Raw genomic sequence first — 144,179 nt, 5'->3', positions numbered from 1 at the left:
AGGCAAGCAGCAGTGAACACTACGAAACATGCCAGTGGCACAGCTGAGCATATAAAGGGAAGGACGGCCAATGAAATGGGAGGTAGTGTGGAGGTATTAGCATTGGTGACCCTCATTGGCTGCTCTGTTGAGTGTGGGACGGGCCTAGGAGGATTGCAGCTGGCACATCTGTGCGTGCTTGTCGCGTGCTGCTTGTGTCCATTGCACCCCCCAGACAGAGTGGCGTGGGCAGATTCCAGAGATGGGCCGGAGAGGGAGGCATCAAGTCCCGAGAGGGATGCGGGCCTACCGCGGGCAGTCCCCGGATCAGAGGGAGGAGGACTGGTGGCGGCAGCAAGGGGAACGGAGCCCCCGGCAGTGGAAGGAGGTAAGCGAGGAGTGCGCCATGGGCGGCTTGACACTCCCATCCTTACAGTATCCCCACCTTTCAGGAGCGACCTCCGGTCGTCTCCAGGCAGGCTTGAGAGGGTATCTTTGGTGAAAAGCCTGAAGGAGTCTGGGGGCGTGAAGATGGCAATGCGGGCCCCAGGAGCGTTCCTCAGGTCCAAAACCTCTCCAGTGTACCAGATGCTGTATTGCTCCTCTAGAGATCCGGGAGTCCAGAATGGATCGAACTTCGTATCCCTGTTAACCCTGAAAAGGAGAGGAGCTGGAGACGAGACAGGATCGTGGAAATGAGGATTCTGAACAGCAGGTTTCAACAATGAAACGTGGAATACCAGGGGGATTCTCAAGGATGGGGGAGGTGTAGACGATAAGCCACTGGGTTGACCCTCTCCAGGACAGGATAGGGTCCAAGGAATCTGGGTGCCCATTTTAACGTGGGCACTTCGAGGTGAATAATTTTTGATGAAATCCAGACCATTTCTCCAGGGTTGTATTCATGGATCCTGTGCCGGTGGCAGTCAGCCTGCATCTTTTGCCTAGATGTTGCCCTCCTAAGATTCTCTTGAATCCTAATCCAAGAAGCCTGTAGAAGACGGATCCGGTTATCCACTGTTGGTACTGCAGAACAGGATGTGGTGATGGGAAGAAGAGATGAGTGAAACCTATAATTAATTAAAAAGGGTAACTCCATGGTTGACTCACTACGCAGGTTATTGTGTGCAAATTCAGCCCAGGGGAGGAGATCAGTCCAGTCGTCATGGGTGTCCGAGACAAAACAATGTATTTACTGCTCCAAAGACTGGTTGGTACGCTCTGTTTGACCGTTGGTTTGCAGGTGGTAGCCCGAGGAGAATTCTAGAGATATCCCCATTTGTAGAGCAAAAGAACGCCAACATTTTGAGATGAACTGAGGACCCCGATCAGAGACGATGGCTTGTGGTACTCCATGCAGACAAAAGATTTATTTGACAAAGACAACGGCCAATTTGGAAGAATTGGGAAGACCTCTCAGTGGGACAAAGTGTGCTTGCTTAGAGAAGTAATCTATGACCACTAGGATGGTGTTCATCCCCTTAGATACCGGCAACTATACTATAAAGTCCATGGACAAGTGGATCCATGGGCAGTCCGGAATGGGAAGGGGACGTAGAAGGCCAGGTGGTTTGCTTCAGGGAGTTTTGTTACGGGCACAAGTCGAGCATGCAGCAACGAATTCTCTGACATCCTTTTGAATGTTGGGCCACCAGAATGTCCTTCTCATACCTGGGTGTTCAGAAAGTTTCGAAGAATGACCCCATTCTAGAACCTTTCTTTGAAAGGATGGGGAGATGAAGAGGCGACCCTCCAGAACTTCAATATCATCAGGGATGTTAGACTGGTCCGTGAGAATGTCATTCAAAGCATCAAACGTGTTGGCTGAAAGTATGAGCTTAGGTGGAAGTATAAACTCCAGGCGGTCCTTGGATTTGTCGTTAAGCGAAAACTGACATGAAAGGGGCATCGGCCTGGACATTCTTGGAACCTGGTAAGAAGGAAATAATAAAATTGAAACGAGAAAAAAATAACAGTGAGCCTGCCGAGCACCTAGGCACAGGCACCTACGATATACAGCAAATTCTTGTGGTCAGTCAGTATAGTGATGGGGTTCTCAGCGCCTTCTAACAGATGCCTCCATTCTTCTAGAGCAAATTTAATTGCAAGAAGCTCCCGGTTGCCGACATCATAATTTCGCTCTGCAAAAGAAAATTTCTTAGAAAAAAAGCACATGGGTGAAGTCTTGTCTGAGGTGTCCTACTCTGAGATAAGATGACTCCGGCCCCGAAATCAGATGCATCCACCTCAAGGGTGAAGGGCAGTTTGGGATCCGGATGTATGAGGATGGGTGCGGAGACAAAGGTGTTTTTTAATTGGTCGAAAGCTTGAATGGCCACTGATGACCACCTTATCCACACCTTTCTTAGTTAATGCTGTAATGGGGGCTACATACATACATATTTCTAAATGTAAGTTTGTATAATCATAAAGACATCAATCAGAGGGCTACAATTTAACTATATATATATACAGTATATATATATATATATATATATATATATATATGTGTATATATATACACAGTGCTTGTTAAATCACCCAAAAATCTACTTAACCTTAACCTGTGTCTGGATGCCCACGCTTCACAATTATCTAAAGCAGCAATCCCACCTGGGATCTTACCTGATCCACAGTCCCTCAATATCCAGGTACCCTCATTCCTGCAATGTTCTATATTGTAGGGGAGGTGTTCCTTACCTGTCTTCTGGGTTAGGGGGAATTCCGATGTCTCCCGTGTGAAGCTTGAAAGTCAAATCTGGAAGGAAGCAGTATACGTTATTTCGGTGTAGGTAAAGGGCAGTTACGATATATAGGGCAACTATACTATAAAGTCCACGGACAAGTGGGTCCATGGGCGGTCTGGAATGGGAAGGGGACGTAGAAGGCCAGGGGGTTTGCTTCAGGGAGTTTTGTTACGGGCACAAGTCGAGCATGCAGCAACGAATTCTCTGACATCCTTTTGAATGTTGGGCCACCAGAATGTCCTTCTCATATCTGGGTGTTCAGAAAGTTTCGAAGAATGACCTCATTCTAGAACCTTTCTTTGAAAGGATGGGGAGATGAAGAGGCGACCCTCCAGAACTTCAATATCATCAGGGATGTTAGACTGGTCCGTGAGAATGTCATTCAAAGCATCAAACGTGTTGGCTGAAAGTATGAGCTTAGGTGGAAGTATAAACTCCAGGCGGTCCTTGGATTTGTCGTTAAGCGAAAACTGACATGAAAGGGGCATCGGCCTGGACATTCTTGGAACCTGGTAAGAAGGAAATAATAAAATTGAAACGAGAAAAAAAGAACAGTGAGCCTGCCGATCACCTAGGCACAGGCACCTACGATATACAGCAAATTCTTATATATACACAGTGCTTGTTAAATCACCCAAAAATCTACTCGCAAAAAAACAAAAAATCTACTCGCCAAACCAAAAAATCTACTCGCCGCCTAGCCCCGCCCCCCAGCCCCATCCTTTAAAAATAAATTCCTAGTAAGAACTAATAACATTCGTTTTTGACGTAAGTTTATTTATTGTATTACATGTATACTTTACTACAATTAGTCCTTGTTACATAGTTACGTGTGTGTGTAAATATTGGATGACCTCACTAATCTAGAAAAAAAAGCCAGATATGAAGGACTAGTTTCCTGAACCCCTTAACCTGTGTCTGGATGCCCACGCTTCACAATTATCTAAAGCAGCAATCCCACCTGGGATCTTACCTGATCCACAGTCCCTCAATATCCAGGTACCCTCATTCCTGCAATGTTCTATATTGTAGGGGAGGTGTTCCTTACCTGTCTTCTGGGTTAGGGGGAATTCCGATGTCTCCCGTGTGAAGCTTGAAAGTCAAATCTGGAAGGAAGCAGTATAGGTTATTTCGGTGTAGGTAAAGGGCAGTTACGATATATAGGGTAAATATGATATCCAGAGACAGAGAGTGTGTGAGACAGAGAGAGTGTGAGACAGAGAGAGTGTGAGACAGAGAGAGAGTGAGACAGAGATAGAGTTTGAGACAGAGATAGAAAGTGAGATGGAGACAGCGAGTGTGAGACAGTCAGAGAGAGAGTGTCGGTGACACAGAGAGAAAGAGATATAGAGTGTGGGTGACAGAGAGAGAGATAGATTGATAGATAGAGGGTGGGTGACTGACTTTTGGGTGACTGACTGACTGACTGGGTGACTGACTGGGTGGGTCCCGGGACCGGGTGGGTGACTGACCGACTAGGTGACTGACTGGGTGGGTGACTGGGGGACTGGGTGGGGGACTGGGTGGGGGACTGGGTGACTGACTGACTTACACTGGCGACACACTTTATTCGAGCTCGGCTAGTCCCACGAATTCGGGTATACCCGGGTGTATTGAGGTTTGTGACTGTTTTCTGCCCGAGTGCATTGAGTTATTTTCCGGCAGGGATTGAAGCATTTTATTCCCGCTGGCTGCAATACTGCACAGTACATATATATATACTGCATTACAATTCATGAATTTATGCCATCTGGTAGACACGCGAAGCATTGCAGCCTATTAAATCCTAATCATTATCATTTAACAGATCAGCCGCCCGTCAGCCAGGCATGAACCCAGGCTGGGAAGGCAAATGCAACGGGGCTTGTCAGAGGTGAGGAGCGGCGCATTCCAGGTATCTGCCAGGTACATACCGGGTATTTGCTCGAATAAAGTGTGTCGGTGCAGTAAATGGGTGGGTGGTTGACTGACTTGGTGGGTGACTGACTGGGTGGGTACTTCTGGTGTCACACACACACTTTCCCACACACTCACCCACTCACACTCTCCCACACAGAGTGGAGTATGAGAGGCAGCGATCCGAGCAGGCCACCTCCCCCTGCACCCACCGCCCGCCCCTGGCGGGCCAGCCCAGCAGCCCGAGGGTGGAGGAAGAAGTGTACCTATGCAGGTGCAAAAACACCAAGGCTCGGCCCTCCAGCCTCCTTACCCCGTGCGCGCAAGTTTCTTACCACCTTCCCCCTCACACTCCGCCCGCATCGAGTGGGCAAGCATGGGAACGGGAGCGCACACCACGCCATGCCAGCCAGCTGCGACCGTGCATCACAACCATGCCCCCCCCCCATATCTCCCACCCCACACCCATCTCCCGCAGGCTTGTTATATAGTGTGCGGCCGTGCTGCCAGTGCGAACGTGCGTGCACATGCCGCATCCTTTTGTGTGTATGCTGTGAGCTGAGAAGGGTGTGTGTGTGTGTGTGTGTGTGTGTGTGTGTGTGTGTGTGTGTGTGTGTGTGTGTGTGTGTGATATTTATTATTTATTTAAAAAAATACATTGGTAAAAATAAAATATTTATTAACATTGTGCAGACACACACATATACATACACATACACGCGCGCGCAGCTCTTGTGTAGAAGGGCTGACTAACCTCAGCCAATTATGTGTCGCACGCGCGCGCATGGCGTAGCACATGCGGCCACTATATAACAGCCCTTATACAGACAAGGGATCGCCAGAAGGCTAGGGAGCACATTGTCCCCTCCCAAGGAAAGGAACACCCCTCCCACCCCCACCGGCGGACACACGAACACACGGAGACAGACACACAGAGACACACACAATACAAGGGAAGAGGCATGACAGGGCATCAGTACTTACCTCTGTGCAGAGAAGGAAGGAAGGGCTTTACTGCTTAGCTCATATAGAGCCTGGCTGCACGCAAAAAAAAATCCTGGTAGCGCACCAAATAGCGTCTGCCCAATCAGGAAGGGGAATTTTTTTTTCTGCGCAAAGAAGGGATTTGAAACAAAACCACGTGCGCTGCTTGGCAGGTCGCCAGCGGGTCAAAATACAATGGCCTGTGGCTACCGGGCGACCAGATTTGTCGATCACTGTATATCCAGTGTGTGTGTGTATATATAATATATATATATATATATATATATATATATATATATATATATAAAACAAACCAAACAAAGACAAATCGAAGTAGCGCCTCTAATACAGCCTATACAAAACTGTGATTTATGTAAACCAACTATGAAAGCATCCAATGGGGTGGCATATGTGGGTGAATTAAATCCAAACCAGTATTAACCAAGGGTAATAGGTTCTTTAACGTATTTAAAATAATCAATAACAAAGACCTAATACTTTAATATTTAAAAATAATACCATATAACCTTAAAGTATAAAAAATATAATAAAAATATATGTAAAAAATGTAATAAAAAAATATAAAAGTGAATGAAAAACCTAAAAATCCTCAGAAAGAACAAAGTCCTGTTCCAGAATAATGCATCCAGATATATGGCAGCCCGTTTCAAAGGGGTCACTACTCCCTGTTGATACCTATGAAAAAAGAAAAGAAACAGGCGCACACCTAGTGCATTAAAGTATAACAAATAGTTTATAGAACAATAAAATCAGTCAAATGCCCACTCACAAAAGTACAGGGTTTAAAAGCAGGTATGAGATAGGCTCTCATAAGCCAGTACTGCCGTCCGATATCAGCAATGGAGTCCTCTCCTGTCTGCTCTCCGCATGGTCTGAGCAACCGGAAATGACATCCCTCCGGTCGGGTGCACCACACAGGAAATCCCTCCGGGAACTAGCACCTCCAGTTTCTTACTTCTGGTCAGTGAGACATCAGGGGAAAAGGATCCAGTGTTTTTTTCCTCTCAGCCTCACACAGCCTGCAACATCTAGCAACCCGCAAAGGTAGAGTTCGTGGGGAAGTGACAACCTCAGCCTTAGCCACGCCCTATGCGTTTCGTCATCTATGATGACTTCATCAGGGGATACCCATTGGATGCCCCTCCATAGTATTTATAACAAGGTAATTTGCATAATTTGATAAATCAATTAAAAAGTTTGGTACAAAAATTAACCAGTGAATGACCTTAAACATCATTAAATAACAGTCATAGTAGACTGATTATGAGGACCGCACTAAATCATTTAAAAAAATATATATATGATCAAATCGTTACTTAGATTAGCTATTGAAAAATACTATTTACAAGTGTTTAACCATTATGAAATAATATTGAAGACTAAGTGATTTACTAGTAACACTAAGTAGGTGATTGTTATTTAGAATTCTAATATGAACTAGAAATAGTACTAGTAGTGATTTTGAAATAGTAATTAGATTTAGAGTAAGAACCAAATGAGAGATCGAAAGCTATACAAAGTAATTAACAATTTGAAAATTAAAGAATAAAAGATATATAATAGAAATAATATATCAAGAATTGGAGATTTCTACCAAGTATATAATATAAATTATCAAACAAGTATATAGATTTTACTTCCTTTAAAAACATAGAATAACATCACAATAATAACAGATGTCCGGATAGTTAGTAGTAGAGTAGTAGACGGAATAATATCATATCCGTTAATTATTAATATATACACCTGATGTTACCCATTATTTGATTTTCAGGTATGTGGATTCCAGTTGGAGCCATTGGTGCAGCAAAGGATGATTTTTAAGCATGAACAGAAGAAACCTCAGCATGAATCATAAGATGTTGTTATATATATAGTAATATTACTTAGCCTGTATGAATTTAACAGAAATAACCTGTATATATCTAAATATGTATGACTAGATGTAATTGCCTATAATATCTATTCTTGTGTATATATGAAAGAGTGTGTATGTATATATGTTGTATATAATGTAAACCTAAAAAATGTGTGTAATGTAAGTGATAACATGGTAACTTGTTTTGTACAAATAAAATAAAAGTAATTAAGGATAACAATATGAATATAAATTTGAAATAGAAATAAAAATTGTGTGTTTTATAATTGTATTGAGTATATGTATTTGATCAAAATATGGTAGGGCTATTCGCGAACCCGAAACAGATACATCCGCATATATCAGTATATAACCAATTTGATCAACCTCCAATATAGCTATTTTGTTTTAATGGATATATAATCCCTCAATTGGAATTTTAGTAGATGTATGAAAAAAATTTTTTTGTATATATGAAAAATTGCATATCATTATGGGGAGATGTGAATGATGACCTGACACATGACCAAAGTTCGGAGAAAATGCAATAAAGCATTCAACCCAGACCTCCGAAGGATCACCCTCATGCGGGTGGTCACACTATGGTACTAGTGTCAATGTGGTCATTATGTCCTTTAGCAAACGTAGTGTCTAAAATGTACATCCAATAAGTCTTCCTCATACATAGTCTTTTAAAGCGATCTCCTCCCATATATGAGGGGGGAATGCATTCGATGCCCATAACCCGTAGGGATTTTGGATCTTTTAGATGTTTAGTACAATAGTGGCGGGAGAGGCTATGTGTCTGGCATCCATGAATAACATTTCTTCGGTGCTCTAGAAATCTTGTACTTAGAGCCCTTGATGTGCAACCTACGTATTGTAAGCCGCACTCACATGATATCAGATATATAACATACTCACTGAGACAGTTAATATAATCTGTTATTTCATGCGTAATGCCATTTGATTGTGATGTAAATTTATTTGTTTTAACCAGATGTTTACACGTAAGACGCCTGCCTCTCCCACATCCAAAATTCCCCCCTTCCCTGATGGAGCCGGAAATGTCCAATCTATTTGTATTTAACGCTTTTGGTGTTTTTAATTTACTTGGAGCTATCAATGTTTTGATACTCCTTGCTTTTCTGAAAATCACAGGGGCATGTTTTGGCAATAGGTGACCAATTTCAGGATCGCTACACAAAATGTTCCAGTGACAGTTCAGAATTTTTTTGATTTGTTTTGCAGACTGATTATATTGCGTGATAAATTTTGGTGTGGATCCTCTACTTTTATCCTCGCTTCTAGTATTACATAATGTTTTTAATTTTGATTTTTCCAACAATGCGTCATGATTTAGAAGACCAGCATCTTTAAATGCTTTATTAACAATAGTCATATCATAGCCTTTTTCCGGAAATTTTCCTGATAGATCTTTACCTTGAATAAGGAAATCAGCGTCCATCGAACAGTTGCGTCTTATCCTGTGAAACTGACTCTTAGGTACATTGGCCAACCATTTTTATAATGGTTGCTACCATATTGTAAATAGCTATTCGTTGCTACAGATTTAAAGTGTGTTCTTGTTTGAATTTTATGTTCATTACCCACAAATAGCTCCAGATCTAAAAATACTATAGTTTCTTGATGTATGTTATAGGTGAATTTTAGACCCATCTGGTTATCATTGAAGGACCTCAGAATCCCCTCCAGGAGTTCCCCCTCACCATCCCAAATGATAAGAATATCATCTATGAAACGGCCATAGAAAACCAGACCCGCCCCCAGCCCAGCATCCCCCCACACATGGATACTCTCCCACAGTCTCCTGTAGAGGTTAGCATAACTGGGAGCAAATCTGGTCCCCATAGCCGTTCCACAGATTTGTAAGTAGAATGTGTTTTCAAATAAAAAATAATTGTGATTTAAAATAAATTTAATGCATGCTAAAAGAAACAGATAGCTATAGGTAGGAACCTCGCTCAAACCCCTTGGTGGTAGAAGCATGCTGCCTAGGGAGTAAATCAAGGAATGATAACGAATGTATCTAGAGAGGTACACAGAAAGAATCCCTTTGTAGGCGCACCGCAGACCTTTATAAAATAAATGTGGTCAGGGGAAATGAATAAATGTGTTTAACAAATTTTATTAATCAAATTAGTGATGGTGTAATAAAAATAGTAAATAACTTGATTTACTATATTAAAAAGGACACTAAATATGTCCAAAAAGTAGGTCCAGAGAAACTACTCTTGGCCTTCAGCAGACGTAAATGTACAGTATTCTTAGCTTTGGTTGATTCACTGTAGTGTCTTTGAAGTTGTACATGTATCTAAAGTCATAGTTGAATAGTATATGCCCCGAGATGGGTGTTAGTCACTTTAGATTGATACCTAGTAGTAATGGAATAGATCCACACCCTATTCCTAGATCTCAATAGCTCAGTTTTCAGGATATACTGATCGCTACTGTGGTCCTAGTTCTGCAATGAGATCAGGCAGTCATATTTGAGAGTGCACGGTTGGAATCCACTGCGCATGCGCCAAACAATGTATGCATAGGTTGCTGGCTAACCACTGCGACTGGCAAGGTAAGTGTAATAGTGATTAGAGTGATGTTGTTCATGAGGCATGTGGTTGGAACCACAGATTATATATAGATCTATATATATATATATATATATATATTATATATTATATATATATTATATATATATATAGACAGAGTGGAAGTTCGCCAACAAGCAGGTGCCCCTAAGGTATACTCTGTTTGGGTGGAGGATTTTGAGGGACAGCCTGTTAAGAAGCCGGATCCTAGGCATTATAAATAGTTTCTACACTCTGTACGATAAGTAATTCTCCATACTCTTTATGTTGAAAGAGCAGTATTGGTTATCATCGCTGTGGTCAGTGGATGATTTGGGTCTCTGGGGATTGTGACTGTATTATGGTTATGTGTACCATCATGATGTGTCACCTGTATTGTTATCTTTCAGGTTCCAGAATGACAGATGGTGTACCTAATGTGGCCCCAAGCGAGGTCGTTGAGAATTTCACCCAGGGGAGAGTGTAACAGCGTATGTCTATTCTGCCTTTCTTTCTCCCCCCCCCCCTGTTATGTAAGTCCTGTTATCTGCAGGCAGTAATAGGTTAATTCTATGGGTTTGTGCCCCACCCTTGTTCCTCTAAGATTTACAAGACTGGTTTACAAGGTGGTGACTCATGGCCTCTGTAAGCCTATCAGGAATAGGTATAGACCATGAGCCCGCTCCTTCTGTCTTATTTAGGGGAATGCCAAATGTAGTATTCAGTCTTGTTCCTGCTCCAGTGAAGAGAGGAATAAAAGATCTATCAGTCTCTCCTATGGCAGGATGAGCGTGCTCACCCCCAGCCTCTGAGCTGGGGGAACATCAGAGGCCTGAAAGATCAGGGCCTTCACCATCCAGGGGAATGGAACCTCTGAGACCATGCACCGCTGTTTTATTTATTTATTTATAAAATGTTTTACCAGGAAGTAATACATTGAGAGTTACCTCTCGTTTTCAAGTATGTCCTGGACATAGTTAATACGACAAATAGTACATGATTACAAATACAGTTACATAAATGAACAGGGTATACATTATATACAATACATTGCATGCACAGTTAGAGAAGATGTATATTATAGGCGTATGTAACAGTTACAGACCAGATTAAAATGTGAGACAGCCTTAGTTTTGAAAGAACTTAAACTGGTGGTGGATGTGAGAGTCTCCGGTAGGTTGTTCCTTTTTTGGGGTGCACGGTAAGAGAAGGAGGAGCGGCCGGATACTTTGTTGAGCCTTGGGACCATGAACAGTCTTTTGGAGTCAGATCTCAGATGATAAGTGCTGCATGTGGTAGGGGTGAGGAGCTTGTTCAGATAGGTGGGTAACTTGCCCAGAAAGTATTTGAAGGCAAGACAGGAAAGATGAACTTTACGCCTAGACTCGAGTGATGACCAATCTAGCATGGCACAGGAAAGGATCATCGGATGCTGGCACCGTCCCCTGCAGGTATGGGAAGGGGTTATCGTGCCGCTGAACCCCTGCTGTTGTCACCGATCAAAGGCAAGTGGAAGCCCCTTTCCACTGGACAGATCATGGACTTGCTAAAGCCCCATCCACAGGCCCTAGCAGTTAATGTCCCATCTTATGCTACCCCTGTGCAGGACATTGTGGACTTTGCCCAGGCCCATTCTGCCCTTGTCACTGCTCCATCCTCGACCAGTAGTGCCATATGAAATAGGTACCGGCAGTCCCACGGTTATAACTTCTCCTGTGTCCCAGAGCCTATAATGCAGGAGATAGAGGATCACAGTTATGAGTGGCTAAAACTAGCGATCACTGATTAGCTTCAAGCCAGGACAAGTGGAATTCGTAACTGAATCCAATATTTGCTCCATCATGAGGGAATGGCTCATAGGGACGTATATATATATATATATATATATATATATATATATATATATATATATATATATATATCTTCACTGGTTTAGGTTCTTTCTCTGGTTCTTTCTCTTTGGTGTTCAGCGCCTCCAGCCGTAGTGGGTTCCAGGGTATCCAGAAATCAGTCCCCACTACTGCACTCTTTCCCCCTCAGCCCAAGGACTGATACTCAGACTGAGGTATATTAGCACAGGATCTTTATTGGGTGGCACTCACTGCAGTTCTTCCTCACAGCGGTGCATGGTCTCAGAGGTTCCATTCCTCTGGATGATGAAGGCCATGCTCATCCTGCCATAGGAGAGACTGATAGCTCTTTTATTCCTCTCTTCACTGGAGCAGGATCAAGACTGAATACTAAATTTGGCATTCCCCTAAATAAGACAGGAGGGGCGGACTCATGGTCTATACCTATTCCTGATAGGCTTACACAGCCCATGAGTCACCACCTTACTCTTGTCCATCATAGAGGAACAAGGGTGGGGCACAAACCCATAGAATTAACCTGTTACTGCCTGCAGATAACAGGACTTACATAACAGGGAGGGGAAGGAAAGGCAGAATAGACATACCCTGTTACATAATATTATATATTTTTTGATATATGCACTCGTGTTGCACTTACTACTAGAGTAGCGCTATGATTTAAATCCCTTTCCCCCAGAATTTTTACGTCACAGCCACCTCATTTGCTTCTCTGCTCCGGTAGAGGCCTGTAACTTGCTGGTGTCCCTACGCGTTTTAGGAATAATTCCCTTCCTCTGGGGATGAAACACATCTGGACACCAGCAAGATACAGACTTCTACCGGAGCAGACAACCAGATCAGGTCTCTGTGATGTCAGATGTCGACCGAACAACAACAAGATGTGGAGGCGGACTCACACAGAGGATGCCGGCACTTGTGTTGCTGCAGTTTGGTTTAAGGTTATCTAACACCAACGTTTGCGAGTAGGCGGTATAAGCTGGTTATTGTCTGATAAGTTATTTTAAACGTACTGTACTAAACCATGAAGGTTTCCTACGCGCTGTTCTTTTTGCATCCAGTTAGTATATCAATAGTTACTAAAACAATAAAAATGCTGGTGTCTCATCTACATGCTTGGAATCCCCATGTAAGCTGCTCTAGATGTAAGGATAAAAGTCTCCAAAGTCTTTGGTGAATACTTAATGCAAAACTGCTACATAATCAGAAAATATCAAAATGAAATACACTTTACAGAGCATTAAGTAGAATGACACTCCTATAGTACTGTAACCTTCAAAGGTACTTTTAGCTGTAAGGCTGTCATGGGTAAAACCACACTGTACTAAAGTCTATATCAACTACCATGGGTAATCCTTTCACTGCTGCTAAACCCCACACAATCTGGGCAGATCCAGCACTGCAAGAGTTATTAGGAAATAAAATCCCAGTTGGATAACTTCTTAAATAAAAAGATAGCAGGTCCTACCTTTTATCTAAGTGGTCTGCATCAGGGCCGCCAACAGCGGGGGACAAAGGGCACTGGCGTCCCGGGCCCCGTGGCTCAGGGGGCCCGGCCGAGCGCCAGGTAATTAATTATTTTTTTAAATGGCCGCCCGGCAAGGTTTCCGCGCGCTTGTAGTACTTTGACCCCTAAGAGCAGTGCGCACCTCCTTCCCACGTGCCCTGCGCGGGACTCTACCGGCAGCAGTGTGTGGGTGGTGGAGCCACAAGGCAGCTCCGTCGCCATAGTTACAGTCAGAGTACAGAGATCGACGGGAAGAGGTTGTCTGTATTGGAACAGGAGGTGAGGTGAGGTGAGGGGGAGAGGGGCCCTACAAGAGTTGAGGAGGGGGAGATGTGTGTGTGTGTGTGTGTGTGTGTGTGTGTGTGTGTGTGTGTGTGTGTGTGTGTGTGTGTGTGTGTGTGTGTGTGTGTGTGTGTGTGTGTGTGTGTGTGTGTGTATATATATATATATACCACAATTATTTAAGTTATGGTGCGTAAAAAAAGTGACAAAAACTCTCCACAGTAAAGCATAAAGCAACTGTAAATATTACTGTATGAACATACAGTAATATTTACAGTTTATATATATATATATATATATATATATATATTGTGACAAACGGCTTACTCCGGGGCTCCGTCGTTTGTCCGGGACTGTTTAGAACACGGTCTTTTAGGGTAGGTTAAATGATGAGGCGTCACGTACTGTTCCTTTAAACAGGCTATGCCTGGTTTATTCAGTCCCAGGCACTGAGACTGCCACAGTGCATACAACAGAAAACAGATCAAAACAAAAACCTTCTCACCTGAGCGATAACTTAACTTAGATATCCCTGACTCAGGGTTGGAAGTGGCTTTTCCACTTCCAACATCAAAACACGGTACTTTTGCAGTCTTACACAAATGAACAGAAAGATTGAACCTGTTTGGGGAAGAGGCTTCTCCCCTCTGTAGTTCAGCAGCCTTCCAGCCTCCTGGCTCTTGTGGGGAGACCAGAGCAAACAGGAAATCAGTCTTTCATACCTGATTCCTAATTAGCATGACAGGTGACAGAAATCAGGCAGCAGACAAACTCTGGTCTGGATCTCTCATCCCTCAGTTCCAGCGCTTGCCAAACTGTGGGATGGAGTGTATGTATTATAAGGCTGCACTCCCAGGCCAAACAGGATAGAAACTGTCTAGTATCCTGGGAGCCCTATATACGGAATTTATTACCATCCCCTGGTTTCTGTCACATATCCTCCCCCCCCAGCTCAGACCTCGAGGGATGAGCGACCATGGATATTAGGGAGTGCATCCTTGACAACCCGTCAGCATTGCCATGTTTGTGCCCTGACCTGTGTTCCACAGAAAATTTAAAGGGTTGTAGGCTTAGGAACCACCTGGTCACTCTAGCATTCTTTTCCCTGTTTTGACACATCCAGGTAAGGGGTGCATGATCTGTGACCAACCGGAATTTTCTCCCCAACAGGTAGTATTTGAGCGTCTCTACAGCCCACTTTATTGCGAGACACTCTTTCTCTACTATGGAGTAATTTTTCTCCTGGGGATTTAGTTTCCTACTTAAATAAAGGATGGGGTGCTCCTCACCTTGAGACTCCTGGGAGAGTACCGCCCCCAGCCCTACCTCAGATGCGTCGGTTTGGACTACGAACTCTTTGGAGAAGTCAGGTGTGACCAACACTGGTTGGGCACAGAGAGCTTCTTTCAGGCTTCTAAAGGCCTGTTCGGTTTCGGGGGACCACTTTACCATTAGCGGTCCTCTTGCTTTTGTGAGGTCAGTTAGTGGGGTTGCCTTAGTTGCAAAATTGGGAATAAACCTTCTATAGTACCCAATTAACCCCAAAAAGGTCCTTACTTGTTTTTTTGTAACTGGCCTTGGCCAATTTTGTATCGCCTCCACTTTGAGTGTTTGGGGTTTGAGTAAACCTCTGCCAATAGAATATCCCAGATACTTGGCCTCCTCCAGACCAATAGTGCATTTAGCGGGGTTAGCAGTTAGTCCAGCAGACCGGACTGCGTCAAGCACAGCTTGGACCTTTGGAAGGTGGGATTGCCAATCTTCACTATGGATTACCACATCATCCAGGTAGGCGGCAGCATACCGAGCATGTGGTTTTAAAATTTTATCCATCATTCTTTGGAATGTGGCGGGAGCTCCATGTAAGCCAAAAGGCAACACCTTATACTGAAAGAGGCCGTCTGGGGTTGAGAAGGCTGTCTTTTCTTTTGCCCTTTCTGTGAGGGGAACCTGCCAATAACCTTTTGTTAGGTCTAGGGTTGTGAGATATCGGGCTTTGCCCAGTCTCTCTACAAGTTCATCTACCCTGGGCATAGGATAAGTATCAAATTTTGACACCGCGTTTAGTTTCCGGTAGTCATTACAAAACCTTGTTGTACCATCTGGCTTTGGGACTAAGACTATAGGGCTGTTCCACCCACTTTGGGATTCCTCAATTACACCTAGTTTTAGCATTTTTTTAACCTCTAAACTTATAGCCTTTCTTTTGGCCTCTGGGATTCGGTACGGTTTAAGGTTAACTCGGACCCCCGGTTCAGAGACTAGGTCATGTTCAATTACGCTAGTTCTACCTGGCCGTATAGAGAAGATTTCTTTGTTTCTTCTCACTAAATTCTGAACCTCTCGTTTCTGATGAACAGACAGGGTTTCAGCTATGCTAACCTCTGGGTCAGTTTCTTGATTCTCTGATGGACCTGGGGGTACTAGGGTTAACAAGACTTCTCTATCTTTCCAGGGCTTGAGTAGGTTTATATGGTAAATTTGCTCAGGTTTCCTCCTACCTGGCTGTCTTACCTTATAATTTACTTCTCCCACTCTTTCCAAGACCTCATATGGCCCATGCCATTTAGCAAGGAATTTACTCTCCACGGTGGGAACCAGAACTAGTACCCTATCACCTGGAAAAAAAATTCTGACCCTAGCACCCTTATTATACGTATTCCTCTGTGCTTCTTGAGCTTTCTCCATGTGTTCCCTCACTATGGGTAGGACTGCAGCAATGCGGTCCTGCATCTGGGCAACATGCTCTATTACACTTCTGTAAGGGGTAACCTCGTGTTCCCAAGTCTCTTTGGCTATATCCAGTAAGCCCCTTGGGTGTCGGCCATACAATAGTTCAAACGGGGAGAAGCCTGTGGATGATTGGGGAACTTCCCTAATGGCAAATAACAGGTACGGTAACAAACAATCCCAGTTTTTCCCATCTTTATCAACCGCCCGGCGTAACATGCTCTTTAAGGTTTTATTGAACCTTTCCACTAAACCATCTGTTTGTGGATGATAGACTGAGGTTCTGAGATGCTTGATTTTTAGGAGTTTACATAGCTCTTTTGTTACTTGGGACATAAATGGTGTTCCCTGGTCAGATAGAATCTCTTTAGGAATCCCGACCCGGGAAAACAGAACTACTAACTCTTTTGCTATGTTTTTAGCTGAGGTGCTACGTAGGGGAACTGCCTCCGGATATCGGGTGGCATAATCTAATATTACCAATATATGCTGATGTCCCCTAGCAGACTTTATTAGGGGTCCTACTAGATCCATAGCAATCCGGTCAAATGGTACCTCTATTATGGGAAGGGGTACCAATGGGCTGCGGTACGCCTTGAACGGGGCGGTGATCTGACATTCTGGGCATGAGGAACAATAATTCGTAATTTCTGCCAGAACCCCAGGCCAATAGAAGCTTCGGAGAACCTTTTCTTTTGTCTTTTCCACCCCCAGGTGTCCCCCCAATGGATGACTATGTGCGAGGTGTAATACTACGTTACGGAATGTCCGTGGTACCAACAACTGTTTAGTTGTAACTGATTTCCTTTTGTCAACCCGATAAACTAGGTCGTTCTCTACCTCGAAGTAGGGGTAAGCAAGTGACCTATCTGGTTGGCCAGGAGTACTATTCTGGTCCCGTATATTTCCCCTTGCTACCGCTAATGTGGGGTCCTCCCACTGGGCCTTCTTAAAACTCCCAGGACTGACCTCTAGGTCAGCGAGGGTCTTATCCGGTTCTTGGGTGGTAAGTGTCTGCTCAACATCTTGATTTGGGGTATTCCCTACCAAAGTAGTGATGGGGAAGGGAATTTTACAGCACTCCTCCTTTTCCCCCTTCTTATTTGGGCCCTCGTCAACCTCCATTTCTGAAAAAGGGAAAGGATTTGTTTCTTCTAATACTTCGTTATGGTCCGCTATTGAACTCTGGGCGCTATTCTGAGCGGGGGACCACATTTTTAGAAAATGGGGAAAGTCGGTCCCTATTAACACATCATGTGCCAGTTTGGGTACAATACCCACCTTGAAATCTAAAGAACCAAACTCTGTTTCAAAAAAAACATCAACAGTGGAATATTCATGATTATCCCCATGTATACAACAAATTGCCACTCTTTGAATTGCCACTCTTTGTGAACTGTTTCCCTGTTTCTTCTTAATGGGCAAGAGGTATTCGGACACTAGTGTGACCATGCTCCCAGAGTCAAGAAGTGCCCGAACCCTCTTACCATTAACCTTTACAAATGCCCACAGATGGTTATTCAAGGGGTCCTCTGGGCTAGGGCCCATACATTGGGACAACAGCGAATAAGGTTCCACGCTGTTGCATTGCATGGGCTCATCATTTAGTGGGCAGATTTTTGCTGTGTGGCCCCTCTCATGACAATTTACACATTTAGGTACATAGTCTGTGTCCCACTTAGAGCCTTTTCCCGGCTCCCCATGTTGGCTATTGCCCTTAGTGTGCGAACCACTGTTGCTGGTGCTGCGTGAAGGTGGTCGCCGCTCTTCAGCGCCCCTTAACCCCGGTACCCTTTTACCGTCTCTGGAAGAGTCCTGGAACCTCGGGTAGTGGGGTTGCTCCACGACTGTGGGTTGCGGGTGCTCTTCTGCTGCATTGTACCTTTCTACGAGGGCCACAAGCTCATCCGCATTGTGGGGGTCACTCCGACTGACCCAACGGCGTAAGGCAGAGGGAAGTTTCCTCAAGAACTGGTCCATGACCAACCGTTCCACGATGTGGCTGGCTGAGTTGATCTCGGGTTGTAGCCACTTCCGGGCGAGGTGGATGAGGTCATACATCTGGCTTCGGGTGGCTTTATCCATCGTGAAGGACCATGCGTGAAACCTTTGGGCGCGAACAGCCGTGGTTACGCCGAGGCGGGCGAGGATCTCGAACTTCAATTTTGCATAGACGTTAGCTTCGGCTGGCTCTAGATCAAAGTAAGCCTTCTGGGGTTCGCCGCTTAGGAAGGGTGCGATTAGACCAGCCCACTCAGCTTCTGGCCATCCCTCTCTCTGTGCCGTGCGTTCAAACGTGAGAAGATAGGCTTCCACATCATCCGAGGGTCCCATCTTCTGAAGGTAGTGGCTTGCCCTGGTCATTTTCGGAACTGGGGCTGCCGCTGCCAGTGGAAGGTTACTGATAGTCCCCCTCAGGATCTCGAGTTCCTGCTGTAAGCCCTGAGCGAACCGCTGTTGCTCCTCTCTCAGCAAGCGGTTTGTCTCTTGCTGGTTTGCATTCGCGTTTTGCAGGGCTTCATTCGTCTGTTGCTGGTTTGCATTCGCCTGTTGCTGGTTGGCATTCGCCTGTTGCTGGTTGGCATTAATCTCTTGCTGGGCTATTAGCAGCTGTTGCTGGGCTGCATTCGTCTGCTGCTGGTTTGCATTAGTTTCTTGCTGGGCTATTAACAGCTGTTGCTGGGTTTCATTCGCGTCTTTCTGGGCAGCGACATTGCGTACCAGCGTACCCACCACGTCTTCCATCTTGTTTGCAGAGGATGAAAAAAACTTTTTTTTTTTTTTTTTTTCTTTCAAAGTTCTTCAACCCGCAGACCCCCTAGTGCTCTGCCCGCATTCTCCACCATATGTGACAAACGGCTTACTCCGGGGCTCCGTCGTTTGTCCGGGACTGTTTAGAACACGGTCTTTTAGGGTAGGTTAAATGATGAGGCGTCACGTACTGTTCCTTTAAACAGGCTATGCCTGGTTTATTCAGTCCCAGGCACTGAGACTGCCACAGTGCATACAACAGAAAACAGATCAAAACAAAAACGTGCTCACCTGAGCGATAACTTAACTTAGATATCCCTGACTCAGGGTTGGAAGTGGCTTTTCCACTTCCAACATCAAAACACGGTACTTTTGCAGTCTTACACAAATGAACAGAAAGATTGAACCTGTTTGGGGAAGAGGCTTCTCCCCTCTGTAGTTCAGCAGCCTTCCAGCCTCCTGGCTCTTGTGGGGAGACCAGAGCAAACAGGAAATCAGTCTTTCATACCTGATTCCTAATTAGCATGACAGGTGACAGAAATCAGGCAGCAGACAAACTCTGGTCTGGATCTCTCATCCCTCAGTTCCAGCGCTTGCCAAACTGTGGGATGGAGTGTATGTATTATAAGGCTGCACTCCCAGGCCAAACAGGATAGAAACTGTCTAGTATCCTGGGAGCCCTATATACGGAATTTATTACCATCCCCTGGTTTCTGTCACAATATATATATATGTGTGTGTGTGTGTGTGTGTGTGTGTGTGTGTGTGTGTGTGTGTGTGTGTGTGTGTGTGTGTGTGTGTGTGTGTGTGTGTGTGTGTGTGTGTGTGTGTGTATGTATATATATATATATATATATATATATATATATAGTGCTCGACAAACCCGGTCGCCAACTCGCCAGCTGCGATCGGATATTGGCTCGTGGCCAGTAGCTTTTCTCCTGCTCTGCAAAAAAAAAATCCCCTGCTCGAAAAAAAAAAAAATCCCTCTGGCTGTGACGCGGCTTGGAGTTGCCAGGACTTCAAACCGCCCTTCCTTCTCTGCACGGGTAAGTAATGGGGAGGGGGGGGGGTTGGGGGTGCGTGCGCGCGTCTGCTGCTCCTCCTCTTCCTATATATCCTCCTGTATAATTGTGTCACCTCCTACTTACAAGACCTGCACTGATCCGGTCATGGAGAGGATTGTGGACACATGCTTGAGGTGTGGGGAATTTAATGCCTTTGATAAATATTTATACTGATACATCCGGTCCCCTCCCTTCGGCGCTCCCGCTGCCCACGCGGCTCATGTCTTTCTCTTCCCCCCTCCCTCCCTCTGCCCGCGCGGCTCGGGTGTTTCACCCCCCTCCCTCCCTCTGCCTGCGCGGCTCGGGTGTTTCACCCCCCTCCCTCCTTCTGCCCGCGCGGCTCGGGTGTTTCACCCCCCTCCCTCCCTCTGCCCGCGCGGCTCGGGTGTTTCACCCCCCTCCTTCTGCCCGCGCGGCTCGGGTGCTTCACCCCCCTCCCTCTGCCCGCGCGGCTCGGGTGTTTCACCCCCCTCCCGCTGCCCGCGAGGCTCGGGTGTTTCACCCCCCTCCCGCTGCCCGCGCGGCACGGGTGTTTCACCCCCCTCCTGCTGCCCGCGCGGCTCGGGTGCTTCACCCCCCTCCTGCTGCCCGCGCGGCTCGGGTGTTTCTCTTACACCCCCTCCTCCCCTCGCTCCCGCTGCCCGCGCGGGGCGGCAGGTAGTAGCAGGGTGTTTCCCCGTCCCATCCCATGTGTGTGTGTGTGTGTATGTGTGTGTGTATGGGTAGGAGAGTGTGTGTGTGTGTGTGTGTGTGTGTGTGTGTGTGTGTGTGTGTGTGTGTGTGTGTGTGTGTGTGTGTGTGTGTGTGTGTGTGTGTGTGTGTGTGTGTGTGTGTATGGGTAGGAGAGTGTGTGTGTATGTGTGTGTGTATGGGTAGGAGAGTGTGTGTGTGTATGTGTGTGTATGGGTAGGAGAGTGTGTGTGTGTGTATGTGTGTGTGTATGGGTAGGAGAGTGTGTGTGTGTGTGTGTGTGTATGTGTGTGTGTGTATGGGTAGGAGAGTGTGTGTGTGTGTGTGTGTGTGTGTGTGTGTGTGTGTGTGTGTGTGTGTGTGTGTGTGTGTGTGTGTGTGTGTGTGTGTGTGTGTGTGTGTGTGTGTGTGTGTGTGTGTAGGAGAGTGTGTGTGTGTGTGTATGTGTGTGTGTATGGGTAGGAGAGTGTGTGTGTGTGTGTGTGTGTGTGTGTGTGTGTGTGTGTGTGTGTGTGTGTGTGTGTGTGTGTGTGTGTGTGTGTGTGTGTGTGTGTATGGGTAGGAGAGTGTGTGTGTGTGTGTGTATGTGTGTGTGTATGGGTAGGAGAGTGTGTGTGTGTATGTGTGTGTGTATGGGTAGGAGAGTGTGTGTGTGTGTATGTGTGTGTGTATGGGTAGGAGAGTGTGTGTGTGTGTGTATGTGTGTGTGTGTATGGGTAGGAGAGTGTGTGTGTGTGTGTGTGTGTGTGTGTGTGTGTGTGTGTGTGTGTGTGTGTGTGTGTGTGTGTGTGTGTGTGTGTGTGTTTGTGTGTATGGGTAGGAGAGTGTGTGTGTGTGTGTGTGTGTGTGTGTGTGTGTGTGTGTGTGTGTGTGTGTGTGTGTGTGTGTGTGTGTGTGTGTGTGTGTGTGTGTGTGTGTGTGTGTGTATGGGTAGGAGAGTGTGTGTGTGTGTGTGTGTGTGTATGGGTAGGAGAGTTTGTTTGTGTGTATGTGTGTGTGTGTGTGTGTGTGTGTGTGTGTGTGTGTGTGTGTGTGTGTGTGTGTGTGTGTGTGTGTGTGTGTGTGTGTGTGTGTGTGTGTGTGTGTATGAGAGATTGTGTTTACTGTATGGGTATGAGAGTGTGTGTGTGTGTGTGTGTGTGAGAGAGAGAGAACATGTAGGACACCAGAAGTACCCCCCCACCCTACCCAATCAGTCATCCCCCCACCCAGTCAGTCATCCCCCCACCCAGTCAGTCATGCCCCCACCCAGTCAGTCATCCCCCCACCCAGTCAGTCACCCTCCACACCCAGTGATTCATCCCCCCACCCAGTCAGTCATCCCCCCCCACCCAGTCAGTCATAGTCAGTCATCCCACCCCCCTGCCCTGTGCCCAGTCGCCCAGTCACCCCACCCAGTCAGTCAGTAATCCCCACCCAGTCAGACACCCCGTCACCCCAACCCCCCAATAACCCCACCCCGTCACCCCACCCAAACACCCAGTCAGTCACCCCAGCCCCCCAATCACCCTACCCCCCAATCACCCCACACCCCAATCACCCCACCCAGTCACCCCAACCCCCACAGTCACCCTCTCTCTGTCTCTCACCTGTCCGTCTCTCTCACCCTCTCTCTCACCCTCTCTCCGTGTCTCTCTCACCCTCTCTCCGTCTCTCTCACCCTCTCTCCGTCTCTCTCAACCCCTCTATCACCCCCTCTCTCAGCCCCTCTCTCACCCCGTCCCCCTCTCTCTCACCCTCTCTCCGTCTCTCTCACACCCTCTCTACGTCTCTCTCTCACCCTCTCTCCGTCTCTTTCTCACCCTCTCTCCGTCTCTCTCACCCTCTCTCCGTCTCTCTCACCCTCTCTCCGTCTCTCTCACCCTCTCTCCGTCTCTCTCACCCTCTCTCCGTCTCTCTCACCTTCTCTCTCCGTCTCTCACCTTCTCTCTCTCCGTCTCTCTCACCTTCTTTCTCTCACCCTCTCTCTCACCCTCTCTCCGTCTCACCATCTCTCTCACCCTCTCTCTGTCTCACAATCTGGATATTTTATTTACCCTGTATATCTTAACTGCCCTATACCTACACCGAAATAACCTATACTGCTTTCTTCCAGATCTGACTCAAGCTTCACACGGAAGACATCGGAACCCCCCCTAACCCAGAAGACAGGTAGGGAACACATTCCCTCCAATGTATAACATTTCAGGAATGAGGGTACCTGGACATTGAGGGACTGCGGATCAGGTAAGATCCCAGGTGGGATTGCTGCTTTAAATATTGTGAAGCGGGGACGTCCAGGCACTAGTTAAGGGGTGCAGGAAACTAGTCATTCACACCTGGCTTTTTTTTCTAGATTCGACATTGACACACACACGTAACAAGGACTAATTGTAGTATAATGTAATACAATAAATAAACTTATGTCAAAAACGAATGTTCTTACTAGAAATTTATTCAATTTATTTCATTTAGGGTTTTTTTTAAATGCGGGACTAGGGGCGGGACTAGGGGCGGGGTAGGGGCGGGACTAGGGGCGGGGTAGGGGCGGGACTAGGGGCGGGGTAGGGGCGGGACTAGGGGCGGGGTTGGGGTGATACTAGGTGGCGAGTAGATTTTTTTGTTCGGCGAGTAGATTTTTGGGTGATTTGTCAAGCACTGTATATATATATAAATATATATATATATATATATATATATATATATAGTTATACGTTACCGTTCCAAGGATTGGTAAACAAGAGACAGCACTCAATGTTGAAGATCAAAGTGTATTAGTGAAAGCAAAAATACATCCAGAAACCCAACGTTTCGGTCCTACAGAATGGGACCTTCCTGTAGGACCGAAACGTTGGGTTTCTGGATGTATTTTTGCTTTCACTAATACACTTTGATCTTCAACATTGAGTGCTGTCTCTTGTTTACCAATCCTTGGAACGGTAACGTATAACTACATTCTCTATATGGGACGTGCACCTGTGGCTTAACAGCACCTATTGGAGTGCCAGCTGCCTTATCTGACTATATATATATATATATATATATATCTTATACTATATTAGTGAAAGCACTGTATGCCTGTCTGGATGTCCGGTGTCCCTAGGGGAAATCTCATTGGTCCCTTGGGCCGCCCGCCCCCGCACACCTCTCATTGGCCTGAGGTGGAGTGATGGGCCAAACACACACACACACACACACACACACACACACACACACACACACACACACACACACACACACACACACACACACACACACACACGGGGTGGGGTGTTACATACATTTTTCAGCGGTGCGCAAACTGTGGGGCGCGCCCCCATGGGGGGGCGCACGATTATGTAGGGTGGGCGCGAGCAGTTTGCAGGGAAACCTGGGGGCGGCCGGAGCTGTGCACGGGCACTCCGTGCTGCTGCTTCTATGTGTCTGTGTCTTGCAGAGGGGGCGGGGCCAGAAGCTCCGTGCTGCTGCTTCTGTCTGTGTCTTGCAGATTGGGCGGGGCCAGAAGATCCGTGCTGCTGCTTCTATGTGTCTGTGTCTTGCAGAGGGGGCGGGGCCAGAAGATCCGTGCTGCTGCTTCTGTCTGTGTCTTGCAGATTGGGCGGGGCCAGAAGATCCGTGCTGCTGCTTCTATGTCTGTGTCTTGCAGATTGGGCGGGGCCAGAAGATCCGTGCTGCTGCTTCTATGTCTGTGTCTTGCAGATTGGGCGGGGCCAGAAGATCCGTGCTGCTGCTTCTATGTCTGTGTCTTGCAGAGGGGGCGGGGCCAGAAGATCCGTGCTGCTGCTTCTATGTCTGTGTCTTGCAGAGGGGGCGGGGCCAGAAGATCCGTGCTGCTGCTTCTGTCTGTGTCTTGCAGATTGGGCGGGGCCAGAAGATCCGTGCTGCTGCTTCTATGTCTGTGTCTTGCAGATTGGGCGGGGCCAGAAGATCCGTGCTGCTGCTTCTATGTCTGTGTCTTGCAGATTGGGCGGGGCCAGAAGATCCGTGCTGCTGCTTCTATGTCTGTGTCTTGCAGAGGGGGCGGGGCCAGAAGATCCGTGCTGCTGCTTCTATGTCTGTGTCTTGCAGAGGGGGCGGGGCCAGAAGATCCGTGCTGCTGCTTCTATGTCTGTGTCTTGCAGATTGGGCGGGGCCAGAAGATCCGTGCTGCTGCTTCTATGTCTGTGTCTTGCAGAGGGGGCGGGGCCAGAAGATCCGTGCTGCTGCTTCTATGTCTGTGTCTTGCAGAGGGGGCGGGGCCAGAAGATCCGTGCTGCTGCTTCTATGTCTGTGTCTTGCAGAGGGGGCGGGGCTTGCAGAGGGGGCGGGGCTTCTCTCTGCACACAGACACGCCCTCCTTCTCTTTCTGTCTGCTTCCTGTTTTCAGCAGCATGGGGGGTTGGCGGATCGGAGCATGTCGCCCCCCAGGTGAAATTGTGGACTGATTAAGGGTGTGTATGTGTTAGTGGTGGTGGTGGGGGGGGGGGGGGAGTGATTGAGTGTGTGTGTGGGGGGATTGAGTGTGTGTGTGTGGGGTGGGGGGGATTGAGTGTGTGTGTGGGGGGTGGGGGAGATTGAGTGTGTGTGTGTGGGGGGGATTGTGTGTGTGTGTGCGGGGGGGGGATTGTGTGTGTGTGTGCGGGGGGGGGGATTGTGTGTGTGTGTGTGGGGGGGGGATTGAGCCCCCCCCCTCCCTGCCCTTTGCCCCCCCTGCCCTTTGCCCCCCCCTCCCTGCCCTTTGCCCCCCCCTTCCACTCCATGCCCCCTGCCCTTCCACGCCCGGGCAACGCCGGGTATATCAGCTAGTATGTGTGTGTGTGTGTGTGTGTGTGTGTGTATATGTGTGTATATATGTATATGTGTGTGTGTGTATGTGTGTATATATGTATGTATGTGTGTGCATATATATATATATGTATGTATGTGTGTGTATGTATGGGGCATTATATGTATTGTTTTTTTCTATATGTATTTGGTAGGTGGGTTTTTTGTATGCATTTGGGGGGTGGGGGAGGTTGTATAAATTTGGGGGTGTGGGGATTTGTATGTATTTGGGGGTGGGAAGTTTTTTGGTATATATCTTGTGGGGGAATTGTGTGAGGGGGGAGGGAATGAGTGAGCGTGGGGTAGTTGACTTGACGGAGGGAGAGAGGGGGTAAGTGAGGAAAAGAGGTGAGGGAGGGAGACACAGGAGAGAGAAATACATGCTAGGCGGAAGAGTGACTGGGTGAGACGGAAGGGAGAGAAATACATAGGAAGATGGGGGAGAGAGAGGGCTCGTGAGGTGTGAAATGGGGGGTGGGGAGGGGCGGCGGGGAATACCGCCGACACAGGGAGGAGGGGGGGGGGGGGCCTGCTCAAAATGTTTGTCCTGGGCCCCACGATTTCTGTTGGCGGCACTGGTCTGCATAAACAGGGCTCTACTGTACTGCAGGAACTCAGTACGAGGATTGCGCTATAGCTGTAACCATGCACTGCTGTGATCTTGCAGCAAACGGTCTTATCTTCTTTCATGTAAAAGGAAGAAGTCACCAGCTGAGAGAATTCTGTGATGTGGGGTTTGTAGCACTGGGAACAGTCATGGTACAGTACATCTGTACTTTAAATACGCAATTCTCACCATATTAAAGAGAAGCCAGAGTGCTCAAGAGTTTTTCATTGGTGTCAAAGTTGATACCATCATTACAGTTATTATGAACTTGTACAGAAGCCCTGAACAAAATATGTACAATGGAAACAATAATTACCCAAATTAATAAATAAGGTAGTTCACGACACTGGCATTCAAGGTATTGGGACTAATATTAAGGTATCTCAAAAGGTTTACTCATACACAAACTGGATAATAATGCCTGTAATAAAACATAACTCTTAGATATAAATCCCTGAGCTATAAATATTTAATAGATAACTAATGCACTATGGAATTAAGTACAGTGTTTAAAAAGTGCAGTACATTTTAACAAATATATATATATATATATATATACACACACACATGTAGAGGTATCAGTACCGTGTTAGCCGAGCTTCAATAATCAAAAAATAAATAGATGATACCGTTCTGTGGCTAACGAAATGCTTTTATTTGTGCGAGCTTTCGAGATACACTGATCTCTTCTTCCGGCGATGTTACAATGAATGAAGCAAGGATTACTTAAAAACAGTGTCTCTTGGAATGTTATCTGTGCTGGTCCTTCCCCCCGGTGTGGATGAGATTTATGGCTGGAGGTGTCAAAGGGTAACTGAAAGCAAGTGAAGAAAGAGTGTGTATGTGTATCAGTGTGAATAAAAATGAATGGAGAGCCCACAGTATAAACAGTGCTCTACACAAGGTGTGTGTGGAGTGAGAGGGGATATAAATGGTGTGGGTGGGTGTGGAAATGTGAGAGTTTGTAGCACAACTAAAAGTGTGTGTGGATACTATGTGGTCCCTATTGGTTTATAGGGATGGAGAAATAAGGAGTATTAGTATGTGTGAGAGACAGCTGTGTGTGCATACATATAGCACAGTATGTACATACATGGCCTTTAGCGCTCATGGGAAGAGAGTTCGCTAGTGTCAGTAATGACTCATAAAATTTCAATCTCTGTTTAGGCCACTGCTAAGTGCCCCGAACAGTTGCATAAATTTGTATTCATGCAACCGTCTCTCTTTCGGGGTTTTAAGATTACCTTTGAGTATGGCAACCCTCGGATCGTTCATCTTATGGCCAGAGTCATAGAAATGTTCACTATATATATTATATATATATAATTTCATTGTTATTACAATATTCTACGTCTTAAACTTTTATGAACATTCAGGTCAGGTCTAAATATAATAATATAGCACTTGGGCATAAATATACAGCCAAGTACTCCTGCACTGGAAGCCAGGATAGCAAATATCTCCACAGCCACCATGTATTTTCCTTTGGTGCTCAGATAAGCTGGGATGAAGGAAACCCACACACTGCAGAACACCAGCATGCTGAATGTAATATAATGAGCTTCGTTAAAGCGATCAGGTAACTTCCTTACTAGATAAGCAACAACAAAGCTGAAAAAAGCCAGGAAACCAATATAGCCAAGTGCAACGTAATATGCAAGAGCAGACCCTACATTACATTGTAATATGAGCTTCCCAACTTCAGTCTTTGTGTCTCTCTCTGGGAATGGAGGAGAGTGGATGAGCCACACTGTGCAGATCCCAACTTCCCCCAATGAGCAAAGTAGAACAATATAATTAGATGATCTTCCAGCCCATCTTCTGAACTTGCTCCCAGGCTTTGTAGATGTAAAGGCCACAAAAACTGTGATCGTTTTTGCCACAACAGATGAAACAGCCACTGTAAAAATGATACTGAAGGCAGCTTGTTGAACCAAACAAGTCAACTTGACAGGCTGGCCAATGAATAATAAGGAGCAGAGGAAGGACAGCATAAGGGAGGTGAGGAGGGTGTAGCTGAGATCCCGGTTATTGGCTCTGACTATTGCCGTATCCCTGTGTATAATAAAGATCCCCAGCACTGCAGCAGTAATAGCACAAAAAATGAGCGTTAAAGACACCAAAGTCTCTCCCAGTGAATCCTCAATGGACAGGAAATGGACAGTTCTCTGGACACAAGTGACTCTCAACTCATCTGGCCACTCATCTTCCGGGCACCGCAGGCAGTTTTCCATGTCTGAGGGAATATTAAATGTGAATTATTGTGAATTTCAGTTGTCAAACAGACATCAAAGAGAGAATATATACAAAGCGGATAACACAACATTTATCGTAATCACGTATTGAAGTGTAAAATAAAGAAAAGCAAACATCACTTTGTTAAAGTTGCAATCCTGCAAATTGGAGCTAAAAATCTATTTTTTCCTGCAAGAAATGTAAAAGCCGTCTCACTTAAAAAGAATTTTACATTGAATGTTTGCCACTGTATCAGATTTAGTCTATGGTTCATGTTTTCTCCCCTGCTTATCTCATATGGAGAAGGAGTGGCTTAGTGAGACACTGACTGACACTGAGCAGGGGAACCGGGGTTGGCTCCTTGTGACCTTGGTCAAGTCACTTTATCTCCCTGTGCCTCAAGCACAAAAACATAGATTGTATGCTCCATGGGGTAGGGACCAGTGCCTGCAAAATGTCTCTGTAAAGCCCTATGTAAAACTAGCAGCGCTATACAAGAGCTTGCTATTATTATTATTATTATTATTATTATTATACCCACAGTTTATTGGCTGCCCCAAAGAAAAAAAGTGACATCATCACAATGAAATCAAAGCTTCATCTCATTCTGTCTGCCATGTTGTTCGATGTTGAACCCCAACCCCAGCCTGGGTAGCCCCCCATCTCTCGCCCCCCACCCATCTCTCGCCCCCCCTTCTATACACACACTTACTCTCCCCCTCTCACTTACAGACACACACACTCACTTTAAGGGAGCTGCCGGCGCTGAGAGCGCATGCTCTTACCTGATCCTTGCCCTCCCTCCTGTCAGCCGGAAGTTGACGCGACTTTCGGTGCCAACAGGAGCAGGGAGAGGAAGGATAGCAGTGACCGGGTGGCTGCTGCTGAGCTCAGGAGCCACCAGGTCACTGCTATGTGGACTGCCGCACCGCCGGGCCTGGAACAGTTTGCCAGCTCTCCCCCTCTGGTTGCCGCGGAACCCCTGAGAGGTGCTTGAGGATTCCCGGTTGAAATCACTGTCCCATTGACTTGAATGGGGTTTTTTTTTGCAGTAGCACAAATTCAGTGCTATTTTACTTTACTGAATAATGCCCAACATATTACCTTTGTCTTTGCTATTAGTTCAATTTGGTCCCATGTGACATTCCACCTTTGAAACTCACTTTTTAAAGGCTGATCTACAGTTGTACTTATTGTCTCTAAGGTGTCTACGCGTCTCACAAGTTGTTTTTTGAATAGCAACACGTAGTAATTATGGGCCTGTATGCCTTTAATGAACATACAGTGTAATAATGTACATGTTTTTTCACATACCAGTCATGTTAGAGATCTCCCCTTCTGAGCAGGGGACGCAGTCATAACAACAGGCAGGTTTCCCCCTCTGAGGTGCTTTTCTGTACCCAGGGTAACAATTCGCAATACACACAGACTGAGGAGTCTAATAAAGATAATTAAAAGTGGCACTTACTGTAGAATACAAATGCAGGAAAAATCTAATTGGCTCAAATTCTGCTATACATTTTACTTAATGTCTTCCATCTAAAAAAATTAATTGTGGCTTGAAAATACGGTGACGTTGTAAAAAGCTGACTGGTCCTGAAGAAATGACGTTTTGTTGCAAGTTTTTAAACTTTTTTTTAATGGATAAAGAACAAAAAAAAAAAAAGAGAACAAAATTCCAGTTTTTAGCCCTTGATCCCTTGGTAGTGATCCTTTATGAAGGTCCACTTTATAAAGGACCACTATCAAGGGATCGAGCGCTAAAAACTAGGATCTTTTTCTCCTCCTTTTGCTACAGTATATTCAATTATCCCAGGCAGCACCCCCCTTAAACTCTGAAACTGTGAAAGTAATAGGCAGAGCGAGGGGACCCCACCCCAGTTTGACTTATATTCAGTATCTTATATGAAAATCAGCTCATTTTAATGTAAGAGGATATTGACTAAGTGGTGGCAACTAGACTGCCACCCCCAAAATGTGCCCTTCAGACCTCCTGCTTGCAGACGCTTTGGAAGAGCTACACTGCCTTCCCTACTGAAGATGCCAGGTATTATATGGATTGGTCATACACAATTGGCAATGTATCTCATTAACACCTTGGCTGTCATGGCATGACTACTTCTGTTGCTAGGGGTTAATTCATTGAACACTTTCAATCAAATATGCCAGCTATATATTAGAATTTAATATATAACTGGCATCTTCAGTAGTTCTTCCAAAGCATCGATTTTAAGCAGGTTGTGAAGAAGATGCCTTATTCAAATACATTTCCAGAAGATGTGATATGTATTATGTAAGAAGGCTTAGTAAATATATGCTGGTATGGCTTCCTGCAGAGCGCCTTGGAGTGCCTTACCAATGCAGTCTGGATCCCTGGTTAGTAAATGTCACCCTAGGTATGCATAGGATATTGTGCACAAGAACAATGTACATTTATTGGTGATGTTCTTTATAAGAATCTCCATGGTACTATTCAGGCTACACTTTTCAGTACTTACAGTAGCATTGCTTCTTACCTCTCTGATGTTTGGTCCCCAACTGATATTACTTTCATTGATGATCAATTGTTGTCCCTTTGGAGCAGAGGAGAGATACTGTCCCACGTGGACAATTTTTAATATTCCACCAGGATAGGTAAAAATATTTAACAAATCTAGGTGCCCTGGTGTGCCTCCCTTCTCATCAAAGAAAATCTCATCTCCAGAAGATGTTTTAAAATGCACATTTTTTAAATAATCTGTCAGCTGAATGGATGAAGAGATGCAACACATTATAAATACAAATCAGGGAAGGACAAGAAACAATATAAACAGAAAAGATAATACAAATATAGGGAGACAGTTCAGAGATTAACTGAGCAAAATGGATTACTTACATAGAAAAAAAAGGACAATTATGCCTCGTAATAATGTCATGTAAATCTTAATATCACTTGTTGGGGCCACTGGAGTGGTCAGTCCTAAGAGTCTCCAGGACATACACATAAAAAGAATTGTATTCAGACATTCATTTTTTATGTAGCACCGGCGATGTATACAGTATCTTGCCGTGGAGGGGCCATACTATTGGTATGTGTGCTGACAGGAAGGTGCATTTATTGGTATTTTCATGCTATTGAAATTAGGGATGGGTGGTTCGGCATCCCCTGATTCTGAACCCTTTGAAATGTAGGACTCAGGAGGAGGAGGTGGTGGATATAGCGGGGGGAAAGTGTTATTTTTTATTTATTTATCTTTCCCCACACTGTATAAATAGGATAGGATGACAGCCCAGAGGTTACACACAGCTGCAGGGTATCAAATTAACAAAATGATAGGGAGACTTCATCTCAGTCATGCATTAAACATGGAGAAGACAGAGCCAATGCAGAGAGCCACCGTCTTCCCACCAGGTTCCCATCCTGGATCCAATGGGTCCTGCACTGCCTGTGCAAGAGAGCCTTTTCATCAGGCCCCCATCAACTAGACAGTGCACACCCACCAGGCCTATATTTCTGATCACCTCAAGGAGTGCCCGCCCCCATAATCATTGCACTAAGTATTCTACACTGTGTGTGTAAGGAAGTCATTTGTTGTATTATCACTAGGGTGACCAGATTTTCAAAAGTAGAAACTGGAACACATCCAAAAATTATATAACGAATTAGATCCATTAAAATAAATATTATAGGGGCGCATGATTCCTAAGTGGAAGCCTAGCACACAGGCTCCTCTGCATTAAGGGACTTAAAGTAAAATAAATTAACTGTAAACTCAAAAATTCCGTCTGGAAAAAAGAAGATCAACATATAAACCAGTGGAGATGGCCCCCAAAATTACAACAACCGAAAAAAACAAACGATCTTGGAGAATACGTCAGGAGGCGTGAAAGCTCCCACACATCGCAGATAAACAGATTCAGACACGAGGGAAGGTTCAAGCTCTGAATCGGCGGGAGACCCAACAGACCGAGGTCTAAACTCTACAAAAAGAGATATATATGGCTTATTTGGAGTGCAGAAGTTCCTTTATAGTTCCAAACTACAAAAAGCTCTCCTAGAGATGAAAAGAGATGTTGCATCTCTGGGAGGGAGACTGGGCATCTTGGAAAGAAAATTAGACGATACCATAAAAGCATAAAACAAGACAGATCAACACATCTCAAACATGCAAACACAGATAAATGAACTAAAGGAGAGGCAAGAGGATGCTGAAAACAAAGCAGCCAAATACATTTTAAATAGATCAAAACAAGCCAGCCAAACATTTGCAAAATATCCATTTATTATCCCTGTATGTATCTCCATATAGACATACATACATACATACAGGGGCAATAAATGAGCATAAAAAACAATTAAATTACATTCCAAATGTAACGGGTGTTCCACCCCACCCAATCGCATATGTATATATATGAATGTAAGGGGGGACCTATATGTTACCAGGTGTGGTGCGTTATACCTGTCAGGCTCACAGGAGGTCTGAGCCTCCGCCAGTGAGAGCCTGGGGTGAATCCTCTGGGTCGTTCTTGATTTCAGCGCCTCCACCTGTGTAGGGTTCTAGGGATATATATAGAAGTTTGTCTACACAGGACCCACATATACAGTAACCACGTACTCAGGAATATATATATATAACCGATTTACTGTAACGTAGAACATATATATGCAGGCAATAACACACTATTATAGCGTACACTAATAACACTCCCCCTCTAGGGGTTATCTCCCCCAGGTAACTCAGTCCTCTCAGTGTCTCTTACTCCACTAGCAGTATACCCGCCCACCACCGTGTATCCCCACACCGTGTCCACAGCCTACCCCCTTTTGTCCCGTGGTCAGCGCTGCCACTATGTGAATAGGTAATGTGAGAATGGTATAGGTTGGTGCACTTATGAAGGCTCCTGCACTCGGGCCAGCAGACAACTTCGCAAAGGATCAGTCGCTTGATGATTCTTTCTGATCCCAGATCTCCTCGCACGGGGTCCGCCAGGGGCGATCCCACCCTGGAGATAGTCTCTGTCTCTGGGTGTAGGCCTGAGCCCAAGCCTCCGTTCAGGGAGCGCAGCGTCCGCTGTGTCCCTATCTATCACTAACACTAATAGTCCCTAACTTAGGGCCAGTCCCCAAGCACCACAAGCTGGGGGAGTTCAGGACCTATCTGGGGCCTAGGGGTGTTCTGGCCTATTGCAGTGGGTCACTGACCCCTGCACTCACCTCCTTCCCCTAGCTCTCCCAGTCCTGCACTTCTCGCGTGGCTTAGCGCGCGAAAAGTATCAATTCCCTGCAAGCAGGGAGCTCCTGCAGTCCTATTGGCTCCCTGGCGTCACATGGGGTCTCCTAAGGCTCATGGGATCTGTAGTCCCTGACTAATACCTTCCCTGGTAGGCTAGGGCTTCGCGCGCTTATCCTGCGCATGCGCGAACTCTGCCGGGCCGCCGGGACTTACTGCGCATGCGCAATCTATCACAAGATGGCGGCGCCCTCGCCGCCCTTCTTCGGGAGCACCGGGAACCCTAACGACGCGATCGCGACCCTGGCATGCAGGGGGACCTGGCTAAATCCTCCCCCTGGAAAAAAAAACAACGTCCTCGCTTGGGACACAACTCAATATAACTATGTACAGAAGTTATATAATGAAAATGGCATCACATCGTTATATAATAAAGATGCAACAATCAAACGTGATCTTACACTTATCAGCTCTAAATCAGATTGCACATTTCACTGAACATCACAATGACGGACTGCACTCTGCTGCGAGCCCACTGCTGAGCCTCATACTGGGGTACCCCAATTTGATCATAGGTTACCCAATTTGGAGGGTACCTGACTCTTTGGCTCCTGCGGAGCTGTTCTTCATCAACTCCCTCTGGGGAGTAACAAGCACCGTCCTGAGGCTCAGCCTCTTCCCTTGAGGGGAGAAATGTCTCTGAACAGTCTCTGTTAGGCACAAAACACGGGCTCTGTGGATCCAAAGGCTGGCCTGTGGGTGCCACCTTTGTAGGCGTTGGCCTACGAGGCCCTTTACCCGTGGCTCCTCCGGGAGGTGCCCCTTCGGTGGAGTACTCCCTTTGAGAGGGTCCTTCCATAGGTTCTTCAAGAGTTTCAGAGTGGGTCTCGTTATCTACAGTCTCTTGACCCCTCTCTGATAAGTCTGACTCACCGTTGAGCGGTGTGGCCAGCATTTAGGCGTCCTCATCTTCCACTTGGGGAATGGGGAGAAGGTGGTTACGGTGCCATATCTTTACCCGGCCATCGGTGTCTTTGATGCTATATACCGGGAGGCCAGGCATCTGGGATTCTATCTCATATACACCGTCTCTCCATCGGTCGGCCAATTTGTGTTTTCCTGGGACTCCCAAGTTCCGAAGCAACACAGCATCTCCAGGACGAAGTTCCCGATACTTGACCTTATGGTCGTATCGTCTTTTATTTCCAGCGTTCAACTTAGCTGTAGCCTTCTCAGCTTGTTGATAGGCCTGCTGTAAACTGTCTTTAAGTCTCTGCACGTATTTGAAATGGGTAGCATTGTGTATCCCATCCGTCGAGACTCTAAGACGTACGTCCACTGGCAGTCTCGCCTCTCGCCCAAACATGAGGAAGTATGGGGAGAATCCCGTTGACTCGTGCCTGGTGCAATTGTACGCATGCACCAGGGCCTCCACGTGTCGACTCCATTCAGTTTTCTGGGCACTCTGTAGTGTTCCGAGCATGTCCAGTAAGGTTCGATTAAAGAGCTCGGGCAGTGCATCTCCTTTTGGGTGATACGGGGTCGTTCGTGACTTGGTGATGTTCAGCATTTTGAGTAGTTCTCTGATCAAAGTGCTCTCAAAGTCTCGCCCTTGGTCGGAGTGAAGGCGGTTGGGGAGACCATAGTGCACGAAGTACTTCTCCCATAATATTTTTGCAACTGTGATGGCTTTCTGATTTTTCGTGGGGAAGGCCTGGGCATACCGGGTGTAATGGTCCGTGATGACCAACATGTTGCATATTCCCCGGCTATCAGGCTCAATGCACAGAAAGTCCATACACACAAGGTCCATGGGGCCAGAACTTTTTAGATGGCCCATGGGGGCTGCTCGGGTAGGCAGGGTCTTGCGCTGTATACACCTGGTACAGCGGCGACAGTGACGTTCAACGGCCTCTCACATCTTGGGCCAGAAAAAGCGATCTCTGACCAACCCAAAGGTATTTTCTATCCCCAGATGTCCATGATCATCATGTAGGGACCTCAAAACTAGGTATTGTAAGTTCTTAGGGAGGACTAGTTGTCGCCTATCCGGGTGGTTGTGGTACTGCACCACCCGATAGAGTAAGCAATTGTCTATTTCGAATTTGTCCCATTCCCGCATGAGCAAAGCCACTAATTAATTCGGAGCACACTTCAGAAGGGCTGGATTCTTCCTTGCAACGGCTTGTCGGATGATACTGACAACAGGATCTCGTATTTGATAGTCTACCAGATCTTTCCACCGTAACACCTTGTCATGCGTGATGTGCATCCCTTTTGGGTCACAGTAGGCGGCTGGGACAGCCTGCGACCGGCATCCCAATGAATCGGCCACTCTTAATTCTGAAAAGGCCACTTGGTCGTCGACGATGGCGGCCATGCTACACATAGCTCGCACTCCGGGTCCTGGGAGTTCCTCCCATTCCTCATCATCTGGAATAGCACTTAGCCCGGGTCATCTGGATAGAGCGTCAGCCCCTATATTCAAAGGTCCCGGCTTATACTTCATGGAGAAACTGTAGTTGCTTAGGGCAGCTAGCCAGCGGTGTCCGGCAGCGTCCAATTTGGCCGAGGTGTTGACGTATGTGAGGGGATTGTTATCCGTCCTTACCTCGAAGGTAACACCGTACAGGTAATCGTGGAGCTTCTCTGTGATAGCCCACTTGAGAGCCAGAAACTCCAACTTGTGGACGGGGTACCTCTGTTCACTGGGGGTCAGACTGCGACTGATGTAGGCGACAGGCCGAAGGCCCTCGGGGTGCTTCTGGTGCAGGACGGCGCCCAGTCCATTGAGACTGGCATCCACATGCAGAACATATGGCTGTTCGGGATCAGCATACGCAAGCACCGGCGCTTCGGTCAGACATTTCTTCAATTTCGAGAAGGCCTGTTCACACTCAGACGTCCATTTATCACCAAACAGTTGGCGAGCAGATACAACCTTCCTTCCGGTTTCCTCGGGGTATATCTTCAACAGATTGTTCAGAGGTTTCGCCCTACTAGAGTACCCTTCCACAAAACGACGGTAGTACCCACAGAATCCCAGGAAGGATCGCAGCTCCGTGACATTCTCGGGACGAGGCCAGTTCACGACTGCTTCTACCTTGGCGGGGTCAGTGGCGATCCCTTGGGCGGACACGATGTGTCCCACGTAGGTCACTGAGGTATGGCAAAACCGGCACTTGTCAAGGGACAATTTCAACCCTTCGTTCCCCAGACGGTCTATCACTTTAAGCAACCGTTCTTCGTGCTCCTCTAGAGTTCTTCCGAAGACAATGATGTCATCCAGGTATACAAGACACTCCCGCGGGCTCATGTCTCCGATAGTCTTCTCCATCAGCCGTTGGAAGGTAGCAGGCGCCCCACATATACCTTGGGGCATACGTGTAAATTGGTAGAATCCCAAGGGGCAGACGAAAGCTGTTTTCTCCTGATCTTCCGCATTCATAGGCACCTGATAGTACCCGGATCGGAGGTCGAGCACGCTAAACCAGTGACTTCCATTCAGCACATTCAGGATCTCTTCAATGTGCGGAAGGTTGTATTGATCCGGTATCGTACGATTGTTCAGAAGAGCTGGTACTTCCTCCTCCGTCCCACGTTGGGAGCGGGGGGGGGGGAGCTCCTGCTTGCCCTGCGCATGCGCGCGGGACCGCGGGGGAATCGCCGCCATTTTTTTAACTTGAGGAGGAGGGAGGGGTGGGGGACACCGCGCGGCCAGCCTCGCTGCGACACGGCAATTTTGGTTCCATGGCCCGGTGCCGGGTCGCGACCCACCATTTGGGAAACGCTGGGTTAGGAGATATTAGAATATTTTTGCTATGTATTTTCTGACAACGGAGGACAGAGGGACCTTGCAGTTTCAAGAGAAGGATGACCATCATATTTGCTATGGTAAGTAGAACTGTATTTATTAACTTTATTTATGCATGCTAATGTTGGGTTTAATAATGGGTAAATAATCTATTATCCATATCAGGATAAGAGTTATTTTGCCCATTACTGTATTGTATGTGTTTGGTGGGGAATGGGGTATTGATTTATTTAAATGTATATGACATGTTTATTTTTTTTACATACAGGGTTGGTTCCTTAGGTCTGCGGGGACCTCTGGAGACCGCCAGGTGACCCACGGACGTTCACGGGTACCACCTGCGGACCCACACAAAGTGGACACTTGCGGGAAAGAACCAGGGGCCCCACAGCTGTGGGGGCCCCGCAGACCCGCAGGGACCACCCGAGGGCCCCAGACGCCTGTGGGGCTGACGCGGGGACCCCCAAACACCCACGGGCCTACCCGTGGGGACCACCTGGAGGCCCACGGCGCCTGGCGGGAACCACCTGGAGACCCCCAGACCCTGGGGAACTGGCACAGTAGGGCCCTCGGACACCTGTCAGGACCACCGGGGACTACCTTAGGTCTGGTGTATTAACCCTGTATGTAAAAGAATAAATCATGTTTTTATGGGGGGCATGGGGGGTGGGTGTGTTATCTATTGTTTATTAAATATAGTAATGTTTATTGTGGGACTGTTCTCTGTATTGTTTTTATTGTGGGTAGTGAGGATGGGGGAAGGGGGTATTGTCCCCAAGGTGGGGTGGGTAGGCCTCCAGGGTGGGTAGTGGGTGAGGATGGTTGGGCCTCCCGAGTGAGTGGTGGGGGAGGGTGGATTAACCCCTTAATTACTATAGCGGTTACAAACCACTAAGGTAATTAAGGGGTTAGGGGACATTATTTTGGCTCTTTTTTATTCTTGGTATGTTTCGCAGCATCAGAGGGGGACATGGAGGGTGATGAAGACGGCCTTCATCGTGTGGCGGCCGGGCAAGGGTGAGTGCAAGATGTATTTATTGTGATAAATGTATTTGAAATGGGCAAATGCATTATTATCCATATGTGGATAATAGTAATTTGCCCATTACTGTAGTGTATGTGTTAGGGTGCGGGGGGGTTGTATTTATTTATAAGTATTGATGTATTTTTTTTATTTTTTTGGGGCACAGAATTGGTACTGCAGGTAAGCGGGGACCTCCGGGCACCCGCGGGGACCACCCGATAGCCACCGCCGACCTATAGTATCATTCCTGTGCATCCAAAAAATAAATATATGTACTGTATGTTAAGGGGTATAGGGGTTGTTGGGGGCACAGGGTGTGTGTGTTGTGTACTGCAATGTTTATTGGGGGCAATTGTCCCCAATAAACATGCTATTGTGACTTAACCCCTTCATTGCCTTAGCGGATAGCCGCTATGGTAATGAAGCTACTTTAATTTATTTTTATTAATATTGTATGGGAGCTGAACCGCATTGATTTCTGGCTCAGGGACCCCTTGCTTCCCGAGTTACAGGCCCTGGTATGGGGCATAGGTGCCGGAATCCCATTGTTTACATGACACACGTCGCGTGATGTGGACGCAATAAAAATGTCGGCGACACTGGCACCCGATGCCTGTAACTTGGGAAGCAGGGGTTCCTGAGCCTGAAATCAATGCGGTTCAGCTCAGCAGACCGCCTGCTCCCGCACACTACTATTAAAAATTACATTAATGCAGATTAATTACCATCTCGGCTATCCGCTATGGTAATGAATTATTGTTTATTGATGTGTGTGTTTTGACTCTAATGTAGATGTGCATGGGGTCTCCGGAGCTGAACCGCATTGGTTTGAGGTCTCGGGACCCCCTGCTTCCCAAGATACAGGCCCCGTTATGGGGTGCCGTAACCCTCTGCTTTGTTTACATCCCGTGGTCATGTGATCGGGACATTTAAAAGCAGAGGGATACCAGCACCCCATAACGGGGCTTGTATCTCGGGAAGCAGGGGGTCCCCGGACCTAAAACCACAGCGGTTCAGCTCCGGAGACCCCCTGCACATGTACACTATAAATAAAAAATGTATTAAAAATATTTATTTTTTTTGCCGATATTTGCGCAGAGAGAGTGGCGGATCTCTCTCTGCTGCAGGCTGATCTCGGCAGGGGAGCCCTTCTCGCCAGACAGACTGTCTCGCGACCGGCACTCACCATGTTTGGAAATGTTGTTCTCGCAGGGACTCGACAGGAATTCGGGCATTCCTGCATACTGCGAGGGCAACACGCAAAAAACATGGCGAGTTCAAACCCCTGCCGAAAGCACTTTTTTGCTGCTTAGTGCATGACCCCCTTAATCTCACTCTAAGAACTCATGAGCATTCAAGTTGCAAATAATGAAGTCATCCATGATTAATGTGCCTTCTCTAAGGCAGGGGTGCGCAAACTGGGGGGCGGGAGATTTTTCTGGGGGGGCGCGGGCAGTTGCAGAGGCCCAGCGCTCTTCCCTCAGGCATTTAATTAAATGATGGGGGGACCGCGTGAGGCCCCTGCAACACCCCACTTACCGGGATTCAGCCGGTTGTGTGACTCTTCACCATGGCAACGCTCTCGCGCCCCCCTACCTTGTATCCACGACAAATGACACCGTGGGGCCATGTGACGTCACACGCGTCAAATGACACTGTTGGTAATGTCACATGACCCCGCAGCGTCATTTGACGCGGATACAAGGTGAGGGAGGGGGGCGCAAGAGCCGGGGAATGGAAGACAGAGGCAGCTTGAAAAGTTTGTGTCCCTCTGCTCTAAGGCCAGGTCTTGAGAGCAGGACTCGCGACGGAGTGCTAGGCCACGCCCCCCGGCGGTTCAGCCAATGAGGGCGAACATGCCGGGTGACGTCATGGCCGCGCCCCCTTCACTCTCCCGCCACGCCCCTCCTCTACTGTCATTCCCCCTACAGCTCACTGCAGACTGGGGAATCGGCTCTCTACGCGCCGCCAGCCTTGCGGGTGCACGTGCAGCGGAGGCACTGGGGCCGTAGCCTAAGGAATCTCAGTGTGCAGGCATTTAGTGTGGACTAGCAATGATTGCAGGCAACAGCCAAACATGCACATGGGATCAACTCAACCCCAATTTAAAGCTCAACCCGTTCTCAATAAAATATTACCTGGATTGCTAGAATACACCTCAAAACTGAAAGAGAAATAATTGTTTACAAAATATATTTCAACCATTTAAAAAAAAAAAAAAAAAAAGTCCATTGATAACACTGGGGTCAAGCACCCTTAACAGTAAAAGGTTAATATGAGAAACCACAGTCACGTGCAAAGGTCCCTACTCAATAAGTTTCACACCTTCTTCATGCTTGAGATGATTTTAGTCATATCTAGAATACATGATGTGCCAATTGGAGTACCTGCTGCTTCTGTTGACATTCTTCATAAGTACATGTATATAGCCAGTGAGATATTATTGTTCATTGTTTTAAAGTTAATAGTTACTTACCTTCCATGGATAAAAGGTGTTAAGGTTAAATGTTTCAAGCTTCTGCTTTTTCATGGCGGCTGAATACATGTTATGTAAGGCATGTGCCAGAGAATACACTGCAGTATAAAGACTGTATGTCAATCTGAAGTTATTTACATCATAATCAAAAGGAGAAAGTGATTCCATAGAAAAATTCTTCTTACAGATACGTTTAGACTCTGTGTAACCTGCATGGTAACATTTGAAAAGCACTAACCATAATTCGTTTAACAACCGATTATTTGGGTAGATAGCAGGACTGGCTTTGTAGAGAAATTCCTTCAAGCCAGGAATGTGCCCATTTCCTAGTGTGAAAAATAAACTTCCATTCAGTGCCCAGAGTGTGTCTTCCTTACCATTAGATTGTTTTTGGGGAAGGAAGTCTGAAGATAAAATGAAAACCTTCCTGGACATGATGTTACTTTTTCCTAGAAATGATACGAAATGTAATAAGTGCTCCAAAGTGAAGACTAGTATTATCACACCTGCCGAGTGCCTGTCTAAGTTTTCAAAGGTATGTTCAGTAATCTTCTGTGGCGATACGAATACAAACTCAATACAGCTGCCACTTCTAACAATTTCTTGTCTCAGCTCCTCGCTAGTACTTAGCTTCTCATCTGAAGTTATGATCCCAACCCACGTCCAGCCAAAGTGTTTCAACAATTGAACAATGGCTGTATTTAGGACACGTGTACTGGCGACAGTCCGGAAAAGGGATGGAAATTGAATCCGGTCATCGAACACGGTATCCATGGCTCCATAGCTGACCTGATCAGTACAGAAAGAAACATTATATATGTAGATGACATAATTACTAAGGTCCTGTTTTACTAGATGGTTTTAAGTGTTAGCACAGTGGTGCGCAAACTGGGGGGCGCGAGATTAACTGCAGGGGGCGCGAGATTAACTGCAGGGGGCGCGGGGGTTACAGAGGCCCCGCGCGCATCCCGAAGGCACTTAAATTAAGTGCCAGGGAAGCGGCGAAGGCCTCTGTAAACCATACTTACTGTGGTTCAGCTGGCATCTGGAGACGCATCGCCATGGCAACGTGACTGCATGACACCCAGACGCCGGGAACCACGGTAAGGAGGGAGGGGGCGTGCGGAGAGCAGGACAGCCGGCAGGGGGCGCAGGGGAAAAAGATTGCGCCCCCCCTGTGTTAGTGCACCATAAAACAGCAATGTGCTCTAATCACAATAAAAATAAAATAAACTTTTATGTAATCCCCTTGTTGCAGTTCATAGTAATGTTACTCTTATTACATTTTGTAGTTATTGCCTAGTAAGTACGAGATGGCTAAAATTAGCCTCTGGCTTAATTAACTGCTAGATAGGTATATAGCAATCAGAGGTGATGGGCTAAAACCAAAAATAATAAAGTTTTAATACATTATGATAATAGTACACTTAAATATTTAAAATCGCAATATAGAATCCTCGTAGTGGAGTCCAAAGAACCCTAGGTAAGTATGTATAGTATTGTTGTTCCTTAATAGGTATAGGGTCCTTTAAAGCTGCAGACATGCACAGGGTAATAACACCTTGAAAAAGACCTGTATAGTAGCAACAACACAAATCACTCTATGAGCGCTGTTGTAATGAAACGTATGGTGGTGAATAGTTAATGCCAGGGATAGCATGAATGAAGGGGTTAAATACATAAGCATCATACATTCACAGCTCTGTGTAACATAATTGCAACGCAAAGTGAATATGTCAACCAAATGATGGTGCTCTGAACCCTGATACAAAAGTATTCACTCTAAATGCTATATTGTCTCCCTAATTTTAGCCATCTCGTACTTACTAGGCAATGAGTGCATAATCTAGGGGTGCCTTATGACTCTATCTCTTTGGTTTTTTGTTTTGTTGTTAAGTCTTACCCTTTGCACCTGCCTTTCCAAGACCCTTTACATAGGTGAGCAGTCTGATTCATCAGTTTACATTTTGTAGTTGCATAAATTATATTATCCAAAAATCAGCTGGTCGACACCCAGTTGTATTTTTTTTTTATTATTATTTATTCTTTATGACTTTAAAGTAGCAAAAACATGTCAAATCCTATGTTCTTTTTTTTTTAATAAATCAATTCTGTAGTATTAGATAATAGTGACTGTTCTTTTTTTTAAATTATTATTTCATTTTTTTAAATTCATCTCAACTCTTAATGCCATCTTTAATGTGTTTTAAAGCATCCGTTGATTTCTATAGCAGGTTTTAGCGCCCCTCCCAAGCAGTGTAAGATCTTTGCTACACTTTCCTGTATGTGATCATTTCTTGTCAATGTTCCCAGCAGTTTCAGCTGTAAACTATAACAATAGGTAATGTTACCTTAGTAATATTAGGATACATTGTAGCTGCTGAGTTACACTGACAGAAGGATTGAGTGAAACGGAAAGGCGGCCATTATGAAAGGCACACAATCAGGATTTTTACAGATTTATAAAAGGAGCACAAACGATTGCCAGTTTAGGTAAGAATTTAGAATTATACATTGTCACGTGATGCTTTACACATTACAATAAGAAAAAAAGGGGAATGCAAAATGCTTTAATATGCATTTTTATTTTAAGTTTCAAAGAAATAATAAACAATTTAAAAAAGGAACAAAAATAGGTAATATCCCCCATTTAATATAACCCATAGAAGAGGGTTTGTGTGTCTCTTCTGTGTTGGCCACTGGTCATCTCTCTATGAGCCAACCAGTAACCATGACCTCATAAGACATTTAATTGGCTTTTCTGTTGGAGGCCATTTTTAATGCCTAAAAATCACTAGTTGTGAAGCCACATTAATGGTGAAATGTGTTTATAAAATTGTCTCAGTCTACTTTTTGATACGAGGAAATAAAAAGCCATTATTTACATTTCTCCCATAAGAAGAGTTCAGCCTCACAAATAGGACTAATATATTTTCCTGTATATGGAGGACAGCTTCACTGCATATTGAAGAGATTAACGTTAATTCCATATGGTTAAAGCAAAAGTTGCTGACCGTGGGGTTCAAAATAGATTCACCAACACCTATGTCTTTACTGTTAAGGCTAAGGCCCCGCTCCCTCAGTCAGCGCGCCCGCGCTGCAGACAGGCGGCGCGCTGACAGGCACAGACCGCGATATGCGGTCTGTAGGGAGCCGGAGCGGGAGGGGGCGGGAGTGGGAGGGGGGTGGGAGTGGGAGGGGGGGCGTGGTTTGAGCGGAGGGCCCCGCTACTCTCCCCCACCCCCTCCACGGGCTCGGTTTCCCGGGCTGCAGGAGGGAGCTGCTGCGGGCTGCTGGAAGGTAAGCAGCTCCAGCTCCCTCCCCCTTCCCCCACAAATGCCCTCCTCACACACGCTGATACACACACACACACCACCCCCTACCTTGTGTAGGAAGCTGTCTGACAGCTCCCACTCCCGCCCCCGCCGCTGATAGGCTCATCAGCGCACCACGTGACGCGTCACCGCTCGGGATCACAATTTTCTTGCATCCCCTGGCGGCTGACGCATCACAGCGCGTACTGAGCCGTGCAGCGAGGGGGGATTGGACTGGCTCAGAAGGATTCCCCTGCTGGTGGGGAACGCTCACGCGACCACCCGCGCAGCGGGTCCCAGCCTTTAGACATTCACATTTTATTAGCATTACAAAGCTTGCATCTCTCTGTTTCACTCTAAGACATTCCAAACTGCCCTCTCCCAAATTCTCTCTAGGACATTCCAAACTGCCCTCTCCCAAATTCTCTCTAGGATATTCCAAACTGCCCACTCCCAAATTCTCTCTAGGATATTCCAAACTGCCCTCTCCCAAATTCTCTCTAGGATATTCCAAACTGCTGTCTCCCAAATTCTCTCTAGGACATTACAAACTGCTCTCTGTGACGGTGAGGGAGTAACTAGGCTCATTAATAAAGGTCAAGGCCGTCTGGTTACCCCTGAGCCATGTTTGGGGTCCTGGAGTGTCAGCTCTTGGGGCCAATTGTTGCATATGTGTTATCATGTTCAAAGGTAAATTGTGCAACAATAGATATTTTTTGTGTTTTTACCTTTCCAGGGCTGCCAGCAAGCAGGAATTGCTAGGATATGAGTTTCAGGGTGGGTTTGATGGAGAAAGTCTTTACAGATTGTGGCTATGTAGCGGGGTTCCCAAGTTACAGGATACCCCAAAGATGTATCCGTAAATCAGGTAAGATTCTCGGATACATGGAAGCACAATGCTCCGGACAAACTCCTACCCTGAAAACGTTCTTGTGACTCACCACTAGGATTCCTGCTGCTGCACAGTCCAGAAAGGTAAATGGGGCATAAGGGGTTAATGTATCCCTGCAACATACCAGGAGTCCCTAGTATAAAGGTGGGGTGCCAGTTATATGCCCAGGTCACCCTCTATCCAGTACAGGGGTTCAGGGGATACGCCAGCTAAGTTACAAAGCTGAGAGGTTTTGGTAAAATAACAGGTCAGGTTTTTACAGAGTGTTAGGGACAAGGCTAGTGAGTATAAAGAAAAGGTGGTCATTCTATCCCTCGCACCAGAAAAGGCTTAGTTATTTTAGCCAAGTAAGGTGTAAAAGCATATTTTATTAAAGTGTACATTTAATAAAGGTATATATGTTTTATGCACTGTATATGAGCTGAGGGATTTCCAAGTCACTGACCCCAGAGATCAGATGGCTACAAAGCTGGTGCCACCCTGTCTACTGAGGTCCATACATGAAAGGCCCAGAGGATGTCCCAGGTGTGAAAGCTGTTTAGACAGGAGGGTGTGCTTCCAGTCCACCTTCTCAGATCACACGGATGCAATATGCATGTCCATCTGGTCTCCCAGCCTGGTCGGAGCCCCTCACGGTGGGGGGGCAATGGGGGGGTGGGCAGAGGAGCCGTGTGTCATCTGCCCCTGTGGTCAGTCAGATGGTCAAAAAATCCCTCTTATGATACAGGTGGGGTCTCAGATTGGTTGCTAGGGAAATCTCTCATGCTCCTGATAGAAAGATAGGTGTTCTGGGAATGAAACCTGAGAGGTTTTAAAAACCCTTACTCAGCTCAGATTTTCAGTTCTAAGTCCTCTGACAGTTCGCTAAGTACTCTGAGAAATCTCTAAGTGTCTGTAAAAGTTTTTAAGGTTCTCTCAAGATTCTAAAGTGTTTCCAGCAAGAAAGAGGCAAGGCTCTGCTTCAGCAAAATCTGCCTGGAATCTTTGCAGTTTCAAGACAATTGAGGGTAAACTTCTGGATGTTGAAGTTTTGCGCCTAGGAAAGTATAGTTCTGTTCCCCTAGTCCCAAGTAAGTGTGCTTTTATCTGTATTTTGTGTAATATTGTGTGTTTGCCTATTTTAAGGGAATAAATCACAATTTAATTCATTAACTTGTTTTGCTCAATGAAATGATCCTGGTTATAAAGTTGTAATTGCCTGGTCTCCCATGACACCGTCTCCCAAATTCTCTCTAGGACATTCCAAACTGCTGTCTCCCAAATTCTCTCTAGGACATTCCAAACTGCTGTCTCCCAAATTCTCTCTAGGACATTCCAAACTGCCCTCTCTAGGATATTCCAAATCGTCTTCTACATTCCATTCCTTCAAGGCAAAAACGTGAATACAGTCCTGCTTCTCAAGCCACATACACATATAATGTACAGCATTGTCTTGTCATTGTACCACTGGTTGTCAGCCTATGGACACTTGAATATGTAGCACCATTGGGGTATGCTAGAATTTATCCTAGTGAGTCCTGGTAGCTAATATGAAGTAACTTATTTCATGTTGCAAGTCACTTAGACTGGTGATTGGCCAGTTCCTGTTCTCCCAGAATGTATGTCCTGGAAAGGTCAACCATTTAGGGCAGAGGAGCGCAAACTTTTGCTGCTGCGGCCCCCAGTCTTGCCTGCCCCAGTGCTCGTCCCCGTCCCCCCTACCTTGGAGCTGCGTCAAATTACTCTGTGGCCTCCACCTCCCCCTCACTGACAGATTATCACAGGACTGGTCTCTTTCTTACTCTTACCTGTGGATAATCATAGACTTTGAGAAGATTTGCGATTGATATAGTTGGTGGAGATAGCAGGTGTCCAATAAATGCCATAACAGTGCCCTTCTTGTGACAGTCATAATTCAGATGGTATTTTGGTCCCCCGGATAGAATTCTTAGAGCTACGTTCACTGCTGTAGAAGTAGAGGAGCAGGAGTCATATATCTCATACCCCAGGGTAATGTTGGGTAAAATCTTCTGATTTTTATTTATCTCTTCAATGGCAAAGTCAAAGGCCAGAAAGTGGCGGAGAAAATGAGTTTCAGGTCTGTAAATTAGATTTTATATATATATATGTTGTTATTTTTCCAAGCTACCTCTTGTTTTCAAATAAATCGTGGAAGGGCAGAGGGAGATAACGGAGATCTGTCCAAGATCACACAGGTTGTAAATAGGCAATTCAGAAATTGAACACACAATGCGCTCTAGTTACTACGCAGGACTAAGCCACAAGGCATCTCATGGCCACTTAAATGGACCAAGACGTGCCATAGCACTTTACACTATTTAGTCATTTATGTCCCAATATGTGTATTCAAAATGAACACTGGCAAAGGCATTGTTATACTACATCCCCAGGTTGGCCGGAATCAGTGGTTCGTTAACCTTTTCTATTGGCCCTGAACCACACCAGATTTGGGGGATAATCAACTGATATTCTATTCACACGATGATGGGGGTTCCAAGCAGATGTCTGAAAGTCATAGTCTTAGATTATTCCGATTATCATCATTGTCCTATTACTTCATGAAAAATGTGTCTTATTAGGAAAGTAAAAAAGGTAATATGACATGAAGACAAGTGAAAGGCATACATTGTGGGTAATGATCATTTTGTACATTTTGCCCAACACCTTGAGTTGTATTGAGCTGTTTTGTAGTGTGAATAGAAAATTGTATTGTGTGTCTTTTTTTATATATAGCGCCAAAAGTGTTCTCAGCGCTTCACAAAGAATACAGGGAATTATAATAATACAATAAGTGCAGCAAAATCAGACAATAGGAAAGGAAATCCCTGCTTCGAATAGCTTACAATCTAAGAGGTTTAATGGGAAACTTACAGAGACAGTAGGTGAGGGAGTAAGTGCTGTAGATGGCAGTGCTTGCTCACAATGGGTGGTAGGAGTGACTGAGTGGGACAATAGCCATGAGTGCAGGCTATTGGGATACTTGATTTGTGGGTGAGATTTAAGGTTGGTCAGTGTTAAATGAAAAGGTTAACACCATTTACAGGGAAAGAGGTGTCAGGGAGGCATGAGTGAGATCAGGTGTATATGTCTGACTTCAGGCTATGGGGAGATCCCCAGCAGTGGGAAGGAGTTGATAGAGGGTGTTAATAGAGGATTTGTGTGGGTGTTTTTTATTGAGGGATATAGAAGTTGTTGGGAGAGGGGTATATAAATAATGGTGCAGTGGGGAGTGTGGAAGTTTGAGAGAACAGAGACATTCACAAAGGAGTGAGGAAACAGTAAACAGAAAAAGCAGTAGGGAAGGCATAGTAAGATGCAGGAGGAGAGACTTTACAGGTAATGGAGTATAAAAATGAACAAATAATCACAGATATTAAAAGAGAATGTCTCACAGTGGCAAAGTTGTAATGCAGAGTCCAGATCTTCATCCAATCTTCACCTCCAAAATTAACTCTTGCAGACACTTTAGATATGACACTTATGATGTGACTCTTTTGATGTTACACAGCCATATGGCTCACAGCCAAGTTACACTGAATTAGGTACCCTACTCACATGCATTTGACTAACACTTAAGGGAGGGGTTTGCCTAATCAACTCAGACACATACCAAATTGTTAGATTATCAATTATCAAAAATGTTATTAGATTCATAACGGTGCAGTACCATAACATAAGACCAAATAGAACAATTGGCAACGGTACAGTTTGTTTAATTGTTCTCAAAGTACAGCTCAACCCCTTTATAACTCCTTAAAAAGGAGTAACACATAAGCTGCTAAAAGTGCAGTGGTAACATAAGAAAAAAGGCTCAGATTCAGAAAATTAAGGTAATCCAGAAAATGTAAAAAAAAATCTCAAACAATAGAAGTGATTAAAGAAAAAGATACAAGGGGACAACGTTTCGGGGGGAACCCCCATCTTCAGACATGTTCCCACTGGTTATAAATAACTGTAGAACCTCCCTTTTGAAAAGAAACAAAATCAATCAAAAAAACTATCCTCCTTATGCTACCAGCCCAGCACAGGCAGACAAATGGTGTGCAGAAAAGATGTGACCAGCAGATAAAAGTAAAGAGCGACACACTGTGCTCATTTGCATGTCATTACCCAGGCTGCAGTGCAAGCACTGTTTGCTAAGCGATAATGGGGAAAGACCAGGTTGCAGACCTGTCGGAGGCATGCAAATGCACCACAAGTCGTATTTGTATACTATCTTATATATAGAAGATGGCAGGGATATACACATGTAGCTCGCGCACTGGTCCCGGAGCCACTCTATTGTACATAGCAAAACCATTTTATCCTTGTTGCCACATGGTCTACTAGTCTATTAGCCATGGGGCGCCCCCCAGTTTGCGCACCGCTGTATTAGCCTATATACAAAGTGTTTTTTCTGGGTTGATAATTATTTTAAATGAGTAACGCATTTTTTAAAGTTTATGCTACAATGGGTTTATTACCATAACTACCCCTTAACAGTTTGAGGGGTTATTCATTACACTGTCATAATGCCGATCGGGGCACTATCACACCGAAGCGCCCATTCAAATTAATGAGCATTTTACATGCAATAGTGACCTGGTCAGCACTATCACAGCTTAATTCATAACCCCATTGTTTTTAAAAATTGCAGCTGAGGCATGCTGCTAAGTATATCTTAGTATATCTGTGAGGGTGTGGGGGTGCACGGGAATTGTGTATGTATTTGGGGGTGTGTGTAGCCAGGTATTCTTTTTTGCTACTAATCTGCCCTGTCTAACACATAAGCCGTGGTATCAGTGCAGGCAGTATTAGGCCCAATCCGGGTTTTCCTCTGCAGTAAGCAGCTCCCTTGAGTGACAGGTGGGCGGGACTAGGGCCTGTGTTCTGCCCAATCCTGGGCTCAGACCTCAGTACCCCCGGGGTACTTAAGGGGCTCCAATTCCATATTTAGTCTGTGTTCTCTCCCCTGAGAGTGTTCCAAGAAGCGTGTGTGCAGGACTCTAGCCACCTTCCATCCCCTCCCCTTGGGGAGTTGGACAATACCCCTCATCCTACCAGGGGATGAGGAAGAGCTAGGATAGACTCTTGGGCCCTTGCCTATGGGTTGATTCCAGGGACCATCCGGAGGAGGGACAAGACAGTTGAATCAGTTAAAGACTGTGTTCTGTGTGCTGTTGGGCAATAAAGCTGTTTCTGTTTTATAATATACTCTTGCCTGAGACTACAATCAATCAGGGGGAGTATCAGAGGGTTCTCCTGCAGGGATTGCCTCCAGCACTCCTGGAGCCTGCAAAAGATGGAGGCGCCGCCCCAGTGAGAAAGAACCAAATATCACCCCAAAAGCCTGTCCTGTCTTCCCCATTAACAACGGCAGAGACTCAGCACTTCTGTGAACCAGCACATGACACCCTGTAATATTCCAGAGAGAGGTGTGTGTGTGTGTGTGTGTATGTGTGTGTGTGTGTGTGTGTGTGTGTGTGTGTGTGTGTGTGTGTGTGTGTGTGTGTGTGTGTATATGTGTGTGTGTCACCAACAATACAGATGGTCCAGCACAGCACGTGGACTTTGTTCTTTAGACACCCAAACTTGTTCCTATTGCAATTTTCAGGCAATTAATACGCTCCCCTATTTATGCAATATAAACCAAAGGGAATTTATTTTGAGCACTTCCATTACTCTTCCCTCCTATTACATTTAGAGACGTAATAAAGACATTCTTACCTGTTACATACTACGTCGTTAGGAGGTACTCTTATGTCCTGCAATTGATTATATTGATAAAACTGGAGCACTCCACCCAAAATGATGTCTCCGTCTCTGAAGTAGCCTGGATTGTGTCCATCAAGTTTCAGTGAACAAGCATTGGGTCTGGCCGAACTTGTGCCTATGGTACAGTAAAGTAGCAGCAGAATCACAATTATCTGCAGACATTTGATCCTGTGGGTTGGAACAAATAAGATTAATGTTTTCAGACAACTCCCTCATTTTCCCGGCATTTCACTCAAACCCGAGCCCTGGGTCACCAAGGCTCAGACATTAGCATTTCAACCCGGCTCACATGAAAGGCATAGATGCATTAGCACTTAATTACTTACATTATGTTCGGGGGGAAATTCTATTGAAATGATCAAGTTCAGCTTAGAAAATAAACAACAGAAAACACTTCTTCACAGCACACATTCAGCATGCGATCCTAATTAAAGATGCAAAGAAACAAGGTTATGGTATATTTATACATTTTAAAATAACTTTACCAGTAACTTTGATGTTTACTATGAACAGAGATAAGCAAGTGCAGGGGTGTGAGGGACGTAGATTTTCAGAACCAGACAAACCTCCGCTGAAAACCATTAACTATTTCATGTCTATGAATGCCTGTTGCTCCTTGGTGGGACTGCACGGTTAATCTCTGCTGTCTCTATTTGCTAGAAGTATAATAATAATAATAATAGTCTCATGTAAATTAAAAAGTTTACAGCTAAATTCTCATTTTATGCATGAAAATGTAATTTGCACAGTTATATAACTACACAAAAGGATGTGTGGATTTCTGGCATACACAACAAAATGGATACACAAATTGTTGTTTAGCCCATTTCGCTGACAGGGGATTGCCACACCATACCTTTGGCATTCAAAGGGTGAAACATAACAAGTTCATAAGTAGCTGTTGGGTAAAAATGGACAGAAATATAACCGCCCTGATTTGAGCCCTGTACAATTCCTAATTCTGGGAGCAGGGTATCTTGTCATGCAAAATGGTTGTTCCCTGCTCTCCATGCAAGACTCCAGTCTTGGCAAAATTGCAAACAGGATAATGGGTTTGCTGGACCATTCAGTCACACTCGGTATTGGCGTCTCTGGTTGGGATATGTACTTATTTGCACTAGGGATAACTATCCACAGTCCCTTCTTCGCAGAATAACAATAACTTAAAGGTTCCGTTTCCCCTACATATTTATTTTTGTTTAAATCTTTCTTCTACATATAATGCAATAAGAAATGTTATATTTTTCCTTTTTTTTAAATTAAATATGGAGTATAGTTTTCTAAAAAAAATTGAGCTCATCATTAAATTAAATTGGCTGATAAGCCCCTTTTCAATAATGACAATTTTTGACACTTCAAATAATCTTATCTGAGAAGCTCAGGATAAGTAATCTTCACTGATAAGACTCTTTTACGTGTGCAAGAAAAACAGCTCAGCGCTTCCCGGCAGGGGGAAACGGGTTACAATAAAAAATTAGAGTTGCCTTTTTAAGTAAACGAAAAAAGAGAAAAAATATCTTAGAATAAAAGTAACATTAAGATCGGTAAACTGGTTTACAGGATATCACATTCAGCGTATTTGGGAGGAAAACTGCACCTTCATTACAATTCCTATTCTATATTCCGAGAAGGAGGGTAACAAGTGTTAAATTTCATTCCATTGAACTAAAGTCAATGCACAATGAATTCTGTATTCCCCCCACTCCTCACTATATTGTATTGAGGCATAGGTCGCCCATGATGTTGAGAGGTACTCACCCCTACTGTAATTTAATTCACACTGGGGAGACCTTCCTAGCATCGGGTTACTTGCTTGGAATTTGAAGGAACAGGGAAAATCTACAAAGTTAGGCCTCTCTGCACTTACTAATTGTGGAGCAGCAATGGAAGAGCATGGAAGGTGCTGGCACAGTGGGAAATAAATGCCGGCATCCCTCACCTGCTGTCTTAATCATCTATTCATGGTGCATCCAGACAGGAGGCCGAGTTCAGCTTCTCACCAATCCTAGTTTATCGCGGCAAAACGGGATAACAAATGCACAACCCCAGAAACTAGTAATGATGACTAGCTGATCTCAGCCTCCTGCGTGTGCGGCGGATCCTCCATGAACAAAATTATTTGAAGGTAATTACCATCATCTGGAGATCAGCATTAATTACTATCTATCTGACTGTGTTGGAAGTAGTAATGTAGGAAAAGATGCAGAATGTAACCATCAATATTATATAACAGGGGCGCTCAACTTCAGTCCTCAAGCCCCTCCAACAGGTCAGGTTATCAGGATATCCCAGCTTCAGCACAGGTGGCGCAAGCCACCTATGCTGAAGCAGTGACTGAGCCACCTGTGCTGAAGCCATTATATCTTGAAAACCTGACCTGTTGTGGGGGCTTGAGAACCCCTGGTATATATTAAAAAATGCTTGATTTAGGAGCAAGCATGAAATACAGCTGCAATAAAGCCCAATTAAGAGACAAGAAAGTGTTCCAGTACTTACATATTAAGACGGCAGTTAGCAGTTAGGAACAGTTGATTTCCAGAGTTTTGCTGAGAAAGAGACAGACAATCCCATTTAAAACAGCTTCTGAGATTTGAGCACAATAGATTATATCTACATTCATGAGTTAAGTATGTATTATGCATATGTTAAAAACAAAAAGAAGAAAGAAACTCACAGCCTCCTGTGCCTGATGGAAATATATGTCAGGGTTCTGAATGTGGTGTATAAATGTTCCTTTAGCTCAGGAGGAGTTTCTTATTACTCCCAGATAGCACCATTGTTGTATCAATCTTCCTGTGTTGCACATGCGTGTGAACAGACGTGTGCACAGTTTCAGTACAGTGCAATGTACACAGTGATGCTGCCTGGAAGGGTTTTTAAAGGAGCGGAAGGTGTTTTGCTTTCTAAAAAAAACCTCTGAGAATTATGCACCTTGAGGGTGTTATGAGAAAGTTCCTTGGAAGATAAACACTTTAATGACATACCTAATGATTACAGCTCAGATGATACAATATAACAAAACACAAAAAAAAATATGTTTTGGTTCTGTATATTGAACTTTGAGCTTATTTTTGCATAACTCCTCTGAAGAATTCTGGTCTCGCTGGAAGAGAACTAGAAAGACGCCTAAAGTATGAAAATTCTTTACCAACTTTAGGGGTTATATACACATTCCCCAAAAAGCACATGCTCGTACACACTATAAATAAATATTGTAATGAATTACTCTTCTTTCATGTATACTCTGTTATGTATTGTGCTTATCACTAAAATGTTGAGTTGGTGCACTGTTGAGTTGGGTACCTGCCAGGTGCGCCGCTGATACAGATGGGATCCATGGATCTGTTGATGAACCGTGATGCCTCCGCCTCCACGGTGGGTGGGTCCCTCGTGGATGGTACCACCGTATGCAATGTCTCTTGGTTGCAGGTGTCTGGTCCCAGATCACCTGAGGCCAGGATGCAGCCGCGTCCTGACTGTGTCCCTCACTCTGGTACTATAGGGGCAGTGTCCATATCTATGGGCCTGTCCCTGCATCAACCACAATCTGAGGGAGTCGGAGCCTAAAAGGGGGTATCTGGCCTAGTACAGGTTTCATAGACACCTGCACATGCAACCTACCCCTTCCTTGTCCAAGCTCCTGACTGTGTGGTCCCAGATGCGCCAAATGTATCAATGCTGAGCAGAGGAATAGTTGCAACCCTATTCGCTGTGCTGGCTCAGCTGACTAACAGTCCCTGGGGCTGCTGGGACCTGCAGTTACCCTGCTTTGCCTGTCCTTTTAATCGCCGCCGCTTGCGCTGTACTGGGCATGTGCGAGATTGTTAGTGGCCGCTGCAACTCCCAGCACTTCACTGTGCATGTACAATGCATCCTGCGCATGCATGAATATTAACAAAATGGCGGCGCCCTGCGAAGGGAGCCACCGGCGACGCGATAGCCATTGCCATTGTGGCAGCCGCGCAACTTCCCTGACACTGTCGGGACCTGCCCCCTGCCTCTGCTGCATAGCGCACCCGCACCGGGAGGTAAGAGGCTTACGGGGGACCAGTGGGACCCAGGATACACTCTCCACCTGGTGAAACCCCAACGTCCCGCTTGGGAACATGCAACACATAATATAACCATCAACAGAAGTTATTTAATAAAAATGCAGTCTTCAACAGTACAACTTAATACTTATAATGACTCTACATAAGGTTATGCATTTCAGTGAACATCGTAATCACGGATTTCACTTTGCTACGATCTCACTGCTGAGCCTCATAATGGGGTGACCCAGTTTGGTCATAGGTCATCTGATTGGGAAGATGCCTAGCTCTCTGGCTCCTCCTGAATGGCTCTTCTGCGACTCCCTTTGGGGAGTAGTACACACAGTCCTGAGGCTCAGCCTCTCCCATTGAGGGTGTAAATGTCTCTACAAAGTCTCTCTGAGGTACAAAGCACAGGCATCGGGGATCCAATGGTTGACTCGCTGGAGCCACCCTTGTAGGCGTTGTGCGTCGGGGCCCTTTACCCGTAGCTCATTTGGGAGATGCTCCGTGACTTTGGGGTCCCCTTTGAGATGGTCCCTCTATAGGATACCCTACAGCAAGCATGTCAAACTCGCATGCGGCCCACAACGAACATATTTGCGGCCCAGCCCACTGGTCCCCAATCTGTGCGACGCGGCGCCCTTGTGCGCCGTGATTTGCCTAGAGGGGCGCGGCGATTATCACTCCCCACCATCCCTCCGATTTTCCCTCCTTCATGCTGGCCGGGCCGCAGGGGATTGGCTGCAGGCAGAGAGGAAGCAGGGGGCGGGGCTTCCGCTTTGTGCAGAGCACACGGTGAGTGTGTGTGTCTGCCTTCCCGCGCCTCTGCCTGCTGGTGGCTACGCGGTGTCCCGTCCCCTTCTGCCCCGGGTGATAGGAGAAGGTAGGGGGGTTCGGGGGGAGGGAGTTAGTTGTAAATTTGCCTGTCCTGCACGGATTGCATGCCTTTCCTCCCTCCCCCCTCCCCCCAGACACTCACATCCGTCGCTGCCTCTGCTCTCCACTGCTGCTCTCGTGTCTGTGTGTGTCTGTGTGTGTGTCTGTCTGTGTTGTCTGTGTCTGTCTGTGTGTGTGTGTGTCTGTGTCTGTGTGTCTATGTCTGTGTGTGTGTCTGTGTGTGTGTGTGTGTGTGTGTCTGTGTGTCTGTGTGTGTGTCTGTCTGTGTGTGTCTGTGTGTGTGTCTGTGTGTGTGTGTCTGTGTGTGTGTGTGTGTGTGTGTGTGTGTGTGTGTGTGTGTGTGTGTGTGTGTGTGCGTGTGTGCGTGTGTGCGTGTCTGTGTGTATCTGTGTGTGTGTGTGTATCTGTGTGTGTGTGTATCTTTGTGTGTGTGTGTGTCAGAGATAGAGTGTCTGTCTGAGAGAGAGAGTGTCTGTCTGAGAGAGAGAGTGTCTGTCTGAGAGAGAGAGAGGGTGTCTGAGAGAGGGTGTCTGAGAGAGTGTCAGAGAGAGAGAGAGTGTCTGTCTGAGAGAGAGTGTCTGAGAGAGAGAGTGTCTGAGAGAGAGAGTGTCTGAGAGAGAGAGTGTCTGAGAGAGAGAGTGTCTGAGAGATAGAGAGTGTCTGAGAGATAGAGAGTGTCTGAGAGATAGAGAGTGTCTGAGAGAGAGAGGATGTCTGAGAGCGAGTGTCTGAGAGAGAGTGTCTGAGAGAGAGAGAGTGTCTGTCTGAGAGAGAGTGTGTCTGTCTGAGAGAGAGAGAGTGTCTGTCTGAGAGAGAGAGAGTGTCTGTCTGAGAGCGAGAGAGTGTCTGTCTGAGAGAGAGAGTGTCTGTCTGAGAGAGAGAGTCTGTCTGAGAGAGAGAGTGTGTCTGAGAGAGAGAGTGTCTGAGAGAGAGAGTGTCTGTCTGAGAGAGAGTGTGTGTCTGAGAGAGAGTGTGTGTCTGAGAGAGAGAGAGTGTGTGTCAGAGAGAGTGTGTCTGAGAGAGAGAGTGTGTCTGAGAGAGAGAGAGTGTCTGAGAGAGAGAGAGTGTCTGAGAGAGAGAGAGAGAGAGAGAGAGTGTCTGTCTGAGAGAGAGAGAGTGTCAGAGAGAGAGAGTCTGAGAGAGAGAGTGTCTGTCTGAGAGAGAGTGTCTGTCTGAGAGAGAGTGTCTGTCTGAGAGAGAGTGTGTGTGTCTGAGAGAGAGTGTGTGTGTCTGAGAGAGAGTGTGTATCTGAGAGAGAGAGTGTGTGTGTCTGAGAGAGAGAGAGAGAGAGTGTGTGTCTGAGAGAGAGTGTGTCTGAGAGTGTCTGTCTGAGAGAGAGTGTCTGTCTGAGAGAGAGTGTCTGTCTGAGAGAGTGTGTGTCTGAGAGAGAGTGTGTGTGTGTGTGAGAGAGAGAGAGAGAGAGAGAGAGTGTGTGTGTGTCTGAGAGAGAGAGTGTGTCTGAGAGAGAGAGTGTGTCTGTGAGAGAGAGAGTGTATCTGAGAGAGAGTGTGTCTGAGAGAGAGAGTGTGTCTGAGAGAGAGTGTGTCTGAGAGAGAGAGTGTGTCTGAGAGAGAGTGTGTCTGAGAGAGAGTGTGTCTGAGAGAGAGAGAGAGAGAGAGAGTGTGTCTGAGAGAGAGAGAGTGTCTGAGAGAGAGAGTGTCAGAGAGAGAGAGTGTGTCAGAGAGAGTGTGTCTGAGAGAGAGAGTGTGTCTGAGAGAGAGAGAGTGTCTGTCTGAGAGAGAGAGAGTGTCAGAGAGAGAGAGAGTCTGAGAGAGAGAGAGTGTCTGTCTGAGAGAGAGTGTCTGTCTGAGAGAGAGTGTGTGTGTCTGAGAGAGTGTGTGTGTCTGAGAGAGAGTGTGTATCTGAGAGAGAGAGTGTGTGTGTCTGAGAGAGAGAGAGAGAGAGAGAGAGAGAGTGAGAGTGTGTGTGTCTGAGAGAGAGTGTGTCTGAGAGTGTCTGTCTGAGAGATAGTGTCTGTCTGAGAGAGAGTGTCTGTCTGAGAGAGTGTGTGTGTCTGAGAGAGAGTGTGTGTGTGTGTGTGTGTGAGAGAGAGAGAGAGAGTGTGTGTGTGTCTGAGAGAGAGAGTGTGTCTGAGAGAGAGAGTGTGTCTGTGAGAGAGAGAGTGTATCTGAGAGAGAGAGTGTGTCTGAGAGAGAGAGAGTGTGTCTGAGAGAGAGAGTGTGTCTGAGAGAGAGTGTGTCTGAGAGAGAGTGTGTCTGAGAGAGAGAGAGAGAGTGTGTCTGAGAGAGAGAGAGTGTCTGAGAGAGAGAGTGTCAGGAAGAGAGAGTGTGTCAGAGAGAGTGTGTCTGAGAGAGAGAGTGTGTCTGAGAGAGAGAGAGTGTCAGAGAGAGAGAGAGTCTGAGAGAGAGAGAGTGTCTGTCTGAGAGAGAGTGTCTGTCTGAGAGAGAGTGTGTGTGTCTGAGAGAGTTTGTGTGTCTGAGAGAGAGTGTGTATCTGAGAGAGAGTGTGTGTGTCTGAGAGAGTGAGAGAGAGTGTCTGAGAGAGAGAGAGTGTGTCTGAGAGTGTCTGTCTGAGAGAGTCTGTCTGAGAGAGAGTGTCTGTCTGAGAGAGAGTGTGTGTGTCTGAGAGAGAGTGTGTGTGTCTGAGAGAGAGAGAGAGAGAGAGAGAGTGTGTGCCTGAGAGAGAGTGTGTGTCTGAGAGAGAGTGTGTGTCTGTGAGAGAGAGAGTGTATCTGAGAGAGAGAGTGTGTCTGTGAGAGAGAGTGTATCTGAGAGAGAGAGTGTGTCTGAGAGAGAGAGAGTGTGTCTGAGAGAGAGAGTGTGTCTGAGAGAGAGTGTGTCTGAGAGAGAGAGAGAGAGAGTGTGTGTGTCTGAGAGAGAGAGAGTGTGTCTGAGAGAGAGAGTGTCAGAGAGAGAGTGTCAGAGAGAGAGAGTGTCAGAGAGAGAGAGTGTGTCAGAGAGAGAGAGAGTGTGTGTCTGAGAGAGAGAGAGTGTGTGTCTGAGAGAGAGAGAGTGTGTGTCTGAGAGAGAGAGAGTGTGTGTCTGAGAGAGAGAGAGTGTGTGTGTCTGAGAGAGAGAGAGTGTGTGTCTGAGAGAGAGAGAGTGTGTGTCTGAGAGAGAGAGAGAGAGAGTCAGAGAGAGAGAGTCTGTGAGACAGAGAGAGAGAGTCTGAGAGAGTCAGAGAGAGAGAGAGAGAGAAAGAGAGAGCGTCAGAGAGAGAGTCTGAGAGAGAGAGAGTCAGAGAGAGAGTGAGAGAGAGTCTGAGAGAGAGATAGAGACTGAGAGAGAGAGAGAGAGAGAGTCTGAGAGAGAGAGAGTCTGTCTGAGAGAGAGTGTGTGTCTGAGAGATAGTGTCTGTCTGAGAGAGAGTGTCTGTCTGAGAGAGTGTGTGTGTCTGAGAGAGAGTGTGTGTGTGTGTGTGTGTGTGTGTGAGAGAGAGAGAGAGAGAGAGAGAGTGTGTGTGTGTCTGAGAGAGAGTGTGTGTCTGAGAGAGAGAGTGTGTCTGTGAGAGAGAGAGTGTGTCTGAGAGAGAGAGTGTGTCTGTGAGAGAGAGAGTGTATCTGAGAGAGAGAGTGTGTCTGAGAGAGAGAGAGTGTGTCTGAGAGAGAGAGTGTGTCTGAGAGAGAGTGTGTCTGAGAGAGAGAGAGAGAGAGTGTGTGTGTCTGAGAGAGAGAGAGTGTGTCTGAGAGAGAGAGTGTCAGAGAGAGAGTGTCAGAGAGAGAGAGTGTCAGAGAGAGAGAGTGTGTCAGAGAGAGAGAGAGTGTGTGTCTGAGAGAGAGAGAGTGTGTGTCTGAGAGAGAGAGAGTGTGTGTCTGAGAGAGAGAGAGTGTGTGTCTGAGAGAGAGAGAGTGTGTGTGTCTGAGAGAGAGAGAGTGTGTGTCTGAGAGAGAGAGAGTGTGTGTGTCTGAGAGAGAGAGTGTGTGTGTCTGAGAGAGAGAGAGTGTGTGTCTGAGAGAGAGAGAGTGTGTGTCTGAGAGAGAGAGAGAGAGAGAGTCTGAGAGAGAGAGTCTGTCTGAGAGAGAGAGTGTGTCTGAGAGAGAGAGTGTCTGAGAGAGAGAGTGTCTGTCTGAGAGAGAGTGTGTGTCTGAGAGATAGTGTCTGTCTGAGAGAGAGTGTCTGTCTGAGAGAGTGTGTGTGTCTGAGAGAGAGTGTGTGTGTGTGTGTGAGAGAGAGAGAGAGAGAGAGTGTGTGTGTGTCTGAGAGAGAGAGTGTGTCTGAGAGAGAGAGTGTATCTGAGAGAGAGAGTGTGTCTGAGAGAGAGAGAGTGTGTCTGAGAGAGAGAGTGTGTCTGAGAGAGAGTGTGTCTGAGAGAGAGAGAGAGAGTGTGTGTGTCTGAGAGAGAGAGAGTGTGTCTGAGAGAGAGAGTGTCAGAGAGAGAGTGTCAGAGAGAGAGAGTGGCAGAGAGAGAGAGTGTGTCAGAGAGAGAGAGAGTGTGTGTCTGAGAGAGAGAGAGTGTGTGTCTGAGAGAGAGAGAGTGTGTGTCTGAGAGAGAGAGAGTGTGTGTCTGAGAGAGAGAGAGTGTGTGTGTCTGAGAGAGAGAGAGTGTGTGTCTGAGAGAGAGAGAGTGTGTGTCTGAGAGAGAGAGAGAGAGAGAGAGAGAGAGAGTCAGAGAGAGAGAGTCTGTGAGACAGAGAGAGAGAGAGAGTCTGAGAGAGTCAGAGAGAGAGAGAGAGAGAGAAAGAGAGAGCGTCAGAGAGAGAGTCTGAGAGAGAGAGAGTCAGAGAGAGAGAGTGAGAGAGAGTCTGAGAGAGAGATAGAGACTGAGAGAGAGAGAGAGAGTCTGAGAGAGAGAGAGAGTCTGAGAGAGAGAGTCAGAGATGCCAAGTGTCAGGAAGAAAATATTAATTTTATCGTTGTTCTTGTTCTTTTTTTTTTATAGTGTACTTTTCGAAATAAACTTACGTTTCTATGAAAAGTTTTTGTTTGTTTGCGGCCCACCTAAACTTAAACCTTGTTTATTTGGCCCGTGTTAGCCTTTGAGTTTGACATGCTTGCCCTACAGTCTCGTTGACGGTTCCTTCACCATCAGCAGGATCATTGGTGGTCTCAGAGAGAGTTTCATTTACAGTGTCTTGTCTAGCTTTGGATTGTTCCGGCTCACCGTACAGTGGTGTAGCCGGTATCTCTGGTTCATCTTCTCTCACTTGTGGGATAGGAAGAAGGTGGTTATGGTGCCACACGCTTACCCGGTCATCCGCATCTTTTATGCAGTAGACCAGGAGGCCCTGCATCTGTGACTCGACCTCAAAGACACCGTCATGCCAACGGTCAGCGAGTTTATGCTTCCCAGGAATCCCTAGGTTGCGGAGAAGCACGTCATCTCGAGGACGGATTTCCCGGTGTCTGACCTTGTGGTCATAGTGCCTCTTGTTGTTGGCATTGAGTGGGGCAGCGGACTTCTCAGCTTGCTGGTAAGCCTGTTGCATGTTTTCCTGAAGCCTTTGCACGTATTTGAAATGCGTTGCATTGTGTATCCCGTCTGTTGACACTCACAGACGTACATCCACCGGCAGCCTGGCTTCTCGCCCAAACATAAGGAAGTATGGGGAGAATCCCGTGGACTTGTGTCGGGTACAATTGTACGCATGTACTAGAATTGCCACATGTCGGCTCCACTCTATCTTCTGAGCACCTTTCAACGTGCCGAGCATGTCCAGCAACATCCTGTTTAATCGCTCCGGCAGAGCGTCACCCTCCGGATGGTACGGAGTTGTCCGGGACTTGGTGATGTTCAGGATTTTGAGTAGCTCTCGGATCAGTTTGCTTTCAAAATCCCGGGCTTGGTCGGAATGAAGGCGGTTGGGCAGGCTATAATGCACAAAGTACCTCTCCCACAGTATCTTCACCACCGTGATGGCCTTCTGATCTTTGGTCGGGGAAGCTTATGCATATGCGTGTAATGTTCCGTGATGACCAGCACGTTACAGATACCTCAGGCATCAGGCTCGATGCACAGGAAATCCATGCACACCAAGTCCATGGGACCCGAGCTGTTCAGTTGAGCCATTGGTGTGGCTCGGGTAGGAAGCATCTTGCATTGAATACACCTGGACACCACTGACAGTTTCGTTCCACCGCCTCATGCATCTTTGGCCAGAAGAAACAGTCTCTGATTAGTCCAAAGGTCTTCTCAACACCGAGATGCCAATTCTCATTATGCAAGGCTTTCAGGACCATATGTTGTAGGTTCCTGGGGAGAACCAGTTGTCTTCAATCCGGGTGGTTGTGGTATTGCACCACAGATAGATTAGCCCATTGTCGATCTCGAACTTATCTGCTTCTCGCACGAGAATGGCGACCATGTCACTGGGAGCACGTTTCAGATTTGCAGGATTGTTTTTGTGGACGGCCTGATGGATGATGCCAGCTATAGGGTCCCGGATCTGTTATTGGACCATATCCCTCCACGCTATGATCTTATCGTGGGTGATGTTCATCCCTTCTAGGTCACACTAAGCGACAGGGATGGCTTTGGATGGCCTTCCTAAGGAGTCTGCGAACCTTAACTCTGAGAAGGCCGCTCTATCTTTTATGACAGCGGCTGTGTTGCACATGGCTCTCATCCCTGGTCCCGGGATCTCCTCCCACCAGTCATCGTCGGGAGTGGGGCTCAGTCCCGGTCTTCGGGATAGGGCATCTGCTCCGATATTCAGAGGCCCCGGTTTATATTTCAGCATGAATTGATAGTTTGATAACGCTGCCAGACATCAGTGGCCTGTAGCATCCAGTTTGGCAGATGCTAGTATGTAGGTGAGTGGATTATTATTCGTCCTCACTTCGAAAGATACGGCATACAAGTAGTCATGGAGTTTGTCCACGATGGCCCACTTGAGGGCGAGGAACTCCAACTTGTGTACCGGATAATTCTGTTCGCTGGGAGTCAAACTGCGGCTGATGTAGGCTACTGGTTGGAGCCACTCTGGGTGCTTCTGGTGTAAGACTGCACCTAAGCCATTAAGACTTGCGTCTACATGGAGGACGTAGGGCTGTTCGGAGTCAGCATAAGCGAGAACAGGTGCCTTGGTTAAGCTCTCCTTCAGGCCCAGGAAGGCCCGTTCGCAGTCGGCCATCCACTTATCATAGAATGGTTGTCTAGCAGAGGTGGCCTTCCGCCCTGTGTCCTCGGGGTATATTTTTAGGAGGTTGTTGAGAGGCTTGGCCTTACTTGAATACCCCTCCACGAATCGGCGATAGTAACCGAAGAAGCCAAGGAAAGAGCGTAGTTCCATGACGTTCTCAGGTCGTGGTCAATTCACCATGGCCTCCACTTTGGCTGGATCAGTGGCGATCTCATGTCTATCTCCCTCATGGAGAATACAGCTTGGCGCTCTTCCAATTTGGCCATTAGTCGGTCTTTCCATTCGACCGGTATGGTTGAGTCTCCGAAGTTGAAAGTCAGCTTAGCTGGCTGTTCGGACACCATAGCGGCATTCACCTGCAGCATTGTCTCCACCGGGGTGACGGGGTATATGCAGTCCAATCTCCATCCTTGATCGAAGGCCATTGGGTACAGATAGATATTTTGGACAAACACTTTAATTCGACTAGGAATCTTGGAAGTCCATTCCCATACTTCTGGTATCAGCTTGTAGCCTCGCTGGGCATCTTCTTCCAAGAGGTGATCGGCCCTGTCTCGGTCAGGGTAGCAACACCATGCAGTCATGCGCTTCACTCCCCCTGGTGGAATCTCTGTTAGTCCTGCTCGCCGGTTGAAGAGATCTCCATGACGGTCTAGGGCAGATATCTTGCAACACTCCTCCAAGAGGATTGGGATAGAGGTTTAGTCTATCCAGAGGCAGTTCACCGGCTTCTTGCAGGTAGGTCCTGATTATTGCCTGCACTATATCAGTGTTAGTTCCCAGGATAATCGGGTAACTGGGCTGCTCTCGGGGTTCAGGGCATACTATTGCCTCCACATCCATAGAGTGTGATTTGCCTGTGTTCAACTGAAGTATCTCCAGCCGAACCTTCACTATCCCATCAATGGGGTAATTACCTAGCCCCCTCACTTTAATATGCTCCACCCACTGCAAGGGGCGGTGTTTAAGGTGTTATAGGTTTAAGGTTATAGAGACCTCTGTACACGATGATCACTTGGGACCCAGTGTCCAACAACGCTGACGAATATACACCGTCCATGACGACACGTATAATAGCAGCTGGTCCTACCCGACTGTAAGCGTCCAATGGTGGGATTCCATTGTTGGGGCTTTGCTCAGGAGGGTTGTCAGAGGGCGGGGAAGTGGTTTTGTCCGATAGAGCAGGGGCTTCGGAGGTCTGATCCTGCAGATCATTACGTTAGGTTGGAAATTTTTAGTTGGAGTTTGTTTTCTTTTCGTGGGGTATTCGCTGGAGAAGTGACCCTTGTTGCCGCAGCTTAACAGACGACACCTCTGGGGTCCATACGGGTCTTGTAGGTAGGGTATACTCTTCTTGATGCCCTGGACCGGTCGTAGACTGCGTAGGAAGACGGCCATCCCTGGTTCCTTCAGCCTCCTTGGCCCTTTCCGTGTGGGAGTCTTCTCTCTGAGACTCCTTCAAGGGAGTCGCAGATTTTCCTTCTTTGGATGAGCCGTGAACCTTCTGAGGAAGACAAGTCATCAAAAGGATCTCTTGTGCTTGCACCCTATCCATTAGATCTTCGAATGGGATAGGCTGTCCTGAAGCAAGGCTACAACTGATTTGGAAAGCTACTGGGTACATGGACAGGGCTCCCTGTAAAGATTGGTTGGTCCTGACTTCGTCAGCCTCGGACGTTCATACCACCTTATTTATCACCAAGGTCCATAGCCTCAACTGAATACGTCAGAGGAATGTTGATACCTCCTCTCCTCCTGCTTGGGAAAGTGCGCGGACTTCTTGCTTGGAGGGCACGGATATGCCGTGGATTAATTTTAACAATTTGACCCCTGGCAGATGTGTGGCGACGGTGTGTGGATGTGGTGCAAAACCTGATGGTGCCCAGGAGATCTGAGCCTCCGCTGCTGGGAACCTGGGGTGCACCTGAGTGATGCTCGGTAGCGCCTCCACCTGTACGGGATTGTACTGTGTAGAATGACCCAGTTACAGGACACATATAATCAATACACAATAGTATAGTTAGAACAAGTTTACTATAGATAGAAGAATGATTGTACACCACATACAATAGTACCAAAACTTTAACTATTTATCCACAAATTATTCAACATTCAATATCCAAGTATGTGAACCTTTAGATTCAGTACCTGGTGGTACCCCCTTGAGCAGCAATGACTTCAACTAAGCATTTCCTGTAACTGCTGGTCAGTCTCTCACACATTGATTTTGAGGAATTTTGGCTCATTCCTCCTTACAGAACAGCTTCAACTCAGTGACATTTGGGGGCTTCCTTGCATGAATAGCTCACATCAGGTCCTGCCACAACTTTACGATGGGGTTTAGGTCCAGACTTTGAATAGGCCATTCTAAAACGCGGAATTTCTTCTTCTGCAGCCATTCTTTTGTAGATCTGCTTGTATGTTTAGGATTATGGTCTTGCTGCATGACCCACTTTCGGTTCAGTTTCAGCTCACGGACGGATGGCCTGACATTCTCCTCTAGCATCTTCTGATACAATGCATAATTCATGGTTGTGTCAATGATGGCAAGCCGTCCAGGTTCTGAGGCAGTAAAGCAGCCCCAAACCATCACACTTCCACCAGCATGCTTGACGGTTGCGATGAGGTGTGATGAGTGTTTTCCGTTGTTTCTTAAAAAACAGAACATTTCTCACTGAGGCCAAAAAGTTCTACCTTCGACTCGTCTGTCCAGAGAACATTGTTCCACAAGTCTCGTTGATCATCTATGTGCTCTTTGGTGAACTTCAGACTGGCACCAATGTTCTTTTTAGAGAGCAGTGGTTTCCTCCTGGCTATCCTTCCATAAACACCATTCTTGTTCAGTCTTTTTCTGATAGATGAGCAATGGACACTCACATTAGCCAAGGTGAGAGTGGCCTACAGATCCTTGGATGTTACTCGGGTTCTTTGTGACTTCCTGGATGATTTGCTGGTTTGTTCTTGAAGAGATTTTGGCAGGGCGGCCTCTCCTTGGTAGAGTGACTGTGGTATTGAACTTTCTCCATTTGTAGACTGTTGGAGAATGGATTGGTGGAGCCACAAATCCTTAGAAATGTTTTTCTAATCTTTTCTAGACTGCTGAATATCAATAGCTGCTTTTCTGAGGTCCTCAGAGATTTCCTTTGATCATGGAATGACCACAAACCTGTATAGTGAAGACAAAACTCACAACATTTCTGATCTTTATAAATGGGCCTTCCAAACTCACCCCTGAAGTAATTATTCAAACACCTGATTCCAATTATCCCCTTTCACTTACAGTACTTTTGCACATACCCTGAAATTACTCATTGTTTGTCTATTTCATATATAATTTTATTTCAAAAGACATGGAATTGGTTAATATAAACCCTATTGGATATTTAATAAATATTTAAATATTTACATGTAGATATAGACAGTGGTGCATTTTTAGTCTAGGAACAATCTTTCTTTCTGTAAATATTGCACAAAATGTGCATTTGCACTTCTAATATATGAATATGATATTTTATTTGCACTTTAAGATATGCATGCAATATGCAAATATATTTAGCTGATTTGCCATTTGAGGTAGTATCTAATGTGTGTTTTCCTTTCGTCTTTTAGAGTTGCGTCAAGCCATTTCATTTTATCATACAAGCGTCATTATTTTTAGATTAGTTTTTCTGAATAAATTATATACTGTGAATTGTTTGTGATTTTAGAAAAAGTTTATGTACCGATTAAGTATTTTGAGAGAGAGAGAGAGAGAGATTAGTCACTATTATACTTTTATCATTTATTCAATATATTCATTCACTGCTGCTTCCCCGTTCTTCTTTGATCTGCCGTTATGTGTTGAACGGCAGAATATAAAACCTGCATTAGTCACTATGAACATTTTTATTCAGTGACGAATTAAGAAATAATTGATTAATGAATTAAAGTAAGGCATTTACTATAAATAGCAAGTTATGGTGATAGGATTCATGATTCCTGACGAAGCCCAGGTGAAACACATTGAATGTGTTCGTGTGGAGGACCGGAGATCAGAGTTCTGGCAGCCGAGTGACCAGAGAAGCTACATCCGCCCTGACTAGAACCATCTGTAATGGAGTGCTCACCACAAACAGGGCGTGACCGCGGGGCTGAGGTGGGGATTGACAAAACACCAAACACCTCATGGCCGTGAGGGCATGTCGGGAGTATAGATTGGTCATGGTAGCCAAGTCGGGGTTGGAAAGGTCAGAATGGTAGCAGATACCTGCCATATTCAGAGTTGGAGAGTTGCGGATCGTCGAGGGTACTCGCCGAGGTTGGGGTTGGAGAGGTGCGGATCGTCGTTGGTTAGCCGGGGTCAGGATGTAAGAAATCGTGGAACACGTCCTTTGCGACGTGTTCCCTCCTTACCTGTCATCACACAGACTTCCACTCTGGCACCAGCGCGTGTGCACAGCCCCGCTCTGGTTACAGAGCGTGCGCACGTACAGCTCTTCTAGAGTGCCATGGAGCTTAGCTCCGCCCCCTCGGATGCGTGCACCACTCCCCAGCTGCGTGGCGAGTACTCATCTAGCCCACTTGTCTCCTGCAGCCAATCCAGGCCGCACGTCCACTTTGCCTCCCTTGCTACTGGTTCCTGTGTGCTACAAATACCCTGCAGTTCCATTCCTGCTTTGCTGATCATAACTTGTTGTAGCTGTAACAGGGGACTTATCCCTGTTCAGAAAACTTGCCTCTAATCCAGCAGTGTGCTGGTTAATCGACCAGCACCCTGGCTGATTGGAGGTTTGTTAGAGAAAAGGCTCCTCCTGAGACAGGAAGGGGAGACTCCTGAGCCACACGTGGGCTGAACCAGGAAGGGACAGAGAGGTCTTGAGCATCTGTATACTGACAGCCAGACAACAAGACAACAAGGGGGAGAACACTTCTAAAACCTGAAAGTGCCTTAGGACAAAAAGGCTGTGCCAGGACAGCAGAGAAGGATTTCCCCTACAGCTACCAGAGAGACAGATAAGACTTGACTTTCTAAGACCGTTGTATATCTGCACATATCAAAATATATGTATGGGGCTGGGAGACATGCTAATCTAAAGGGAGTTGTGGACTGCATAAGTTTAACTAGAAATACTTCCAAGTGGAACAGAAGCTTTGTTTGACCCCTTATTTGCATACGTTTGATGATTTTCTTGTGTTAAAGAAGCAGGAGCAATAAAAGCCTTATTTAATTTCACCCTAAAACCAGTCTCTATTGCGTAACTCTGAACACGTCTCTTACATATGGTGTCAGAAGTTGGGATGAGGGTGGCCCTTGAAGTTCAAGGGGGCCCTGGAGACTGCCTGTGAATTTTTTTGTGCTTTTGCCTGCATAGTTCCTGCAAACAGCCTGAGCAACAAAGCAAAGAATCAAATGCAGCAGAGACCAGAATTAAAGGGATACACATCCAGGCAGGAAATCTACACTGCACTGAAGAAAGCCACAAAACCACAGATGGACTCTTTTCCCCAATCCCAAGAGGAGAGAGACTGCTGAAGCAGGTAAACCTTACTTGCCTATCGCAATAATGTGTAATATGGTTGTTGAAAAAGGGGCTTTGCCTTCCAGCCATAGTCAGGGTTCAAGAAGTGAGTTAGTGCTCCAGAGGCGCTAGGCTTTGTTGTTTTCTTTTTAAAAAAAAAATTGCGCTGAAGCAGTGAATACAGACGGTGACCCACAAGCGGTACTGATTCTGGAAGTAAAGGCTGCCACACTGCCTAGGACTACCAGCTGTGAATGGAGTATATGCAGAAATGTGTGAAAATTGATGCAAGACTGTGCTGAAGCAGGGAAACTTTTACAGACGGTGACCGACACAAGGTACTGATTCTGGGAATTTAAAATGGCCACCCAGCTGAAGTCAAATACAGACTCTGCAAAAATGGGGAAGAAAATGTGTTCCTGGTGTAAAGAACCCCACCACACGGAGCAGTGTCCCTTCAGGCCTTATTCGGACGAGGAGAGTGAATGCATGCACAGTACCGCTAATATTGTAAAACATACCCAAGGGAAGAAAAAGTCTACAGAGATGTCTGTGAGAGCTGCGACCTCTACAAGCAAAATAGGCCCTCCTGTAGGACTACCACAATTTGGGGTTCTAGCAAATGCAGTGATAACAGTTGCAATAGCGCCTCCTGAGGTCAGGAAGAAAAATACACCTGGTCGCCCAAAAATGGAGGACAAGATGCGGCGTTCCTGTAATTAAACCTAAGAGTGGCCCTTCCGGTCCGATAGGGAGGAAGACATCTCTTACGGGGAACCCGAACGGAATCACACCCACAGAACTCCCCAAAAATGGTGGGGGTGCCTGAACTCGGTACCAACCGAAAAGACCGCTCTCTATGATGATGAGTGTGATCGGCAGGAGGAAGAGCGGGAACAGCAGATCGCTGAATATTTACGCCACCTAACACAACTGCAAGGAAAACATGGCGGATACAGTAAAGCTGCTGAAATTCCAAATAAAGACGGAGACCCCAGGGTCCCTGATGGGACGGAGTCATCAAAAACAAAAAGGCGGAAAAAGAAAAAAGGGTCTTCACTTACCGTGGAAGGAACAGACACATCCGCAGATCCCGCGGAGGAAAACGGGGTCCGAGATGCCCTGCAGCCTAGAGAAAATTGAGAATTCGGCCCGCGGATGACCGAATATCCAGAGGGCCCAAAGCAGAAGTCGTGTACCCCAAAGAAGTGTCTGTCTGGTGCTAATAGTGAGAAACCCTCAACCAACCATACCAGGGAAGCAGAGCCAGAACCAATGAGTGACGATCCCTTGACCAGCCCTGAAGATGCCCTGAAAATTGCCAGGCGTGATTGTGATCTGCTCCGGGAACAATTGAAACTGGAGAGGGAAGCTAATGCTGAGCTACAGAAGACTGTTCTCGCAATGTATTCTGAATCTGGAACAGAATTGGACGATCTTAAGTCCAAGCTAAATGCTGCAAACACATTATAAATGCCACCATGGTGGAAAAGCAGAGCCAATCCGATAAAATAATGGCTAAGCGGAAGAGGAATTATGAGGAGGCACTGAAGAAGATTACAGTCTTTCAGCAAGAGGTTCACACTCTTCACGTAGAGCTGAATGCCTCACAACAGGAGGTCAACAGTGTCTGGACAAAACTGGAAGTCTCCAGAAAGGAACTTCACAGTCTCGCTGAAGAGCTGGACATTTCAAAGAAAACTATCCTCCATCTTAAATTAGATCTCAAAGTCTCTCAGAAGGAGCTTCAGACCCTCAACCTGGAGATGGAAGTCTCACGCCAGGAGACAGCCCTCCTCCAAGCAGATGTGCGAAAATGGCAGGTGGACTGCAAGGAGGCCCTGAATAGTGCAGAGACTGAAAAAAGAGAAAATGTAAGATTAAAAAAAGAAAATTCTGAGTTGACAGACCACGTCAATGGAAAGAATGAAAAGCTGCACGAGCTTGAGAAAATAAAGAAACTGTTGGAAGATGAGAAGTTTGAAGCAGAGCACCGACTGCAGAACCAACTGCAAGGTCTGCATAAACACCTCCAGAATACCGAGGAGAAGCAGCGAACTCTGCAGGAAGAAAATCTGCAGGCTGCTAAGGAAATAAAAGTGCTGCAGGAACATCTGATTACCCAGTGTGTCCTTGCAAAGCAGCATGATAAACTGAAGGCTACCCTGACCATCACCAAAGCATCGCTAGAGGCTAAGCTTAGGGGCCAGGTGACTCGGTACAAGAGGGAGCGCATAAAGATCCAGAAACTGAGACGAGTATCTGCGGCCCAAGCGAAGAAGTTCACAGTGCTCCACAAAATAAAGAATGATAGGTGGAAGCTAGCTCGGAGAAAGCACAGGGAAGAAATAAGGACCCTGAAAGGAGAATGGCAGGAAACACTCAAGAAACAGAGTGAGACTCTGCAGACCAGTAATTTACAGATTCCTCCAATACGGGAAAAGTTATTGGCTCTGCCCAAGCATCGGTATCCCACAGTAACTAATGCCCGTGAGGACAAGGGTACAGTGAGAGCTGGCGACACCACTCACCTTCAAAACAAGATTACGAAGTTTGAGCCACCTAAGAAAGCACTAGCCAAACCTGCAGCCACCCAACAGGCAACAAACAGAGGTAGGAGTGCAGAATCAAAGCCAGAAGAATCCTTAGCTGAGGAAGCTGAAAAGATAGGACGTCCTCTGCAAATGGACCTGGAATCGCAACATAATCCCAAAGAAGCGGAACTGTCAACTACATTGAATGGGGAAAGTGCAGGAAGACTGCTTCAAGAGCTGAGGGCTCAGGTGGCTGTTCTCGGGCACTATTGTGATACCATGAAGTGGACATTTGGTGCTAAAGTGGAATACATGGGAAAGATGGCGAGAGAAAGCGATTTGCATAAACGCTCTGCAACTGTCGCCATACAGTCTGCCTACAAAAAGAGGAGCGCCCGACACAGGGGAAAGCTCATGACCACGTGGTCAGTAGAAAGACTGTACTTGTAAAAAGTTCTCCTTGAGCGACCAAGGACAGCTGATCTCAAGCACCTTCTGGAGGAGACACTACTAAACTGGAGGAAGGGCTCCAATCCCAGCAGGACTGAGGGTTCTCCTCCATCCACTCTCATTCAAGTCACGGAGATATCTAAAATGAGTGTGGAAAGATGGGCTTTGGCCGTGGCAAGCCCGAGCTTCCCACAAACAGGGGAGGTATATAACAGGGGACTTATCCCTGTTCAGAAAACTTGCCTCTACTCCAGCAGTGTGCTGGTTAATCGACCAGCACCTGGCTGATTGGAGGTTTGTTAGAGAAAAGGCTCCTCCTGAGACAGGAAGGGGAGACTCCTGAGCCACACATGGGCTGAACCAGGAAGGGACAGAGAGGTCTTGAGCAGATGTATACTGACAGCCAGACAACAAGACAACAAGGGGGAGAACACTTCTAAAACCTGAAAGCTGAAAGTGCCTTAGGACAAAAAGGCTGCGCCAGGACAGCAGAGAAGGATTCCCTCTACAGCTACCAGAGAGACAGATAAGACTTTACTTTCTAAGACTGTTGTATATCTGCACATATCAAAATATATGTTTGGGGCTACAAAACTTGCTAATCTAAAGGGAGTTGTGGACTGCATACTGTAAGTTTAACTAGAAATACTCCCAAGTGGAACAGAAGCTTTGTTTGACCCCTTATTTGCATACGTTTGATGATTTTCTTGTGTTAAAGAAGAATGCGTAATAAAAGCCTTATTTAATTTCACCCTAAAACAAGTCTCTATTGCGTACCTCTGAACACGTCTCTTACAGTAGCCTTGAGCTCCTGCGTCTGTTATGCCTTGCTCCTTGTCCTGTGTTTCTTCCTTCAGTTTGATTCTACGTGTACCGACCAGGCTTGACTTCTGAACTTGACCCTCTGATATTGACCCGGCTTACCCTTGACTCTGCGGAGCTCTCCAACCCAGACCTCGGCTATACGGACTTACACGATTCTGAACTCTCCAACCCCAGACCACATCTTAACGGACTATGACTATTCTGACTATTCTGACCTCTCCATTCCAATACCTTGGCAAGTATCAGGACTAACCCACTCTCTCCAACCCAGACCCGGCTACGTTGACAATCCGCCTGCCAGGCATGCTTCCGCTGCTTTGGGTGCGTGGTTATATACTTCCACCTCAGTACCGAGGTCCTGTCTTGCTCGTTGGCAGTGCAAGCATTACACAGGAGTAGAGAAGAGTGGTGTCCAGAGAAAGCCAAGGTCAGACAAGACAGGACATGGATAAAAGACACGGGTTCAATATGCCAGGAGGCAGGAATTGCAGTCAGCATTTCGCACAGATGAAGTGTTATGCTCAGCTAATTTGCCTAAGGGCTGGCTGAGCATATAAAGGGAGATGGTCCAATGAGCTGCAGGCTGGGATGAGACTCACAAGTATTCCTCGCGGAGATTGGCTGGCAGGATGTCAGCAGCAGGTGTGGGGAATAGCCCTGAAGCCAGGAGATGATTCGGCGCGTGCGCACGCCGATCGTGCATAGCTTGTGCGTGCTGCACACTGGTGATGATACCGCGCGGGGGTAGCCTGGAGGCGGGGCCAGCAGGGCCGGTATTACCTGCAGCGCGGGATCCACGCGCGCCCCTAGGCTGACGGCTGGTACCAGCAGATGTGTGAGATGTGTCGCAGGCGGAGGGGGAAGTGGGGCACCTGATCGCGGGTTGGGGTAGGTGGAGACCACGCCGAGGATCACGGATCCTGACACCATCACAGGAAGTGACGTATGCGGAAGAGAAGGTGTACATATGGTTAAAATGTGAGTGAAAACTTTGAAATCTGTTTCTGTGCACTATCTTTTTATAGATTTACTATACCATTGTGAGTTCTCTTTGCTTTTAGAGAAACATTATATCTAAATACACATATCCCAGAGGAGGATCCACTACAGTGCTCCCATCAGAGAGAGGTGGATCTCTGATATGCCATTTAAACCACAAGAAATCTGTGAGTGGGACAAACACATCTTTTTTAGATAGAAGTTCACTTTCACGACTGGCTATACCATTATTTGTATTTTTTATTCCACATACCCACGATGTGGTCCACCAGCGCTCCTTACCTGGAAGACGACGTGCTACTTTGGGACGAGAGGAAAGTCCATATAAAGGGTTTAGAGTTTATCTTTACCTTATTTTTTCACTAGTTTTTGGTGAAGGTTGTATACACCATTTAATTTTAAGGTATTTGCATTTTCACGATATCAGATGTACCTTGGTACACTATATACATATATATATATATATATATATATATATATATATATATATAGAATATCACTTGTGAGCACATTCCCATGTCTAAGACAGGTCTGCAACCCTGCCTTTCAACCATTATCACCTAGCATATAGTGCTTCCACTGCAGCAAGGGATTCTGGGAAATGACATGCAAATGAGCACACGTGTCGCCTTTTGCCTGAATACCATATACATGGAACCCATATAAGCAAATGCTCTGCTGTTCACACAGCTTTTAGGCACAGCATGGGATTCGTTGCAAAGCCAGTCAAACCACTCACAGACATGTTTCAACCTTATATATATTTGGGATATTAGCACTTGCTTTGTATTTGTTCCACTTTGCAGTTTAAACCCATCAGATCTAGGAGTGCCCAGTTACACCACCCCGTCCTCCTTTTTTTCTATATTTAAGAAATGACAGGTTTTGATTCAGGAAGGTTATCATGAAAAAACTATAGAATTTCCGTAATTGTCATTGGGGTTCACAAAATTTCTCCCCAACTGTATATCTTTTTTTTATATATATATGTAGCCATGCATAATAATGGACTGCATACATCTTCCCTGCTGGCAGTAAATCCTGGTAGGTAACAGGAATGCCAGCAGTAGTTATGGAGGTTTTCCCTCACACCCTGGTGCGGTGCCCTATGTATGGATGGGAGTGGCCACATGCTCTGGTTCCCTGGTTGATGACATCGGAGATGCGCCTGCCCCCTGAGGTATATAAGGCACAACACTGTACAAGTAGTTTGTTGTTATTGCTGGGGTTTGGATCCTGCTAAAGGAAGTGCGGAATAGCTTTGTGCCCACTAGTGCAGTAACTAGTGGCACGGACTTTCTAATCAGCCTGTCAAGGCCACACTGTGTCCAGGGACCTGGCACAGGGGTGATCTCCCTACGGGGAGAGGGAATCCCACTCCAATTGGGAGGGCGTACCTGACAAAGGGACCACACAAAGAAATGTGCGGCTGAAGCTGACAGCTGCCAGGGGCAGTCTATCATGTCGATAACATCAATAAAGATGCCCTGCTTAAAGATACCCCCACTGTGTGAGTGTGAGATTACTCAGCAGTGGCAGTCACCACCGAGAAGGAGTTCCTCAACAGGACCATCTCCCTGCGGAAGCATAGACCCTGCTGAGGTGGAGGCGCTGCACATGAAGTAAGTTGGACTCGCACCCACTACCTCAGCTGCCTGTCTGGTTGATATCCCCACACACCATCCTGCGGGAGACTCAGGAGACCTGTTGCCTACAGGTGCACCACCAGACACGACCATGTAATGGGGGCTGGTTAGACCACACGGGCCAATGTGAGATTGGGTGGGTCAGACTAGAGGGAATACCCGTTACATTTAGAGGCGCTGCTGAGATACCTGTCAACAGGACAGGCTTTTGCTAGGCACACTAGGAAACAGGGAAAGTGTCTGCTGCCACTTTGTGCTGCGTGGGACGGAGCCAGGGGTAGTCGGGGAGCTGCTGGAGCTGCAGACCGCACAGTCGACCTGAGATCCTACAAGGGGTTAGTGGGTCTGTAGAGGGGGGCTATTGCTGTTCTAGGTAGCGGTAGCTGTTGAGGTAGCACTGGTGGGGGACGCCTGAAGGTATAAACTGGTAACTTAGGGCAGGAATTCTGGAAGGATCCGCACTAGGCTAGCCAACAGTAGGTAGACGCCCAAAGTACTGCTGGAAAGCGCCCGAGTACTCTAGTCTTCATTCCAGACCACTAACCGAAGGGAGCACAGACTGGGAGGAAGGAGACACAGTAGACACAGAAAGAGTGAGCCTAGCCTGAGGTAGTGCAAACACGAGTCAGATCTACATCAGGTACACAAGGTGGTGCACAAGGCATTTTTATTGTATCAATGTGGTAGCTGCCCCGCAGAGAGGAGCTCCATGTACAAGAACCCGGTATTCAGTGGCCGAGAGGAGACTGCCAGAATGGAGGATCTACAAAGTGTGGAAGGTCCAAGATGGCGGACGGAGGCCGAAGAAGAGAATGCACAGGGCATGTGTACGAGTAACGAACAAGCTACAGAAGAGACTTTTGTGAGCCTGTTGTGGAGTGGCGTGAAAGCCGTGGCTGCGCCGTGTTTGTCCTGCTTCGAATCTTGGGGCAGTATCCCCGAGGACAGTGAGGACGACAGTATTGTTAGATGGGAGGAATGTAATGGACTTGCTTATCATTCGATATACAAACAACCAAACGCTACCTCAACCGTGAATCAAAGAGACAGTACAAACCAAGATGGCGGTTCCCGGGGTACCGCGTGGGCCAGTTGCAGAAAGTCTTGCAAATTTGCAGCTTGCCGAGAGTTGGCCAGGAGTGGCGCCAACAGGAAAACCCCACCCTAATGGGGAGTGTGGCGCGAAGGCTGGAGCCGCGCCCTCATGATGTGACTAACTCCGCCCCGGTGTTAGATCAGCTTACAAGCATACGAGACTTCCCCCAAGTTTCAACCAGGGGGAGTGGTTTCCAGTTGTTGCGGATGCGGATGGAGAAAGTTGGAGGAAGGGTTGGCAAACCAGCCCTTGCACTTCAGTTGCGAGGAGCCAGCGAGCAGTACCGGCCAATTGTGAGAGTGTCTCCACTGGTGACCATGGCCTGCAAATCTGAACAAGCTGAACAGAACCCTCTGATAACTACTCACCCTTACTCGGCTCCAGGAGGCTTTCTGATCCTCCGAGTGGAGGGTGTAGAGACGGTGGCGTGTCTCTGCTTGCAGTGTCAGCTGCCGGGTGGAGCCGTGGGCACGGCTGCCCAATGTCCTCATTGCGGCTTACAGTATCTATGGCCAATGCTGACCTTTGTGCCTGTTCAAGCGGTAGAGACGAAGGAAGATGTCCCCATGCTGGCGTCGGAGCTCCCCGGTGCGTTGTGGAATGAGATCCCGGGTCCCGAAGAACAGGGATCCGTATCGGTCCCAAAGAAGGAGAGGCACAGTCATTGCTGGGGTGACAAAAGAGGGGCTCACCGCCGATCACCCAGCGGGATGCCCCGGCCTAATGCGAAGTTAGAGTCTTCGGACGAGGAGTGTGCTCGACTGTCCGATGTGATAGATTTACTACCGGAGTACCATACCAGCGGTACGCTCCGGCGAGCGCCAATCACTTGTGTTGTTGAGACACGGAGCCACGTGTCGCCCGTGCAACGGCAGTCTGAGCAGCGGTGTCCCACGGTCGCGGTGATCAGTGGCTCGGATGGAGGCCGATCAACCCCGACACTACGAAGTAGTAAGTCGAAGCCAAGCGTATTCCAGGCTCCGGGGGTGGTGATCAAGGAGGAACGGACCCAGGCCCAGGCGGTGCCACGACGGAGCAGAGGGTTGCCGGATGTCCTTGTGGAAGAAGAGGTCTCTATTGGGGACCCAACCCAAGATGGCGGCGAGGCATGTGCGTGCACGGAGATCGGTTCCGGTGACCAGGTCGGGGTCGAGTGGGAGATGACCGCGCCTCTACGATCGAGTAGTGGAAGCCGGTCGTCTACATCGAAGAAAAATGGGCGGTCGACGCGGAGAGTGAAGAGTCCCAGTGCCGGGGAAGCGGAGAGACTCTGTGGCGGAACTGAGCCAGGTAGTGGTGAGGAGCGAGTCGTAGCCCTGCACATACACTGGCGACACACTTTATTCGAGCTCGGCTAGTCCCACGAATTCGGGTATACCCGGGTGTATTGAGGTTTGTGACTGTTTTCTGCCCGAGTGCATTGGGTTATTTTCCAGGCAGGGATTGAAGCATTTTATTCCCGCTGGCTGCAATACTGCACAGTATATATATATATACTGCATTACAATTCATGAATTTATGCCATCTGGTAGACATGCGAAGCATTGCAGCCTATTAAATCCTAATCATTATCATTTAACAGATCAGCCGCCCGTCAGCCAGGCATGAACCCAGGCTGGGAAGGCAAATGCAACGGGGCTTGTCAGAGGTGAGGAGCGGCGCATTCCAGGTATCTGCCAGGTACATACTGGGTATTTGCTCGAATAAAGTGTGTCGGTGCAGTACCGACTGTCCGGCCCTATCCCCAAACCCCAGCCAAACCCCTAGTTAGTCCCAAAGCCTTAGCTATAGCCCCTGCCCCAGTCGTTTTCACGTTTGGGTCATCTTCTAGCTTAGGGATGTCAGGGGATTCCCGGGTCACTTCTGAAGAACGGACTGGGAGCCTGGACTGGGGAACATCCGATGATGGATCGGTCGGAGGAGGGAGGATTTCAAGACAAGTGTCTGTGTCTAGTGATTGCCCCAGCGCCATCAGCGTCACCATTGGGAACAAGAAGCGGAACATGGGCACTACGGTGCCGTCTGAGGGTACCTCGGGGGTATCTTCCGGGGGCTTCCCAGAAGAAGCGGAGTCAGTAGAGTCAGTCCAGGATGAGCTTAGGGAAACCAGATGGTGGGCCCCTTTGTATGAAGGTTATGTGGCCTGGATTGACCAAACCCGATTTATTCTAGAGCGGGATGGGGTGGTGGATCATTGGTGGGCCAAGGGTGAGTTTACCGATGAGGCGTACCTACAAGAATTGCAAGTTAGGTGGGGTAAGATTAAGCAAGGCCTAATAACACCAAAGGGTCCCGACGGATTAGAGGATCCAGTGGATCCGGATGAGCCCCTGTCATGGGTGTTACCGGGGAGGGCTGGTCATGCTAAATTGACCCGGACCTGCCATGCAGAACGAGCGATAGCAGCCAAATACAAACGGTCTCATGGGCTTGAGTACCCATATGTCCCTGAACCTCTTATGAAAGAGATCGAGGATCACAGGGATAGGTGGCTCAGGGAGGACATCGAGTATTATCTAGTGAACAAGGGAAGTTATATTAAGGGTGTCCACGCAGAACAGAGGATATCTCAATTAATCCGAGTGTGGAATATTGGGCGCATCGTTTATATGCACAAGGTAGTGTATAGGAATGAGCGTAGCCTGCCCCGAGAGTACAGTGTCACGGTGACAAATGCAGCAGGAAAGGAGGTGAAGAAACCAGACCCTCGACACTACTATTAGTTTGCCAATTAGAGAGGGTTGTGTTTAGCTTAACGCCCCTGCTGGCCAGTGAGCGTTGTCATGTTGCATTATTATGTACCAAATGATGTTACGTATTTCTAATTTTTATGTTCCCTTTGCAGTGTTTCCTGGAGTAAGGTACACAAAAATTAGGTCCCAGCCGGGACGGTGGGGATTCACCAGGGGGAGTATGTAGCCATGCATAATAATGGACTGCATACATCTTCCATGCTGGCAGTAAATCCTGGTAGGTAACAGGAATGCCAGCAATAGTTATGGAGGTTTTCCCTCACACCCTGGTGCGGTGCCCTATGTATGGATGGGAGTGGCCGCATGCTCTGAGTCCCTGGTTGATGACATCGGAGATGCGCCTGCCCCCTGAGGTATATAAGGCACAACACTGTACAAGTAGTTGGTTGTTATTGCTGGGTTTTGGATCCTGCTAAAGGAAGTGCGGAATAGCTTTGTGCCCACTAGTGCAGTAACTAGTGGCACGGACTTTCTAATCAGCCTGTCAAGGCCACATTGTGTCCAGGGACCTGGCACAGGGGTGATCTCCCTACGGGGAGAGGGAATCCCACTCCAATTGGGAGGGCGTACATGACAAAGGGACCACACAAAGAAATGTGCGGCTGAAGCTGACAGCTGCCAGGGGCAGTCTATCATGTCAATAACATCAATAAAGATGCCCTGTTTAAAGATACCCCCACTGTGTGAGTGTGAGATTACTCAGCAGTGGCAGTCACCACCGAGAAGGAGTTCCTCACGAGGACCATCTCCCTGCGGAAGCATAGACCCTGCTGAGGTGGAGGCGCTGCACATGAAGTAAGTTGGACTCGCACCCACTACCTCAGCTGCCTGTCTGGTTGATATCCCCACACACCATCCTGCGGGAGACTCAGGAGACCTGTTGTCTACAGGTGCACCACCAGACACGACCATGTAATGGGGGCTGGTTAGACCACGCGGGCCAATGTGAGATTGGGTGGGTCAGACTAGAGGGAATACCCATTACATATATATATATATATAGCGCCCACAGTATACTCAGCGCTTTACAAAAGAGACAATACATTACAGGGAATTGTAATACAATAAGGGCAACAAACAAATTCAGACAGCAGGACCGGAAATCCCTGCTCTGGAGATCTTACAATCTAAGTAGTATGTTGGCAAACTTACAGAGACATCAGATGAAGGAGTAAGTGCAGTAGACAGCAGTTATTGGCCAGAATGGTTGGTAGGAGCGGTGGTGGGTGTGGCTATTGGGATGCTTCATTTATGAGGTGAGTTTAAGATTAAAATTAAAGGTGGGAAGAGAAGGTGCGTGGCATATACTAAGTTTGAGGGAATTTCACAGGTATGGGACAGTGAGGGGGGAAAGGTTTAAGACAAGAGAGAGTTATTGTGGTGCAAAGGGTGGAAAGGAGACAGTCATGGACAGTAGATGAGCAGGGGTATAACAAGAGATCAAAGATGATATGAAGGGAGGAGTAGATGAGAGCCTTGAAGGTAAGGAGGAGAACTTTGTAGGTGATCCAAAATTTGACGAGAGGCCAGGAGAGGGATTTAAGGAGGAGATGAACGGATATTGTTTTGGGAGAAAGTGAAATTATGCTGGTATGGGCCTGGTTTGGGGGATAGGGGGAGGTGCGGGCCTGGTGTGGGGGGAAGGTATAGGCCTGTTTTTTTTTTGGGGGGGGGGGGAAGGTATGGGCCTGGTGTGGAGGGGAGGTATGGGCCTGGTGTGGGAGGGGAAAGGTATGGGCCTGGTGTGGAGGGGGGGAAAGGTATGGGCCTGATGTGGAGGGGGGGAAAGATATGGGCCTTGGGGGGGAAGGTATGGGCCTGGTGGTTGGGGGGAGAAAGGTATGGGCCTGGTGGTGGTGGGGGGGAGATCGGTATGGGCCTGGTGGTGGGGGGGAGTAAGGTATGGGCCTGGTGGTGGTGGGGGGGAGAAAGGTATGGGCCTGGTGGTGGTGGGGGGGAGAAAGGTATGGGCCTGGTGGTGGTGGGGGGAGAAAGGTATGGACCTGGTGGTGGTGGGGGGGAGAAAGGTATGGACCTGGTGGTGGTGGGGGGGAGAAAGGTATGGGCCTGGTGGTGATGGGGGGGAGAAAGGTATGGGCCTGGTGGGTGGGGGGGAGAAAGGTCTGGGCATGGGGGAGGGAAGGTATGGGCCTGGGGGTGAGGGAAATGTATGGGCCTGGGGGGAGGAAAAGTATTGGACTGGGGGGGGGGGTAAGGCATAGCCTGGGGGAGGGGTAACATATGGGCCCGGGGTGAAGGTATGTGTTGAGGAGTATAAGGGGTATAGGACTAGTAGCCAGGGGGAGATTACCTTGAGAGCTGGAGCCTTCAGAGGAACCTTCAGATGGCCCGCAGGGGGCATTGGAGGGGCTTATGATGGCCCACAGGGAGGCTCTGCTGGGGACCTTGGTGCTACGAGCAGCCCACAGAGGATGCAGATAGGTCTTGGGAGGGACAGAGGGTGCTAGAAGTTGAATGGGGGTTGTGGGAAACACACACACACAGATGCTGTATAAGTAACAGAACAGCTAGGAAGGTTTAAACACATTTTTTCCCAGCTGTGCAGTTGCATATATCAGCTAGATCCCGCCCTTGAGGAAGGCCCTGATTGGTTTTCCTAAGCAGGCAACAATTAAGCTAGAGTGTCAGCATTTTTTTTTACTAATACGTGGACCGGCAGGGGACCCTGACTTACTGGGCCCGGGACAACAGTCCCGGCTGTACCCTCGTCGGCAGGCCAGGAGGTGAGCACTGCATTGCAAAGCTCTCCCCTTAAAAATCTGTTATTTTAACCTTATATGAACCTAGGGTCCTTGTTGCATGGTACATGCAACCACATGTTCTTTGGATAAGGCTTATTTATTTGAGCCTTAAAACATACAGCACACCAAAAACAAATAGCTTCTCATCAGCAAACAGAAGAAAATAGCTTCTTCTTCAGCAGACAAAACAAAATAGCTTCTTTTTAGCAGACAGAACAAAATAGCTTATCTTTAGTATGCAGGAGACAGACAGTTCATCACACATGTACTTTGCACCACAGACCTTACAGCAGTAATCTCTGCAGCACTTTCAGTCCTATCTCCTCACCAGCTCTCCTGCATGTGTGTACAGCCTGGGGTTTTAACACCTTGATTATGCAGCTGGGGTCAGACTAATTAAGCAGCCCTTCTCAACTTAACCTCGTCACTGCTGCACTGCAAGCCTAAACATAGGTTTTCCAGGCATATGGCTGGTGCCATTCATTCACCCTGTCACAGTCCTAGAGAGCTGAAGTGCCTTGTCCAAACCTCCAGGAAATATACAATTGCCTAGATATTTAATGTGATGGTAGGGGTAGCCAGCCTCACATAATAAATGTGAAGCCCAGATGGCTGCCCAATACCATGTGCACTGGCCACCTCTGTGAGGCTCATTTGACTTGGATATAATGTTTTGTGTAACCCCTTCAAGAAAGAGCTAATCACAGTGTGATGTCTGGAAGGGAAAACTGTATGTTTTGGGGACGATGGATTGTATAGTAAATAAAGAGCACTTTTATTCCCCATGTTAGAAGGTAGCATGTTCCCCATGCAGTTAGTCAGCAAGCCAGGAATGTAATTTATGTTATTAGCATTTCTCTGTATGCAGACCCAGTAATTCCCTTAGCTGGGCTGTCTGCAGAGAAATGCTCGGTTGTGACAAAGACTGGGAGTGGATTTAGTACCTAAACAATGGCGAGTGGAGAAGGGCTGTGATTCAGGTCTGAGGAACTGGTTCTTGGTGGTGCAGAGCCTTTGTTTCCCCTAGACGCTGAGGCACCTACCCAGCAGGGGGTATGGGGCTGGCTAAGGGAACCATTGCTGGGTTTCAGTCCGGTAGGCATGATTCCCATTGGCCAGTTCGAAATTCCCCACTCGCCCACAGTTCCCTCCCGAGGGACTGTCCAGAGTGCAAAAGCCGGGCCCCTCCTCCAATTGGCTGCGGCGTCATGATCCAGCAGCCTCTGCTCCATCTTAAGTCTAGCAACCGAGGGCTATGTAAGGAGCGCAGCTGATCAGGGAACCAGAACAGTCTTGGAGTTTGGACAGAGACGATGACATCACGACTGGCGGGCTATTCAAAGGTGCTATTAGAGGAATAGCACTGAGAAGCAGGGCAAGCCTACCTAAGCAGGCCCCTGCAGGCCCCTGCACCTCGTTGAGGCTAGATTCTTTCCCCGAAGTCCCCAGTTGGTGAGTGTTGCATTGTGATTGTGTATTTTGTATGTTTTCTGGCTTGCCAGAATAAACTTTCATTTATTCACTTATTGTTTATTCACCACTGTTTGGTGATGGTGATCCCGGTGGTTTCAGTGTTAAAAGTTCTGGTCCCCCGTGACATTTATTATTTTTCCATGCCATCTCATGACGATGATACCACAGCTTTCTATTGAGCGTCAGAGTAAGACTGTCCCAGTTGCCATATTGTTCCTTCTAGACAAGAATTCTAGTAAGGGGATTTAAAAATGAAATATTAAAAGGTACTATGTATTACGCGTTGCTTGGAGTGCAATTGTCCCACTCCAGGGGACCACTTGTTTCCAATAAGGTAAAAAAAATCTTTACATGTGAAGAAAACGAGAAGCAAGGATTGCTGATTAAGTGATTGATTTTTTTTTTATAAAACTTAACTGAAATACATAACATTTCTAGAAGGCTCAACCTGGACAAGTATATGTGAGCCAGCAACATCTGACAGATACAGAAATAGACGGTTTTAAAAATGTAGCGTTACATAGTAGATGAGGCTGAAAAAAGATACATGTCCCTAAATCTTAATGGATGTCCCTGTGTTGTTTGCACTGTCCTTGGGATGAACAGTACTCTTGAAAGCTCCTTGTATTGTCCCTGAATATATTTGTATATAGTTATCATATCCCCTCTTAGACACCTCTTTTCTAATATAATCAAATCTAATTTAACTAGCGTTTCCTCATAAATCAGACCTTCCATCCCCTTTATTAATTTGTTGGCTATTCTCTGTATTTTTTCCAGTTTTATAATATAATTTAGAGAGTGGTGCCCAAAACTGTACTCCATATTCAAGGTGTCATCTTACTAAGGATTGATACAGTGTTAAAATGATGCTTTCTTCCCTTCCATCCATATCCCGTTTTCTGCAAGATAATATATTATTTGCTCTGCAGCTACTGCCTGACATTGAGCACTATTGCTAAACTGTAACGCCTGTATGCCCGCAGACCTGGCCAGTCCCCAGTACTGAGGTGGGTAAGGGTATAACACGCACCCACAGCAGTGAGGGCGTGCCCGGAGTGTGGTAATGCGTTGCCGGGCCTGGTAAGAAAGGGTTAACGTATACTTGCAGAGTCCGGGGTGCCAAAGATCGGATAGTAATGTCCGTGTGCCAGAGTTCAAGGATCGGAGAGAGCAGCGTAGTGATGTCCGTAAGCCAGTGTTCAAGGGTTGGAGAAAGCAGCGTAGTGAAGTCCGTAAACCAAGGTTCAAGGGCAGGAGAAAGCAGAGTAGTCAAATCCAAAGCAGTACACAAGTTCAAGCCAAGGGAATCCAATCAGGGGCAGGGACAGGAACCAGCGCTGAAACAGACAAGGGAGCTAGGCATAGACACTGCACACACAGGAGCTACAGGAAAGCTATGCAGAGCAAGGAATGAGAGGACAGAGTGGGGTTATAAAGGAAGGAGAACCAATAGGGGAGAGAGGAGGAGCAGAGGCTTGAGTGAGAGTTTGCAGGGATAGGCCAGAGAAAGCAGGGGAGGAGACAGGGAAATAATCAAGGGAGGTGGCTTGTAAGCCACGGGGGCGGAGCTAGAGTTAAGGGACGGCAGATAACTGGAGCAGGTGCGCGCACCCTCTGTAAGAGTACTATGCGCGTGCACCGCGCGTGTCACAGAGCGCGAGGGACGCACCGCAGCGGCGGCGCTCCGCAGCGAAGGCGAGATGGAAGGAGAGGCGGAGGAGCAAGGTAATGTGGAGGCTGGGGGAATAGAGGCACGCCGAGGGACGCGGGTGCCGCGGAGGGGAGCGAGTGACCGGGAACGCGCATGCACATTGCGGGAGCCGCGCACGTGACCCGAACGCGTGTCAGGGTATGCCAACCGCGCCGCAGAGGAACGGCCGCGAGGAAAGGAAGGGAGAGAGTGAGGCCGCAGGGAAGAGGGAGGGCTAGAAGTTGTGGGAACAGAGGTGACGGGGGCACGCTGGGGAGCGTGAGTCCCCCGATCCGTTACATAAACCTGTTGTCTACAAGCAATCCTAAATCCTTCTCCATCAAGGATTGATCTAATTTTGTCCCATTTAATTTGTAAGTATCCTGTTTATTCTGGCTTCCCAAATGGATTACCTTACATGGATCTGTATTCAACCTCATCTGCCATTTACCTGCCTAAGTTTCCAGTCTACCCAAGTCCTTCTGAAGAGAAATTACTTCTTGCTCTGATTTCACTATCTTACTTACACAAGTAGCAGCCATTATTTTTCCCGCTGGTGCGTTGTAGCAACACACACCCAATTTGCCAGCAGGAGCAGACATCATTGGAAACAAATTAACTGCATGCTAAAAAGAGGCGGGGATAATGTGTTATTACATCTGTTGGCACATGTGATATCGTCTGCTACTGTACATCTGTAATTTAGTCTCATCAGCAAAGATGGAGACTTTGCTTTCTATGCCAACCTTAAGGACATTAATAAACAAGTTGAAAAACAGGGGTCCCAGTACCGATCCCTAATCCCTGAGTACAGCTCCTCTAAAACAGGGGCGCGCAAACTTTTTTTCCGGCGCCCCCCCTGCCTTACCTTCTCTGTTGGCTGCCCCCCTCCTTACCTCGTGTGGCGTCAAATTACGTCACATGACCAGCGGCGTCAGTTGACGTCACATTAACATAGCAACCGTGATGTCACATGACCCGCGGCGTCATTGTGTTGCCATGGTCACACGTGCTGAAGCCAGCAGAATCTCGGTAAGTAGAGGTTGCAGAGTCCTCTTGCGGTCCCCCGGCATTTCATTTAAATGCCTGAGGGGAGAGCGCGGGACCTCTGCAACCGCCCGCGCCCCCCTGGGGGTCGAGCCCAACAGTTTGCGCATCGGTGCTCTAAAGGATTGCCTTTCCTCTCTCTTTATATTCTAATAGAGATTCAATAAAACACGTTTTCTGACACACACAAGTAAAAACAAGGTGAAGCACAGCAAATAAAGCAAACTCAGAGAGAAAGTAATATAAGAAAGTGAGCATGTGACCGAGTTAGTACTTATAATCTTGAAAAGGATAAGGACAGTGGGTCATATTTACTAAGCAGTGTTCTGCCATAAGGCACCTTTGATGCTGGAATACATTACAGCCTAATCAAATAAAACAGCTGTAAGGTGTCTTCCCGCACGAAAAGGTGTCTCATGGCAGAATACAGCTTATTAGATATGCTTCTCTATCCCAGAAGAGGGTACAGTGCTTTGTACAGGTATGAGCACTCAGTGAGAAGTTGAGCTCACAACTAGGTACAGTATACTGTGACAGTGGTGCTAGCCGTCAGCCAATTTAGCTCACACTACTAGAGCTGTCCTGAATAACAGGTTGTGTGGATTCAACTTCTGATCCTGTTGGGACTGACACTACAGTATACCCCATTCCTAAAGTGCCGTAGACTTGTCAATCCAATAACACTTTGTGTGTTGTGGGAACGAAGTGCATTTTGTAGCATTTTTGTAGCATTTTATTTATTGTAAAATAAAGTATTTCAATGTAGTATGTGTCTGACAAATGGCACAGTGAATATTTTTGTTCCCACTCTGTTATACCGTAGTCACCTTCATATAGCACCAAAATGAGTGCATATACCTGTAGTATAGAAGCTCCCTCCCCCTGGCTTCCTTTAAAAGCAAATCACTTCAACTTCCTTTTTGACAGTTTAATGTTCCTTGTGGAGCACACCTGAGATAATTGTGAGATACGCTAATAGCTGGATTAGCTACAGTACATGTGTCAGTAGTAAGCATGTTTAGCTCACACTGCTAGACCTGTGGCCTAGAACCTTGGTGTGTGCTAGTCCTGTTGCGTTTGACACCATTCTAGTAATTAGGTTAGTACCATATGCTTATTATCAACTCTATATAGTTAGTATGCAAATCCTTTTAGGAAGTGTGAGATGGGACGCCTCTAAATATACTTTGCATATTTCCCAGCCAGGTACCTCAGATGTGCTTTTTTTCAGTACAGTACATGCATGTCTCATTAATTTATTCTCTGTTTCTCTCTCTCATCTGGTTTCCATCCTCTACACTCCATTGAGAAAGCACTGACAAAAGTGGCCAATTACCTACTTTACAGCTTAGTATAAGGGTCACTTCTCCTTACTGATTCTACTTGATCTCTCTGCCACCTTTGATACTTGATTACCCCCTTCTCCTGAACACTCACCACTTCATGACACAGCCTTCTCCTGGTTCACATCCTACCAATCCAATATTTTGGTGCTTCTGGAGGTGGCAGGGAGTAGCGTAAATAGGTGGTGGAGCAGGACCGCTTCTAGAATGCCAGGCCCATCAGCAGCAGATTTCCCTTGGGGCCCCAACCAAGTCCAGCTGTACACTCTAGGTCAGTCTGACAAGGCATCACTGTCAGTCTTCCCCTGTTTCTACATCAACAAAAAAATCAAGTGTGGAGATTATTTATTGCCATTGAGGATGAGGGTGCATATGGTTATATGGCATTAACTTTATAATCTGCGGAGGGTAGTGGCACAAACATCAGCCCAGTTGTATGACAGAGAAACACTCAATTGCTGGTAGTCAATTGGGTGCCTCAGGGGGCTTTAGGGGTGGGGGAAGTAATGGTGATGTATTGATGATGGATGTGCTGCATTGGTAGACTAAGCCAGAGGTGCACACACTTCTCACATTGCGCCCCCGGCCTACTATCACCCCCCTTACCAAGTCTAAAGCGTCAAATGATGACAATGGGTCATGTGACATCATGCCACGTGACATCTTGGCGTCATTTGACACTGCGTTGCCCAAGCAAACTGAGTCACGGTAAGTGAAGTTGCAGAGGCCTTGCATGGTCCCCTGGCATTTAATTTAATGCTTTGGGGAAGAGTGCAAGGTGTCTGCAACCACCGCACCCCCCCATAAAAATCTGGGCTTGTGCACCCCTGGATTAAGGTATAATGATGATTATGATAAGGCTGTGGAGAGGACTACAGCATGAGGTGAACTAGTCATCAACACCAAATGCATGGGAAGAAGAGGCCTTCTGGCACTAGACAACTTTTCAAACAAATTACTGTATGCCTAGTCCACTGCAGCAATACACACAGGTGTGCAAATAACTTTAGTCAGCCCTGAAGCCTCTGTCTTTGTCAGAGTTACGGCGCATCAAACTATGTATTAAAATATCTTAGGGGAGCATTAATAGAACACATTACGATCAATTCGATGATTTCTGCCGCATCTTACACAAGAACCCGGCGACTATTAGTGCGATGCTTTCTCGTTTTTGTATTTATGTAGCGCAAGCAATGTATGCAGCGATTTACTAACGTACAGTACAAGGTAAATAAATTACACACAAAGGGCATTAGTGCACCGGGAAAATGGCAACATAAGGCAAAGAGAAACCCTGAAGAGCTTACAATCTAAGTGATACCTTGGGTGGCTTACCCACACAGTACGAGTAAAAGTCTGTCCTTGTGTACATGGGAAAATGTCAGTGTGTGTGATTGTGTCTAGTATATCTATATGTGAATGTCTGTATGTACGTGTTCATATGTGTGTGTGTGGAAGTGTGTATCACCATATGTATATTGTTTGGTTGTTTTTTTAAGGATTTTTTTTTCACAATAATTGTTTAAAACCAAACAGCAGTTGCCACAGAAGATTTAGAATATTACTAATTTATCCCTATATTTGTAAAAATAAATAAATACATACGGTAAGAAACCATTCAAATTTCTAATTCAAATATACATCAAAATAGCCGATTCATTAAAAGGGCTAATGCTGCCGGGGGGGGGGGGGATATTTTTCATAGGGAAATTAATCAGATATAATTCATTATTAAACACGCATAATGAATATATGTTACTGGTGCTGCTGCGTGGCGCGCACAGAAGGGGGCAGTGCTGGGCTGCGGCTCAATCTCTGTATTTATGTCTGTGGGAGGGGAGGATCAAACTGACCAGTGACACTGTGAGCACAGGGAATTCTGGGACATGTGGTCCTGCTGCGCTAAGAGCTGTATAGCATTTTATTAAAAGCAGAACTACAACTCCCAGAATGCTGAGAAGAAAGAAGATCATGTGATAAACACCTGCCAATCAGTGCAGAGAATGAGAACGAGGCTGCTTAGTGCTGCTTGTGGTTAATGTTGGGGGTCTCCCCGGCAGCAGCTGCGCGCGGTAAGGAGAGGAGCTGCTTCCTATTATGGGGTCTGGGCAGGAAACTCCCCCGGATTGTGTGTTTGTTTCATTCCCGAGGAAAATGAAGATAAAAATGCTCTGTATTGCAGGGGAAGATAAGAACTGACAATAGTCCATCAAATGGTAAACACATAAGCTCGGCCCAACTTTCAAAAATACATGGGAAAAGCGAGGGAAATGGGCTCGCGAGGTGTAAAATGGGGCTTGCCACATTGCCATTAGTAAAAGTTGCGCCCTAAATAAAAATGTTCATGGTAGATGATGGGGTATGGTCAGCTCCTTGCTTTTGTCCCGGGCCCCAAGATTTCTGTTGGCGGCCGTGAAAACAATTGCACACCATTCAACCATTTAAAATCTGCATCAATAAGTGTTTTACAGTAGGGAAATGGTACCCCATAGGCCGAGGGATGGGAGAAATGCTGTGGGAGAGATCTGGGGTAATACTGTGCAAGGGAGAGAGGAGGAGTAATACTCTGCACAATATCTGAGGTGCCGTGTCAGCAGTCGAAACTTGCCCTTTAGAAAGCAGGCGTGGTTTTTTTTGTTAAATCAAGTGCTCCATTCTGTAGATATGGGTTTGAAATATTAAGTGTCCGGGAGGTTAAAATGGATCTTTCCCCATAGCCCAGGACCGTCTAAAGGTTACCATATTAACCGCAGAAGCTAGATATTAGGTGATTTTAACAGAGTAAAAGGAGGGGGACATAATCGGAGAGCAAGATACTAACCATATATGATTAACGTTCATGAACGTTATACATCATACTGTATTTGCTTATACTATTCCTCTAAAGTTTAGTTTAGAGTCTAAACATCTACAATTTGATTATAATATGCTTACCCCTACAAGGCTACAATCTAAGAAAAAAATAGCAGTTTAAACTTTGATTCGTATATCTGTTGAGTGGAGATAACCGAATTAAACACATTCAGTGACACAAACAGGTACGACCCTATCAAATCTGCTCTAATGAGATTATGTTCACAATAGCTTATTGACACAGGTGTTTGAGGACTTTAATAATATAACCTTGTGTCTGTCCTACAAGGACTCTTTAAAGTGAATAATTACAGGACTTTAGCTGTAGGAATACCTCCTGCCTTTAGCAGGTTTAGCATTTCATATGTTTATTTTTTGGTCGGGGGGGGGGGGTGTTTTGGGGATGTTATGAACTATAAATCTTTAATATTTGTCAGTTGCTACTCCCCTTTCTGTCCTGTTTTTCAGATACCCAAAAGGTTAAAAAAAAAAAAAAGTGGGTGTTAGAAGAACAGAAGAAGTTTTACAAGGACTTTGTGGTGAATTTCCACTGGGTAAGTTCATTTTTTTTTTTTTTTTTGGTGTGAATTGTAGTTCTCAGTCCTATGGGAGAATAAAGTTGACGAATAGTTAGAATTTCCAAGCTACAGGTGTTGTAATTGTACTTTTTGTAGCTTTGTGTTCGAGTTAAATCTTCAGGATAGATGCCCAAGTCCAAATGAGCAAAAAAAATTTTTTTTAGTCTGATGTCCAGGTATAGGAAACTCAGACGTTGAACAGAATTTTGCACATTTTTATTCAACTTCCTAGAGAAAATCGGTTAGTTAATATAAAAAATCAGTATAAGTTTAATGCGCTCTATATTCAAGATAGGAATAAAATGTGTGTTCACAGTGCAAACTGAATGAAGTGAATAATAAAGTGATTGTACGGTTTTAAATAATACCAGCCCTGCTGAGTGATGTTGTGCACTCCTCTGTTGATCCAGGGTCTCATAGGTTAAACCGCCATCACAGATACATGTAGAAAGAAACGCAGAAATGGTGCAATAACGTTTTATCTATAAGCAACAAACACAACGGGAATATGTTAAACTCACACTCTCCCCCAAGGTAGCGTGCAGGGAGTGACTTGGGGCGCACTCCAACCCTAACTCTGCTCTCGTCAGCAACTGGTACTTTCTTCCTGCCTGGTCATCCACACAGTTTCTCCCATCTACTTCTCTCACCATCAGGCGCTCCAGAAACCTCTGACGTCAGCGCTGGATTGTAGAGGGGTTGGTATGGTGGCCTCCAAGGTCCAAAATGCCCAACTAGTTTAGCCAAATCAGCAGGCTTCTTCTGTGGTTAGAAGTTGGCGAAACTGGTGAGAGATGCAGACGGGCGAAACTCTGTGTGGATGACCAGGCAGGAAGAAAGTACCAGCTGCTGACGAGAGTGGAGTTAGGGTTGGAGTGCGCCCCAAGTCACTCCCTGCACGCTACCTTGGTGTTTGTTGCTCCCCTTTGTGTTTGTTGCTTGGAGATAAAACGTTATTGCACCAGCATTTCTGTATGTGTTTCTTCCTACATGTATCTGTGATGGCGGTTTAACCTATGTGACCCTGGATCAACGGAGGAGTGCACAACATCACTCGGCAGGGCTGGTATTATTTAAAACCATGCAATCACTTTATTATTCACTTTATTATTCACTTCTCTCTCCCCCCCCCCCTTTTCTCTCCCCCCCCCCCTTTTCTCTCCCCCCCCCTTTTTCTCTCCCCCCCCCCCTTTCTCTCCCCCCCCCCCCTTTTCTCTCCCCCCCCCCTTTTCTCTCCCCCCCCCCTTTTTCTCTCCCCCCCCCCTTTTTCTCTCCCCCCCCTCTTTTCTCTCCCCCCCCCTTTTCTCCCCCCCCCCTTTTCTCCCCCCCCCCTTTTCTCCCCCCCCCCTTTTCTCCCCCCCCCTTTTCTCCCCCCCCCCCTTTTCTCCCCCCCCCCCCTTTTCTCTCCCCCCCCCCCCTTTTCTCTCCCCCCCCCCCTTTTCTCTCCCCCCCCCCCCTTTTCTCTCCCCCCCCTTTTCTCTCCCCCCCCTTTCTTCCTTCCCTCCCCCCTCCCTTTCTTCCTTCCCTCCCCCCTCCCTTTCTTCCCTCCCTTTCTTCCCTCCCCCCTCCCTTTCTTCCCTCCCCCTCCCTTTCTTCCCTCCCCCCTCCCTTTCTTCCCTCCCCCCTCCCTTTCTTCCCTCCCCCCTCCCTTTCTTCCCTCCCCCCTCCCTTTCTTCCCTCCCCCCTCCCTTCCTTCCCTCCCCCCTCCCTTCCCCATCCCCTTCCTTCCCCCCCCCCTTTCTTCCTTCCCCCCCTTTCTTTCTTCCTCCCCCCCCCCTTTCTTCCTCCCCCCCCCGCTTTCTTCCTTCCCCCCCCCCCGCTTTCTTCCTTCCCCCCCCCCGCTTTCTTCCTTCCCCCCCCCCGCTTTCTTCCTTCCCCCCCCGCTTTCTTCCTTCCCCCCCCCCCCGCTTTCTTCCTTCCCCCCCCCGCTTTCTTCCTTCCCCCCCCCGCTTTCTTCCTTCCCCCCCCCCCCCGCTTTCTTCCTTCCCCCCCTTTCTTCCTCCGCCTCCCCCTTTCTTCCTTCCTTCCCCCTTTCTTTCCCCTTTCCCTCCCCCTTTATTCCCCTTTCCCTCCCCCTTTATTTTCCTCCCCCTTTATTCCCCTCCCCCTTTTCCTCCCCCTTTTCCTCTCCCTTTCCCTCCCCCTTTCCCTCCTCCTTTCTTTCCCCCTTTCAGTAATTGGTTAAGTTGCCAGTAGTTCAGGAAAGATTTGGCTCGGGGGTTCCCTAAATGGCAGTTGGTGTAACAGAAGAGGCCCAAAGATGCAAAGTTCTGAGGGGAAGATCATGTGACCAGGCAGTAACTAGATACAATTGGTGCACTGCTAGAGAGGGCGGGACTCAAAAAGGGGTGTGCCAGAGCCTGTTTCAGAAGAGGAAGGGGATGTAACTTTGTAAATGTTTGCGATAGAAACAATACTTGTTACATTATAATACATTAAAAATGTCATTCAGAGTTGTTGGGTTTTTTTTTTTAAATAAATGCTACAAGTAGTTTCTCAGTACAGAACTGATTAAAAACACATGTAGGATATTGCTTGATCTGCAGCTTTAAGGTCCACTCCTTGTAATTTACATTGTAAGCTCTTTGTGAGCATTCATTGCAGACATGTAAATACTTGAGTATATTTTTATACACCAATTTTACATTCAAGTTTCTAAGATGAATGCTAGAAACATTGATTTTGTTAGTAATAACGTGTCAGAGAATATATTATGTGCTTGGAGATACTTTCTGTATAAAAAGTTCATCCTTTCCATCAAACAGAAATAATGCTCCATTCATATCAACAGTGCCAGCCTGAACATGGAGCCTGAATTTGGACCAAAGAAGGAGAACGGAGAGTTGTACGTAAGGAATCTTCCGGACACTCAGGGACATCCTGTACATCCCAGCTCCAGTAAGTAATGAATACAATCTCTGAGGAAATATACAGTTAGACTGAAGTACATCATATGTAGAACAAAATGTACTGCAGTATATGTATATATACACACGATAGGAACTATACACAATGGAGTTTACAGTTACACATTTTGTAACTTATAATACTGGAAGGCTGCAGCACATTGAGATTCATTGCAGATTTACTGCCTTTTCTGGATCAATGTAAATTTGTGCTTCAATTGCTTTTGCTGTGACAAACACCAGGTGATGAAGGAGGAATGGATATGGTTAGGTCAATGTTCTGTGTAATACTAGTTGATGCGCCTTGATAAAGCGCCTTGGCGGTTCTTTTTTGCGCACCCCTTTTGTTTTTTGCAAAAATGAAGAGCAGAGAGGGTGACTTAGATAAAAAAAATATATATATATTTATCTAAGTCAGCATCTCTGCTCTTCATTTTTGGTGGTGCACACATCTCTCATATTTTTTTTCTTCACAATTACTGGTTGAGAAGGGTTAGGACCCTGTGACACAGCTGGTTCAGTGTTGAATCTAACAGTACATATGATGTGTAAGGTCAATCTCACCCACACAGTGATATTAGACGGCGTTTTCACACAACATGGAAGTATTAATGAATCAGTGATATATCGGTGAACTAGTACAATTTTGGTGAATGATTCTCAAAAACCTCTGGTGAGGTCTTGTTTCTCAAAGTCGTCTACTTCAAACAAGTCTCCAAAATCCAGAAGGAGCAGGATCACCCACAAAAAGAGAATATATAGTGTACACTGTTTCAGGAAAATTGTAGGGAGTATCTTGATTAAATCTTGGCTCGTATGTCAGCCCACTTGTGTAGATAAACAGCCTTCTGCAACTGTGGCATAAAACTTCTTTTATAGATGAGGTGTAGATGTTCCTGCCGAATAAGAACGAAAAACACACGTTGGTAGAATAGCATGTACTTCAGGTACTCACACTCTGTACATGTATAATAAGCAGTTAAATGGAGGGGGACGCTGTGCCAAAGTCACCGGTGGGCAGTTCCAGAGCTCCGGCTGCAGTCCTCTGTTGGTAGGGGAAAACTCCATCTGCTGCTCTCGTCGCGGGTTTCCTTGGTGTCTGACGTCACTGCGGGTCACGATTGTCACTTCCGGTATCGCCGAGGAGCCTGCCACAAGTGCGCTGTCAGGCTAAGCACCGGACTGACAGCGCACTCGTAGCAGGCTCCCTGGTGATACCGGAAGTGACGTCAGACGCAAGGAAACGCACGAGAAGAGCAGCAGACAGAGTTTTCCCCTGCCAACAGAGGACTGCATCCGGAGCCCTGGAACTGCCCATCGGTGACTTTGGCACAGCGTCTGTCTCCTTTATCTTTCTGATTCTGAGGGATCATCTACACATCTATATAAGAGGAAAAGTTTATGCCACAGTTGGAGAAGGCTGTTTATTTATCTACACATTGTAAGTGGGCTGACATATGAGCCAAGATTTAATCAAGATATTCCCTATAAACTTCTGAAACAGTGTACACTATATATTCTCTTTTTTGGGTGATCCAGCTCCTTTTGGATTTTGTGGAGGAGGGCACTAGTTCAGAATGATTAGTAATGTACATCATTCACCCTGTATCACTAAATAAATTCCATCACCGATAAAATAGTGAGAGCTTCCTGACTTCTGAAAAAATGTGTGCGCAAATATTTAAATAACTTTGCTTACATAGATGTACAGTTCCTTTGATGGAAATTGTATTGTATGTCTTTATTTATATAGCGCCATTAATGTACATAGCGCTTCACAGTAGTAATACATGTGGTAATCGAATAAATAACAGATAATATAAATAACAGATCATGGGAATAAGTGCTTTAGACATAAACATAACATTAACGAAGAGGAGTCCCTGCCCCGAGGAGCTTACAATCTAATTGGTAGGTGAACGTATAGAGACAGTAGGAGGGAGTTCTGGTAGGCCATGGTTTAAAAATAATGTATCCTGATTTTGTAACTTTTTTTTTTTGTTTTATGTTTTTTTCCTTCCCTTCTGACCGTGTATTTCTTTTTAGCAGATTGTGTTTATGTGACTGGAAACAAGCAAAAAGAATCACAGGAAGAGAACATTCTCCAACATGCACAGGAAAACTGCATGAATACAAGGAAACAGAGAGACTCTACTGGAAACTCACCAGAGGAATCTACTTCATGTGCAGGGCAAAATATTGCAGCTGCTAATATGCATAGTTCAGACAAAAGTATAGTGACCAAGTATATATGTGATAATAGACATTGTGACACATCCGTGCAAGAAAATACCTCCCAATGCATTGAAAGTAGCAAAACCAATTGGGACGAATCAGAATCTACAATTCAACCCACACTCCACAAGGGACAGAAACAGTTTGCATGTGCAGAATGTGGCAAAAGTTTTAGTTACAGATCATATCTTGTTATACACCAGAGAACGCACACAGGGGAGAGACCTTATGTATGTTCTGAATGTGGGAAAAGCTTTACTCGTAGTACCCACCTTGTTGTACATCAGAGAAAACACAGAGGAGAGATGCCATTTCCATGTTCCGAATGTGAAAAAAGCTTTACTAGCAGTGCAGCGCTTGTTACACATTTGTCTACCCACGATGGTGGAGGACTGGATACATATAGATATGCATGTAATGAATGTGGGAAAAGTTTTTCATCTAGTTCAAGTCGTCTTAAGCATCATAGGACCCACATTGGAGAGAAGTCACAGCACAGGAATCACAATGGTGAGAAGTCACACTTATGTAATGAATGTGGGAAACGATTCACTAGCAGAGACTCCCTTACTGTACACATGAGAATCCATACAGGAGAGAACTTATACAGGTGCACCGATTGTGGTAAAGACTTTACTAGCAGAGCCTTGCTTGTTATACACGAAAGGACCCACACTGGAGAAAAACCTTTTGTTTGTACGGAATGTAAGAAAGGCTTTAATACCAAAGGCTCTCTCACTATACACAAAAGAATGCACACAGGAGAGAAGCCATATACATGCACTGAATGTAAGAGAACCTACACTAGCAGCTCCGCCCTTGTTATACACAGGAGAACCCACACAGGAGAGAGGCCGTATACATGTAATGAATGTGGGAAAGGCTTTACTGAGTGCTCAAGTCTTATGAAACACCAGGTAGCTCATACAGGAGAGAGGCCGTATGCCTGCACTGCATGTGGGAAAAGGTTTATTCATATATCAAATCTTCGAGTGCACGAGAGAACACACACAGGAGAGAGGCCGTATGCATGCTCTGATTGTGGGAAAAGTTTTATTCGAAAGGACCATCTTGATACACACCGGAAAATTCATACAAGAATCAGGCCAAATGTATGCTCTGAGTGAAGCTAAGTAGACTTGGGAGGTCTTCAACTAAATCTTTGATAGACTCATGTGGTCAATAAGTTACTACAACCTACAACACATCTCACAGTTAAATGAAAGAAACAAGAAGTTGACGTAAGGCAGTAACTAATAGAAAGTTCAAATAAATGTTAACCTTTCATTTTGTAGTGATCACATACTGTAGGAAAAATATCTTGTATCAAGATATTGTGAATGTTTATAGATTGTTATATTCACATACAGCATGAAGTCTGATATACTTTGGCTATTTCCATCTTGTTTTAACTCTTCTTGTGTAACATGATTTGGTGCATAGATTGAGATTAGGGGAATTGTAGTGCTTAGATATAATTGCATGTATCTAATTTTGTGTCCATGTCTGTGTGACTAGGTATGTCACAAGGCACCACTTATGCAATATCCATATGGAAATCCATCCAGTAAATCGGAACTGGAGCTGGCTGAGACAGATGTGCTAAATTCCACTGATTAGGATCAAGAGCCTTAATTAGGGAGTGGGTTGGAGCCAGTCTAGTTGTTCCCTTTCGGAAAGTTGTTGCTGCCAGTCTCATAGCTGAGCCGCTGTCTCTTTTATAGAGAATAGTAGCTGAAGGGGGAGGAGGGAATGCTTCGCTCAAACTATAGAAAGTGGAGTGTAACACTTACTAAGATAAAATGAGGTGCCACCTGAGGATTAAAAGGCAAGTAGCTCGAGAAATGGTGGCCAGAGAGGGATTCTCTTGCATGGTGCACACAATATGGTGTTCACTCCTCTCTAATCCTGAACTTGGCATTGTACCTCGACCACTCTCCAACCCTGATCTCGGCAAAAGTACCTTCTACGCTCCGGATATCTCATTCGTTGAACTCGGCAAGTATAAAGACTACTCTGATCTCTACATCCTTGACCCAGCTGTCAAGGCAAACCTACGCTCCGGACGTGGCCCCTGTGCCTGTGGCTTGTGTTTGTTACTACTCCCATCTCAGTACCGGGGTCTCGTCTTGTTTGTGATGAGCACAATGTGACAGTATGCTCAGCCCCACAAACATAGACCCCGCTGAGGTGGGAGATGTGGTGACATCACATGCCGCCATGTTCTCTAAACTGGAGAAATATCTTGAGCAGTCTGACCGTCGCCTAAACTCCCTACAGAAAGACCTCCAGACCCTCTTTATACAAGTGCAACAATCCAGCACACCCACCTTCCCTAATCCACAACCCACACCACTGTCTTGCCTCACACCGTCTGAACCACGACTCCCCACACCTAACCGGTACTCCGGGACCCTTTAGAATGTTGCGGCTTTATACTTTAGTTCCTAGGGTATAGGAAACTTGCTATACTTAAGACAGCAGTTCATGTGACTATATAATCATCTGATTATTGTAGTCTTCAAATCTTTAAGCCAGTTACCCCTTATTGCTCTCCTCTTTTATCCAATTCGTTGCACCATTTATTTTAATATTTTTTTGAAATAGAGATTAATTTTAATATTTACATTTGCAACTACTGATAATTGAGTGCTAATTAGAACTGAGTTCTTTTCTCTCTTGGTATGTTTCCAAAACAGACGAAGCAAGGGCTGGGGCGCACTATCAAGAGGGAAGTAGTTAAAGTTTAAATGAGTTAAAACTGGCTGACATTGTACAGTTAAAATGTTTATAAGTTGAGTTAAAAGTTAGTGTTACTATATTATATTAAAAATAAAAGACATTTTGCAAAACAAACATGGTATAGAACAGAAAGAGATACCTGTACAATAACCCGCTGTATTATCCATGTAAGAAATGTATTCTATGTATAAGTCTGTAAAATTTCCAATAAAAAGATTTTACAAAATAAAAAAAGGCAGTTGGAAGTAGGTCAGACGAGACAGTATCGGAGAGAAAGACACAGCTAGGGACAGAGTGAAAATAGAGAAGGAAATAGGAAAATATGGGATTTTAATAAAGTATAATACAGAAAGAGACGGATAGAGAAGTATCCTATAAATATGTCACAGGGGACCAGTACTTTTAACACCTTTTACCTTCCGGGATAATTTCACAAGGCAGGACAACATTGTTGAATAAATTGGGTTTATTTGGGCAAGCCCGCAGACATACAAAAATGCACCAAACAAGGGAATACATACCAACTGGGGACCTGGGGGGAGACACTCGCCTCAACTAGATACAGGGCGCCCGCTTCAGGAAAGCTTACCCTGTCCGCTCCACGTCCAGAACATACGGTACTCTTTTTGGGAGAGCCACCGCGCTCTACCCCCTGGTTTCAGCTCTGACCATTTCTCAGAACTTGGACGCGAGAACTTGGTCCCAGCGCGTATCCTCCACTTGGCCGGGCTGCTCCGGCACCTCTAGGCCGAGCATTCGCCGGTCGCGTCACTGGACTAAGCCTGGTGCAAGTAAAATCATCCCTCAGAGCTTGGATGCATTCTCAAAACTTAGAACTTGGCCGCCACAGCAGGACTTGTCCTCAGCCAGGCCAGGCTTCTCCGGCACCTCCGCTTGCACAGCATACAACAGGAAAAACGCTCCAAACACCCGTGGAAGCCCAATCACCTGCACGGTCTGTGGAGAAGCTTCTGGCCCTATCGCCAGCCTGGGCTCTTATTTATAGTATTTTGTGTTAGGATTCCTCCAATCAGAGCTAATTGTTGTAGCAAAATGGATACGTAAACTGATGAGTCACACTTCCTTTGCAGCAAACAACTCTATATGGTAAACGTGACAGAGAGAGCTCTGTTAACGCAAAGCACGTTGTTGCACACTTAAGCTGATGAGTGATACTTTCCCATACACTCACACTTCCTTTGTAGTAAACAACTCTTTATATGGTAAACATGTGACAGAGAGAGAGAGCTCTGCTAATTCGGAGCAAAGTACTTTTGAAAATCCTGCTAGCGCTTCACCGGACCAAGCCCTAGGATGTTCTGGTTCCCCTATTCAGGCAATCCCCTTAAATAGACCTCGCTGTCCTATGTTAAACATGGAAGAGGGACTTGTGACCAATCAGAGCATGGGATTGTACACAGCAGCCAATCACGAACCGGAGGCTCGTCTGGCTGTAACCAATCAAAGGAGGGGTGTGCTTAGGTTTAGGTTGCCGACAAAGTGGGAAATATGAACTGGCCAATGAAAATCGTGCCTACGAGCTCCGTTTTGGCTACGGCTTTCCCAGGCCAGCCCATTACTGCCCACAGGGTAAACTCAACAGAGTCTGGCTACAACAAAAGGTCTCACCCGCAGATCTGTTCCTCCGCCCATCCCCACCTGCCAGATGGCCCGACACCTAGCCCATCCATCCCTTTGATCCGCCATTACTATGCAGGCACCTCGGCTAATCTTATTACCGGAGCTGCCCTCATAGCAATGTATTACACATACAAATACTTTGAATTACAAAACGAGAACTTGGGCTCTAAAACTTGGAGTCTACAACTTAGTTTTAAAACAGGCTCCTGCACTGCGTTTTAAAACGTGGTTGTAGAACTTGCTGGCAGGGCCATGATTTTACAGTGTTACATTAGCACTCCAACACACACTGCCTTTATACACAGACGCGTACCGGCAAAATATGCACTATTTGTGGGTACAATTACAGTTCTACCGGGGAAACTGGTCAGCAACCCTTTTTGCCCCCCAACATTCACCATAATAAACACCATCCCAAGTTCTACATGTCTTACATGCCAGTTCCTAGCAGGGGAAAAAAACACACATTTTACCCAGCTTATGAGCTCATATAGGCGACAAGGGAACCATGGTTTACAGGGGACCCAGATAAAACACTTTACCGGCCCTATGGGCTTACATAGACAGCCCATTATACACGGTTTTTAGGGGCAGCCAGCCGGGCTTCACCTTTATTATGAAGGTCCGGCTACCCCTACCGTCACATAATACAATATACATAATGGAATATAAATAATGGTATACATATAATTCAATATAAAAAAAATGGATTATAAATAATGGAATGCAAGGGGTCTGTAAGTAGCCAATTTGTAAGTGTCATGGAGTAAAACTGGAGTTGCTGTTAGTCACTGTGACCGTAGGGGCAGCAGTGCCCAGCATAATAAAGGTTAAGCCTGTCCGTTGCGCCTTACAGTCAAGATGGGTACACAGTTACTGGTTCCGCCCTATCTCTCGTCTCCCCTTTGCCTGCAAGCTATTTGAGCGACTTGTATACAACTGCCTCTCCATACTAATTCTCCTGGATCTCTCTGCTGCCTTCAACAATATCTATCACCCCTTCTCCTAAATATTCTTCACTGCATTGGCCTCTGTTACGCAACCTTCTCCTGGCTCATGTACTACTTATCCAAACCTTCAGCGTTTCCTTCTCTGGTGTCTCCTCCTCTTCACTCCATCTTTCTATTGGGGTCCACAAGGCTCTGTCGTTGGCCCTCTGCTCTTCTCACTCTTTTCTTTGTGAACTAATACAATCTTTTGGATTTTAGTGTCATCTTTATGCTGATGACACCCACATCGATCTCTTGTCCCCTGACCTCTCCCCCTCTCTCCTGTCCTGTGTCTCCAACTTTCTGTCTGCAGTCTCCTCCTCTGGATGGGCAATTTTTTGTGCGGATATGGATCAGCCTCAGATTTGTCAGTGTGAGGATTTGCCATTCCGGCGGTTCTGTCCCCTTAACCCTCACCTGTCCATCAGGCTCCAGAAGCGATCCAAGTGGGCATCCCAGTGGCGGTTCTCATGCACGGCGCAAGGGCTGTGCGCGGTCTCTTTCGGTCCTCAGGTCCCCAGCAGTGACGCGCGGCGCATGCGTGGTACGCATTCTCTCCAGCGTTCTGTGGCCTCCCTCTCCGCTCTGCGACAGAGGTACGCGGCGCAGCGGCCACACACACTCCTCCCCCCTCATCTCGGGTCCCGCCTCCGGTCTCCACCCTCGCACTGACGCGGGTGTCGTGACGCGTGCGAGTGGCGCGCAGCCGGATCACCAATGTGATGCGCGGTTTACGCGCGGGGCATGCACGCTCTCCAGAGGTACCACCTCCACTCCTAATCGGCTGCACAAAAGGACGCACCACGCACCTCCACTTCCTGGTTGCCTCCCATTGGAGGGAGGTCCTATTTATACCTTGTCTGAACTCTCATTCATTGCCGAGCATAACTCCGGTTTGTGATGCTGAACCTCACTACTCCTGCCTGTCTGCCTTACCTTGCTGCCTGACCTTGTCTTGTTCCTGGATCTCATGATACACTCCTGCACTGACCCTGGCTTTGGATATGACGACTCTACTCTCTCCTACACTGATCCTGGCTTTGGCTCTACGACTACTCTGCTCTCTCCAATCCTGAATCCTGGCTACGTATCCCAACGATCCGCTACTCTACACTCCTAAATCCGGCAAGTACCACGTTTATGCTGTCCTCTATTATCCTGATCCGGCCTGCAAGACTATCCTACACTCTAGACGCGCCCTCGCGGTTGTTGTCGGCGTTCTATACCAATCCCTACCTCAGCCCCGCGGTGGCGCTTCGTTTGTGGTGAGCTGCGCGTTACATTATGCTCGGCCAAACAAACTCCGACCCCGCTGAGGGGTATTTGGTGTATTTCGAAATAACAACTGGCTTTGAAATTGTTACTAAATTGCCTTTGGCAACTGTACGTTGAATTTCTTCTGTGCCCGCAGTATACACTGTTGAACACATGGATACAATTCTTTTATCTTTCCATTGCAGGGCCATGATTTTATTATCCTTCTGATATGCAATGACCATGTGCACTTTTATTGTTTTGCTCTTCATTTCCTGTGGCAAACCTTTGCAGTTGGTCATAACAGTGCCAGTGGTGTGAATACGAAGGTGCAATAGTTCTTCGCAAAGTTGAGGTCCTGTGTAAAATCTGTCTGTAAACATATGATAACCTGTTCCTTGAGACACTGAAAGTAACATATCGCACAAAAGAAAGACAATTCTACTAGTAAATGGAAGGTCAGGGCGAACTAAACTCTCTGTAGGAGTTTTGCCGAAATAAGGAACAAATGCTACTAGGTAACCCGTTTCACTATCACATAAGCAATAAACTCGAAGTCCCCATGTGGTGGGCTTCTGTGGATTGTAACATTTCCACTGTACTCTGCCCTTGAATCCAACGGTGCTTTCATCTACTGCTATATTCACCCCAGGTATAAATAGTTCACTGCACTTTTTGTTTATGTTGTCTGCCACATTTTTTATTTTACTCCCCCTAGGTCTAACCATCATTGGCTGCTGCGGTGGTGGAGGGCACAAATGGAGCTTCCAGAAAATGTGTAAGAATCTATTTCTTGAAAACACATCAGTAAAGAAGGGCATGCGATTGAGCCAATTTTGGGAGAAAAACTTTCAACTCTGATTTTGAATTTAGAGCCATATTCACTATAACGCCCAGAAAGGCTTTTATTTCAATCAAATTCACCTCCTTCCTAGTATTCCAAATGGAATATTGAGGCAAAGGAGTACATTTTTGTATTTTCTCTATCGCGTATCTGTTTGTTTCGTTAACAATTTGATTCAGTAGCTGGTCAGTAAAAAACTGACTAAAAAAAAATCAATTTCCTTTTCACACGTACCATTTGGGATTTGAATTCCTGGGCTGGGAACAGTAAAACGGTGTCTTGGAAAATTAGGATCATTACTAAAGTACATTTTTCAATTATTTATTTTATTTTGCACATTTTCAGCAGGTAGGTCCTCAACATTTTTATTTTCATCCACAACATTTTCATTTGCATCACTGAAATTTTAATTTTCTGTGTCACTTGAATCTGAATTACTTGAGTTACCAGGGTTATAATCATCTTCATCACTAAAATCACATTCAGAATCACTGTTTTAATATACTGGCTAATTGTTCCTCAGAATAAAAACGTTGGGCGCGCCATTTTTTGTGCAATAGCGACATCTAGCGGTCACTAGGAAATCCGACATTGGACCACAAGCAGTAAAATATTTTGTTGGATATATTAGGACAAAGGGTTAATAGAACACATTACAATCATTGATGATTTTGTCACATAATTTCTGCCGCATCTTCCAAAAGAACCCAGCGCCTATTAGTCAATGTATGCAGCGATTTACTAAATTACAGTACAAGGTAAATAAATTACAAATAAAGGGGATCAGTGCACCAGGAAAATGACAACATAAGGCAAAGAGAGACCCTGAAGAGCTTACGATCTAAGGCTGCGTCCCCGCTGGTGCTGAGCACACGGTGCTTGCCGAGGTTGCTTGTTGCAATGTAAATTTGGACGTCCCCTCTCACGCAGCGCGCGCTTGTGCACGGGCACGTACGCTCAGTGCTTGGGGAGACAACAACATTTGACTTTGAAGTGCACACAAAACAGCGGGGGCGCAGCCTAAGTGGTATGTTGGGAGGCTTACCGACACAGTAGGAGCTAACGTGCAATATTACAAGTGTGTGTGTGTGTGTGTGTGTGTGTGTGTGTGTGTGTGTGTGTGTGTGTGTGTGTGTGTGTGTGTGTGTGTGTGTGTGTGTGTGTGTGTGTGTGTGTGTGTGTGTGTGTGTGTGTCACCATACATATATTGATTTTTTTTTTTTAAGGATTTAAAACAAATAAAAAATTGTTTAAAATCAAACAGCAGTTGTCACAGAAGATTTAGCATATTACTCATTTAAACCTATATTTGGAGGGAAAAAAGTCCATACAGTAAGAAACCTTTCAAATTTCTACTTCAAATATACATCAAAACAGCCAATTCATTAAAGGGCTAATGCTATGAGGGGTGGGGGATATTTTTCATAGGGACAATAATCAGATATAATTCATTATTAAACAAGCACAATGAATATATGTTGCTGCTGCTGCTGCCTTGCGCGCACAGAAGGGGGCAGTGCTGGGCTGCGGCTCAATCTCTGTATTTATGTCTGTGGGAGGATCAAACTGACCAGTGACACCGTGAGCACAGGGAATTCTGGGACATGTGGTTCTGCTGCACTAAGAGCTGTATAGCATTTTATTAAAAGCAGAACTACAACTCCCAGAATGCTGAGAAGAAAGAAGATCATGTGATAAACACCTGCCAATCAGTGCAGAGAATGAGAACGAAGCTCCTTAGTGCTACTTGTGGTTAATGTTGGGGTCTCCCCGGCAGCAGCTGCGCGCGGTAAGGCGAGGAACTGCTTCTTATTATGGGGTCTGGGCAGGAAACTCCCCCGGATTGTGTGTTTGTTTCTTTCCCGAGGAAAATGAAGATAAAAATGCTCTGTATTGCATCAAATGGTCAAAACAGGAGCTCTTTGTGTATGTATTGGGGGGAGGGGAGTGGGGGTCTTTGTGTATGTATGTGGAGTAGGGGGGTCTTTGTATGTATTGGGGGAGGGGAGTTGGGGTCTTTGTGTATACATTGAGGGGTGTGGGGGTCTGTATATGCATTGAGGGGGAGGGGAGTGGGGGGTCTGTATATGCATTGAGGGGTTGGGGAGTGGGGGTCTGTGTATGTATTGTGGGGGAGGGGAGTGGGGGTCTGTGTATGCATTGTGGGGGAGGGGAGTGGGGGTCTGTGTATGCATTGAGGGGTTGGGGAGTGGGAGTCTGTGTATGTATTGTGGGGGAGGGGAGTGGGAGTCTGTATGTATTGAGGGGGAGGGGAGTGGGGGGTCTGTATATGCATTGAGGGGTTGGGGAGTGGGAGTCTGTGTATGTATTGTGGGGGAGGGGAGTGGGAGTCTGTGTATGTATTGAGGGGGAGGGGAGTGGGGGGTCTGTATATGCATTGAGGGGTTGGGGAGTGGGGGTCTGTGTATGCATTGTGGGGGATCACCATTCTTTGCATTGTATTTTTTTATTAAGTGCTCCATTCTGTAGCTGTGGGTTTGAAATATTAAGTGTCCAGGAGGTTAAAATTGAGCTTTCCCCATAGCCTAGAACCGTCTAAAGGTTACCATGTTAACCTCAGAAGCTAGATATTAGGTGATTTTTAATTGTGATTTTAACAGAATAAAAGGAGGTGGACATAATCGGGGAGCAGGATACTAACCATATATGATTAACGTTCATGAATTTTATACAACATACTGTATTTGCTTATGCTATTCTTCTAAGCATCTACAATTAATATTGTAACCTTGTTGGTTTAAGCAGTTCAATGTGTTCAATGTGTATAGAAAGTGGGTGCTCCAAAGATGGTGACATTTTCACGCGATAACCTCCATCATTCAAATGTAGGACTCCTACCAGACTATAGTACGGAGTGGGTATAAAGTGATGTGTGGTCTGTGAGTGACCAGTCAAAATGCACAATAACTTCTCCTGAAGGAAACAATCAAAAATGCTGGATATCACCTTGATGTAACCTCATTGGAGGAAATCTAATATGTGCTGGTACTCATCCATAATAAATAATCATATTTAGGAATAACTGGAAAGATCTTACCCACTCCTTAAGTCTCGAAGAGTCCGAGATGGTGTGCAAAGCTGCTGGTGCAGAGATCCAATGGTGGAAAGGAGAAAGCAGCGCACTGGAATGAAGTGGTATAAAAATAAAATTCTATTTATTCAGCACAAATACAAAACATCACCCAAGAAGGTGAAAAAGTCCTCCTACGCGTTTCAGACATGAGTGTCCTTTTATCACCTGACTCCCTGGCAGTGTGCTGCTTTCTTCTTTTTTCTTGTTGGTTTAAGCATATTATAATCTAAGGAAAAATAGGAGTTTAAACTTTTTTTTTTTTTGATTCGTATATCTGTAGAATGGAGATAACCGAATTAGGCTGCGGTTACAGTGCCTGGCGAAGCAACGTCGCTCCAAAACAAATACATTGAATCCGTCGCATGTGCTTATAGTAGACGCGATGTCAGTTATTTGATTATTTTTTTTTTTAGACAGTCAGACAGTTTAGACAGTCAGCACGTGCCTGTCTCTAACCCAATCACAGAGCGCCTATTGCACTCTGCCCTCCCCCTTGGTGATGTCACTGGCCTTGTCGCCAGCGACGTCGCTCAAACTTGAATTGCAACTTTCGTTGACGTCATCTGTCGGCGGCACTATAAACGCGGCCTTAAACACATTAAGTGAAACAAACAGAATGGATGTACGACCCTATCAAAGTCTGCTCTAATGAGATTATGTTCACAATAGCTTGTGTTTGAGGACTTTACTAATATAAACTTGTGTCTATGTCCAACAAGGACCCTTTAAAGGTGAATAATTACAGGACATTTTTAGCTGTAGGAATACCTCCTGCCTTTAGTAGGTTTAGCACTTAATGTATTTTTTTTGGGGGGGGGGGGTGTTTTGGGTATATTATTAACTCTAAATCTTTAATATTCATCAGTTGCTTCTCCCCTTTCAGTCCTGTGTTTCAGATACCCACTTTTTTATTTAAACTTTCTGGGTGTTTGAAGAACGGAAGTTTTACAAGGACTTTGTGATGAATTTCCACTGGGTAAGTGCATTTTTTAGTGTGTGTTTAATCTGATGTCCAGGTATAGGAAACTCACTGACGTTGAACAGGATTTTGCACATTTGTATTCAACTTCCTAGAGTAAATCGTTTAGTTAATATAAAATAAAAAATCAGTACAAGTTTAATGCGCGTTATAGGGCTATCTCTGCATGCAGATAGAAAAGGTGGAGAGTAAACCCCAAATGTCCTGCGCTCTAACTGGTACAAATTCTTGTTTGTGTTGAAGGTATGCAGCCTCTATATATAGAAATGTAGGCAATGCTGTTGCAGATAAAAGGAATAAATGGATAAAGTCCAGAAGGGGGGGGGGGGGGAGGTATGGTTGCTATGAAGCCACGGTGGGGGGGCCGATTAGCAGAATATAGATAGAGGCAGGAGAAGAAGCCCTGATGGGAGCCATTCTCATGAACTCACGGCAGTCTATATCTGCTGCCCTTACCCGACCTGGTCACCTCGCCGCTCGTCTCTCATCGCTGTCCCCGCTTCACGAATATCCCACAGGGTGGATGTCGTCTAACAGCCTCTCAGGGACAGGAGCCCACCGTCTGTGTACGTCCTCTTCGCCTCTCACCGCTCCACGGGTGCTCCGTGCGGTGTATGGCGTTCTCCCCCTGCAGGTCCCAGCAGGCCGTGCGCTCCGGTACTGCTGACGCTCGGGAACTGACGTCAGACGCTGGGAGGGATCGTAGAATCCCATGCAACAGGATTGCCAGCGTGCTCCAGCCGGATAGGTAGAAATAGTAGTGTAGAAAGGTGGCGGTCACTGCAGAAACGGAGCTCAGTCAGGATACAATAAAATCAGCTTTATTTCACGGTGCTGCACATTACAGAGAGACCATCTCTGACGCGTTTCGTCTCTTGATAAAGTCTCTGCTACGAGACGAAACGCGTCAGAGATGGTCTCTCTGTAATGTGCAGCACCGTGAAATAAAGCTGATTTTATTGTATCCTGACTGAGCTCCGTTTCTGCAGTGACCGCCACCTTTCTACACTACTATTTCTATCTCTGCATGCAATTAAAGCAGCAGAAAAAGCTGCCGTGGTTTTTTTTTTTATTTTTTTATTTTTTTCTCCCCATTACGTAATTAGTTACGTTGTCGATAGGCAAAGATACGGTTCGGGGGTCCACTAAAAATGGCCGTCACTGCAACAGAAGAGGACCAAAGATGCAAAGTTATGTGGGGAAGATCATGTGACCCAGGCAGTAACTAGATACAATTGGTGCACTGCTAGAGAGGGCAGGACTCAAAAAGGGGTGTGCCAGCGCCTGTTTCAGAAGAGGAAGGGGATGTAACTTTGTAAATGGTTGCGATAGAAACAATACTTGTTACATTATAATACATTAGAAATGTCATTCAGAGTTGGTGTTTTTTTTTTTTAAATAAATGCTACAAGTATTTAGTACAGAACTGATTTAAAAAAAAACACATGTAGGATATTGCTTGGTCTGCAGCTTTAAGGTCCACTCCTTGTAATTTACATAGTAAGCTCTTTGTGAGCATTCATTGCAGACATGTAAATACTTGAGCATATTTTTATACACCAATTTTACATTCAAGTTTCTAAGATGAATGCTAGAAACATTGATTTTGTTAGTAATAACGTGTCAGAGAATATATTATGTGCTTGGAGATACTTTCTGTATGAAATGTTCATCCTTTCCATCAAACAGAAATAATGCTCCATTCATATCAACAGTGCCAGCCTGAACATGGAGCCTGAATTTGGACCAAAGAAGGAGAACGGAGAGTCGTACGTAAGGAATCTTCCGGACACTCAGGGAAGGAACATTACTGTACATCCCAGCTCCAGTAAGTAATGAATACAATCTCTGAGGAAATATACAGTTAGACTGAAGTACATCATATGTAGAACAAAATGTACTGGTGTGTGTGTGTGTCTGTGTACGATAGGAACAATACACAATGGATTTTACAGTTACACATTTTGTAACTTGTGATACTGGAAGGCTGCAGCACATTGAGATTCATTGCAGATTTACTGCCTTTTCTGGAACAATGTCACCGCAACAGCAATTGAAGCACAAATTTACAAACACCAGGTGATGAAGGAGAAAGGGATATAGTTAGGTCAATGTTCTATATAATACTAGTTGATACTCCTTGATAAAACGCCTTGGTGCAAAAAGCATAGGTGGTTCTTTTTTGCACCTCCCTTTTTTTTTTTTTTTTTGCAAATGACCAAATAAATATATATTTTTATCAAAGTCACCCTCTCTGATCTTCATTTTTGGTGGTGCATCGCATCTCCATAGTTTTCTTCACGATTACTGGTTGAGAAGGGTGAGTACCCTGTAACTCAAACTGCTGGTTCAGTGTTGAATCTAACAGTAATGTGTAAGGTCAATCTCCTCCACACAGTGATATTAGACGACGCTTTCACATAACAAATATCGGTGAACTAGTAAAGGTTTAGGTGAATGATGCTCAAAAACCTCTGGTGAGGACTTGTTTCCCAAAGTCGTCTACTTCAAACACGTCTCCAAAATCCAGAAGGAGCAGGATCACCCAAAAAAGAGAATATATAGTGTACAATGTTTCAGAAGTTTATAGGGAGTATCTTGATTAAATCTTGGCTCATATGTCAGCCCACTTACAATGTGTAGATAAAAAAATAAATGGCTTTCTCCAACTGTGGCATAAACTTTTCTTCTTTTATATAGATGAGGTTGTAGATGTTCCCTCAGAATCAAAAAGATAAAGGAGACAGTTCAATTCAACAAAAAACACACTTGAGTAGAATAGCATGTACTTCAGGTTTGCTTGGCATCTGACGTCACTTCCGGTATCGCCAGGGATTTGCTACGAGTGCGCTGTCAGTCCGGTGCTTAGCCTGACAGCGCACTCGTTGTAGGCTCCCTGACTGTACCGGAAGTGACTTTCGTGACCGGCAGTGACGTCAGACGCCAAGGAAACCCGCGATGAGCGCAGCAGACGGAGTTTTCCCCTACCAACAGAGGACTGCAGCTGGACAAGCATCCGGAGCTCTGGAACTGCCCACCGGTGACTTTGGCACAGCGTCCCCTCCATTTAACTGCTTATTATACATGTACAGAGTGTGAATGCCTGAAGTACATGCTATTCTACCAACGTGTTTTTTTTTTTTTTTTCTCTCTTTATCTTTCTTATTTTGAGGGATCATCTACACCTCATCTATAAAAGAAGTAACGTTTATGCCACAGTTGGAGAAGACTGTTTATTTATCTACACATTGTAAGTGGGCTGACATGAGCGAAGATTTAATCAAGATACTCCCTATAAAATTCTGAAACCGTGTACACTATATATTCTCTTTTTTTTGTCGGTGATCCAGCTCCTTTTGGATTTTGTGGAGGAGGGCACTAGTTCAGAATGATTAGTAATGAATCTAAATGCATATCATCCACCCTGTATCGCTAAATAAATTCCATCACCGATAAAATAGTAAGAGCTTCCTGACTTCTGAAAAAATGTGTGCGCAAATGTTTAACTTTGCTTACATAGAAGTACAGTTCATTTGATGGAAAGGCCATGGTTTAAAAATAATGTATCCTGATATAATTTTTTTTTTTTCTTCTGACTTTCTTATTAGCAGATTGTGTTTATGTAACTGGAAACAAGCAAAAAGAATCACAGGAAGAGAACATTCTCAAACACGCACAGGAAAACTGCATGAACACAAGGAAACAGAGAGACTCTACTGGAAACTCACCAGAGGAATCTACTTCATGTGCAGGGCAAAATATTGCAGCTGCTAATATGCATAGTTCAGACGAAAGTATAGTGACCAAGTATATATGTGATAATAGAAATTGTGACACATCCGTGCAAGAAAATACCTCCCAATGCATTGAAAGTAGCAAAACCAATTGGGACGAATCAGAATCTACAATTCAACCCACACTCCACAAGGGACAGAAACAGTTTGCATGTGCAGAATGTGGCAAAAGCTTTAGTTACAGATCATATCTTGTTATACACCAGAGAACGCACACAGGGGAGAGACCTTATGTATGTTCTGAATGTGGGAAAAGCTATAGTCGTAGTACCCACCTTGTTGTACATCAGAGAAAACACAGAGGCGAGACGCCATTTCCATGTTCCGAATGTGAAAAAAGCTTTACTAGCAGTGTAGCGCTTGTTAAGCACTTGTCTACCCACGATGGTGGGGGGCTGGATACATATAGATATGCATGTAATGAGTGTGGCAAAAGTTTTTCAACTAGCTCAAATCGTCTTAAGCACCATAGGACCCACTTTGGAGAGAAGTCACAGCACAGGATTCGCAAGAGCGAAAAGTCATTATGTAGTGAATGTGGGAAACGATTCACTAGCAGAGACTCCCTTACTGTACACATGAGAATCCATACAAGAGAGAACTTATACAGGTGCACCGATTGTGGTAAAGACTTTACTACCAAAGCCTCTCTTACTATACACAAAAGAACGCACACAGGAGAGAAGCCATATACATGCACTGAATGTAAGAAAACCTTCATTAGCCGCTCCAATCTTGTTATACACAGACGAAACCACACAGGAGTGAAGCCTTATGCATGTAATGAATGTGGGAAAGGCTTTATTGAGAGTTCAAGTCTTATTAAACACCAGGCAGCTCATACAGGAGAGAGGCCGTATGCCTGCACTGCATGTGGAAAAAGGTTTATTTATAAATCAAATCTTCGAGTGCACGAGAGAACACACACAGGAGAGAGGCATGCATGCTCTGATTGTGGGAAGAGTTTTAGTCGAAAGGACCAGCTTGTTACACACCAGAAAATTCATACAAGAATCGGGCCAAATGTATGCTCTGAGTGAAGCTAAATAGAATTGGGAGGTCTTCAACTAAATCTTTAATAGACTCGTGGTCAAGTTACCACAACCTACAACACATCTCACAGTTAAATGAAAGAAACAAGAAGTTGAAGTAAGGCAGTAGCTAATAGAAAGTTCAAATAAATGTTAACCTTTCATGTTGTAGTGATCACATACTGTAGGAAAAAAATCTTGCATCAAGATATGGTGAATGTTTATGGATTGTTATATTCACATACAGCATGACGTCTGATATACTTTGGCTATTTCCATCTTGTTTTAACTCTTCTTGTGTAACATGATTTGTTACATAGCTTGAGATTAGAGGAATTATAGTGCTTGGATATTATAATTGCATGTATCATATTTTGTGTCCATGTCTGTGTGACTAGGTATGTCACAAGGCACCACTTATGCAATATCCATACGGAAATCCATCCATTAAATCGGAACTGGGGCTGGCCGAGACAAAATGTGCTAAACTCCACTGATTAGGATCAAGAGCCTTAATTATGGAGTGTGTTGGAGCCAATCTAGTTGTTCCCTTTTGGAAAGGTGTTGCTGCCAGTCGCATAGCTGAGCTGCTGTCGGTTTTATAGAGAATAGTAGCTGAAGGGGGAGGAGGGAAGGCTTCGCTCAAACTATAGAAAGTGGAGTGTAACACTTACTAAAATAAAATGAGGTGCCACCTGAGGATTAAAAGGCAAGTAGCTCGAGAAATGGTGGCCAGAGACAGGGATTCTCTTGCATGGTGCACACAGTATGGCGTTGGGAAAGTGGCTATGTATGCCACAGACTATTATAATGCTCCCCAGCCCTTTTAGTTGGAAGAGTAAAAGGGGAAAGCCATAGAGGCTATCGAGGTCTCCAATTACTAATGTAGCCTGTAGGTGTGAGGGTTATATAGACCCGAACTTGGGAGATAGTAACAGATCATAGTCTACAGAGACAGGCAATCAGTGCATACAGGGTTAAACCCAAGGTTAGTACTCATAATGTAAGATGTTATGGCTATAAGAGCTGGTAATCTGTGTTGAGGTCTGATAATGGATAGGTAGCAGGCACTAAGATGCTGCTAATGACTAGCTACATAAACTATTTGAATGATCCTCTGGGTACAACTCTTAAGTGCACTAAATAATAAAAACAGCTGCAGTAAGCAGACATAATTAAAAGAATATGAGGGCATTTGAGTGCTCAGGTACCAAATCATTCATTTAGGCAAAACTGGATAGATCCCTAATAGCAACCTAATCGATGAAAAGTGGAATGATTGCTGATGGCAGACTTAAGGGTGTAAAAAGGTGATCAACATTTAAAAAACAAAAAAAAACAATTGAAAGTAGATACTGCCTTTGTGAGTAAATACAGCGGTGTGTAATTGTGTCAGTGACTAAGTATGCAACAAATCAGAGCTGGTAATAGGTGTTGAGGCCTGATAATGGATAGGTAGCATGCTCTTGCAATAATAAGGCGAATGACCCTCTGGGTCCAACTCTTAAGTGCACTAAAGAATAAAAACAGCTGCAGTAAGCAGACATAATTAAAACAATATGAGGGCATGTGAGTGCTCAGGTACCAAATCATTAATTTAGGCAAAACTGGATAGATTCCTAATAGCAACTTAATAGGTGAAAATTGGAATGATTGCAGATGGCAGCTTGAGTGTAAAAAGGTGATTAACACAAAAAAAAAACAATTGAAGGTAGATACTGCCTGTGAGTAAATACAGCGGTGTGTAATTGTGTCAGTGACTAAGTGGGTAACAAAGTCTGCCCAAGATCATAAATAGCAATAATGTAACTCGGGACACAATGTGATCCATCGCTGAATAATTAAAAGGCTGAACAGGAGAAGTGCATTACTATTGTAGCCCCCTTTCCCCCTGTGTCAGGGTAACTGTGTGCTGCTATACCTGTGTGGCAAACAGGAGGCCTGATCCTCCGCCACTGGGGAGCCTGGGGTGTATGTATATCTACTAAACAGCGCCTCCACCTGAGAGGGATCCTCACATAGTAGGATAACCATTCCCAAGACAATATGCCTAGTAATACACACACCGAGTATGAGGAACAGTATTTACTGGGAGGTAATAAACAATGACATCACTAGGAACAGCAATAGACATATATGTATACCGACCCGCTGAATATCCCCACAGTGCTTGGGTGCAGGGGCACCGGTGTCCAGACCCCAATGGCCTTTCCCTCCCCCAAGTGTGAGACAGCGCTGCCCACGTGAATGCTGGTGCTCTTATGCGGATACCTTCCCAGGCGCTCCAGCCCCCGGATGTAGCTGAACAACAGTCAGTCAGCTCCAACGATGCCTTCCGCCTCTGCGTGGGGTGGTTTCCAGCAGGAGCGTCCCACCATAGATAGTCTTCGTACGTAGGTGGTCTGATCCCAGACCACAAGTTATGCGTCACCGCGTGGCGTAGACGTTGTGTCCCTGATACTGCACAACACAGGAAAAAGGGTCCCTAACTATGGGCTTCCCCATACAGCTGCAAGTGCCTACTGTGCGTCGGGGATTAACTGGGGCCTGCAAGGGAAAGCTGGCCTAGTCCCAGGGCTACTGGAACCTTACCTCCCTCTTCTGTACCCTGCTTCCAACTGCCTAACTTATCACTGTTCTAACTTTTAAATGCAGCAGCCCTATTGGCTGCCTAGCAACATGTGGTCTGCAGCCCCTGAGGCTGCTGGGACTTGTAGTTCCCAGCAGATCTATGGGTGTAATGGCCACCGCAACTCGATTCTATGCGCATGCGCGAGCCTTCTCTGCATGCGTGCGCACAAACAAAATGGTGGCACCCTCATCTGAGCACCGGTGATCCCCTCGCCAGCTCTCAATCTCCCTGCAGCAACCACACAGCCGTCCTCACTCAACATGGAGGTAAGAGGGGGACATGGCTACAACCTCCTGGTTGAGACTCCAACGTTCCCGCATGGGAACAACATAACCAAACAGAAAAGTTATATAATGAAAATGCTGTACATGTTTATAACTTAACGAATGCAGACTAAATAATATTATGCATTTCAAGAACATGTTGTTAACTGATACCAGCTTGTTCTTAGCCAGCTGCTAAGACTCATAGTGGGGTGCCCCTAACTATTTATTTATTTATTTATAAAATATTTTACCAGGAAGTAATACATTGAGAGTTACCTCTCGTTTTCAAGTATGTCCTGGTAACTAATCATATGCCACTCTAGTAGGAGGGCGTCTTTCTCGCTGACTTCTGTGAGTCTCTTCAGTGGTTCCCACTGGGGAGAGTGTCATAGTCCTGGGGCCTTAGCCCATCCCTAAGTGAATACTCAGTCTGTAAAATCTCTACTAGGCACAAAACTTGGACTCCTGGGATTCAATGGTTGGCTTGGTGAAGCCACGGCTGTAGTTACCTGAGGGGTAGGCCCATTAACCTGTGCTCCTTTGGGAGGTGCCCACCAGTTTCCATTGGAACCAGCGGAAGTTCCTTCCGTGGTTTCCTGATTTAACTCATCTTGTGGATCCTATTGCTCTTCAGACCCCTCTGGCTCACTGGCCCTTACAATTGTCTCTGATTCGGGGTCACTGTCGTCTACTTGGGAATGGGCAAGAAGTTATGTGCCAGACCTTTACCCGGCAATTCACATCACGTATGCGGGAGGCCTGGCATCTGGGACTCAACTTCAAATGCTCCATCGCGCCAGCGGTCGGCCAGCTTGTGTTTGCCGGGTATTCTGAGATTGCGTAGGAGAACAGCGTCTACAGGCTTTAGTTCCCGATAACGGACTTTGTGGTCATACCGCCGCTTGTTGCCGGCGTTCAGCTGAGCTGAGTCTTTCTCTGCTAATTGATATGGGCATTGTAAGCTGGCTTGGAGTCGCTGAACGTACTTGAAATGCGCTATATTGGGTACCCCATCGGTAGACACCTGGAGGCGGATGTCCACAGGCAGTGCCTCTCGCAAGAACATCATAAAATATGAGGTATATCCTGTGGATTCATGTCGGTGTAATTATATGCGTGCACCAGAGCTTCATTGTGCTTACTCCATTCAGTCTTTTGTGCACTCTTTAGAGTGCCTAGCATATCAAGCAGTGTTCGATTGAATCTTTCGGGAAGGACATCTCCTTCAGGATGATACGGAGTGGTCCTAGACTTCTGGATGTTGAGTAATTTAAGCAGCTCCTTGAAAAGCTTGCTCTCGAAGTCTCTGCCTTGGTCGGAACGCATCCGATTCGGTAGCCCGTAATGAATGAAGTATTTCTCCCACAGCACTTTGGCAACTGTGAGAGCCTTCTGGTCCTTGGTCGGAAACGCTTGAGAGTAGCGAGTGTAATGGTCTGTCACTACCAGGACATTGCCGATACCTCACGAGTCAGGTTCGATGCACAAAAAGTCCATGCAGACGAGGTCCATGGGACTAGAGCTTTTTAGATGCCATTGGGGCTGCACGGGTGGGCAGTGTCTTTCGCTGAACAAACCACAGACATTTCTGGCAATACTGCTCTACTGCCTCCCGCATTTTTGAGCAGAAGAACCGGTCTCTCACTAGACCGAAAGTCTTATCTATACCCAGATGGGCGTACTCATCGTGTAGAGATCGTAGGACATGGCCCACCAGGCGTTAGGGCAAGACCAGTTGTCTCCTGTCAGGGTGATTATGGTATTTGACAATCCTGTAAAGGAGACCGCTTTCTATCTGGAACTTGTCCCATTCTCATGAAGACTGGAACGGCACGAGTAGGGGCCGCTTCATCAAAGAGGGATTGTTTTGTCAGACGGCCTGGTGTATAGCCTTAGTCACCCTCTTTTGGTAAAGCACCAGTTCTTTCCACGTGAGGATATACTCTGGAGGAACACACATGCCTTCTGGATGATGGTAAGCAGCGGGAATGGCCGAGGGCAGGCATCTCAAAGAATCTGCCACCCTCAATTCAGAGAACGCAATCTTGTCTTCTACTATGGCAGCCGTGGAGCACATGGCCCACATTCCAGGGATTTCTTCCCACAGATCGTTGTCTTGGGTGGTGCTCAACCCCGGTCTTCTTGAAAGAGCATTGGCTGCGATGTTTAGAAGCCCTGGTTTATATTTTAGGGTGAGCTGATAGTTGGACAGTGCTGCCAGCCATCGGTGGCCGGTAGCATCCAGCTTAGCCGACGTTAGAATATGTCAGGAGATTGTTATCCATTCTAACCCCAAAGGGGACTCCGTATAGTTAATCGTGGAGCTTCTCAACCACGGCCCATTTGAGGGTGAGGAACTCTCGTTTGTGAACTGGGTAGTTGTGTTCACTGGGAGTCAAGCTGCGACTCACGTAGACTACAGTAAACAACAAAAAAAGGTAGCGCTAATAAGATAACCTGGTAGTGGCCAGCAGCCTGGGATATAACTCTGACACCCAAGGTCAGATAGGGAAGAGAAAGATTATGTTATATCTATGGCGCTTGGCCCCAAGTCACACTGAATAAAAGGATATAAGCAGCCAGATGGAAGATGATGTCCACTAGGGCTCTCCTCGTGTAGGCTGTCAAATCATGAAAAAGAATTAAAAACAAACATAGTGTAATACAGTAAATAACACTAAACAAAGAAACATATGACACCACTAACAAACACTTAAAACAAACAGTGGTGTCATGTTTCTTTGTTTAAAGTGTTTGTTAGTGGTGTCATATGTTTCTTTGTTTAGTGTTATTTACTGTATTACACTATGTTTGTTTTTAATTCTTTTTCATGATTTGACTGCCTACACGAGGAGAGCCCAAGTGGACATCATCTTCCATCTGGCTGCTTATATCCTTTTATTCAGTGTGACTTGGGGCCAAGCGCCATAGATAAAACATATTCTTTCTCACGTAGACTACAGGCCAAAGTCCAGCAGGGTACTTCTGGTGCAGTACAGCCCCCAGCCCATTGAAACTTGCATCCACGTGCAGTACATACGTCAGTTCAGGATCAGCATAAGCCAAGACGGGGGCTTGGATAAGACTCCTCTTGATCTTCCCCATGATCTTCCCATCGTTCCCCATTTTCCCCAGCATCCCCCATGATCTTCCCATCGTCCCCCATAATCTACCCATTGTTCCCCATCATCCTCCATGATCTTCCCATCGTCCCCCATGATCTTCCCATCATTCCCCAGCGTCCCCCATGATCTTCCCATCATTCCCCAGTGTCCCCCATGATCTTCCCATCATTCCCCATTTTCCCCAGCGTACCCCATGATCTTCCCATCGTTCCCCATTTTCCCCATCATCCCCCATATTCCTCCCATCGTTCCCCATTTTCCCCAGCGTCCCCCATAATCTTCCCAGCGTCCCCATATTCCTCCCATCGTTCCCCATTTTCTCCAGCGTCCCCCATGATCTTTCCTTCGTTCCCCATTTTCTCCAGCATCCCCCATGATATTCCCATCATTCCCCATTTCGCCCAGTGTCCCCCATGATCCTCCCATCGTTCCCCATTTTCTCCAGCATCCCCCATGATCTTCCCATCATTCCCTATTTCCCCAGCGTCCCCCATGATCCTCCCATCGTTCCCCATTTCCCCCAGCGTCCCCCATGATCCTCCCATCGTTCCCCATTTCCCCCAGCGTCCCCCATGATCCTCCCATCGTTCCCCATTTTCCCCAGCGTCCCCCATGATATTCCCATCATTCCCCATTTTCCCCAGCGTCCCCCATGATCCTCCCATCGTTCCCCATTTTCCCCAGCGTCCCCCATGATCCTCCCATCGTTCCCCATTTCCCCCAGCGTCCCCCATGATCCTCCCATCGTTCCCCATTTCCCCCAGCGTCCCCCATGATCCTCCCATCGTTCCCCATTTCCCCAGCGTCCCCCATGATATTCCCATCATTCCCCATTTCCCCCAGCGTCCCCCATGATCCTCCCATCGTTCCCCATTTTCTCCAGCGTCCCCCATGATCTTCCCTTCGTTCCCCATTTTCCCCAGCATCCCCCATGATCTTCCCTTCGTTCCCCATTTTCCCCAGCGTCCCCCATGATCTTCCCATCGTTCCCCATTTTCCCCAGCGTCCCCCATGATCTTCTCATCGTTCCCCATTTTCCCCAGCATCCCCCCATGATCTTCCCATCGTTCCCGATTTTCCCCAGCGTCCCCCCATGATCTTCCCATCGTTCCCCATTTTCCCCAGTGTCCCCCATGATCTTTCCATCGTTCCCCATTTTCCCCAGCATCCCCCATGATCTTCCCTTCGTTCCCCATTTTCCCCAGCGTCCCCCATGATCTTCCCATCGTTCCCCATTTTCCCCAGCGTCCCCCATGATCTTCTCATCGTTCCCCATTTTCCCCAGCATCCCCCCATGATCTTCCCATCGTTCCCGATTTTCCCCAGCGTCCCCCCATGATCTTTCCATCGTTCCCCATTTTCCCCATCGTCACATATTGGGCAAAATTTTTTTTTTTATACAACTTGAACTGCAGTTTTAACAGTGATATGATCCTGAACTACTCCATTTCTATATCCATAGCCAGTGGTCAAATTACCTGTAAAATCAATCGTACTGTGCCAGATTAAAAAATATATATATAAATCTGTAAAATACTAAATTAAAGCACTTGGGTGTAGATCCACAGGGCTCTGATGTTGTTGCGCTAATGACGTGATATTCCCGAAATTGGGAACATACATTATTTTTCTTATTAACAGGTATCCTCAACGCTAATGAGATGAAAAAATGACGTCCATTAGCAAAACAACCATCACAACGTTACCTGAGTGAACAGAGATTATTGTAGCGTTGAGACGTGTTAAAAAATACACTGCACATGCGCATTGGGAGGTGTTATTAGCGCACGTCAGTTAGTGCTTCCTTATGCATGTGTGTTATCTAACCCAACGCCCATGACCATGTTTCCATTTCAAATAAATACACGTTATAAACGGTGATATCTCAGCCATTTCATTTTAACTTCAAAAGAGTAAAGATGGCTGAGAAGGCTGCAACCTCCCGGGGGGGGGTCTGCTCCTGATGCTCAGGTTGCCAGAATTAGAAGCCTCACATTTAATTATAAATAAATATAATTATAAATATTAAATTTAATAATAGCAGGTTCTTGTATAGCGCTGCTAGTTTTACATAGTGATTTACAGAGACATTTTGCAGGCACAGGTCGCTGCCCTGTGGAGTTTACAATCTATTTTTTGGTGCCTGAGGCACAGGGAGATAAAGTGACTTGCCCAAGGTCACAAGGAGGCGACACTGGGAATTGAACCACGTTCCTCTGCTTCACACTCACTGCCAGTCATTGTCTCTACTCACTGAGCAGATCCTTCTCTCATGGGAAAATATCAATGTGTGTGATTTGTGTCTAGTATGTCTATATGTGAATGTCTGTGTGTACGCGTGTATGTGTATCACCATATGGAGATTTATTTATTATAAAAACATTATTGTTTAAAATCAAACAGCAGTTGTCACAGAAGATTTAGAATATTACTCATTTAAACCTATATTTGTAAAAATATATATATATATATATATATATATTCCATTCGTTGAGAAACCATTCAAGTTTCTAATTCAAATATACATCAAAATAGCCAATTCATTAAAGGGCTAATGCTCCCGGGGGGAGGGGGGGGATATTTTTCATAGGGACAATAATCAGATATAATTCATTATTAAACAAGCACAATGAATATATGTTGCTGCTGCTGCTGCGTTGCGCGCACAGAAGGGGGCAGTGCTGGGCTGCGGCTCAATCTCTGTATTTATGTCTGTGGGAGGATCAAACTGACCAGTGACACTGTGAGCACAGGGAATTCTGGGACTTGTGGTTCTGCTGCGCTAAGAGCTGTATAGCAATTTATTTAAAGCAGAACTACAACTCCCAGAATGCTGAGAGGAAATAAAATCATGTGATAAACTCATGCCAATCAGTGCAGAGAATGAGAACGAGGCTCCTTAGTTCTACTTGTGGTTAATCTTTGGGATCTCCACCGTATGTATGATTGGGGGGGGAGTGGGGGTCTTTGTGTATGTATGGGGGGGGGGGAGTGGGGGTCTTTGTGTATGTATGTATGGGGGGGGGGAGTGGGGGTCTTTGTGTATGTATGGGGGGGGGGAGTGGGGGTCTTTGTGTATGTATGGGGGGGGGGGAGTGGGGGTCTTTGTGTATGTATGGGTGGGGAGTGGGGGTCTTTGTGTATGGGGGGGGAGTGGGGGTCTTTGTGTATGTATGGGTGGGGAGTGGGGGTCTTTGTGTATGGGGGTGGGGAGTGGGGGTCTTTGTGTATGGGGGGGGGGAGTGGGGGTCTTTGTGTATGGGGGGGGGGAGTGGGGGTCTTTGTGTATGGGGGGGGGGAGTGGGGGTCTGTGTATGGGGGGGGAGTGGGGGTCTGTGTATGGGGGGGGGAGTGGGGTCTTTGTGTATGGGGGGAGTGGGGGTCTTTGTGTATGTATGGGGGGAGGAGTGGGGGTCTTTGTGTATGTATGGGGGGAGGAGTGGGGGTCTTTGTGTATGTATGGGGGGGGAGTGGGGGTCTTTGTGTATGTATGGGGGGGGGGAGTGGGGGTCTTTGTGTATGTATGGGGGGGGAGTGGGGGTCTTTGTGTAGGCAGTGGATATTCACAGTTGAGTGCAAATAGCCGCACGGCTATTCGCACTCAGTAGAACTTAACTGAGTGTGAATAGCCGAGCTGTTATGAACAGGTTTCTATGCCTTTATTCACCAGAAAAAAATCAGAAAGTCAGCTCAGTGGTTATGCAGCAGGCCATTCGCATAGTGGACCAGGGTTCCATTCCTGGCAGGGATGTTTATTTTTTCCATTTTATTTTCTACTGAGTGCGAATAGCCGAGCTGTTATCAACAGGTTTCTATGGAACTTAACTGAGTGAGAATAGCCGAGCTGTTATGAACAGGTTTCTATGCCTTTATTAAACTCCCCTTCCTGCCTGGGGAAAGGTGCGCAACACAGTAGGGACTGGGACGGTTGGAACTGGGTGGGCGGGGCTTGATCGCACAGGCGTGCGCTGTAGTAGTTACTGGGACCGCAGCCTTAGGAGCCGCTTACGCATGCGTGCGGAGGCGTGTGTAAATGCAGGCGACAGGCAAGTTTAAATATACGCGCTGAGGGGAGCGGAGGAGCGGTCACGTGACAGCAAACATCCAATGGGAATGAGGGACTAGACCCGCCTCCCGCCACACCTTCGCCCCGCCCCCAAAGCGCGCACACTGCCTCACCTGTCAGGCCACAAAAAAGCACCAGCTTCTGGAGGCGAGGCAGAGCAGGAGCGCGGCCTGAGGCACCATGCCCGAGTCCTTAGGCCTCGGGCATGGTCATCGCTTAGGCGCTGACCCGTGCTGAGGCGCGCTGCTGCTCGGCACTGAGCCCCAGCAGCCGCAATGAGAGCGGCTTTAGCAGGGGCTCGCGCACGCTTCCGCATGCCTGCGGAAGCGTGTCTTAAGAAATCTTTTGTTTCTTAGCTTGCCGGAGCGCAGGGCCGGTCACGTGAACGGTTCGGCCAATGAGAGCGAACCAGCTCCGTGACGTCACTGGCCCGCCCCCAGACACGCCCACGGACGGCGCACGCTATAAGGCCAGGGAAAGCACCGCTTTCCCTCAGCCTCAGCGTGCCTTTCGCATGTCTTCAGTCTCTATGGACTAAGCCTTTGGCTGCGGCCTGAGAGGGAGCGTGGCGTGCTGGCACACGAGCGCTGCCCCCTTGCTCGGCCGTGCAATTTGTGGCTAGGTGCACGCTCATCTGTGATCGCGGCCACAACGGCACTGAGCTGTTTCGCCCTCATTAGGTGAACCGCTTAGGTAGGCGCGGCAGGTCCCAGTCACTGCCACAGCGCACTGCTCGGTGTGCGCTGTGCATGTAAGCACCGCCTCTCAATGGGGAATGGCCCAATACGCACCTTCACGCTGAAGGTGCAGCCACGGCGTGCTGCAAGATTTTATAAACACAATGAAATTGATTTTGCCAGTTGCTAGTGAGCTGAAGGAGCTATGAGATGTAATTAGCTGGAATAGCTGTGAGTAAAGCTGTATGTCCCTTGATGTGCAAGTTCTCTTTAAAATATTTACTCAGTGGCCTTAAGCATTGATAAGTTTGGTATGTTTGAATATCAAAAGGAGTTCCCCCCACCCCTCTTAACTTTTTGCTGTTAATTGACCAACTTGAAATAGCTGATTTATTGGGGCGGGGGGAGGGTCATATGACTGCTTTAGATGTATTAAACACATATCCCCCTTGCATTGGCGAGGTAGCATTGGCACAGTACATGCATCAATAAGTGGGAAAAAGGTAGTGCTTCACTTAAAGTAAATTTTCACTTTTCATGCATGTTCCGGTCCCATTGCGTACGTTAATGCGAGAGAGAGAGAGAGAGAGAGAGAGAGGGCGGGAGAGAGAGAGAGGGCGAGAGAGGCGTCAGAGGGGCATGTGGGGGGGGGAGGGGGCCGCAGAGGGGCCTGTGGGGGCGCTGACCGACCGGGGCGTGGCTGACCGGGCGTGGCTGACCGACCAGGGCGTGGATGACCGACCGGGCGTGGATGACCGACCGACCAGGGCGTGGCTGTCCGACCGGGGCGTGGCTGACCGACCGGGCGTGGCTGACTGATGCTGACAGTACTGTATGTGTTAGCTGACTGGCACTGAGTAATACTGCAACATATACAGTACTGTATACACACACCCATATATACACCATATACACACACCCATATATACACAATATACACACAACCATATATACACAATATACACACTACCATATATACACACACTCCCATATATACAACAACACACAGGGAAGGGGGGATTAAGGCCGCGACCTGCACCGCGACCAGGCTCCCCTCCCCCCCCTGCTTGAGGGGCATCCCCGCACACATCTTCTGCCCCGCGCGGCCTTACACAGGGGCAAGCGGGACCTGAGGGGCATCCCCGCACACGTCTCCTGCCCCGCAGCCTTAAACAGGGGCAACCGGGGACCTGAGGGGCATCCCCGCTCCCATCTTCCGCCACGGGGGGAGCGCCGGGGACAGGAGAACACACCCGCTAACACCTCCATAACGGGGACGGGGGAAGGCACAAAGAATAATAATACTTACTGTGTCCGTATCCTCCATGGAATGGCTGCTCGTTGGGGGCGGGCTCAGTTAAGTTCCATAGAAACCTGTTGATAACAGCTCGGCTATTCTCACTCAGTAGAAAATAAAATGGAAAAAATAAACATCCCTGCCAGGAATCGAACCCTGGTCCACTATGCTACTGGCCTGCTGCATAACCACTGAGCTATAAGACTTTCTGATTTTTTCCTGGTGAATAAAGGCATAGAAACCTGTTCATAACAGCTCGGCTATTCGCACTCAGTTAAGTTCTACTGAGTTCTATAGCCGTGCGGCTATTTGCACTCAACTCTGAATATCCACTGCCCTTTGTGTATGTATGGGGGGGGGAGTGGGGGTCTTTGTGTATGTATGGGGGGGGGGGAGTGGGGATCTTTGTGTATGTATGGGGGGGAGTGGGGGTCTTTGTGTATGTATGGGGGGAGTGGGGGTCTTTGTGTATGTATGGGGGGGAGTGGGGGTCTTTGTGTATCTATGGGGGGGGAGTGGGGGTCTTTGTGTATGGAGGGGAGTGGGGGGTCTTTGTGTATGGGGGGGGAGTGGGGGTCTTTGTGTATGGGGGGGGAGTGGGGGTCTTTGTGTATGGGGGGGAGTGGGGGGTCTTTGTGTATGGGGGGGAGTGGGGGTCTTTGTGTATGGGGGGGGAGTGGGGGTCTGTGTATGGGGGGGGGAGTGGGGTCTTTGTGTATGGGGGGGAGTGGGGGTCTTTGTGTATGTATGGGGGGAGGAGTGGGGGTCTTTGTGTATGGGGGGGGAGTGGGGGTCTTTGTGTATGGGGGGGGAGTGGGGGTCTTTGTGTATGGGGGGGGAGTGGGGGTCTTTGTGTATGGGGGGGGAGTGGGGGTCTTTGTGTGTGTATGGGGGGGGGAGTGGGGGTCTGTGTATGGGGGGGACTGGGGGTCTTTGTGTATGTATGGGGGAGGAGGAGTGGGGGTCTTTGTGTATGTATGGGGGAGGAGGAGTGGGGGTCTTTGTGTATGTATGGGGGAGGAGGAGTGGGGGTCTTTGTGTATGTATGGGGGAGGAGGAGTGGGGGTCTTTGTGTATGTATGGGGGAGGAGGAGTGGGGGTCTTTGTGTATGTATGGGGAGGAGGAGTGGGGGTCTTTGTGTATGGGGGGGGGAGTGGGGGTCTTTGTGTATGTATGGGGGGGAGGAGTGGGGGTCTTTGTGTATGAATGGGGGAGGAGGAGTGGGGGTCTTTGTGTATGTATGGGGGGGGGGAGTGGGGATCTTTGTGTATGTATGGGGGGGAGTGGGGGTCTTTGTGTATGTATGGGGGGAGTGGGGGTCTTTGTGTATGTATGGGGGGGAGTGGGGGTCTTTGTGTATCTATGGGGGGGGAGTGGGGGTCTTTGTGTATGGGGGGGAGTGGGGGGTCTTTGTGTATGGGGGGGGAGTGGGGGTCTTTGTGTATGGGGGGGGAGTGGGGGTCTTTGTGTATGGGGGGGAGTGGGGGGTCTTTGTGTATGGGGGGGGAGTGGGGGTCTTTGTGTATGGGGGGGGAGTGGGGGTCTGTGTATGGGGGGGGGAGTGGGGTCTGTGTATGGGGGGGGGAGTGGGGTCTTTGTGTATGGGGGGGAGTGGGGGTCTTTGTGTATGTATGGGGGGAGGAGTGGGGGTCTTTGTGTATGGGGGGGGAGTGGGGGTCTTTGTGTATGGGGGGGGAGTGGGGGTCTTTGTGTATGGGGGGGGAGTGGGGGTCTTTGTGTATGGGGGGGGAGTGGGGGTCTTTGTGTGTGTATGGGGGGGGGAGTGGGGGTCTGTGTATGGGGGGGACTGGGGGTCTTTGTGTATGTATGGGGGAGGAGGAGTGGGGGTCTTTGTGTATGTATGGGGGAGGAGGAGTGGGGGTCTTTGTGTATGTATGGGGGAGGAGGAGTGGGGGTCTTTGTGTATGTATGGGGGAGGAGGAGTGGGGGTCTTTGTGTATGTATGGGGGAGGAGGAGTGGGGGTCTTTGTGTATGTATGGGGGAGGAGGAGTGGGGGTCTTTGTGTATGGGGGGGGGGAGTGGGGGTCTTTGTGTATGTATGGGGGGGAGGAGTGGGGGTCTTTGTGTATGAATGGGGGAGGAGGAGTGGGGGTCTTTGTGTATGTATGGGGGAGGAGGAGTGGGGGTCTTTGTGTATGGGGGGGGAGTGGGGGTCTTTGTGTATGGGGGGGGAGTGGGGGTCTTTGTGTATGTATGGGGGGAGGAGTGGGGGTCTTTGTGTATGAATGGGGGAGGAGGAGTGGGGGTCTTTGTGTATGTATGGGGGGGGGAGTGCGGGTCTTTGTGTATGTATGGGGGGGAGGAGTGGGGGTCTTTGTGTATGAATGGGGAGGAGGAGTGGGGGTCTTTGTGTATGTATGGGGGAGGAGGAGTGGGGGTCTTTGTGTATGTATGGGGGAGGAGGAGTGGGGGTCTTTGTGTATGGGGGGGGGAGTGGGGGTCTTTGTGTATGTATGGGGGGGAGGAGTGGGGGTCTTTGTGTATGAATGGGGGAGGAGGAGTGGGGGTCTTTGTGTATGTATGGGGGAGGAGGAGTGGGGGTCTTTGTGTATGTATGGGGGAGGAGGAGTGGGGGTCTTTGTGTATGTATGGGGGAGGAGGAGTGGGGGTCTTTGTGTATGTATGGGGGAGGAGGAGTGGGGGTCTTTGTGTATGTATGGGGGAGGAGGAGTGGGGGTCTTTGTGTATGTATGGGGAGGAGGAGTGGGGGTCTTTGTGTATGTATGGGGGAGGAGGAGTGGGGGTCTTTGTGTATGTATGGGGGAGGAGGAGTGGGGGTCTTTGTGTATGTATGGGGGAGGAGGAGTGGGGGTCTTTGTGTATGTATGGGGGGGAAGGAGTGGGGGTCTTTGTGTATGTATGGGGGGGGAGGAGTGGGGGTCTTTGTGTATGTATGGGGGGGGAGGAGTGGGGGTCTTTGTGTATGTATGGGGGGGGAGGAGTGGGGGTCTTTGTGTATGTATGGGGGGGGAGGAGTGGGGGTCTTTGTGTATGTATGGGGGGGGAGGAGTGGGGGTCTTTGTGTATGTATGAGGGGGGAGGAGTGGGGGTCTTTGTGTATGTATGGGGGGGGAGGAGTGGGGGTCTTTGTGTATGTATGGGGGGGGGGAGTGGGGGTCTTTGTGTATGTATGGGGGGGAGGAGTGGGGGTCTTTGTGTATGTATGGGGGAGGAGGAGTGGGGGTCTTTGTGTATGTATGGGGGAGGAGGAGTGGGGGTCTTTGTGTATGTATGGGGGAGGAGGAGTGGGGGTCTTTGTGTATGTATGGGGGAGGAGGAGTGGGGGTCTTTGTGTATGTATGGGGGAGGAGGAGTGGGGGTCTTTGTGTATGTATGGGGGAGGAGGAGTGGGGGTCTTTGTGTATGTATGGGGGAGGAGGAGTGGGGGTCTTTGTGTATGTATGGGGGAGGAGGAGTGGGGGTCTTTGTGTATGTATGGGGGAGGAGGAGTGGGGGTCTTTGTGTATGTATGGGGGAGGAGGAGTGGGGGTCTTTGTGTATGTATGGGGGAGGAGGAGTGGGGGTCTTTGTGTATGTATGGGGGAGGAGGAGTGGGGGTCTTTGTGTATGTATGGGGGAGGAGGAGTGGGGGTCTTTGTGTATGTATGGGGGAGGAGGAGTGGGGGTCTTTGTGTATGTATGGGGGAGGAGGAGTGGGGGTCTTTGTGTATGTATGGGGGAGGAGGAGTGGGGGTCTTTGTGTATGTATGGGGGGGAGAGTGGGGGGTCTTTGTGTATGTATGGGGGGGAGAGTGGGGGTCTTTGTGTATGTATGGGGGGGAGAGTGGGGGGTCTTTGTGTATGTATGGGGGGGAGAGTGGGGGGTCTTTGTGTATGTATGGGGGGGAGAGTGGGGGGTCTTTGTGTATGTATGGGGGGGGAGAGTGGGGGGTCTTTGTGTATGTATGGGGGGGGAGAGTGGGGGGTCTTTGTGTATGTATGGGGGGGGAGAGTGGGGGGTCTTTGTGTATGTATGGGGGGGGGAGAGTGGGGGGTCTTTGTGTATGTATGGGGGGGGGAGAGTGGGGGGTCTTTGTGTATGTATGGGGGGGAGAGTGGGGGGTCTTTGTGTATGTATGGGGGTAGAGTGGGGGGTCTTTGTGTATGTATGGGGGTAGAGTGGGGGGTCTTTGTGTATGTATGGGGGGAGAGTGGGGGGTCTTTGTGTATGTATGGGGGGAGATTGGGGGGTCTTTGTGTATGTATGGGGGGGAGAGTGGGGTCTTTGTGTATGTATGGGGGGAGGAGTGGGGTCTTTGTGTATGTATGGTGGGAGGAGTGGGGGGTCTTTGTGTATGTATGGGGGGGGTCTTTATGTATGGGGAGGGTCTTTGTGTATGTATGGGGAGGGTCTTTGTGTATGTATGGGGAGGGTCTTTGTGTATGTATGGGGAGGGTCTTTGTGTATGTATGGGGAGGGTCTTTGTGTATGTATGGGGAGGGTCTTTGTGTATGTATGGGGGGGTCTTTGTGTATGTATGGGCGGGGAGTGGGGGTCTTTGTGTATGTATGCGGGGGGGTCTTTGTATGTATGGGGGGGGAGTGGGGGTATGGGGGGAGTGGGGGTCTTTGTGTATGGGGGGATTGGGGGTCTTTGTGTATGTATGGGGAGGGGAGTGGGGGTCCTTGTGTATATATGGGGGGGAGTGGGGGGTCTTTGTGTATGTATGGGGGGAGTGGGGGTCTTTGTGTATGTATGAGGGGAGAGAAGTGGGGGGTCTTTTATAAAGTGCTCCATTCTGTAGATGTGGGTTTGAAATATTAAGTGTCCGGGAGGTTAAAATGGATCTTTCCCCATAGCCCAGGACCGTCTAAAGGTTACCATGTTAACCGCAGAAGCTAGATATTAGGTGATTTAAACAGAATAAAAGGAGGTGGACATAATCGGGGAGCAAGATACTAACCATATATGATTAACGTTCATGAACTTTATACATCATACTGTATTTGCTTATACTATTCCTCTAAACATCTACAATTTGATTATAATACTGTATGCTTACCCCAACAAGGCTACAATCTCAGAAATAGGAGTTTAAACTTTTTGATTTTGATTCGTATATCTGTAGAGTGGAGATAACCGAATTAAACACATTCAGTGACAAACAGAATGGATGTACGACCCTATCAAGTCTGCTCTAATGAGATTATGTTCACAATACCTTATTGACACAGGTGTTTGAGGACTTTAATAATATAACCTTATGTCTGTCCTAAAAGGACCCTTTAAAGGAGAATAATTACAGGACTTTGAGAGAGTTTGAAAGAGAGCGTTTGAAAGATTAAGAGAGCGTTTGAAAGATTAAGAGAGCGATTGAAAGATTAAGAGAGCGATTGAAAGATTAAGAGAGCGATTGAAAGATTAAGAGAGCGATTGAAAGATTGAGAGCGATTGAAAGATTAAGAGAGCGATTGAAAGATTAAGAGAGCGATTGAAAGATTAAGAGAGAGATTGTGAGAGATTGAGAGATTAATTATTATATATATTTTAATCTGATGTCCAGGTATAGGAAACTCGTTGACGTTGAACAGGATTTTGCAAATTTGTATTAAACTTCCTAGAGAAAATCGTTTAGTTAATATTAAAAAAAAATCAGTACAAGTTTAATGCGCGCTATATTTAAGATAGGCAGTCAGTGCAACAGAAGAGGACCAAAGATGCAAAGTTCTGGGGGGGAAGATCATGTGACCAGGCAGTCACTAGATACAATTGGTGCACTGCTATATACGGCAGGGCTCAAAAAGGGTGTGCCTGTTTCAGAAGAGGAAGGGGGTGTGACTTTGTAAATGGTTGCTATAGAAACAATGCTTGTTACATTATAATACATTAAAATGTCATTCAGAGTTGTAGCTTTTAAAAAAAATGTATTTTCTCATTGTACAGAACAGATATAAAAAACACATGTAGGATATTGCTTGGTCTGCAGCTTTAAGGTCCACTCCTTGTAATTTACATAGTAAACTCTTTGTGAGCATTCATTGCAGACATGTAAATACTTGAGTATATTTTTATACACCAATTTCAAGTTTCTAAGATGAAACATTGATTTTGTTAGTAATAACGTGATAACGTGTCAGTATATATTATGTGCTTGGAGATACTTTCTGTATGAAATGTTGATCCTTTCCATCAAACAGAAATAATGCTCCATTCATATCAACAGTGCCAGCCTGAACATGGAGCCTGAATTTGGACCAAAGGAGGAGAACGGAGAGTCATACGTAAGGAATCTTCCGGACACTCGGGGAAGGAACATTACTGTACATCCCAGCTCCAGTAAGTAATGAATACAATCTCTGAGGAAATATACAATTAATGAACCAGAAGAGAAAGAACGCAGTTTAAAGTAGCACTCTATTATCTGTAGTAGGATAGTGTGGTTGATTTAAAAATATATCTTTATTGAATTAAATGTAAAAATATTGGTTCATGGAGTGGAATAAAAAGATCAATGGACACTCTGTCTGATGACTAAGTGTTTCACATATAGTGATGACAACTTGTGTCTAATAGCTGGAACAGTGCCAGCTGTAGCAGGTCGCTACCATTGATTAGACCGCTGTTAGCAGTGTAGAGATGAGTGTCAGATGTGCTAATAGATGAGTAGTTGCATTCCCCCTGGCCAAAAGAGGAACGTAGTGTACACAGAGGCGGATTAGTTTAAAATATACAATTAGACTGAAGTACATCATATGTAGAACAAAATGTACTGTGGTATATGTATATATACACGATAGGAACTATACACAATGGATTTTACAGTTACACGTTTTGTAACTTATGACACTGGAAGGCTGCAGCACATTGAGATTCATTGCAGATTTACTGCCTTTTCTGGAACAATGTCAATTTGTGCTTCAATTGCTGTTGCTGTGACAAACACCAGGTGATGAAGGACGAATGGATATGGTTAGGTCAATGTTCTGTATAATACTAGTTGATACTCCTTGATAAAACGCCTTGGCGCAAAAAGCATAGGTGGTTCTTTTCTGCACCTCCCTCTTTTTTTTGCAAATGACCATATATATATTTTTAACAAAGTCACCCTCTGATCTTCATTTTTGGTGGTGCACCGCATCTCCATATTTTTCTTCGATTACTGGTTGAGAAGGGTGAGGAACCAACAAAAGAAATAACTGAACGCTCAACCTATTACAATGAAAAAGTATGGACTAGGGTGCAATGGGTAATGAACATACATAGAACCACAAGGTAACTCAAGGTTAACACGAAGAAACCCATATATCGGCACTCAAAGAAATTAAACAACTGTAGTTGCCTGGGATGTCAATTGTCCCACTAAGTAGGTGGAGTATAATTACTCCTGCCTAACGACACACTAGAGTGAGTAAAAGCTCACAAAACCAAAATAAAGAAATTTTATTAATTTAACCTCGACGACTTAAAATGAATACATAACAATTAAATAAAATCCCCTAGGGGGTGGTTCATGAAAAACCCAGACTGGGAAATACCAAATATGAAGTCACCTGTTAGCTAGTACTCTATGAATACACCAGATAATATTGTATAATGTCACTGGTTGGTACTATCAAACAGGATACAGATAGAATAATCAATGGCTAAACATATGTGACTCACATCAATCCCAGTCAGGAAGACGCAGAGCGCAGTGTGTGATAAGAGCTCGATGTGCATATGACCTGTATAAGTTTAAGGTGAGTAAACACACTAGATATATTATGTATTATAATTGTCATATCCAATCATCAGCTGTGTACACATGATATATGAACACATGTAATGCCCAGTGAGGCTGTTGATAGTACCAACCAGTGACATCTTATACTATATTAGTGAAAGCACTGTATGCCTGCCTGCCTGCCTGCATGCATGCCTGCCTGCCTGCCTGCCTGCCTGGATGTCCGGTGTCCCTAGGGGAAATCTGATTGGTCCCTTGGCCCGCCCCCGCACACCTCTCATTGGCCTGAGGCGGAGTGACGGGCCAAAGGACACACAGGGACACACACACAGGGACACACACACACACAGGGACACACACACACACACAGGGACACACACACACACACACACAGGGACACACACACACACACACAGGGACACACACACACACACACAGGGACACACACACACACAGGGACACACACACACACACACAGGGACACACACACACAGGGACACACACACAGGGACACACACACACACACACAGGGACACACACACACACAGGGACACACACACACACACAGGGACACACACACACACACAGGGACACACACACACAGGGACACACAGGGACACACACACACAGGGACACACACACACACACACAGGGACACACACACACACACACAGGGACACACACACACACACAGGGACACACACACACACACACACAGGGACACACACACACACAGGGACACACACAGGGACACACACACACACACACAGGGACACACACACACACACACACACACACGGACACACACACACACAGGGACACACACACACACAGGGACACACACACACACACACAATAGGGGGGGGTGTACATTAGCAGCATGTATAACCCGGGGGGGGTCTCCGCCTCTTCCTCCCCGAACATCAGCCTCCACACCCGCGTGCACCTCCTCCTCTCCCCGTGTCTCCCTGTTTCCCGCGCTTTCAGCCCCCCCCCCCCCCGGCGCCGCTACAGTCAGCGGGGGAGCGAGCGCCCGGGACACAGTGGGGGAGCGGCCACAACAAGCTGCCTCCCGCCTCAGATCCACGTGGGAGCTGCCGGACGGGTGAGTGAGCGCCCTTCACCTCCCCTCACCCCCCTTCACCCAACCCCCACCCCCCTTCACCTCCCCTCCCCCCCGGCGCCGCTACAGTCAGCGGGGGAGCGAGCGCCCGGGACACAGCGGGGGAGCGGCCACAACAAGCTGCCTCCCGCCTCAGATCCACGTGGGAGCTGCCGGACGGCTGAGGGAGCGGCCGGACGGGTGAGTGAGCGGCCGGACGGGTGAGGGAGCGGCCTTCACCTCCCCTCACCCTTCACCTCCCCTCCACCTCCCCTCCACCCCCCCTTCACCTCCTCTTCACCCCCCTTCACCCCCCCTTCAGCTCTCCTCCACCCCCCCTCCCCTCCACCCCCCACCCCCTTCACCTCCCCTCCACCCCCCCTCCACCCCCCCTTCACCTCCCCTCCACCCCCCACCCCCTTCACCTCCCCTCCACCTCCCCCCCTTTGCACCACACACAAGTAGACACACACACACACACACACACACGTAGACACACACGTAGACACACACACACGTACACACACACGCACGTAGACACACACATGTACACGTAGACACACACACATGTACACGTAGACACGTACACACACACACACACATGTACACGTATACTCACACACATGTACACGTACACACACACATGGAGACATACACTCACACACGTACACACACACGTATACACACACAGGTATACATACACATAATGTATACACACACACACGTATACACACACACGTGTGTATACACACACACACACACGTGTGTATACACACACGTGTGTGTATACACACACACATGTGTATACACACACATGTATACACACACGTGTATACACACACACGTGTATACACACACATGTGTATACACACACACATGTGTATACACACACAAACATGTTGTATGCACACAATATATACATACACACAATGTATACATACACACATGTATACATACACACACATGTATACACACACACATGTATACACACACACGTACACATGCACACACACACACATGTATACACACACACACACATACAATGTATACACACAAACATGTATACACACACACACTATCCCCAGCACCACCACATCAGCACACCGGTATCCCATGCCCCCCCAGCACACTGGCATTCTCGGCTCCCCGCCATTCCCAGCCCCCATCAACACCATCAGCACCCACACATCGCCACCTTTGCACCTCCCCCATCGGCACACCCACATCCGCACCCCCACATCAGCACCAAACCCTCCCAAATCAGCACACCGATACAATCACCATCAGTACAGCCACAGCAGCACTACCACCGCACATGGGCCGTGTGGACCACTCCCCACCCAAATGCCACACCCACACCACAAACATCCCGGGCAACGCCGGGGCTCTCAGCTAGTTATACTATATTATCTGGTGTATTAATAGAGTACTACCTAACGGGTGACTTCATATTTGGTATTTCCCAGTCAGGGTTTTTCATGAAGCACCCCCTGTGGGGATTTTATTTAATTGTTATGTATTCATTTTAAGTTGTCAAGGTAACATTAATAACATTTCTTTATTTTGGTTTTGTGAGCTTTCACTCACTCTAGTGTGTCGTTAGGCAGGAGTAATTATACTCCACCTAGTGGGACAATTGACATTTGTTTAATTTCTTTGAGTGCAGATATATGGGTTTCTTCGTGTTAACCTTGAGTTAACTTGTGGTGCTATGAGAAGGGTGAGGACCCTGTGACTCACACAGCTGGTTCACAGTGTTGAATCTAACAGTACAAATGATGTGTAAGGTCAATCTCACCCACACAGTGATATTAGACGGCGCTTTCACACAATATAGAAGTATTAATGGATCAAAGTGATATATCGGTGAACTAGTAAAAGTTTATGTTAATGACGCTCAAAAACCTCTGGTGAGGACTTGTTTCCCAAAGTCGTCTACTTCAAACAAGTCTCCAAAATCCAGAAGGAGCAGGATCATCCAAAAAAGAAGAGCATGTTATCACAGGCTCACTGGATTCTACCCACCTAACAATAGTCAATACTTATGCCCCTAATGAAAAGCAAGAATCTTTTCCAGGAGCTAACAAATTTAGTCTTCTAATTCTGTCCGTAGATTTAAATGCAATAATGGATCCAAACCTAGATAAGTTCCCCAGTCTTCCACCGCCACAAAAGATAGTTTCCTCTACTCGAGGACTTGTATCCATGACCAAGGAACTGATGTTGGTAGATTCCTGGGGATTAATGAACAATAAGGTAAAAGACGTATTTTTTTTTTTTTTTTCCACCTAAGTTATTCACGAATAGACTATATCTCTAATATTTCTTCAGCAATGATGGCCCTCTCTGCTTGGTCAGATCACTCTACACTTATAACTAAATTGGTAGGCCTCAAAAACAAGAATAAAACAAGGTTGTGGTCTTTACTGATGAACCCACATAATCTCCAATTAATGGAAGAGGAATTGGCCCAATATTTTGAAATAAATAACACCCCAGAGGTTTCCTCTTACCTTTTGGGAGGCTCATAAGTCAGTGATAAGAGGTAAGCTGATTGCCCTGGCTTCTCGTGGGGTGGGGGTAGGGAACAAAGCAAATTGAAATACTAACACAAAAATGATCAGAACTAGAATCTATCCACAAAACAAACCCCTCCTGGAAAAACTACAGGCAAATGATATCAGTAAGAGGCCAACTAAATCTTTTGTTGGTAACAAACGCAGAAAGAGCTATAAGATGGACTCAACAGAAATATTACAAAAAAAAGCAACAAGGCAGACAGAAAGCTGGCACGCAAGTTAAAGAAAAAACAAGTTAAAGCTAAAATTCATAACATTTACACCAAAAATGGCTTGGTATCCCATAACCCCAAAATTATAAGTGACGCATTTAAAGAATACTATACGTCCCATTACAATTGATCTGGCCCAGGGGAGACTCGGCTATAAATAAAAGGGCAAAAAGGCAATTAAATCCCTGAAAATTGGGAAGTCCCCTGGTCCGGATGGATTTTCTATTCTTTACTACAAGAAGTTTTGCACAACCCGTCTCACATTCCTAACCAAGATATTTAATGAGATGCTCCTTGGCCTTTCCCCCTCCTAGAGATATGCTACGAGCAACCATAGTGTTAATCCCAAAAGAAGGAAAAGACCCTCTAATGTGCGCTAGTTACAGACCTATTTCTCTGTTAAATACAGACCTAAAACTATATGCAAACATTTTGGACAATTGTTAAACAGTATTCTTCTCCCTAGATTGGGCCATCCGGATCAGGTGGGGTTTGTTCTGGGCAGACAAGCCCTTGATAATACAAGGACGGTGAATTTAATACATGTGGCAAAACAAACATGCTCATCTCTATTACACTCATTGGAGACAGAAAAAGCGTTTGACAGATTAGATTGGCAGTTTATGACTGCCACTCTTTCAGATGGGATTCACACCAAAAATTTTAAATAGCATAAACACACTATACTCCACCCCAATGGCCATAGTGAAACCAAACAACTCTTTGTCTAATCCTTTCCCAATATTAAATGGAACTAGGTGTCCGCTATCCCCTTTGCTGTTTGCCTTGGCCATAGAACCATTGGCCTGCAAGATAAGAATGAATCCCAATATTGCGGGTATTTCTGTTGGAAAGGAGGAATTCAAGATGGCTCTTTTTGCGGATGACATACTATTGACGCTCTCAAAACCTCTTACTACTTTTCCAAGTTTTATTAGAATTCGGTTCTCTTTCGGGTTATAAAATTAATCATTCCAAATCTATGGCCCTTAGTTTAAATCTGCCTAAAGATATGGTAAAATTACTCCAACTCAATTTCGACTTTAAATGGAATTCTGAACCACATTAAATATTATGGGGTCCAAATAACAAAAGATTACTCGACTTTATATAACACAAATTTTAAACCCTTCTTCGACCAAATAGCAAAGGATTTGGCCACTTGGAATCCGTATATCATATCCTGGTTTGGAGGATAGCCAGTATTAAAATGAATATTCTACCTAGACTCCTATCTTTTCCAAACTCTCCCAGTTAACATCTGCCAGAAAAGACCTAAATAAAAGAAAATAATGACATTTGTTTGGCAAAATAGCCCCCCTAGAGTCCGCAAAGATATTATTCTCTAAATTTAAGTCAGAAGGAGGCTTAGCCCTCCCAAATCTACAAAACTATTACAGAGCTGCACAATTAGGGCAACTAATTAGTTGGCATAAGAATCTCCTCTGGCTTAATAGAAAAATGTAGACCAGCTGAGATTTATAAGAACCCGGTGATATCATTTGACTGTAATATCTGGGATTCCCTTTAAATCTGGGTTCCAACTAACCGGTATCCCATCCCTTATGCAACCTCTGTTTTCAGACCCCTCTCTTCCTTTTTACACTGGTAACCCGCAAACCAACCCTTGGGTCCAAAAAGGACTCTTAAGAGTTAATGATATTCTTATTCAAAGGAAAGTCCCTTTATTCGCCTCGCTCCAAACAAATCATGATATTCTCTCTTATGAATTTTTCAGATTTCTCCTGGTTAGACACTATATTCAATCTATCTACAAACCAGAACGATCCCATGTTTTAACCTTTTATATGAGGATTGGTGTCTACCCCAGCCCCTTACAAAAAGGGCATTATCTCCAGAATATACCATAGTTTGACCCCTATCAAAAGCAGCCAAACCCCCTGATAATTATATGGTATCCTGGGAAAAGGAGTTGAACATCAGTTTAGATCTTGATATCTGGGAAGCCGCCTCCAAAAATTCATCGTGCGTTGTGATTAAGGAGAATATTTACAAGTTAATATTCAGATGGTATGACTCCTACCAGGTTACTCTTTTCTCCCTGGTGTTTCCCCATTGTGTTGGCGTGGTTGTGGTGAAATGCGGAATATACTGCATATATTTTTTTGTCATGTCCCAAAATCCAAGAAACATGGAGGGAAGTGTTTGCCCTAATACACAGGAATCGCCTTATCGCCCAGAAATACACATTTTTCTGAAACAGTGTACACTATATATATATATATATATATATATATATTCTCTTTTTTTTGGGTGATCCTGCTCCTTGTGGATTTTGTGGAGAGTTGTAAGGTCAATCTCAGTCAGCGAAAAGGAAAAAGTGGGCACTAGTTCAGAATGATTAGTAACGAATCTTAATGCACATCATCCACCCTGTATCACTAAATAAATTCCATCACAGATAAAATAGTGAGAGCTTACTGACTTCTGAAAAAATGTGAGCGCAAATGTTTAACTTTGCTTACATAGAAGTACAGTTCATTTGATGGAAAGGCAATGGTTTAAAAATAATGTATCCTGATTTTTTACTTTTTTTTCTTCTTCTTCTTCCCCTCTGACCGTGTATTTCTTTATAGCAGATTGTGTTTATGTAACTGGAAACAAGCAAAAAGAATCACAGGAAGAGAACATTCTCCAACATGCACAGGAAAACTGCATGAACACAAGGAAACAGAGAGACTCTACTGGAAACTCACCAGAGGAATCTACTTCATGTGCAGGGCAAAATATTGCAGCTGCTAATATGCATAGTTCAGACGAAAGTATAGTGACCAAGTATATATGTGATAATAGAAATTGTGACACATCCGTGCAAGAAAATACCTACCAATGCATTGAAAGTAGCAAAACCAATTGGGACGAATCCAAATCTACAATTCAACCCACACTCCACAAGGGACAGAAACAGTTTGCATGTACAGAATGTGGCAAAAGTTTTAGTTACAGATCATATCTTGTTATACACCAGAGAACGCACACAGGGGAGAGACCTTATGTATGTTCTGAATGTGGGAAAAGCTATAGTCGTAGTACCCACCTTGTTGTACATCAGAGAAAACACAGAGGCGAGACGCCATTTCCATGTTCTGAATGTGAAAAAAGCTTTACTAGCAGTGCAGCGCTTGTTACACACTTGTCTACCCACGATGGTGGGGGGCTGGATACATATAGATATGCATGTAATGAATGCGGCAAAAGTTTTTCCTCTAGCTCAAGTCGTCTTAAGCACCATAGGACCCATATTGGAGAGAAGTCACACTTATGTAATGAATGTGGGAAACGATTCACTAGCAGAGACACCCTTACTGTACACATGAGAATCCATACAGGAGAGAACTTATACAGATGCACCAATTGTGGTAAAGACTTTACTACCAAATCCTTGCTTGTTATACACGAAAGGACCCATACTGGAGAAAAACCTTTTGTTTGTACTGAATGTAAGAAAGGCTTTAATACCAAAGGCTCTCTTACTATACACAAAAGAATGCACACAGGAGAGAAGCCATATACATGCACTGAATGTAAGAGAACCTTCACTAGCCGCTCCAATCTTGTTATACACAGGCGAACCCACACAGGAGAGAAGCCGTATACCTGTAATGAATGTGGGAAAGGCTTTATTGAGAGCTCAAGTCTTATTAAACACCAGGCAGCTCATACAGGAGAGTGGCCGTATGCATGTAATGAATGTGGGAAAGGCTTTTTTAAGAGCTCAACTCTTATTAAACACCAGGCAGCTCATACAGGAGAGAGGCCGTATGCCTGCACTGCATGTGGAAAACGGTTTATTTATAAATCAAATCTTCGAGTGCACGAGAGAACACACACAGGAGAGAGGCCGTATGCATGCTCTGAATGTGGGAAGAGTTTTAGTCGAAAGGACCAGCTTGTTACACACCAGAAAATTCATACAAGAATCAGGCCAAATGTATGCTCTGAGTGAAGCTAAGTAGAATTGGGAGGTCTTCAACTAAATCTTTGACAGACTCATGTGGTCAATAAGTTACTACAACCTACAACCCATCTCACAGTTAAATGAAAGAAACAAGAAGTTGATGTAAGGCAGTAGCTTACTTAAGGCAGTTCAAATACATTTGAACCTTTCATTTTGCAATGATCACATACTGTAGGAAAAAATCTTGCATTAAGATATTGTTGTATTCACATACAGCATGAAGTCTGATACTTTGGCTATTTCCATCTTGTTTTAACTCTTGTTAATATGTTGCTATGTATTAAACCATATTGAAATAGATCATATGGAAACTAATCTGTTAAGTGTACTAATGTTAACAACAAAACAGAGACAAAACACATTCTCTTTACATTTTAACTACTGTAAAAACTGATTTTCTTGCTAATTTCAATGCTATCAAATTATACTTACATTTATTTTTTCACTAATAAAACTAATGAATGAGATTTTTCTTTTCTTGTTTTGAAAAAACCTGTAGTCGGGCTCACGATAAGGGGTATTGGAGTTCAATCCGGCATTAACTGTCATTGACTTGAAAGCTCAAGCGCCGATACTGCCCCCTCTATATTGTCAAGGCACAAACAAAAAGTTTCATTTTTATTTAAAACAATAAAGACTTTATTAATGCTTAAAGATCAGTTCCTCCTTGGATTAATTTGAACAATGTTACATTTTATAGGCTAATGTGTTGAACGACACAAATCAGGCAAGTAGATGTATTTTCAAATTTGTTTTAAACTTTTTAATCACTCCACATTAACCAATTAAGTTTAATGGTTTTTACTCAATCGTTTTAGGGAACTGGGAAAAGCGTGAATAAAAAATACAATCTGAAGGTTAAAGTGCAGAATAACAAATGAGTTTATTTGCGTTCAGGTGCACACAGGAGACCGCTTATAAACAAAAAGCTCTCTGACAGGTATAAGGCCTACAAGACATATTTATACCCTAATACTAAAGCTCACGTCCCCTAGACAAAGAGCGTGATGCTCGAAGCGCGTTGGTGGGGGCCACTTGGGCTCCGTTTATGTAATTGATGCATTAAATATTTTTTCTCTTATGGGACAAACTCGCCTGCAATATTTTTTCTCACTGGCTTAAGTAGTGCTCCAACTTTCCTGTTACTCACTGGCTCAAGTAGTGCTCCAACTTTCCTGTTACTCATGTGGATGCTGTAGAAAAACGGAAGCACACACCTGCGGAGTAAAATCACACAGAAGAACATACAAATGTGAGTTTATTACTCGTGTCTTTACACACCATATAATAATTATGCACATCGATGCATATATGTCTGGACACTAGCATGTGGGAATTCTTACAACAGTGATGGTGGAATTCCATCCAGCTATTCGAATAATAGTGGGTTAGTGGTGTCATTACTACTTGGAACATTGGTCTGTCTAATATATATATATATATATATATCTATCTTCAAGTACCTTTGCTTATACTGTACCAGCTATTGCTTCTATGTTAAAGCACCATACAGCTTTTTTTCTTATTCCCTTTATGAGGTGGCTTGTGCATCATTACATATGCGCATAAACAAATATGAATATGAGAACATTAATTCAATAACATAATTGTATAAGAATAACAAATTAATTGAGTCAGCTAGAAAATCATTATGCAAGCTCGTAACCTTTCCTCTACATACGTCGGGGTCTGCTATGTTTGTGTATTTTTACAGGGGTACATTTGACCATGAGACCCTTCCCCTGTATTTCTACCACTTTAAATGTGGGAAGTGACTGTTATCTTTATTCTAGTTTCACAACCGCTTATCTTCTCTTCAAGGTTTGCACCTACCTCGATGACTTATTATCAACAAAATGTTCTGAGAGCAAAAGAAGAAAAAGAAAAATATTTATTTTAAAACTCAAACTTTCATTCCATGCAGCTTTCATGCAGACAGAAGACAAAATGGATGACACACAAAAATGACTGCTTAGATCCTAGTGCTGTTTAATTCAGACAACCCCCCCTTTATGTCACACTCTCAACTTTCTCAACTGTTTACGCAGTTCCAGCAGATTGTTGATCCAAGTCTTTCTATTGTGTCAACTGTCAATAGGTCTCTTGATAGAGACTCAGTGGAAACAAATATGCTGGTCTGTGTCAAAAGTGTAGACACAGATATCATACAATGTATCAATCAAGTACGCAACACAGCACACATTAACAGACGTGATTTGACTTGCTGAACTGTGTGATTTGAGATATTAAACTCACATGATGACCTGAATAAATAGAACACATGAAATGTTCATGTTAGTATTGTTTTTTGCCACTACTCTTCCTGCAGCATACATTTACAGATATCCCATCACATGTACTATATGTTTTGTCTAGTGTTCAAATGAAGTGACAGTGCTACAGTGAAAGCTGCACTGATTGGTTGCGATTACATATGGAGGTAAACGTCACAGTATGAGTCATAGGATTTTCCTGCAGCACAGGTTAATGGAAGAAATCCAAACTGCTGGACTAAAAAGAAGTATAGTTTCTTTATATGTGTTTAAGCACAGCCAAGAAAGAGGTAGGACAAGCTGTTAACAAATCAGGATCTATTTCTACCACTACTATGTAACAGGGTGGATTCCCAGGATGGAAATACTGTCTACACAGACTGATACAGCGCTGAGGAGGTTAATCCCAAAGCAGGCAATCTGGATGAATCTCCTCAGATGACTCCTTAAGGATATACAAACTCAGAGACTCATTACAGGGATCTCTAGCACAGAGCGAGAATCTGTGCAGCCAGAGATATCACAGGGGAAGAGAAACCCCCCACAGACCCTGGACTGACGTGGAGCGTACCATACCTACAGGTACCTCTCTTATGGACTTGTGTCACAAGCTTGGTAAAAGGCCAAGTCTTCCAGGCCTCAAATAGGGACTGCTGAAGTCAGTCCCCTGCATGGGGTCAGGTCTGGTTATTGTTTTCTGTTTAAAGCTGCTGGCTAATAAAGCCTACGTTTATTTTCACCAAAAAACGTCTCTGGTGTGTTACCCTCTACGCAGATCTCCTACACTCCACATCAGTTTTTAACTGGCTAATGTGTTGGCCAGTACGAAGAGGCATGTGTGAGCTTACCTGTGGACCCAGCTATTGTGCTAAAATCATTGCCCCTTGCGTCTGTGATATTCAGTGGCAAGATATGCCCTCCTGCTTACCTGAACAGGTCCTTGCTGCTGCCATTTGATGTTATGCCAATCTGGAGTGTGAGCACCACGGGTATGGAAAAAGGCCGCACAAGTGCCGCCTAGTGATAAAAAAGGTATGGTCTGCCTTCTTAGATTCATTAATATAATCTGTGGAGTTCTCATGTGCTGAAAGTTTGAGAAATATTTGCATGTTGCCTCAATGGTGGCAAGGTACATCAGGAGCAGGTAATCGAGTTATCTATTCTGACGGTGAGGGGGTAATCAGGCTCACAATAAAGGTATTATGCTCGTTTGGTTACCTCTTATCCATATTCAGGGTTTTAGAGTGTCAGCTCTTGAACCAGTCTATTGTATCTGCAAAGTTTGTGATTGTGCAACAATAAAGAATTTTTGTGTGGCTTACCTTTCCAGGTGTGCCAGCAAGCAGAGATTGCTAGGCTAGGAGTTTCACTGTGGGTTTTGCGGAGAAAGTCTCGTCAGATTGTGCCTAGATAGTCGGGGTCCAGAGTTTCTGGCTACCCCAATAATGTACCTCTCTGGCACACTAAGCCCCACCCACGCTCACCTTTTTAATTGCTCTCTCGCCTCTGGCACATTCCCATCTTCTTTGAAACATGCATTCATCACACCCATTCTAAAGAAGCCCTCTCTTGACCCAGTTTCCCTCTCTAACTACCGCCCTATCTCTCGCCTCCCCTTTGCCTCCAAGCTATTTATGCGACTTGCATATAACTGCCTCACTCCAACTCCCTGCTTGACTGTTTAAAATCTGGTTTCTGTCATCTACACTCCACCAAGATAGCACTAACAAGTGACCAATGACCTACTCACAGCTAAGGGTCATTTCTCCATACTAAATATTCTTCAATGTATTGCCCTCTTTGACGCAGCCTTCTCCTGGCTCATGTCCTACCTATCCAAACCTTCAGCGTTTCCTTCTCCGGTGTCTTCTCCTCTTCACTCCATCGTTCTATTGAGGTCCACAAGGCTCTCTCCTTGACCCTCTGCTCTTCTCACTCTACACCTCTTCTCTTTGTGAACTAATACAATCTTTTTTGGCTTTTAGTGTAATCTTTATGCTGATGACACCCACATCTATCTCTCGTCTTCTGACTTCTCCCCCTCTCCCACATCCTGTGTCTCCAAATTTCTTTCTGCAGTCTCCTCCTGAATGGGCAAAAAATATTTTGCAGATTTGGATCGGCCTCAGATTGGTCAGTTCCTTTGGTCCGTGGATCACTCTAAAAAAAGCCAATC

At 46.2% G+C, this 144,179-nt stretch overlaps 3 protein-coding genes across 6 annotated transcripts; 1 reads left to right on the top strand and 2 right to left on the bottom strand.

Moving 5' to 3' along the window:
• Window positions 1-27,022: 27,022 nt before the first annotated feature.
• On the bottom strand, window positions 27,023-30,329 carry LOC142498876 (vomeronasal type-2 receptor 26-like). The gene is made up of 2 exons (XM_075607500.1): window positions 29,907-30,329; window positions 27,023-28,593 (listed from the first exon to the last, which is right to left on the bottom strand). Exons 1-2 carry the CDS (start codon window positions 29,911-29,913, stop codon window positions 27,695-27,697), a joined length of 906 nt encoding a protein of 301 aa, XP_075463615.1. The 5' UTR covers window positions 29,914-30,329; the 3' UTR covers window positions 27,023-27,694.
• A 10,285-nt stretch (window positions 30,330-40,614) lies between these two features.
• LOC142498864 (extracellular calcium-sensing receptor-like) lies at window positions 40,615-88,951 on the bottom strand. Of its 4 annotated transcripts, XM_075607475.1 has the most exons (7): window positions 88,774-88,951; window positions 87,263-87,479; window positions 53,576-53,625; window positions 51,406-51,503; window positions 51,032-51,247; window positions 47,113-47,404; window positions 40,615-41,908 (listed from the first exon to the last, which is right to left on the bottom strand). In XM_075607475.1, coding segments are annotated over exons 4-7 (1,314 nt in total). In that variant the 5' UTR covers window positions 51,408-51,503; window positions 53,576-53,625; window positions 87,263-87,479; window positions 88,774-88,951; the 3' UTR covers window positions 40,615-41,104. The 4 variants fall into 4 exon arrangements, 3 of the variants coding, with proteins under 3 accessions (XP_075463590.1, XP_075463589.1, XP_075463588.1); XM_075607474.1 differs by lacking the exons at window positions 87,263-87,479; window positions 88,774-88,951 and adding an exon at window positions 53,754-53,910; XR_012802568.1 differs by lacking the exons at window positions 51,406-51,503; window positions 87,263-87,479; window positions 88,774-88,951 and adding an exon at window positions 53,754-53,910 and having other exon boundaries at window positions 47,113-47,270.
• Window positions 88,952-89,172: 221 nt separating this feature from the next.
• Window positions 89,173-140,921, top strand: LOC142499930 (uncharacterized). Its single transcript, XM_075609985.1, has 9 exons — window positions 89,173-89,384; window positions 90,490-90,575; window positions 108,999-109,111; window positions 110,456-110,533; window positions 110,892-112,116; window positions 114,975-115,006; window positions 121,020-121,071; window positions 130,359-130,471; window positions 138,349-140,921. The coding sequence occupies exons 3-9, from the start codon at window positions 109,012-109,014 to the stop codon at window positions 139,716-139,718; spliced, it is 2,970 nt and encodes a 989-aa protein (XP_075466100.1). The 5' UTR covers window positions 89,173-89,384; window positions 90,490-90,575; window positions 108,999-109,011; the 3' UTR covers window positions 139,719-140,921.
• The last annotated feature ends 3,258 nt before the right edge of the window (window positions 140,922-144,179 follow it).

The sequence above is a fragment of the Ascaphus truei genome, chromosome 7 (genome assembly GCF_040206685.1).
Source record: "Ascaphus truei isolate aAscTru1 chromosome 7, aAscTru1.hap1, whole genome shotgun sequence".
NCBI lineage: Eukaryota > Metazoa > Chordata > Amphibia > Anura > Ascaphidae > Ascaphus > Ascaphus truei.
Note: the sequence above shows the minus strand (reverse complement) of the source record. Positions and strands in the feature narration are given on the sequence as shown.

Excerpts from the sequence above, each read along its gene's own strand:
- LOC142498864 (XM_075607475.1), bottom strand. Across the intron at positions 47,405-51,031 it reads AACGACGTAGTATGTAACAG|ACCTGAAACTCATTTTCTCC; the intron begins GTAAGAATGTCT and ends TCTAATTTACAG. Across the intron at positions 41,909-47,112 it reads AAGTCTATGATTATCCACAG|GTCAGCTATGGAGCCATGGA; the intron begins GTAAGAGTAAGA and ends TGTACTGATCAG.
- LOC142499930 (XM_075609985.1), top strand. The coding sequence starts at position 109,012 with ATGGAGCCTGAATTTGGACCAAAGAAGGAGAACGGAGAGTCGTACGTA. Across the intron at positions 112,117-114,974 it reads CCAAATGTATGCTCTGAGTG|CAACCACACAGCCGTCCTCA; the intron begins AAGCTAAATAGA and ends ATCTCCCTGCAG. Across the intron at positions 130,472-138,348 it reads TACTGTACATCCCAGCTCCA|CAGATTGTGTTTATGTAACT; the intron begins GTAAGTAATGAA and ends ATTTCTTTATAG.